At 41.0% G+C, this 137,266-nt stretch overlaps 5 protein-coding genes and 1 long non-coding RNA gene across 8 annotated transcripts; 1 reads left to right on the top strand and 5 right to left on the bottom strand.

The window, feature by feature from the left end:
• Positions 1-31,993: 31,993 nt before the first annotated feature.
• Positions 31,994-65,269, bottom strand: trim71 (tripartite motif containing 71, E3 ubiquitin protein ligase). The gene is made up of 7 exons (XM_020643129.3): positions 63,385-65,269; positions 48,473-48,640; positions 42,976-43,110; positions 39,761-40,003; positions 38,350-38,847; positions 37,958-38,098; positions 31,994-37,705 (listed from the first exon to the last, which is right to left on the bottom strand). The coding sequence occupies exons 1-7, from the start codon at positions 64,117-64,119 to the stop codon at positions 37,133-37,135; spliced, it is 2,493 nt and encodes an 830-aa protein (XP_020498785.1). The 5' UTR covers positions 64,120-65,269; the 3' UTR covers positions 31,994-37,132.
• Positions 65,270-67,726: 2,457 nt separating this feature from the next.
• topaz1 (testis and ovary specific TOPAZ 1) lies at positions 67,727-76,713 on the bottom strand. Its single transcript, XM_065948241.1, has 18 exons — positions 74,760-76,713; positions 74,626-74,675; positions 74,389-74,489; positions 73,759-73,962; positions 73,533-73,591; positions 72,840-72,926; positions 72,532-72,589; positions 72,289-72,440; positions 72,018-72,110; positions 71,615-71,727; positions 71,463-71,526; positions 71,182-71,353; positions 70,977-71,077; positions 70,712-70,877; positions 69,894-70,046; positions 69,058-69,261; positions 68,773-68,959; positions 67,727-68,697 (listed from the first exon to the last, which is right to left on the bottom strand). The coding sequence occupies exons 4-18, from the start codon at positions 73,841-73,843 to the stop codon at positions 68,499-68,501; spliced, it is 1,893 nt and encodes a 630-aa protein (XP_065804313.1). The 5' UTR covers positions 73,844-73,962; positions 74,389-74,489; positions 74,626-74,675; positions 74,760-76,713; the 3' UTR covers positions 67,727-68,498.
• A 2,888-nt stretch (positions 76,714-79,601) lies between these two features.
• LOC136177164 (uncharacterized) lies at positions 79,602-90,128 on the bottom strand. Of its 2 annotated transcripts, none has more exons than XR_010664803.1 (4): positions 89,907-90,128; positions 86,574-86,781; positions 84,075-84,168; positions 79,602-80,229 (listed from the first exon to the last, which is right to left on the bottom strand). It is a non-coding gene; the product is annotated as an uncharacterized lncRNA (long non-coding RNA). The 2 variants fall into 2 exon arrangements; XR_010664802.1 differs by having other exon boundaries at positions 86,614-86,781; positions 89,907-90,113.
• An 8,219-nt stretch (positions 90,129-98,347) lies between these two features.
• On the top strand, positions 98,348-103,621 carry LOC109990913 (1-acylglycerol-3-phosphate O-acyltransferase ABHD5-like). Its single transcript, XM_020643184.3, has 7 exons — positions 98,348-98,457; positions 99,079-99,161; positions 99,446-99,848; positions 100,249-100,400; positions 100,620-100,731; positions 100,825-101,005; positions 101,858-103,621. Exons 1-7 carry the CDS (start codon positions 98,414-98,416, stop codon positions 101,972-101,974), a joined length of 1,092 nt encoding a protein of 363 aa, XP_020498840.2. The 5' UTR covers positions 98,348-98,413; the 3' UTR covers positions 101,975-103,621.
• Positions 103,622-109,695: 6,074 nt separating this feature from the next.
• On the bottom strand, positions 109,696-128,208 carry LOC109990890 (SNF-related serine/threonine-protein kinase). The gene is made up of 8 exons (XM_020643158.3): positions 127,959-128,208; positions 124,489-124,851; positions 123,430-123,648; positions 121,880-122,126; positions 116,615-116,756; positions 114,563-114,775; positions 114,065-114,199; positions 109,696-112,496 (listed from the first exon to the last, which is right to left on the bottom strand). Exons 2-8 carry the CDS (start codon positions 124,609-124,611, stop codon positions 111,185-111,187), a joined length of 2,391 nt encoding a protein of 796 aa, XP_020498814.2. The 5' UTR covers positions 124,612-124,851; positions 127,959-128,208; the 3' UTR covers positions 109,696-111,184.
• On the bottom strand, positions 125,696-134,890 carry rpl14 (ribosomal protein L14). 2 transcript variants are annotated; one of them, XM_065947960.1, is made up of 7 exons: positions 134,835-134,890; positions 134,201-134,302; positions 134,003-134,097; positions 133,362-133,461; positions 132,329-132,382; positions 131,317-131,403; positions 125,696-125,707 (listed from the first exon to the last, which is right to left on the bottom strand). In XM_065947960.1, the coding sequence occupies exons 1-6, from the start codon at positions 134,835-134,837 to the stop codon at positions 131,344-131,346; spliced, it is 414 nt and encodes a 137-aa protein (XP_065804032.1). In that variant the 5' UTR covers positions 134,838-134,890; the 3' UTR covers positions 125,696-125,707; positions 131,317-131,343. The 2 variants fall into 2 exon arrangements, with proteins under 2 accessions (XP_065804032.1, XP_020498828.1); XM_020643172.3 differs by lacking the exon at positions 125,696-125,707 and having other exon boundaries at positions 131,313-131,403.
• Positions 134,891-137,266: the final 2,376 nt, after the last annotated feature.

Below are 137,266 nucleotides of genomic sequence, written 5' to 3'. Positions count from 1 at the left end.
ATTTTCAATTCCTTCTTTCCAGATCGTTTTATTTCTTTTTCCTGACATAAAATATATGTAAAAGTTTATTGAGCAGGGGTTTCTTTCCTTTTTTCATTCGCACTCATGAAGCTTTTCCATTTTCTATGCTGGGCTCAACGGGACTTCTCAGTCTGGTGTGAATAAGTTTCCCAGGAGATCAAGCACCAGTATGGACAGGATGGGAAGACCTATTACCCTGCAAGATTCCTGGGCAATTGTTCTGACACATGGGTTGATGGGGCTGAACTCGCCTCGCTGTAGCAATGGGCCCATTATGATGGAGATAGTCTCACACGTATTAGCATGTGCAAATTGCTCAAGTCTTCTTGTTCTTGAGGTTTTGACTCCTCCCACCTCCAAATGCACAAATATGATAGAATGAGATTTTGAATTTACATTTGATTCTCTCCTTCCCTGAATTTTTCAATTTACTGAAAAGAATTCAATTAACCTTTGAAACATCTTGCAAGTCCTTTTTAATGTTCTGCAAGGATGCTAAATTACGTTGCAAAAAAAGTGAAGCGAAGAAAGGAAAGGTCGCATGAGGGCATAGGTAGAATAGCCATGCGAATGACAGGAGTGAAAGAGAGGAGGAGAGACTGAAAGATGGGGAAAGAACAGACAAGTGGATGACTGGAGGACTCTGGGAGGCATCTCTTTGTAATTAGCAGCAAGCCAGATACTTAAGCTCTATTGGACTCAAAGGACATCCGAAGAGTCGATGGTATTGATTTGCATTAATGAAGACATTGTTTTACCTGCCTGGGATCCAGAGAGCTCATGGTATCCAGAAACTTTTATTTCTTTGCATACACTTTATTCAATTTACTCACTTTTGTCTCCTTTGGTGATTTTTCTTATGCCTTGTAATCAATTACTTTTTGTATTGGTTACAACCAGTGAATTTAGGACCCAGATGCAGGACACATAAACAGAGGGGTTGATCGGTAATGAGGTTTATTGTGGCAAATGGAGATGAAGATGGGTTGAAGATTCTGGAGGTTAGCAGAGTGAAGGGGATAAAGGCTGACCAGACCAGAGTAGGGGTGTGAGTGTGGCTGTGCAGGTTTGAGTCCAGAGAGCAGGTTGAGGCAGATGGCTGAATGGTGATCCTGAAGCAAAGGGAAAAACAGGACGAGACTCAAAAAAATCAAAACAAGTACAAAAGATTAATTCCAAAAATCTTAATTTAGCCTGCGCCGCAGTCTACCACAGTAGTTGATACAACGACCTGGCGATGAGTGGATGGAGAGCTGGTGTGCAGGTGAGAGCAGGTGAAAGGAATGAACCTCAATCAGGAGGGAGCCAGAGTGAGAGAGCCATGACAGTATTAGCAATGAGCAAACAAAGACTTCAGGGTAAATGCATAATTATTACACTTATTATTATTACAGAGACGATCATCTCTTTTAAAAAGCACAGATGAAAACTTCCAGTAGACGGTCTGGAGAAAAATTACTTTAAAGACCGTGTTCAATACATTGTAATGATCTGTAAACCAGACTAATACATCAAGCATCTGCAAAATACATTTTACCAGTGAAAATAGAATACATAGGCCTACAATAATGATATAATGATGGTCGAACTATTGGATTTGTGTTTTTACAACCCTGTAGCTAAAAAGTAAGAAACAGAACTTTTACAACAACGAACCTGCTTCAGCTTTCTGAGCCAAATCAGACAAAAGGTGGATTGCAGAGTAACCTAAATTCTTGGTGGAGGATCATCCTGCTGTGAGGAGCTGTAATTGGAACGCAAACAGCCACATGTTTTGCTCTGACTTCACCCGGAGTTTCTCCTGCCAGACCCCTTGTATTTTTTTCTGTGTCAAGTCCGAGTGGGCTGATGATGAGAACGCTGCAGGACATTCTCCGGAGAGTTCACCTCGAGCCAATAGGAGGGGGAGTGACGTTTATATACTGTTGCTGCTGCACGGTGAATAAAGTGTCTGCACGCGACCACTACGATCTCCGTGCACATAATTAAACGGCTGCATTATAATTTTCTGTTCGCCAGTATGTTGGACTCCACATAGCATTGATATAAAGGCAAACATTGTCATTAGCGTCGTGTAGCAGACTTTGCTTCATCTGCTATTTCCGTGTTGGGTTGTTACGACAAATTGTGAGGAGCATATGTAGGCATACCTGGAGCAGTCCTCCGAAAAGGATCTAGCTATTTTCCAGAGTGCATATGTGAAAACGGCTTAAGACTCCCGTTGTGTTTGATATGTTTGAAGGGCAGGTCTTAACATTTTCAGGACCGTAATGTGTGGAAATGTGTCTGAAATTAACGCGTGTTTGCCACCAAAGCTCCTACCATCTCTGTTCCACTAAAGAAACCCTTCAATCATTTCCTTTAGCCGTTTCAATCCAAACTCAATCATGACTGAGCCTGCAGACATGTCACTAGAGAGCATGCTCATTTATTGCTTGATTGTTTTATTTCTTACAATTATATATTTTTTCCTTTGTATCTTATCACCTGCCTGTTATCAAATGATATTAGCTTAATTTAGCACTTAAACCTAACCTGTTAGCTAAGCTCTTCAGCAGGGTGTCTTTAAATACTCCAGCTTAAAGGTTTCTATCCCGCCAAAGGACAGTGTCGAGGCCAAGGATAAGTGTTCTGTGAGAGGAAATAACAGTCTTAAAACCATTTCTGTAATTTTAATGACATGGAAAATGTGCTACATGATGCTAGAACTGATGTAACTTGTATGTAAACAGCAGGGGATAGCAATTTAAAGGGATGAAAGCTTTGTCAAAAGGTTCTGAGATCACACTTGACATTCTTTAAGTGCTGATGTCAACAGTATACGTATCTGTTAAATGTCATCATGTTAAAGGTTGTTATTTAAAATGACTGATGAATGTGATAAGAAATGAAGATGAGTCCATCTTTATTGTTCCTTGTCGTTGCTGCTCACTCATTTTCAATTTGTGTGTCTTCTATGTGAGTTTTGCAGCTGTCAAATATTTGATGAAACGCATCAAATCGATGAAAAGCATCAAATCGGACCTCAAAATACTTCCCAGTTTATATTTTATGGGTGAAATTTGACACAGGGAACTGTTTCACATTAAAGCTGTATCAACCAAGTCTACAATGTGCAAACTGAGACAAAAAGTTCAGTATAAATATATCTTTTTTTTTGTTGTTCTCAGTGTAATTGGTTCAGGAGAGAATTCAGGTTCAGCAACATGGATTTTGTATTCATATTTACACTGAGCAGCTAGGTGATATTGCCCTGGGCTACTTTCTTACAAACCATTCCTGTAAGTCTTGATCTTCAGCATGTTCTCTTCCTGACTTGTTATATAACAGCAGTACATTTTAGAAAAGACTCTGTCTGGGGACATAACCAAGATAAAGGTTACATTGTTGTATTCCTCGACTGGCCAAAGTAATATGAATTGTAGTGAGTGTCTGTGTGTCTTGAAAATAAGTATTCATCCTTTCGCCTAACACAAAAGTACTTTTTCAGTTTAATAGCTTTAACCAGCATTTTGGATGAAGAATAGCTAGCAATGAAACTGACTGATCAATACCGCATTGACAGGCAGATAGACACGATGTCAAACCAAAGAAAACCAAAAATATGTGTCCCAATTATGGACTCAGAGAGAGAAACACATTTTTGCAGGAAGCTATTCCCTGTGCACTAAGTGTCAGCATAATAGATGTCCTCCTTAGCTGCACTGTTAAACCCTAATAAAGTGTGCAAGTGTTTTGTCTTAATTTGTGTTTTCCTGCTATATATGCTTGTGTTTGTTCATCTGAGTGAGCATGTGTACGGTTAGCAGGCAGGCTACATTTAAACCTGTGAATATTTTGTATCCAATTATTGACGAGGGCTCATTAATCATGCTGCATTTCTACACTGTCCAATTAAAAAGCTTTTGATGGGCTTGGCGTGAGACATGAAGAACAGAAAGACTTGCAAATAGGGGGGAAAAAATCACATTGGAAAAAAAAAAGATTTTTGATCACAAAGTCAGCTTAGACAGAAACCTGATCATAGGATAGATCAGGCCTCCTGCATTCCAAAATGTGAGAAACAGTGTGTTTCTGCAAGATAAAAATTAATTAACTGTGAGATGAAAAAATCAAAAGAAGTAAACCCTCTCCTTTGCAATTATAAATCTGGCAAATATCTTCACACCAATGCGTGCTTGTATGTCTATTCACACACACACACACACACACACACACACAGAAACACGAGAGGCTGGTAATTGCTGCTCCACCTCTATGTAGCCTGTCGGAAAGCTATCTTTGCCCCTCCTCTGGCTCTACTTCGTCTTGGTGCTGAATTATAAATGATTCCGTGGTGTGTCAGTGCTGACAGAGGAGAATGGATATAGGTTACTACCACTGAGCAAACACAGGCGTCACACAGGGAAACTATATTGGTAATCATTGTATTGGTTGTCTTGTTTTAAGAAAGCAGATCCACTGTAATATTGTTGTAAAAATATTTCCTTTCCTTACTTTTTGATCAGGCAGACTGTTTCATCAAATGCTAACCATTTCTGTAAACAGATCACCACACCCGGATGGAACTTGGGCAAAAAAAAAAAAAGAAGAAAATTGGCAACATTTCTAACACAAAGGCATTGGGAATTCAAGCTTGATATATCACCCTCCTCCAGGTCTTCTTAATACCATTGATTAATGACACATAATTAATGATACAGCACAATGCCTTTGTCTAGATTGATCAAGCTGTTCCTCAGAATCATACAGGCCACCAAACCAACTCTTATTTTTCTTGTTTCCAATAAATGAATCACACAGTTTAACGTTCGTGTGTATTTCTTATCCTTTTTTCATAAATATATGTGTGTATATATGTATATATGTCTGTATGTGTAATATAGAAGCAAAAATAACTGTTTAAATTTTTCATTTTTTTTTTTTTTTACTGCATTCAACACACTCATCCTACCACTCCTGGTGGCACACGCTATGGATTTCACCTTTTCATCCTCCGGCATTCCCCTTGGCGAGTTCACCTGGTTTGAGGGCTGCATTCAACTATCCCAGATGACAGATTCTGGAACTTTCTATAACCCTTTTCACACATACAGAAATCTCTTGAAAAGCTCTGGAGATTTGGCTACCCGGAGGTTCTTTAGGCTATATGTGAACGCAAACAGTTTCTCCAGCCAGACCCCTAGTATTTTTTTCCGCAGAAAGTCCGAGTGAGCCGATGTCTGAACACAGCAGCATATACTCCAGAGATTTCAACTAGAGCCAATGGGAAGAGAATGACGTTTATATAGAGTGACTGCATAAAGTGTCTGCACGTGACCACTAAGATCTCTGTGCACTGCATTATGTTTTCTGTTCATCAGTATATTGTTCTCCTCTCTTCTGTGGATGTTGTCATTCCATTGGATTACACACAGCATTGATATAAAGGCAAATATTCTCATTATAATGTTGTGTAGTGGACTCTGTTGCTTCGGCCGCTACTTCCGCGTTGTTTATTTACGTCACGTCTTACCTCAGGAAATCCCCCCCTCCCCTCTGACAGGGAAAGTCCCCCCGCTGTGAGGAGCATATGTGAACGGCTAGTTCGGGAGAATCTCCTGAGCAGTCCTACTGTAAATATCTAGATATTATCCGGAGTGCATATGTGAAAACGGCTTAGGTCTTGCACTAACCCAACTTTAACAGAACTGGATCTGAAGTTGCATCTCTTCATCTAGGGCTTTATCGGGCGAGGTATACCTGGGACTAGACTGCTTTTGAATGGGAGTGTGGTTCTAATCTCCCATAGGTGCTAAACGGTCTTTAGATTGCATGACTATAAGCCCTGGTCCTTCATACACGTACAGTTCTGCTTCTACTTCAGAAAGCAGTGGCAGAAGAAGGACGGAGAAGATTAGTGTACTCTTGTATTTTGTTTTGTTAATCTTATGGTGTTGGTTTATGTGCACATTACAAAAAGAAAAAGATGTGCCAAAAGAAAAAGAAGTGGCAGAGGGACTGTTCTGCTTCACTCTCTAGATACATTAACTCACAGCTCTTGCTAAATGTACTTCTTCTGTTTGAGAAGGGTACTGGCAGTGAACTGTCCCACAATGTTCAATGATCCTCCTGGACTGTCTTGGAGTCCTTTACAACTAGCATTGTTTTGATGCTTTAAATGTCTTTTATTTCTTACCATGATATCAGCTCCTTAATCAATCCATCTGGGGTAGATCATACATATATCAGTTCCGTCTAATGTTGTTTACTGGTGTTATTTACTTTATTTATAACTTCCAAGAAAAAAAAAGGCTGTAAATGACTTTACTGTCTTAGAAAAAAACAAAAGTTTTTTTTAATCAGATTCTAATGCATGTGCATTTGGCTGGACTCTTCACTTTACCGCCTCAGTGGCACCTGGAGTCTCTCACATAGGCTTGCACCCGCTCTGGATTTCTCTCTTTAGTAGGCTGTCTCCCACCTCTCTTCTCTGGTCGCTAATGTGTCACCTCCTGCATGTTTGCATGTTAAGCGCTGTCTCTTTCTCCTACTGACTTTTCTGATGTGCTATATCTTCAGCTTATCTTACCATCTGCACTACAGTTTCGAATAGGTTGTTAAAGAGCTGTGGTGGCCTCAAAAGCTCATTATACAGCTCGTGGATACAGACAACCAGTCTATCTCTTATGTGTTCTCTTTTTTTCCTCCCTGAAGTCACAGTGTTTGCTCATTTCATAGAGTGCTCTAATAGATAATGAAGCTATTTCTCCTGGTTTTCTTTCTCTTTTAGTTTCATAGCAATCCTCTTTCTCCCATTTTCCAAAAGTAAAGAAATTATTCAAAGCCAATGGCGTATGGTAAAAGTGCTAACCTGGACCCGCCTTCTTAGTTACCCAACTGAGCAGCTGACCTGTACAGTATGAACCCTGTGGCCAGGCAGAACACTCTCTGATCCGCTCAAAGTTGGACATTCCTGGTGGGATAAACCCGGACAATGTGTTGGCTCACTTTAATGGACTTATGTAACACCATGTAAATATAAACGACATGCCAGTACAACGTTTTTGTACTCAGAATAAAATGTTTATATGCATAAATACAACATTGTAACATTATTTGGTTGTAGTAACTTTAGTATGATACTTAATTAAAACACTTAATTGGATGTGTCCAAGGACACACACCATGCTATGGTTCAGAAAATTAAATACACAGGTGTGGCTTTTTATGTGAATAATAACAAGAATAAAATGTTATTTTAGGTTGGCAATAGTTTTGACACAACCAGCCTACCGTTACCGTTATAATTATATATAAAGTTTGGTTTGAGACAGAGATAGTAGGGTCTTTTCTGGTTGGAAACTGTGTTGCATACAGAAGTGTCAACCGTTTTTTTGATGTTTTATATCAGATGCGTTACAAAATGTGGACAACTAGTCCATTATAAGTAGGCTTTACCTGCTATTTAATGCATCTGGACATATGAATCATATGAGCTAACCACAGCTAATGTTGGCAAGCTAGCTTTAATCCATATCCATGATCACCTCATATGATAGGGCACTATTTTACGATTCTCACCAAACTAAAACAACACTGACAAAAAGGTGCCTTTCAAAACAAAATGGAGAGAGAGTCAATGTTGAGGATTTCTCGGCCGAGCGAGTTCCAGAGGCGACCGGCAGAGCTGCTGAAAGCTCTGGACCCCGTGATCGACAGGTTGGTGGTGCTATGGGTTGGAAGAAGAAGACCTGAGAGTGTGGGTGTGGTGAATTGCAGGAGTTCAAAGAGGTACATAGGAACAAGATCATGGATGATCTTGAAGGGGAGGAGCAGAATCTTCAAATCAATGTGATATTTAACCGGGAGCCAATGAAACTGCTGAAGGACAGGAGAAAGGTGAGTAAGAGTCAGAATCAGAATCCGCTTTATTGGCCAGGTATGCTTACACACACAAGGAATTTGACTTAAGTGAACTGTGCTCTCTATTTACAAAAAGTATAAGCTTAAATATTAACAATAAACAAAAAATAAGCAAGGAAGTTGCAGGAAGAACCAGGATTTGGTTTCCTTTGGGCAAACAGAGAATAGGCGGATGGGTTTGGTGGAAAGGTAGAGTTGGGTAGCAATGGAACTGGAACAAGTATTTATGGAAGATGTGGCCTTGCCGTTTAACTCGAGCAGGGAAAATTATGTCAGTATTTTAGAGACAGAAAGCTGACTGTGAATGAACCCTCGCCTGTGTTTGTTTTCATTATGTACAACGCTCTTTCTCCCAGGATGCTGCTGTGCTGACGTTAGCCTCACCTTGCCTGCTTGTTGTCGGCTGTTTCACATAAAGTAACGAGTAATGTGTGCTTTTTTATGTCAGTAACTGTAACAGCGTTATTAAAATATGGAAAGCAACTAATGTGTAACTGCGAAGTTAGTGCAGCCAGAGAGATAGGATTTAAACCATTGCAAGGGTGTGTCAGTAAATCCAACAAATGCTTGTCTGTCAAGGTGGATGTTATGAGAGATCGTGTCAAAGGCCGCATCCAGATCAATGAGGGTGAGGATATTTAAAAGTTTGGAGACAGCTACCATGAGAGGGTCATTAATGATTTTTACCAGAGCTGTCTCTGTTCCCTACTGTGGCATTTGGGACAAATTGACATTATTGTTCTATATGCTACATGGGTTGTATCATAGGAATTTTAAATGGTTATTCACTTCTTGATCTCCCTCTGATCCTCTGAGAAGAGATTAGCATGTTAATTTAGCTCCATAAGTCACTTCATGGCAGTTTAGTTTATATCTGTGAGAGAAAACCTTGCATTTAATATTTAACAAGTCATAATCATCAATTTGGTTTATGAGCACATACTGATTAAGTGGATTTATGAGGTGCACACTTATGCACAAAAGAGATTCATGTACTGTATGTATATGTGTAGTCAAGAAGGCCAATAAAAGGAGATGAACAACTATCATTATAGCTCATCAAGGAACACCATTACCCAGATATAAAACTGTCATACAGAAACTTTATTGATTACCTTTAGTAAAATAATTAATTCATTTATTGTACATCACATGGTTTCTTCATTTTTACTCTTTGGTGGTTAGTTATTTTGTGTGTTTTAACTGTTAACCTAAAAGTTAACACACTGTCTACCTTGCAAACTAACATTTACTGGCAACAGCAGAATTTTACTTTAGATAGAGTCAGATTCAATTCACAGCTCTCTAGCCTCGATGACAGTGGAAATAAACAGCGACATATAAAAGACGTTAAGCTTCCAATTTTTACCTCATTTCATTGAGAAAATGTTCTTGAAATTAAAACCTAATTTGCATGTAGTTCCTTAAGAAGGCCACTTAATTGTACAAATTCCTTTGTGACAAGTACACCATTTGTACACAGTGTCACACCAATGCTTTTCCAATATTTTCAAAGAGAAGCAAATGCAATGCACACTGTCTGCTGGACTATCAGCGCTTCTTTACAGCCTCTGATCACAAACATGGGGTTTGGGTGACATACCAGTATCTACAATACAAATATAAATCATAAGTTTTCCCCCTGCTTGCACTTTTTTTACATTTTGAAATTATGAAACCTGGAATTTCTATAGTCATACTTGAGGTTTGAACATTCACTGAGCTTTACTGTAGGTAAGTTTAAAATTGCTTTATGGAACCTAATGTAATGAAATAGAACCAAAATCTGGTTTATTTGATGAACTTGAATCACACCAAAGGTTTGTGGTCTGTACTCTGACCTACCAACAAACTCTCTTCAGACCTTAAACTTTTATTTGAAGGCTGACGAGTACAAATCTAAAAAGGTTTATACACAATTAAACAAATTGGTGTGATTTCTTCCTGTGACTGCTCTGTTATGTCATTAGTGGTCTGTATCAAAGTGTTTTTCTGACAGCTCTGCTGAATTTGAATTAGCGACAGACGGTCAATGGGCAAAGAATCCTTGCTTTTTTTTTTCTTGTCTCACACCCGTATTAACGAGGGCTAGTCAGCCTTTTCTAAGCAGTTGTTAAATGCAGCTCAGTTATAATGATTTTCAAAGACACACACAAACCCACACACACACTTTTATTTCCCCTGTCTCTAAACCCCCCCTTGCTCTCTCCCACAGGCTGTATAATTCATTATGCGTTTTAGTTGGATCTGGCAGTCATTGGCTCTAGGAGAGTTCAGAGTTGTTGCGTGACACGAATTTGGCAGTAACCAGCAGAAACATTTCCAAACAGACTCCATGGGAAGACTTGCAGTATCATGGAGAGAGAGCAGAACAGAAAGAGCTTTGGTGTGTGGTGGTGACGAAGATTACTGGTGTCAGTGATGCCCTAGACATTTGCTGACGTACTCAAATTGATCGGCAGCCATCCATTAGTGTATCAAATAAGCATTAATATAGCCTATCAAATCCTGTCAATTTTTTTGACAGAATAATGTTGTCCAGGCTCTTAAAGTATGCTTGCTTCTGATTATGCTTCTAATTTGTTAGTTTATGATTCCCTCAAGGGAAAGTCCCTGTTTGCTTCAGGGCCAGTTTCACAGCATGACGCTGGTAGATACTGATTACTCAGCTCAGAGATACTTATGCCGGTCTCGCAGTTAGAGAGTGTAATGACTCAGGCGCCATGCTTCTTTTGCATAAAGAAGTTATGAGTGATATCCAGATTTTGTTTGGTTTAGAGATTTGGTCATCATAGATGATGGAGGTGACAATTCAGCAGGAGAGGACCCAAGACTTTAGCTCCATCTTGCTTCTGGTTCATATGTGGTTGTAGATATTTGGATACATATACATAAATGAATCCATGCATAACTACCAGTGCCAAAACAGTCTTTCCCACTGATATCAATGTTAAATCGATTTTAGCTTGTATAGCGATTTTCTAGTTTTCTACTCAAAGCCTCTTTACACGACAGGTAGACTTAGACTTTCTTCATTGTCATTCAAACTTGTACTTTACAGTGCAGATCAGAACGAAATTTCGTTGCATTTGACTCGTTCAATGCAGGATAAAAACAGCAGCAAGTATTTACAGAGAAAAATAAGGTGCAGATATAAATAGATATAAAAAGAAAAGCTATGAGTAAAATTACTATACAGATAAATGTATTGCACGTTTGTGATGTATGTTATATTGTATTTTACAGTCCAGTGAGCAGTAGCGGAGCGAGTGTGGGGGCAGAAGGTGCGGCCGCCCCGGGCCCACTGTTATCTCAAGGGGCCCACTTTGAGCCAAATTTAACATGCATTTTGTTATTTAGTGGAATTTTCGAGTAAAGTTAGTTTGACTAGGTCTGAGTCTCTCTTTTCTTTTGTCGCAATCAAGACACACAATGTATTTTGTAGAGCAGAGAGGGGCCCCCCCTCCACTGCCAAGGGGGTTCTCAACTTCGGCAGCAAACAGCACCAGCGGGGTGCTGTGGCCTGATTGTAATGTCATTGATTCCACCTCTTCGCACCCCCTTTGCTGGGCCCCCGCTGCTGTCTGGAGTTTTAAAAACCTAATCGTCTGTCTGCTTTATTTCTGTTTACCTCGCAGTTTTTTGTAAAAGTGTAAAAAACTAAATAAAAAATATTTTCTCATTGATAACTCAACCTGGCAAGTCTCCTCCCGTTGTTAGCTCCACTAACCTAAACGCTGCTAGCCAAGCAAATAAACATGTTAGAGAGGAACACCCAGCTAGCTCTGTGCAGGAAAGCAACAGTGCTGATGAAAACTTAATTGGTAAGTTGTTTCATCATTATTTGTTATTACGCTTAGATGCTGGTCTTTCGTTTGTGGGTGTGTTGTAGACCGCCGTGTCTGCTTGTATGAACGGCAGGCCATTGCTGTCACACTGTTTACAAAGTTTGTTGTCGTGCGTGGGTTGATAATGTGTGGTTTTATTATATTGTCTGTTTGGCTGGATGAGCGTCCATCTTCACTGAATGTCAAACTGTAGTTGCCTTCTGTCTTTGGTTTCCCGTCCAGCTAATTAAGTCTGCTTTACTTGTTTAATCGGTGGAATATGCGCACAGACATATCAACACTTGTTCTGCTTAAACATCAGCAGGTCACTCACTGATAAGTCCCTGTCACTGTAATAGCACCCTTTGTAATCTGCAGCGGCATTTCTCTTTGTCCCGCCCCGTCTTGTATCTCCATACAGCCGATACAATATTATTATACTATATTACTATATAGGCTACAGCATATGCTATATAGACTATAGACAGTTTAAGGGCCCACTATTGGTCCCTGCCCCCTCTGCAATGAGCCATAGGCTCCGCGCCTGCCAGTGAGGTAGTCCTGTGTGGGGGTTTGAGGGGGAATGGAGGGATTCTTTTTTCGTGTTCAAAAGTCTTATGGCCTGTGGGAAGAAGCTGTTACAGAACCTTGAAGTTCTGCTTCGGAGGCTGCGGAACCTCTTTCCAGAGTCCAGCAGCGAAAACAGTCCTCGGTGTGGGTGGGAGGTGTCTCTGCTGATTTTCTGGGCCCTGGTCAGACAGCGGATCTTTGCGATCTCCTGGATGGGAGGAAGTGGAGTCTTAATGATCTTTTCCGCCGTCCTCACCACTCTCTGCAGGGACTTCCAGTCGGAGGCACTGCAGGCTCCGGACCAGACAGAGATGCAGTTTGTCATGATGCTCTCTATAGTGCCTCTGTAGAAGGTGGTGAGAATAGGAGGGGGGAGATGTGCTCTCTTCATCCGACGCAGATGATCACAAGAGCTCCGGTGTGAAGGGACCAGGTCAGAGTGTCTGTTATCTGCACCCCCAGGAACTTCGTGCTGCTAACTCTCTCCACTGCTGTGCCGTTGATGAGGAGTGGTGTGTGGCTGGGCTGGCGGCTCCTGAAGTCGACGATGATCTCTTTGGTTTTATCAACGTTCAGGGCCAGGTTGTTGGTTCTGCACCAGTCAACCAGGTCACACCCATTCACACGCTGATGGCAGATAATGCTGTGTAAAGTATCAATCAGTATTAATTTATCCATTCATACACTTTCACATGCCGCTGGCAAAGCAGTGAAAGCAAGTTGGGGTTTGGTGTCTTGCCCAAGGACACTAAGGACATGTGGCTGCAAGAACTGGGCATCGAACCCCTGACCTTCAGTTGAGAGATGACGACTCTACCACTGATCCACAGCCGCCTCAATGCAGACTATCCAGTGTCAATTAAGTGTGCAGACAATAATATAACCATGCTTGGGATTATATCCAATTTGACTAAAAATAAGTAGATAATCACAGAGTTAACTGCACACATTTGAAGGCAGACAAAAAGAACATTCATTTAGTAAATCCTGTCCAATCCTGTGGTGTCTACACATGAAAATTGGATATAATATCAATCTGCATTATTTTATACAGTGGCCTGCATGAGTTTTGTGTGCACAAGTGCTCAGTGGAAGGAGAAAAGTGAGTCACTTCCCTGGGCATTTAATCCAGGCCTAACTGGCTTTTAAACTGAACGATTGGTTGATAATCTTATTGGTATGAATTATATTACAGCAAAACAAACCGTTGTAGAGTCATAAAACAACCCTTGAGCACCTTGAGCCTTATGCAGATTTGTGCTGCTTTATGAAATGCAGTCGTACACGCCCTAAATCAGTGGCTCTCAACTGGTGGTCGGGACCCAGAAGTGGGTCACAGAGCTGTTTTTGGTGGGGAAAAAATATTGTTTCAAAAATACTTGAGGTGCTCTCTGTTTTTGTTCTGTTTCTTTATACTGGTGTACGTTTTTTTACTATATGTATATGCACCTTTATCCTTAAATAAATCTTTGTGAAAAAAAAAATCCAAAATTAGATTTCTCTTAGAGGAGTTGGTTCTGGGTCCTGAGGGTAGACCAGTTAAGAAACAATGCTCTGCTGTAAAAGGCCCTACACCAAGCACTCTGCACTTCAGCTAGTTAAAATATGGCCCGGAGTATGTTATCAATATAATATAGAGACATTTGGGACTCTTTTCTTCACATCGGTCCGCCCTAGGAAGGCTCCCAGGTGGGTACACTCCTCTCACACATCCCCATAAGTCACAGACATGTAAATCCTAGCCAGTTATGGCCCAGTCTGGGAGATTCTGAGTTGTTTAAGAGATTTATTGAACAATGATACTGATTTTACAGTTATGACAGATGTAATGAGACACTTCTCCCCCGCTGGAACACTACAATCATTTTGTGGAGATCGTGTCGGTCGGGAAATTAGACGCTAAATGATCATAATCATAGCTGACATGAAGGGATTAGTCACACAGCCACACTGCAATCCAGATACCTCTCTCTCTCTCTCTCTCAAGGTGCACACATACACACACATGCGCATGAGCACAGACACACACACACACACTGAGGGTACATTCAGCTCCCAGCTTATTGCATATGGATGTGCACAGCCTCAGGCCCTATTGAAATACAGTATGCATGGTATGCTCTTGTGCTTCTATGAATCTTAATGAATATTTCATATTTGGCATACCTTGTCTGGATAAGCAGATGGTACCTCTTCTGTCTGTCTCCTGTGCACCTGGACCCTGTTTACATGTTAGCAGTTAAGAAAGTCTGGTTCCCCTCTCACTTGTGTATGTCTCTGTATCTCTCTCCCTCTCTCTATTCATTTTAGTAGCTCGTTTTCCAGGAAGCATCTGAATACTTTGGTTAGACATCATAATAGCTGCTCATTTGCTTCATTATTTCCACCACAACAACATCAGCTCTGTTCTGAAAATGTGAATTTTACCAGACTTTTGTTAAAGGTATAGTAGGATTGTATGACAATGTTTACATTCAAATATCTAATTTAATAAAAAATTGACAGAGCCTATGTTATATGTTTTTTCTTGTTGAGTACATTACCTCAAATATTTCCAACAGTTATCAAAGCCAGAGAAATCTGTCATTTTATAGTTGTTGGGATGTGTTTGTTCGTTTTCCTCCATGATGAGCCGCCATGACAGGCACAAAATGTTTATCGTTGCCAAGGAAACACTGGATGTCACGTAATTGTTTTGATTGAGAGCCCCCTGGCGGCGGATTTTACATACTGTGCGTTTAAGGCATTTGTTTGAGTTGTGTTGAAAACAAAGTATTTGAAGAACTCGCTCAATAAGCTGGGTAGCGGGGCTTTTTTTTTCACCTTAAGATTATATTCATTACTCTATCTAAAAAGCAAAGCTGTCAAAGAAATGTAGTCATATTTACTTGGGAGGCGAAAACTGTAGCTGAGGAAATTTAGGATTTCTTTGTAAGTTTTCTATTGTTAATGGTCTTTTACTCAGGCTTCCAATATGAGAGAGTCATTGTTTATCCTCCATTTCTGCGTCATGCACAGAAAAGATGGTTGTAAATTGATCTAAATTCTTGCGCAGAGTCACTATTATTCAGTTCAAAAGCATCCCAGTCGTCAACCAGGTTGTTAACAGAATGCCAAAACCAAAAAAAAAGAAGAAAAAAGCAACTGAATTTACAGAAAATCCCTAAAACATGTAGCCAACTGCAAGAGGCTGTGCTTAAGCCTGACAGACGATCTCAAGAGAGCCAAGACGCCCATCTCCCAGATGGCTGAAATTTACAACAGACCGCAGAAAGTACAAAAAGATACTCCTTGTAGAACTAATGAAGCGTCTGTCACTGCAAGATATCCACTTTAAAAGAGCTGGTTAAAGTGTGTCATTTGGTTTTTCAGTCTTGAATCCTCTTTTTTTTTGTTTTGTGACTTTTTAAATGATTCCACTTGAAATTGTAAGCAATACTTCGCTTTGACTTGTACCTCTGACTTTCTTAACTCAAGTGTTAAGCTGAAACAATATTTTTTTATCATTATTCAATCAACAGAAGGGTAACGCTGCAGTTTTAGAAGTCAATTCATTACCTTTAGAAACATATCAAGAAAAAACATCATCTTAAACACAACATATTTTTGCCTTTACCTATCTTATATACGCTTACAGTAAGCACCAGTGTCTTTGGCTTGTGTGATAGTTTGATGCTAACTTGTTTCCATATGATAACTAAACATCACGGTTCATCTTTGAGAATTTTTTCCATGGAGAACAAGACCCCCACTGTGACACACCTTCAGAAAGGATTCAATAAGTGTAACTAACTAACTAACGTGTTTAAAAACACAACAAGAGGGGGGGAAAATACTGTAGCCAGCATAAGTGTAATAAGCCATTACACTTTATTTTGTGAAACAGAAAATAATTCAATTCATATGTGGCATTCAGTTTGTTTCACTAACAAGTTCTTTGTTTTTTCTTTTAACTAACACAGCTGGCAGTTGTCAATAAATCAGACATTCTCACAATGTCAATGTTGACATCCTGTTTGTCAAAATTTAGTTTTTTCTTGTGTTTTATGTTCACTTCCTGTTTTATTTTGTCATCTGCTGCTTGGATATGATTTCTAGTCTGACTTCCTGTCGTTGTTCTGTAAATTCTGTGGGATCAGAGGAAAGAACACTCCCTGAGTGAAAAGAAGTGTTTTGATGTGAAGCTCGCACAGGATGGACATCTCTGCCACTGGTGGAGGACAAAGTGGCACATCACTTTCCCCACTGGACTCCCGCATAGCCAGCATCATAACCCTCTGTGGGTTAGCTGTACGTGGAGACAGTAACATTTTACAAATGGCAGATGCTGGGCCATTAAACATCCACGTTGAAGGTCAGAGAAAAAAAAAGGCAGTAGGCCGACTGTGTGTGCAAACTTTTATTGCGATGTAAAAGAAAATATATTTTTAATGACACTCAAGCAATTAAGTGGCGCTTTAACTCAATGTGACATTTGTCTTCAACAACTCAGAAACTGGTCCTGGTCCCTCAGGAGGAGCGGGAGCAGTTGGACGAGTCGATTACCCCCTTCAGTTCGTCAACGTGGGCCCAGAGTTTTGACTGACGCCATGCTACAAAATCCAAAAGAAACAACACGGGCTATAATTGAAATCAAAGATCAGTTGAACAATATATCAAATGTTTTATTGCAAATAAAGGAGTCGCTGAAGCAGATTGCTTCTGCGACAAATAAAATGGTTAATAAACCTTAAAATGACCAATGTAACTTAATTTCCCACCATCCTATAAAAAGTATTCAAAGGAAAATAAAATAACAGTTTATGCTCGCCTTATGGGCAGACATACCCAAAATCTATGAATGATTCTCTGTCTTGTTTGAATGCCAGCAGCACTTGGAAGGTGTGGGCCCGGTTGTAGTTCAGCTCCTGCCGAGTCCTCGGGGTGGCTATGGGAGTCATGAGCCATGGCTTCAGTGGATAACCCTTATCACCTGATGAAATATGGTTTAATACATATTCAGCCCAGCTATAGCATTCTTAAACATGTTTACGTACTCACCAGTAAGCCACCCATCTTCCACAGCTCCTTCTTGAAGACGCACACCCACAGAGCTGTTCTGCTGTTCTGTGGCCAAAAATCCCAGTGTGGACAGGAGTTGGATTTGCACAGGGATGGCTCCTGTGTGTTGTGTTCCTCGCTTCAACAGAGGTCCTAGTTCACAACACAACTCCAATAATATGTGTTATGGAAAGCGGTACCTGCTGAGCAGCCACTCTGTGCTCTTGCCAAACGGATCGGCGTGATTCCTGAAGACGCGCTCCCTGCAGAGTGCACGGTTTGCCAAATCTTCTAATAAACAAAGATGAGCCATGGTACTACATTTCAAAGTCACAGCTGGCTTTTTATAGGTTTCGCCATCAATTACGCAACATGCCTGTATCAAACTAGACAAAATTACTAGTTGATTCATTTTTTTTAATTAAGGTAACACGAGACATGTGGATATTGAGATTACGTCAGCTGTGACACTCGTTATGCTTTGTAGTTTCACTATCCTACCGCTAGCATGGTCAGAGCTGTGCTTATATTTACACACATTTCTAAGTAGAATTTATGCAGCAAGTACATTTGGGAGGCCTCTAAAAAGACTTTAATAATAAATGTCTGAAAACTTGTTGTTTGTACAAAACACACTCTGAACTGAGTCCCTGTCTTTTAAGTGGAAGCCTTTACTGTAACAGTGCTGATTATCAGTCCATGTAGAAGTAGGTGGAGGAAATGTGAAATTGGCACAGACGCAATTAATACTAAACTCAATCTGCAGTCTGTCTGAGTGGCTGTTAATTAAAAAGAAGAGATTATACCATCTCTCTTTCAGGCACAGTATCCGTCTCTCCTTCCTATGCAGTTGCTTTGTTACTTTTTATTCTACACCTTTAGAAGTTGGTGTGACAGAGTGATTCTGCTGACATTGTGCTAGAGATTTCCATCACTACAGCTGTCACATTGGTAGTTTCATCATGTCAAGTTTAGACTACTTTCACGGAGTTACAGTTTCATACTGCTATATTTTAATTTAGCTAACATTAGCTTGCTGGCTAATGCTCTGTAAGCGGTCATTTTGAAAGACTGTATGTCCATGCAGAGGATTTGTATTTCCCTTATGCACAGTTTAGTTGAAAGTATCGTGTTTTTAGTCACATTTTCTATCATTAACTTTAATTAATTCTGTATTGAGATTGATACTCACTTCGGCCTTACTGGCCAAATGTCTTAACCTTTGTTTGTTTGATTCTGCATGAATTTGGAGCTGTTTGTGACCATGAGTTATTTCACTTAAGTACAAACAAAGCCTAATCAATCTTTTCTTTCTATTGATAACAACTTTACTGTAAAAAAAATAAATAAAATGTAATAAATAAGTATTTTCATGCTGGGGATGTCATCACTTGTGGTTAACTCATGAAGCAACTCCCCCTGAGGCAAAGATACAGAGAGACATTTTACTGTCTTCATGTATGGAAAAAACACATCCCTTTTCACGGCAGGATCTTTAAAAATGTACTACAGGCTGCTTCGCATCTCTTGTCCTCATTGCTGACAGCAAGAAAACAAGTAAACTTATTTATCTCTCAATGTCTGCCCTGTTTAGCTTGATGGATGCATCCACCGTCACATGTCAAAATAAAGCAGCTGTAGACAAATCACATCAGGGTGGTGTTTATAATGCTGCAAGATGTTACAGGGTTCCATTTATGGTTGAATGTTATCATTTTACTATTGTTGAAACTAAAGCTGTGATGTGGGGTATTATTTTCACCATCAGAAGTACCTTCCAGCTCTGAAAGAGTCAAATAATCACCATGATAATGAAGTTTTTTTTTTCCTCAGGGTCGAGTCTTTCACTGTCGCTCGGTCTTTAATTATGTATGCCTGTGGACTTTTATGTGTGATTTTAAAGTCTCACTGGTCTTCATTAAAGCTTTTATTCATAACTTTTGTAACGGAGGCAGGAAGAAAGGGAAAACGAGAATAAAGGACGAGGAAGTGGACTCAGGAGTGGAAAAAAGGTGGGGGAAATGCTAAGATGGGCGAGATGAGACAGAAAGAGGAAATCCGTGGAAGTGAGAGGATTTGCACTTCAAACGCAAGTGTGCCATTCTTTTCAATTGTAACATGCAGTGGAAGAGTAACGGTAGAACTAGCAGTGTTTACCTGTGTCAGACTGCGGGCACAGTTTATATAGAAAAACTGGAGCGTACATGTAATGAAGTGTGATGTCTAAATATGCATAACAGCAGTGGTGTATAATCATACCTGCAGCTTGAGCTGATAATCACACAGAGATGGCCACAGTGTCAGCTGACTTAAAGATGTGGAACTAAGAGAATAAAGCGCCAAGGAATAAAAAGCATTCGTGTTGGTCACACAGAGTTTTTTCTGAATATGTGAAAACAATCACAAGATGGCAAACTGTACTGTAAAACATTTGTTTGAAATGGAAGTCTGTCTGTTCTGGGGTTTCCTGTCTTGGTCTTCTAAACATGGTCAGGAGGAGAAGGATCAGAGAAACAACACAGTATTATTAGCCTTGTGCATTTTTAATGCACTACAGGCTTTAATATTTGATAAGCCAAGAGGCTTCACAGAAATTATGGCATCAGCTGACAGATCTTGGCTGTGGTGTGTAAATCTGAGCAAAATCTCACAGCTATAAGGTGAATGTCTTAATCTTGGTATGTGCAGCACCCATGCATCAGGTGTCCTGTGCTTTTTTTCTTTCACTCTTTAACCAGGTTAAGTCTATATTTTCTTGTGACAGATGGAGAAGAGATTGAGCTATAACTATTGACATATTGTCTTTTAAAGTTAAATGGTGCTTGTGTTAGTAAACAGTATCGTATCTACATGTTGAGCAGGCAGGGAACATTAGTAGTCATTCTCTGAATTGTGGCGACATGCTCCATTATTAAACAGCTAGATTGGTCTGCTGTTTCTGCCTTGGCATGTAGCATACAGTGTCATTATTTTAGCTTATCAAAGAAAAGATTGAATGGCTGTAAAACCAAACCAATTGTTTATTAGATGCAGAGGTAGAAACAGCAAAGTTAGGATATTTTTAAAATCTTCAACGATTATATTACATCTATTGAGCAGAAAATGCTAATAGCAGCTATGAATATTTATATTAAAAAAAGTGTAATTTCGTCTTTTATGAAAAGGTGGAGTGTGGTACGTTAACAAAACACATTTTTGTCGTGTTCTGAAAATACCTCCTCAGAGTCAGCTGTTTGGTTTTTTCTGTGAATAATTCTCCAAAGCTTTGGCTCTGCATATTGAGGAAAAACTAAGTGGCTTGTGGTAAAACAAACAACACAATTCTGGATACAAAGTAACAGGTACAGTTTGTGCACCAACTCTGCCCCTGCTGGCTCCACATCCTCGCCCACCAGAGCCCAAACTACACCAATAAATAAAACTCTTCCTGTATGAGGCTAACTTACCTTTGGCAGAATATTCTCTGGATTCTGCCATATTGCTTCTTATAGGTAATTGTAGGAGCCCTCTTCCCGGCGTAGTTGTTCCATGGATTTTGGGGGCGGAGCTTCTTAAAGAGCAGCAGAGGGAGTGGTGTTGAGTTGGATTTTTCACATCTTTAAATGTGCTGTACGTATTTCATTAAAAGGACAAGGACGAGAACATATTCGGCATAATGATCCTAGAGCCATTTGATTTTGAATGAGTAACCAGTGATGTGCCACTTAATCGATCAGAGATTTGTTGTGCCAATAGAACTGTTTGCTGTACTCAATTGATATTGACTTAATCATTAATCCAGCGTAAATAACAAAGCTGTTCAAGCTCCTTATCTCAATATCAGATTACTTTTAAATGTTGTGCACACATCATTCAGCTCAATTTGTCTGCGTCATGAATGAGACTGCAAGCTAACCCACATGTTCCCCGTGGATGACTGAGTCCACTGCTCCATGCCAACTATTCAGGACGAGCTAAGGATCAATTCTCAGTCGCTCAGAGGGAAAAGATAGGAAGAGAACTACTTTCTCATTCTTATAAATCACCGCTTGAAAAGCTGGTTAAATCATTTATTGATTCTTCAGGAGGCTTATTCAGAAAAAAAAATTGGTCATCGTGTTGGGAAAAAATCCAATGTTTCTTGCTAGGTCATAAGATATTTAATTCTATTACCATTCAAAGTTGAATCTCTGAACTTGTGGAAAGCCAAAACATGTTAATTATTAACTTAACATTTTCAACTGTGGTCATTAGTCCTTTATTATTTGTTTGTTTTACTTTCAATCAAATCTTCATTTCTAATTGTGAATGAGAGAATAATGAATAAACAAAGGGTTAATACAAGAATCTATCTTGTCTGTAGTTAAGTGTTATTAAGTTGTTAACAATGGATTCATACACATATACTGTAGCTCTTTTTCTCAAGGTCACATGTCAAGCAATCTTTTCTAAATGGTCAACCGACTGCTCTTCTAATGTATCGGTCAAACACACCCTGATGCCACAGCCTTTGGGAGAAATTTGCAGTTCAGTAAAAGGGGAAACATCCAGTGCGACAGAATGAAGCAAAACGAGTGCTTTTTTATAAAAGCAGCCTGACTTTGGAACTTTTAACTTGTGTTCCTTTTGCTTTGACCGCTTGGTTGAGGACACCCAGAGACCTTTCTTTGGTATATTAAACTGTAAAGCAGATATAAATATGTTTATAATGATAGATAGGATGGAATCTGTGGGAACGGCTCATGCTCTGCTGAGTCCACATAGTCTGTCAGTTGTTGTGTCGCTGTAGAACTTTTCAGGATCTGAATTTGTGAATATGAATATCCCATTTGGGACAATAAAGCCAGCTGTGTGTGTGTGTGTGTGTGTGTGTGTGTGTGTGTGTGTGTGTGTGTGTGTGTGTGTGTGTGTGTGTGTGTGTGTGTGTGTGTGTGTATATATATATATATATATATAAGGAACCATAACTGATTTAATGAGCCATTCGCAGTTTCACTGTACCGGCCGTGTGTACTTAGACTTGCATGGCTTAATCTTTGAGACAAGTATATATATATATATATATATATATATATAAAAAAAAAAAAAAAAAACTGTTTTGCCCAACACATTTCTATGATGTCACAGCCATCTGAAATATTTTAAGTTGTAAATTTGAGCAGTATCATTTAGGTTGTCGTTTTGAGTGACAGGAGGGGCTGCTTGTTGTCAGCCAGACTTCACCTCAGCTCCAAGGCTCTGAACACAACCTCTCAGCTGTGTGTTTGTCGGGGTTGCTCTAGTGGTGGACTGTACAAACAAAGTCTGCAAGAGGGTGATGAGGAAATTCAATTAGTTTCATGTGAAACTAGAAATTATCTCCTGCACGAAAATACAGAATCTGGAGTCAGGAACAATATTGTGCAATATTGAGTGTGGTAAGTTTCTGTTTTACATTTTAGGTCCGAATAGTATCACCAGGGTTTCAGCAGACTTTGACTGTATACATGAACAATGTCCATGTGCAGAGCAAAGCAAGGCAAGTTTATTTATATAGCACATTTCAACAACAAGGCACAAGACATCAAAAGCATAATTACATTTTGTCAAATTTGTACTGAAAAAAATTAAAAATCACTGAAACTATCATCATCTGAAAATATGTTCAAATGAAAATAATTAAAATGAAATGAATTGAAATAAAGAAAGTAAAAATATAAAAAGCAGAGGAGAGGAGATATACCATAATCCGCCGTAAAGTAATCCTGGATCCGATCTGCTATTATCCAACTATTTCGCTTTTAGTTTATTCATCTGTATTAGCAGACATTCCAATGCCAGTGCAGTTTATAATCCGCTCTCAGGAGTTTTATCTTATCTCCAAATCCATTCTCACTTCTCAAGTTGCTGTTCAAGAGTGCGAACAATCGCAACGCTCTGAAGAGAAGGTCCACAATCGATAACCGTTTTTTAAGCCCCACAAATCCTCAGAAGTCCAAAGATTGGCAGTGGCTTCCAGAGGTCATCATGTCACAATGGGTACCAGGGATTGAAAATGGCATAATTTAAGGTTTCAAAATACTAGAACCATTGCATGACATCATTTGCTATGTCCACTTTCATACAGTCATTTTGACATGCAGGCTGGAGGACTGAACTGCCAGTCTACACATTTGTGGACGACCCTCTCTATTCTCTTAATGAAATCTATGCATGAAAAAGCTCAAATAGACAAAACAAGTGTCCGTCTGCAGAAACAAATAAACAAAAAAAAAAGAGACATGTGAGAAATGGTTCATCATAGTCGAGGGGAAGAGTCTGTCAAAAAATAATTATTGATGTCCAATGATGACTCTTGCTAAATTTGGTGATCCCTGAATTTTCTCTTGTGCCCTCAGATGATTATAAAGCCTTTAAACTTCCAAAAAACATTCCATTGCTTGCCTTTAGGTTTTAGAAATTGCCAGCAATCATTAAAATGATGTTTCTAAATTGTTCATTTCGATCCATCACTGATAGGCGATCTTTATGTGCTCATTACTAAGATGCCAACCATTCTCATCTCTAATGTCAATCAGAGCCTCGGGAGAAAAAGGCAGCCTTTGCACTCAAACATGAATCAAACTTTGAAGTTCTTCTACACTGGGTCTTCTGCTATCGTCAGAGAGGAAGAATTCCCTGTGTTCAAACAGAAAACTCTATGAAAGAGTTTCAGATAAAGCCAAAGAAGGAGAAGAACACAAGGACTTAGATGCAGAGAAAATGGGGGTGCTGCTGGATGAGACAATGGTGAGAGATGTACAGTAATAGTAAGGTGTTTAATCTCTGCACATGTAATGAATGTGTGTGCTGACCTTTTCACACTAAGGCAACATGGGAAATCTCCCCCCCCCCCCGGCTGTTTCCATTTGTGACAAGGTTGTGAGAAAGAAGGGGGGAAAAAAGAGATGTTGAATGAATAAATAATTAGATTATGAGATTGACAGCAGCTCACCTATTTACGCATGACTGACTTACAAGGAGCGTTAGGAAACGACAAATTGGCTGGTTTAAACAATACAGAACACAGACAAAGAATGGAATTAAACCACTCGCTTGAGAGACAGAGCTTTTCTTCTTACAGGAAAAATGCAAAAGAAAAATCAATAGGTAAATATTTATGCTTTGAATAAAAGAGCAGGAATTCTCAGAGACAATGGGTTGGAGTGATTTGAGATTGGTTTAAATGTCCAGGTTTATATACTTGTCTTTCTTTTTTTCATTACAGGTAACTCTTGAATTGCCTGTTGAAAACAAGCTGACAACAGTTACTGGACGTGAAGTGTTTTAATTCTCGGTTTGATATGTGATAAGAGACATTTGATTAACATATCTATACAAGTTGATTACGACTGTGGTCTTTGATTAAGACAAGGGAAATTGGTGGCTGTGGCTCAGTTAGTAGAGTCAGTCATCTCTCTACCGGAAGGTTGGGTGTTTGATCCCCAGCTCCTGCAGCCACATGTCCAATGTGTCCTCCTTGGGTAAGACACTTCGTCGTCAGGGTATGAATGTGAATGAATGGGATTAGTTATTTGGTCACTTTACAAAGCAGCCTTTGCCATCAGTGTGTGAATGTGTGGGTGTGACCTGCGATGTAAAAGCACTTTGAGTGGTCAGAAGACTAGAAAAGCACGATACAAGCTCAAGTCCATTTACAATTTACCTTTACATTTTATTGCAGAGAATTGTAAATTGCAGAGATAGATCCCAGTCACTTGAGTTAAATTGCTGGCTGATAGTCCACATTACATTCATATTTAGGGACTTATTTGTTTCTTAAGTTTCACATTTCAATTCAGTTCAAAACTATAACCTGCAACAAAATAAAACATAATAACTTCCTTGTAAAATTCTCTCTTGAACATACTCCCTCTCCTGTGGTTATTTCTTTGTCATAGTGCATTCATGAAAGAACTCAAATTTCTGAGCTCTGTCTATGCAGGAGGTGCAGTGATCCACAGTCGCTTTTATTCTACATGGAGGACGCATGGGATGGATGGACGGGTAATTTGCGACAGCGAACACAGCGCCTGTAACGGAGCAGAGGTCAATGAGCTCTTACATGGCTCCATGTTGCATCTGTCGCTTTGTGTGGTTATCAGTCCACTGGCTGCTGTAATGGATTCGTCGAGTGTGTATGTGCACGCACAAGTGTGTGTTTGCGTGTCTAATAAACCGCTCTGATGCATGATGACTAGAGATTGTAGTGGTCAGCCGAGACAAAACTTGAGGTTACAAGGCCGTGTTCAGGCTATAATCCTATTATTGGTCCATGTTCCCCCCACGTTATTCACGTTGTTCAATCGCATTCTGCCCGGCGACGCTGCTATGGTGGGGTTACAATGACTCACGGACAGGTGAAGAGGAGGATAAAGATGTCATGATCAAAATCATCCGTGGAAATAATTTATCAGAGGAAATCAAGTAATGCAGTAGCTACAAGTAAAGCACATTTCACGCAGCTGCTACGTCATTCAAACTCATCCGTCTCCTGTTCTTTGAAGGAGTTCTTGATGAAGTTATGCCGAACTCCTGTCTCCAATGAGCCAATTTATTTCCCTCGTTTGAGTTTAGTCACTCGCCTTTATTGAACATCATTATGGTTGATGTATAAAATTGCATCAATGCATATGTAGGTGCAACCTGGATGTAAAACCAGGGTGTGACTGTATGCATGTGTCTGTGTGGGTGTGACTGATATTCTTTTTTAATAGGGCACCACTTTAATTGGATATCAAGTAGGAGTTTCCCCCCCCCCCCCAAGTTATGAGTACAACTGCAAACAAACAAATAACAATGGGATGGTTAATGTGCAGTACATGAAGCAATTGCTACGTTTGCAGCAGAGCAACCGAGCAGCTGCTTCAGTGACAAACAACGACATTGCAAGACATAAGGATGATTTTAACACCTTATATTTAGCAATGCCGGAGCTTTAGTGTCTATTCACAGTGCTGATCTTGGTGCGGCAACTGCACAGATAATGGGACATGTCACATACAAAGAAGAAGTGCAGGAAAATGCATTGACAATGTGAGCTACAGATGCAGCATGGAATAAGGTGCTACTGTATGTATTGTGAAATAACAGAAATGTATCTGAAGTATTCTTTTAAATGTCTCCACTTTGTATAGCTCATTATTTTTTGTGTCTAAAGCCTCATTATCTCGTGTGTTTTTGTTGTTTCACCGACGAGGCAGAGCACAAACATCTCTTGGCTGTGAGTTGAAGTCAATATGCTTGAAAAGTCTTTGAAGAGTGTGAAAATCAAGACAAAATCAATGCCTGTTTTTTCTGTTTCCTTCCCTCTGCTGCTGCCAGACATCTGCTTCCTCCTGCTTTTCCCCCTTCTGACACTTCGACTCTGACGGAAGACTCTCCTCAGGACCAGGGTGGAATTGGATATGAAGTCCCCTCAGGGTGGGAGTCACGTTTTGCTTCACTCTCAACTACGCCATGGCCTCCGTCACCTTAACGTCAAGACTATGATCGCTGCTCACCCGGCTCCGTGCGGGTGGGGTCGTCTGGGTCAGTTTACGCCCTCGCCTTGGTATGTCAGCTCTCACAGATAGATAACATCCGCATCAAGAGCCTGGTCACATGTTCTGACCTGCTCAGAAGCAAAATCTTAACCCTGAACAATGGAGCCCCAAGATGTTTAAGATTATATAAAGAGTGAGTCACAGCTCACAGGTGTGGCTGTGATTTAGTAGAAAAGTCGGTCATCTCTCAACCGGAAGGTGCTACTTCTTTGGTTGTGTATAAATGTTTATGAATGGATTAGTTAATACCCCTTTACATAGCAGCGTCTGTCATCAGTGTGTGAATGGGTAGGTGTGACCCGTGGGGTAAAAGTGCCATGAGTAGTCAGAAGAACCGAAAAAGCGCCACACAAGCTTAAGTCCATTAACCACTTACAAGCATTTCTAAATGTATAAATAACCAAATTTTAAAGCAGTAGCAAAAAATAATTTAAAAAATATTTTTTATGGAATATTTTTCTTTCAGTTTCATCCTCGATCATATTCGTTTAATGATACATTTATACATTTAATTCCCTCACTTTTTATGATAGTGGTGCAGCAGTGACCATGTTCCTGAACGTCCCTGACATCTTTCATCTGACATCTGTCATCTTTAGACCAAAATGGAGCATTAAGCTGCAAAAGCGCAAAAAATAAAGCAAGAAGAGTTGAGCACTGAGCTGGGTCTCCATTTAAAGACAGCGTGCTTAATTTAGTACGACCTGTTTGCTAACAAGTTTGCCCTGTGGTCTTTTTAAAGTAAGTCGAGTTGTGTTGATTTTATAACTTGTTGCCACCTCTCCAAAAGAGCCAGGAGGAAAACAACATTAGCTTTTTCAGATTTAACAAGGCTATGTACCTAGCCCACCAACAAGGTAACTTTGTTGTTAAAGGCAGCAGGTAGTCCGCCCCTTCAGCCACTTCATTTTGGGATAAAGTGCACCGGCCCACAGTTAAGCTAGGACTGCTAATTAAGCTATTCACCTATTCACTGGCTTCTCTTGGTGTCCGGAGAAAGCTGAAAACTTTGTGGAATGACCTACCATGTATTTACAGCACAACCAAAGTGTTTCCCTGGGGCGGCTCCGCAAAAAGGAACTAGCCAATTCAAATTGACATTAAAACATTTCAGTGCAATAAGGAGAGAAAAAAAAACAGTGATTAAATAAATTTCATTCTGAAACAGGTTCTAATAATCATTTAATGTAAGCATTTGGTCATTCCAGAATTAAGTAGTTAACTTAGATAGCTCACACTTTCACTTTCATAATGTCTACAATATTTTCATACTGTAAACTTTGATGATTTACAGATCTGTGGCCTGACATAGTTTTGGGGGTGTTTAGGCTTTCCTCGTGCCCCTTGCAAACAAATAATTTAAACTATGAACATGTAATCTAGCTCTGTGGTGACTGATGCATGCTGCTGATTCTGGCAGAGCAGTGGAGTTTGTGCCACCAAAGCGAAAACAATCTGGCTTTCTGTGCTCTGTGGCCCCTTCTCAGTCTGCTACAGCTAATTGGCTCCACTGAGAGCCACGTACAACAACTCACACACACACACACACACACACACACACACACACACAAGATGCAGACATCAATGCAAACACACAACAACCAAGGACCTCCCAGCCATCTGTTAGGGGCCTGTGCGCATACAGGTGCTCCCCCTGCTCGTGCCGTCCCCTCTCAGTGCTCCGGAGATGATTTAGGTGTGGCAGACTGCTGTGTTTGATCAGCGACGCAGTGTCGTGTCTTGTCACTGTCATTTTGCAAAACTGCAATTCATTAATTATTTCTACCAAACTACAATTTCTATCATTATGCCAAACCCAATTACAGCTTCTCCTACCTGCGTCTGTGCATTAAAGATACACTTTCAAGCATATAAATCTCAGCTACACAAATATTCTGCAGTACATTTCACTGTGTTTAAAACCGTATTCAGTCCTCCTGTTGTTCTGATAAAAAGCATTCATTCATTTGCATACTGTAAAACAATATAAACAATACCATAAAACAACATAATGAGCATACGGTCCTTGCTCTAGGGTGAATCTGAATTGTGGCGCTGCTGACATCAAGTTGTGAAGGCAGGGAACTACAACTGCGTGTGTTTCTGCTTTCGCATTATTGTCCCCCTGTGGGTTGAGTTGCTCAGAAAAAGGCAGAAAATTGTTCAAATACTCAGAAGAAATCGGCACAACGTTTTCCAGTGTTAAAACTTCATGTGACTAATTTGTGGATTACTATTTATTTTGTCCTTTTAATATATTTTTTTGTTGACCTTCTCTGCTCTTGTTCAGCCCTATCATTGAATAAAGACTGTCATCCATGTCTTAGTATTTATCCTTGTGTTATCTGTAGAGCATCATGTTTTATCTTTTTCTGTAATACGTATTTAAAACATTCATTGTGCCCATGCAGATGTAGAGCTCCAGTTTGGATTACATCTGGGTTGAATCAGGTGAAGTCTTCATGAACCTTCCATGTTACATGTTGAGTATAGCCTATTGAAGATATTAATACCTCTTGCATCTTCTCAATATGCAGGTCTCTTTCTAAACCTCTTTCTGGAATGGTCATCTTGATACTGCAAGTCCTAATCAGCAGCTAGTCCTCACGTCTATAGTCGTCTTTATGTCTTCAAGTCATTCTCATAAAGTCCTTTTTTTTTTAAATCCCACGAAGCAGCATCCCTCTTAATTGGGAAACGTCGGAAACGTAGGAAATCAGAAACTGGGGTAGCAGACATAGCAGACTCTGCTGTAAAATGTATTCAAATAATAACAATTACTAGACTCACAAGGTTAAAATGCTGATGTAAATGATGGCATCAGGTGGGATCCCACTAAACAACAGATTAAAAATAATTCCAATGAATTCCAGGTCCCTTTAACGAGCCTGGTGTTTCTGCATGTTTGGACAAATAAAGGCAAGGTCGTAATCAGAGGCCTCAATGCATCTGGTGCTGAAGAAGTGTAAAACAAATGAAGAAAGACGGAAGAATGCTAGTGTGAGAGAGAAGGTTAATCATAGGCTGGAGATTCATGTGTGCATGTGCAGCCACAGAATGTGAGCACTGCCTCTCAGAGTCTCCTTCATGATTTCATCTGGAAAAGACTGAATACATTCAAACCTCGGTGAGTGACAGCAGGGACAGGGAGGACTCTGCTGCTTGTGCTGGCTTTAGAGATGGAAATCACCATTTCTTACCATCAGAAATATGACTTTTTAAGGGTTAAACAGCTAAAGACATTCAGATAAGTTTACACTTTCCTAATTTTGTTAAATATTTGTTCTGGTATTTATGTAGTCTTTCCCATCTTCGCTGTGCACATGGTTTGTTTGAAAATATTTTATGGCTAGTCTTGTATTGACGCCTCCCAAATGACGACAGATTTCCTAGAGTGGAGTACAGAAATACTCAGGTTATTATGTTTTACAGTAACTTACAGCAACATGTTAAGGTCTAGCAGCAGATGTGGCATTACTCTATAAAACCCACACTAGTAGTGCTCCCTTACTTCTCCAGTTGAACCTGTTATCAGTCTCGTTAAAAAAAGAGTTATCAGGTGTGTTTTCTTCTTCAGCAGGTTGAACTGTTGTTAAAAACACTGTGCTGAAAAATAAAGTTATCCACCAAGAGAGAGAGACTGATTTATTCTCATGGACTGTAAAGTAGGGCTGGGTATTTCCCACAACCCCACGAGACGATACATATTGTGATATACAATGGTTTTGGATAATGACCACATCTTACACAGAATTCTCCACAACAGCTGTTCTTTATTGTTGAGAATAATGGCAGAGGCATATTAAGGAACCTACAACTTAAAACACTTCAATTCAGGTCATCAGAAATTCTAGAAATACATTCAAATATTTCAATCCCAGAGCTGTGGCTATGGTGTTATTGTGAACTGCACCATAGGTCAATCACAGCTTTGCAGCCATATTGATTCTGTAACATCTGCATCAATACATGTATTGGCAAGAAGCACATTTTTTTTGCATTTGATTTTTTGAGCACAGCCCTACTGTAAAGTAGATGTGGAATTTTTTTTCCTAGGTATAACTGAGTGTCCATGAAGAATGTGTTCACCAAGCATGCAAATTAATCTCTAAGACAACACAATCAAAATATTGGAAAGAGTTTGCCTGGAAAATTAACATGAGGGTTTTCACAACACCAGAAATCACATCAAAATACAATTTATCAGGAAGTACTGAATGCTGGAGGAAGTGTGGGGATCAGGAAGCAAATCATTTACATATCTTTTATTCCTGTCCTGTGTTGGGAAGGTTTTGGGGAATTGATCAGGAGAAAATTACAAATATTTTTAACTTACAGAAACGACTTCACCCAGTTAATTTCATACTTGGTATTACTCCACCAGGAATAGAGAAGGAAGGGGACAAATATTTGTACACAATAATACGCATAGCCGCATTTAAGCAAATTACACGAAGCTGGCTGGATGATAAACCCCCGTCTATTAATGCATGGAAGTTAACAGTGGAAGATATTAAAGAAATGGAAAGAATTACGGATAGGCTAAGAAACAGAGAAGATGAATTCATGTGTTACTGGAGTAAATGGATAAAGGAAACAGATAAAGTGGAATAATAACAGGTATGTAAATTAAATTATATTAAATTAAGAGCGTAGTGAAGGAACAACCCCCCTCCCCCATTCTATTTAGTTTTATTTTAATTTTATTATCATTATTAGTATCATTATTTTTATTTCTAAATCTTATTTTAATTATCTTTTTTCTCTTTGTACATTTTCTTTGGATTTTTATTTTATTTCATGTATGTATTCTTGTATGTTTAAAAATATATAAATAAAAATGTGCCAGGATGAACAAAATTTGTGATGAAATATGACAACTTGTAATGTAGTAAATAAGCACGCAATAAAGTAATAAATAAAAAATAAAATTTGTTCACAGTGGAACACTTTTTGAATCAATACATTTTATAGATTATATGATAATAATTGAAGGACACAAAGACTCCACAGCTTAACCACAGAGAATAAGTCACAACAAGTTGGTTGTTCTAACTCTGTAACTGTAAGCACAAATAAAGAGACATGTTTTGAAGTCAAAGAAATACAACTTTATTTAAGTGTAAACAAAAAAAGCAAACAAAAACTGCATAGGAAATGTTTAAAGTCCACAGAATACAGAGAGAGCAGCAAGTGGCCAATATATTATAGTCTCCTTTGCCTTATTTAGACTGAAGACCTGACATCTGCACTTCACTCAGCCCGATGTGTGCATGTTTTAAGAGGGAGGGAAGGTGTGCTGGCAAACCCACACACATACATACACACACACACACACACACACATACATACACACACACACACACACACACACACACACACCTGGCTGAGGAAGCACCAGCAGCACCCATCTAAACTCAGCTGGCCCCGCTGTCTCTCCCTGCCTCTTGGACTGAGGATACATTCAGTGGATTTCTGCTTAGACAACACATATGCAGCGCACAAACACAGTACACACTCCTCACAGTCAGCTGCTGGGAGAACGAGAAAACAGAAACAAAAGGTTGTCCAAGATGAGCTGTTTTTCCCTTTGGGCCAAACAAACAGCCCCTATCTGGGAGGCTGACATTAAAGCTGGTGGCTAAATGAACGTGTTGCATGTTCCACTTCAACCATATGATCCCACCGTTTACTCCAAGTATTGCTGGTGTCAAACATTTAGCAAAAAGTATTGAGAAAAACACCTTTTATGTGTCTTGTTTTCGTACCAGCGGCTGGCTGTTCAGAGTGAGCATCAGCAAGACCCCATTTGACCCCTTTCTTCATAAAATACATTCTAAAAGGGCCAATGAGCATCAAGTGGCGACACGTATTTGTACTTCTTTGTGAGAGAAAACAAAAATGAGCAAAAAAACAACAGATTAATCAGGGGACACTAGTCAAAGCCTTATTTTTTAGATTGGGTTTAGAAATATATTTTTTTATAATATGGAAATGGACACACAAAAGAATCATACTAGTAATGAGAGCTCATAACAGGGGGAAACTACATCATCACTACGGAACACGTTTCAATGAGACACCTGCAGGGCAGGGCTGCTGAGAACTACCTGAGTTTTTTTTTTTTTTTTCCTTTTCAAATTTTCAATCCTTTTTCTTTTTTTTTTTCCTTTCTTTCGAGTATACAATCATCAAAAGGAGGTCTACGACCTTGCACGTGTCACCTTTGCTTTTTTTTTTCTCTTAAAGCCATGAGAGGCCAGAAATAAAATGGTGGACAAAAACCACAGGGGCCCCTATGAAAATAGAAAAAAAATCCAGCTGAGCAGGTGTACACTCTACCAGTCACATGCTCAGCAGCCATCCCCACCCTTCCTGGATTATTTTAAAGACAAGGAAGAGGGCTGCCTGCTAGTTTGTGCTGGAGAATCCTAGCTGCTTCTCACATTAAAGTGAGTATGTGTTATTACAACTTCAAACAAAAAACTGGCTGTCCTGTTGATTCATTGTCGTTGGTGAGGTCATTCTTCACCTAGCATGACGCTTTTACAGCTTTTAAAAGTTACAGGGCTTTGAGTGTGAGAGGAGTTCGAATATGTGAATATGTCTACACATATTGTGCATAATAGAGGGAGAAAACCAAGCACTAATGGTCCAGGGGCCACACGAGCCTTCTGCATTCATCTGAAAACTCTCAGGAATGGAGGCTTGGCTGACCCAACAGGTTGTACTCTGCAGAGCCTCGAGAACAAGAAATACAATCGCAAAGGTCAAAGGTTAATTCCATCAAACACAATCCTAACACACACATACAAATCTTTGGGTATATATTTTGGTAAAACCATCCCAATAATTAGCTACCCACCCCATCTGAGTTTTTGCAACACCTATCTGAGAGACATCGGTATAATATAAAGACTTTTTAAAGCATGCAACAAAATGAAAAAACAAATGCTTAAAAAACATTTTTCCTCTTTAAGAGTGAAGACCTAAAGATCTTAAAGATAGAATTCTGCAATCTTAATAAAAAAAAAAAAACTGATGCAACATGAATGAACATTTCACAGAGTTAATACTGAAAAACAAAAAAAACAATCTTATGTTGGGTTAAAAGCATCTGTGGAATCAAACTTGCTCGCTGTCAGTGTGCTAATAGCTCCCCTTAAATAAAAACCCAGCCTGTTGTCACCTATTAGGAGGAATCCTCTGATGGGTTTGTTTAAACCACAAAGTGAAAACGGTTGGGTTTACACTGGTCTCACGGTCCTACACAACCAACATCAAGACTCCTAAAAATCCACACTGAGAGGTTGGTAAATTGTGCTGATATCTGAGGTATATCAAAGGCAGATTTGTGAAGTTCTTAACTCTTTAAAAGAGGTCACATCGTCTTGCTGTCAACTGTCCTGCGCACAGTAACAATGTACAAGTGGAATCTGCATGATCATCATCATCATCATTGTTATCATGAGGTAAAGATAAACAGGGCCCAGCCCTCTTAAGTGCATCTAATCAGAGAGCAAGATTTATTCTCAGGTGCTCTGATTTAACATTTGTATCCATGATATAATGGTCCAGTGACATATGCCGTCTACAACATGTCAAAATGCCAACCCTGTTTGGCACAGACCTCTCACAGATCATTTTGGCACAATGCTTTCATCTGACATATTTGGTTTCTTGTTGATAAAAGGCATAGTTTACCAGGCATTACAGTAGAACGAACAACCAGAAGGCTGTTCAGGGTTGGAACATGGAGCGATGACCATAATACAAAATGACTTTTCAACTCAAAACAGTACCATGATCTTTGGTCCAAGAGCTATGGGACATGTACTGTACTGTAACACAAGATGATTCAAAGAATGAGGTATATTCGTTACGCATAAATATAAATGACGAGGTATGTCAAAACACAAGAGTGAAAATGAGGTATATAGAATGGATATGAAGTTGAGGTATTTGAATGTTAAAATGCACAGAAGCCATGAGTGACATATTTGAGGTATTCAGGAGTTACAAGAGGAGGTAAAACAGGATATCGGAGATATGACGATGTAAATCCCGATTATGTGCAGACGGGCCCTCTCCTCAGAGGTGAGAGCCAGTCGGTAAATCTTCTCATAAGTCCCAAGATTCTTTGCCAGGCTAAGATGCAAATAGAACCTTAATTGTCTAGTGCTTCCAGTGGGACACAGATTGAAACAAGGGCAAGGGGATTTAAAACCCCACAATGCTTTCACCACAAAGGGTTACTATCTATTAGTTTCTACGGTGATTATATTGGGATACAAAGGTCAATCGGAGATGCTACTTTGAGCCCTTGGGCAGTCTAATTATGATATAAATTGGGGCATTGCATGATGGTCTGAGGTACTAATTGCAAAGGGGGAAAGGGGTTCTCTTTGGTGCGGGTATCTTCTGTTTCTACAAAAATATCTCAGCTGAGAGACGAAAAGGATCTTTCAAAACCTTCCTAAAAAGGGCCTTAGTCATTGCAGGATGTGAAAGCACAAAAAACTGTGACCTATGCACACTTTATTCTTCTAAGTCTAACATGGACAGCGCTGAAGACTCAACTTCACAAATTAAAATAACTTTTCGGTTACAGTCAACAATGATTATTTAAGATAATGTTTTGTGGGGAATTCATTTTCTTTAATTGCAATATCTACAGTGGGCCATTGTGCTGAAATACTAACTTTGGTTGACTCTAGAAGTCGGTCTTTAGACCTCCAACTTTAGAGGAATCAGTCTACTAGCGCTCAATCTTGGGAGGTCTCCTAATTTCTTAAGATTAATAAATAAGGCCGGGCTTTGTAATCATGCCCTCTAATTGGACTGGACTATAACCTTGGCCCCAGGAGCCAAAGTGAGTGAGTTTCAACCAACAGCTAAATCAAAAGAATGACTATGTTTTGTGTCTTTCATGTCCTCCCGACAGCAAAAATGGTTGTCTACTTGTAAGGCTTTTGTCACACAGCATGCCTCACCTAAAAGGTGTCATTCAATGAAATGATTATATCTCTACATTAAGATCACTAAGAGATCTAGATTTTGGAAAATCCAACTCCAAAATCCTTTGGTAGGTTCTCCCATTTGAAGGAGTTGCTGCTCTCCTTGCATCTTACTTCATCATGCTGACTGGAAAAAAAAACTTAAGTTGAGTTAATCAATAAGAAAAAAATCACTAGTTCATCCAGTCTTATGGGACATTAAGGGGGATGGGGATGTAAGGATAAACATACAATTTGGATAATTCTATGGGAGGGAACATGAGGGGATCATCTCTGGGATCATTTCGTCTTGTCTATAATTTCATCAAATCATCATTAAGCTAGTAAAGCTATAGGGACAGTCTGGAAAGAACAGCTCTTCTGAATAAATCCTACCATGACCTGAGCTCATTTTAATTCTAAGTTTGGCATCGCTTGGGGCACTCTTTTTAGGCTATCATGACACTATGATCTTCACAAAGCCACAAAGGGACAAGGGGCGCTGCACAAGCAAAAAAAACTAAAGCAGCCTAAATAACATGAGAAGGACACTATTGTACCCTTGGTTCCTCTTCGAGCGAAGCCCTCTAATGAGAATGAATCATGCAGCCTCTGCAGCGATCTGAGTATTGTCTCAGCAACAACATTCAGGAGGTTCACTTTAACTCATATTTCAAAATGCACAGCAAGAATTCCATTAATCCTGTGCAAATATCAACTCAAAAGTCCATTCTTTTTTTTGTCTCTCTTAAATAACAAAGTATAGAGGTAGACTTTTCTTCTTTGTAAAACTTCACGGACTAAAACCTCTGCTCAGTGACTATGAGTACATTCATAAAGAGCTAAATGAGGTAGGTTTGGAGCAGAGGGTACAAGATTTCAAGAAAAATGAGAAAATCCCTGAGATGGATACTTAAAGGAGAGCCACAGAGAAAATTCAGAGCAGCGGAGACTGAGGAAGGGAAATATGGCTCCTTTTCTACTGATTATCAATTTGTAGAGGTCCCCATTGTAATACATACCACAGTTATCTGATTGAGAGAACTATTTAAATGCAAAAAAAAAAAAATCTACAGTTTTAATTTCCCTTCACTTCAACATACTCTCAATCCTCTCTGAGTTCTCCTGTTGTGTCTGTTGATTCATTCTCTCTCCTCCATGTCCTTCATCCAAAAAAAACTGCAAAAGGGCCAACGGAGGATGAGAAGAATTCTATTCTTGTTTTTTTTTTTTAGAATTTGAGGATGCGATTATTTCCAAAGTCAACAACCACAATAACTCCGTCAGGCGTCACAGCCACACCGGAGGGACGATCCATCTGTCCAAAACCACTCCCCTGTGTGCCAAATTTGCATAAGAAGTTTCCATTGGGCTCGAACACTTGGACTCGGTGGTTGCGGGAGTCGGCCACGATGATGCGGTTCTCTTGGTCCACAGCGACACCCTGGGGCCGCAGAAACTGCCCGTTTCCGGTGCCCTCGGAGCCCAGGAAACGAGCAGACTGGCAGTCAGGTCGGATGACGAGCAGTCGGTGGTTGTTGAAGTCGGTCACCACCAGGTGGTCTTCATGGTTAAATGCCACTCCTCTGGGAGAGTCAAAGTGTTTCCACAGGGCCCCCTCAAAGCCATACTTGTTGAGGAAGGAGCCGTCAGGGCCAAAGAGCTGCACACGGTGGTTCCTGGTGTCCGAGACCAGGATCTTACCCTCAGAGTTGACAGCCACATCCCAGGGATAGTTGAACTGCCCATTCTTTGTACCCTTTTCCCCAAATTTCACCAGGAACTGGCCCTCAAAAGTAAACACCTGTCCGACAAAACAAATGTGTTAGGGCCCAACATGTTAACATCAGATGTTTAGAACGCATGAGGAGCTGTGTGTTTATGTGTGTATACATGAGTCTACTAGTTAACAAGTTTTCAGAAGCTTACATGCCTTTTTAACATACACAATAAGACACACGTATTTTGTGGCACTTGAATAATTTAATTCACGAACAGTCAAGGAATCATTCAGAACAAGAATAGAATTGTGTTGATATTTCTTGGGTGCTCTTACCTGCACACGGTGATTGTCCTTATCAGCCACAATGATTCGTCTCTGACTGTCACATGCAACCCCTGCTGGACGATCAAACTGTCCCGGCCGAGAACCCAGAGAGCCAAACTTGTGGTGGAAGGCCCCACAAGGCTTAAATATCTAGAGAGAAAGAAGCAACAACAAAAAACTATTTTCACTTCATTGTTTCAACATTACTTATGTTACTTACATCTTTAATGTAAGGTTTGAGCATACTATTCAACCTAATTGCATAAGTCAAACTGTCAGACCTTTCATATCGTAAACATGCACTCTAAAATACACACAAACAAGTCTTCAGCCAGCAAGCAACACAAATATATGAGCACCACTCAAGCACATGAGTGTGTGATATATTTTAGGGGCTCTACCTGTATGCGGTTGTTGCTCCGATCAGCCACCACCACATATCCCTCCTTGTCCACGCTGATGCCCCAGGGACGACACAGTTGACCATCTCCCTCACCCTCAGAACCAAACGATGACACCTGGGAGCCCAGGGAGCCGTAGCTCCGCCCTGACTTGACGATCACCTTGAAGGGGCTGCCCTGGATGTGCTGGTTACACACCAACACAGACACGAGGTGCTCCCCCTCATATTTAGGCAGGTAGCTGACAGTGTAAGAACCATTCTGGTGGTCAGTTACTTCTGCTGCAGACAGGTTTCCATCTGTGACCGACATGACGATTGAAGACACTGTGTCCCCACCGGAAAGGCGTGGCTCACCATCATGGTCGTATCCAATCACAGTGAAGGAGGCAGGCTTGCCACGGAGCGCACTTTTTAGACCCTCACCATGGGCTTTGGTGACCGGGGCAAATGCCCCGCTGCTGATGAGGCCCATGGACTGGACGGCTATGTACAGAGCCTTTGGAGAAGAATGATAAACATTCAATTTAAAGGTCTACTTTGAATTAGAGTAGACACAATTTATCCACATTGCCAACCAGCCATATCACAACTCCAACAAATTCTTATACATCATCTGGCTCAGAACAGCAAAACAAAAATCTAACTGTTCAAATCAATCTGAACTAAAGGTGCACAGATAGATAAACAGATGACCAGAATCGGTAGATTTTCTGCCTGCCTGATCTGCGACCTGCTGGTCCTCACAATTATAGCTGATAATATAAACATGATAAAAACTCTTAGCTAGCTTCATTGTCTGGCTACAAGTGTATCTGATTCTTTTAGGAGGGAGGAAGATGACCAAAGTAAAAAAACTAAAAGTCTGTAAGTGATCATTTCTTCAGGAGTCAGGGAGAATTCAGCGAAAGAAAATGAAGAAGTAAACGTTTCTTGAATTTGATTTACTATAAATTTGCATTAAAGAGTTTAAATTATGACTGTTTTAATCTTTATAGAATGTGAAAATTAAGAATGAAAATCATGTATTATTTGAAAAATGTATTTAATACCGTTTATTTGTGTTACTTGACATACTATATCAAAACACTTTTGAGTTTGAGTTGATTAGTTTGAGTGAGAATGAGAGATGGTCAACCTGGTCCAGTTTTTAAGATGGTTCGTTAAAAAAAGTTACTTAACAGTCATGTTTTATTATGAACATAAAATTGATTTGCTGTCAATAGTGTCGTAATAGTGCTTTAGAGAAAGAAAACCAGCATCAGCCAAAAACGGGCATCAGAAAGTCAGACCAGGACAAATCGGAAATGAAAAAAATCACAATCTATTTAAGATTATTTAATCTGTGAATCTCTGATCTGAACAATCAGGTGTTGTTTATGATCCATGATCTACAGGGTCCAAATGCCTACCTGGTCAGGAGGAGTGAACATGAAGCGGTCGTCTTCTTGTGGCTGCAGCAGACCCCTCAAAGCCTTTAGCTCGTGGATCTGGGTGAGCATTCGCTCCCTGGCCAGCAGCACATCAAGGTGGCGGCCCTCATCCAGCACCTGACTCACGGCAGCGATTGTGCTGTCCAACTTGGTCAGACTCTGGTGCAGTTTCTCAACCTGCAGGTACAGAGACTTGGCCTTCACCTGACGGATCTTTTCCACCTGACAGGAGACAGAACCAGCATACAGAATATTTAACATCACAAGATCAGATTTGACTGTTTAAACAGCATAGAGCACATCACAGAGATGCTATGTTGATCCATAACAAATATTGTGTGTTGTAAAGCATGATGCTTAGTCTCTCATAAGTCGCCCCAAAAAAATCGAATAGAAAAAAAGAAAACCAGCAATAAAAAGAAAGTTTGAAGGTTTGGTTATACCTCAGCTCGGTCGTCCTATTAGTAGAGCACTTTTTATTTGTTTCAACCCTAAAATAAAATAAATTATTCCACATTTCACACGAGTTGAATGTGTGGCATTAAACTTACTTTAAGTGTTTCCATGAGCACACACTGTTTTAAGCATTGTGGCCACATGATGGCAGCAATGTGCTGGCCATACTGAATGTTTTAGTCAAGAACAAGAGGAAAATAAATATGGGTAACATGCAGCTAGTTGCAGCTGTACAACTTTAGCTTGGATTGGTAAATAATTGTAGAGCAGAATGCTGGTTTAATGATAATACATGAGGTAGTATAGATAGTTCCAGTTTGATACAATGACATCATTTTGATTAACAGTGATTCCAGGATATAAATCAAATTGTAGGAGATTGACCAAATGAACATTAACAGTAATTAAATCATAAACTTCAATTAGTCAAAAGACATTTATAGGTTTATTAAGTACACTGAATTTAGATCTTTTCTAAGAGATACAATATCAATGTGCAACATCTAAACAACTGATCTGACAGCTGCATTGCCCTTCTGGGATTAATAAAGTTGAATCTGAATCTGAACATCGACTGAAGTATTTTGCTCTGAGAGGCTGTTTTCAGGAGGAAGGCAAAACCACACAGTACCCAAGTTTCACTTGGGAGTCAAATATTCATGGCATCATAAAACAGAGATTTAGGTCACTCAACTACAACATGTATCTGTTACTTTCATGCTTTCAGAAGACAGATGAAGTTACAGTAAAGGCAGTGAGAAAAAAAAGAATTAAAGAGGGTGACAGAACCTGAGAAGCAGGGATCGGGCTCTCACTTACCGTGACCTAACAATAGGAGTAAAACACAAAAGCCTGACTGCTGTTCTATAGTTAGTGGGACTCTTGATAGCAGGGAGTAGGGTAAAAGAAACAGATTCCAAAGGAAAGGGGTCTTTTGTCTATCCTTGGCATAAATGGAACTACAATTTGCATCTGAGAGACTTGAGTTACACTTTATAGTCACTGAGGACAAAGACTCAAGCTAGGCTCTCTGATGGAAAGATGACTGGTTTAAGTTCCTCAGTTGAAAACACTCAATGGAAGAGGAGGTATAGAGCCTTTCAAGAGAGCACTGAATTTATCCAGACATCACCCTGTGATTAGAGCGAACACCTGTCGACAGAGAGGGGGAGAACGTGTTCTTCTTTGATGTAACCACAACTTGTAAAGTTACAACCTATTTACACAATTCCCTGCTTTCTATTCACGTTCCACCTGTGAGTCCCACTTAGCTTTTCTCAACCATCTAACAGCTATATATATATATATATATATCTTACCTTCAACCTCAGTGTTAGGTCACAGGTGTCAGCAGGGCTTCATTACAGAACAGGAAGTTCAAGCGGATCTCTGCTTTTGTATGACTTGGAAGTTGTTCAATACAAATTGTTAACCACACCTAAGCTAAGGAGAGCAGAGGAGCATGCAAAAGGTGGCAGGTGCTTTTGAGCATCCAATATCCAATAATTTACAATAATATAAGCAGAAAAACACAACTACATTCTGTGCGATGTAACCAGCTAATGTTTGACATCATTGTAAGATAAATAACTTAAACCAACAGTCAGTTTTTGCAACATTAATTTTCTTACCAATAGCTTGAAGTCTATTCGACAGCTATGCACCCCCTTCCACATGTAAAACTAAAACCTTCTGTGATTAATTTTGCCTTTGTGTCAGTTGGGCGCCCCCTGTGGGCAAGGTGGTAAATCTTATCTCCTTCCTGATTTTTACCTGGTCACTGTTATCTTCTTATGCCTGCAATGCTTTTCCTGAAATTTTCTCAATACATACAGAGACAATTAGCATAGTAAGTAGGTCAAGGTCACAACCTCTGACTGAACAAATCATTTATGGTATATTCAGGAAACAATATGTAACACTGAGACAGTGTATGTGGGTGTGCTGTGTTTGCCTGTAATGACTTTATCGGGTCAGGTTTACAGCGCGAGTACTGTAGCAGTGAAAAAAGGAATAAAGGGGGAACGTGAGTAAGTGAAAAACATCTTGTGACACTTTGACCTGTACACACACACACACACGCACACACGAGAGTTTGAAGATCTGAGGCAGCAAGACACAGCTCAGTTTTTACGATGTCACTGAGCCCTCTCTCAGGAAGAAGTGGAGAAATAAGAGTTGAGGTGGACCAGCGGGTGTTTGGCTAAATTATTGTTTTTTTTATGTAATGCCCAAGACACAAATTTACACAACTGCACAAGTACACATTTAAGTATCTGGTTTAGTTGTAATTGATATAATACAGAGTGTGTGTGTGTGTGTTTTTTTAAGAGGCTTGGCTGGTACAATGGCATGTACTGTATGTTGCACAGTCAGTCTCTTTCTTTATGTGTTTTTTTTTTAACCTCCAACCCCACTCATTCTCTGGGTAACCTTAAACCTAGGAGGTCCTTGCATAGAACATCTGAGGTGCAGGTCAAACTGCTAACTTTACAACTGGCGCCTTAGTTTTGTTATTCAGGTTTAATTAACCAATATCTAGCCAAAGAACAGACCGGCATATGTTCTAATAATGTATGTGTATGAGTGTGTGGGTGGGTGGGTGGGTGGGTGTGGGTTTAGATGTGCAGATATTTGAATTGTCCTGATCCCACAAAAACCAATTAGTTTTATGACTAAATTAGTTGAATCTTTTGACTGTGCTCTGGCTCGTAGTTAGCCAAGATGTTGAGGCTCACCTTCCAAAGTAGTTCACACTCCCTCTCCTCCAGAGCTTTCTTGTGTCGGAGGACAAGGGCCTTCACTTCAGTCTGCACCACCTTGGCTTTGATCTCCACCTGCTCTGCCATGGCCTGGACCTTCTCCATGCTTAGCTGGGGAGACAAAACACAAAGATATGATCTTACTAATGAGGCAAAACTATAGTTCCTACAGTAAGCTTACACAGAAATCCTCCTATAATAAAGTGATATATTATAACGGTGATAGAAACAGTGCGACATAAATCATGAAGCGAACCAGATGTGGGGGTCATTAACAATAAATCATTTCCCCCTGTCTGTTTAATAAGTCAACTTGGATATAAATGACCCCCCAGGCACAGGATGAAGAGGTAAGGAAACATTAAAAGAAAGGACACAGTGACATCTTCCTGGCAAGTGACTGAACAACAACTGCTCTGTTACCATGTAGCGGCTTCTTTAGGGAAAGGAAACAGGGGTCAGGAATAGGTATAGGAAGTAACTTTGCATTTAAAACAGTTTCCCCTCAAGGTTATCCAACATTTTAAAAAGTGTCAAAGTATTTTGAGTTTAATGCCTCATTCGATTTTTGTTTTTAGTTACTTATTCTTTGTTCAGATAATTTCTTGTTTCAACCTTTAAACAACTTTCTTGATTTTATCATTTCAAGATCTCATTTAATCTAAAAATGTAACTTTATTAACTAGGGGTGATCCCAAGTTAATAATATAGAAAAAAATGATTGTTATTTGCCCACCATTGTGGCTGTTAAGTTAAGTTAAGCAAATTCAACTGTCACTGCAAAAAAAGAAAACACATATTTGGCAGGTGACGGGTGCTTATCTTCCATCTCTGCCAGATATAGTTACATCAGAACAGGGGCAGACACCTCCCTTCAACTCCGGCTCTCAATGGCTTTAAATGAGGTGTCAATCATAAATAAACTGTTACTGAAAATACAGAGGGAAATCGGGAACAGAACAGTGGTGGCAAATTTGAAGAAATCAACTGATCTTTATGGATGCAACGTGTTGGGATTATATCTCTTACTGGATTTGGATTGTTGGGACCATTGTTGAAACAGCAGGACCATTTTTGTTGGACTATTATGATCTGCCTGCGGCTGGCCGTCAGTGTGTGGGCCTTCTGTATTGTAAATGGGCATATGTAATATCTTTTAAAAGGTCACCATAAAGGAGAAAAAGGATGGATCAAGTCCTATCATAGAAAACAATGTTATTTCAAGTCTACAGGACAAATTGTTAAATGGACATGGATCTATGATACTTCATGTCACACTGATCAGTTGGATGTTATATTGTGTGGAAATCAGGTTAAAATATTTTCATTGCTGAAATTGTAATATTGTAAAATGATTGTTTCAGTCAAACAATACTTTTGAAATGGATCCACACAATAATAACAATGGCTTAGAACAATTATATAAGCAGGGCTTTTGGACAACAAAATGAGAACAGCAATTATTTGTGTGACTCTGATAACTTGATTAACTTAAAAGCAACTGTATAGTAAAAAAAAAAAATTCCTCCCCCTTTTTTTACAACTGTAGGGTTGGGCTAATTGCACTTTTTCCTGTTCCTTTATATGGCTTTCCCTCTGGTGTTTTCTGGGAGGTCACAGGGCGGACTGGACCTCACAGGCATGAAGAGGAGGTGGGATAAGGCTTCCTTTGTGATATTGCCCACAGGGATCAGAGGTCGCTCAAACCTCTACAGGTCATGTGATCTGCAACCCCTGTTTTAAGACACATATCGTCAACCCCCACTGCGCCCCAGCAAGAACAAAGCCTGGCAGCAGGGTCCTTTTCTCTTTTGCCTGGCAATTTGAGATGGGCAGCTAAAGGGTCATCTAAATCATGCCCCCAGAGACAGAACAGCAGGCTGGAAGGAATCAGGAAGGACTGTTATCAATAGTGAGGAAGGAGACAGAGGGATGTAAAAAGGCTCCACCTTCCAATTGTCTCTGTATACTCCTTTCATTAAAATATGCAAATTGTGTCTTCATTTGTCATTCTTCTCTTTGTTATTTTATTGCTTTTGTTCCCATTGCAGATGCACTGTAGTAGTGAGAACATATAAGGTCCCTGTAAAACATAAAGGTAGAATCCTTAGAATTGTTCATTGTAGCTTGTAAACACAACACAACAGGGCCTCTCCTCCTGGGCTTATAGGCCCCAGAAGCACACACTCACTGAAGGACGTAATGTCTATGTTTACTGCTTGTACCTACACTGCAAGCTACCGCACACTAGCACAAGCTAACTGTCAGTGTTTGGAACCTGCCTGTCCAACACAAAGCAGGCCATGTCCTTCATATTCCACAGTTTCAAGTGTATTAACTCCTAAACGTACCTGCGTTCTGTCATTGGCTAGGGGAAACACATCCACTCCCCGAAACGTTCTGCGTCAACCAAAAAACCTAAAACGTCAAAATACAGGCAGAGGACAGGGTCTCTGCAGATACAATCACCACCACACATGTATTGAGGCCCATAAGTGACGACTGAGCTGCATTTCATTTGTATTAGTCCATATTTTATATTTTAGGAGAAGCTACTGATTTCATCTTTAATTTTGTGTCCACTCCAACTGGACTTCATAATCTCCCTCTACATCACTTTGTCTCCATCCTTGCCCTTTCCTTCTTTTCCACAGAATTCCCAGAAGAGTATGACTTGGAACACAAAGAGGGTCAAACTGACCAATCAAAGCACCAGAGCCAAAGAGCTCTGGCCAACCACGAGGTCACAAGTCCAGGGTCAGAGGTCAGGGATCCTAATGGGTGTGGAGTGGGCGGAAATTTCCTACCTCAGGGGACAGGAACGTGTGTGTGTGTGTGTGTGTGTGTGTGTGTGTGTTTACATAATATCTGGCGTCAGCATTTACTGCCATGGTGACCTAGAACCAAATGGACAAATACAACCTAACTAACGTATAGCCAGATGGTAGGTAGTGTTTCTTGTGACCCAGCAGTACAAATCCTGGTGCTTTTCATGTGGCCAAGAACAAGTAAGTGCTGCAGTCCCTGGTTTTAGTTTTAAACACTGAGACATCATTGAGCAAATCGATGTTATTATATCTTGGAATTTGAAGAACAGCCCAGCTGACACAAGTACCCATCCTTCCTAGTACAAAGAGTGGAAGAGCAACACAAAGGTCAAGCTCTGATGTGGAGATAGCACGTGCCAATAACTCACATAACCGTAGTGGAACAGCTAGTGTTTCTCCTACAAGGCCCATTCAAAAACACTTGAATGAGTGGCCTATCCTCTTTTTTTTTTTTTTTTTTACCCTTTTAACAGTTTCTACACACAACCAACAAGCAAGATGACCAATATTTAATAAAACAATTATTATAATTTCGGATGAATATGTCAATCTATTACAAAATAAATGGCTCAGAATTTCTCAAAGCACTAAGGGATATATTCAAATAGCTTGATTTATCCAAGCATTTGGGACAACTAAAAGCTTATGTTTGACTCTACAATGATAAATATGGAGAAGAGCAGCATTTCCAACATTCCAGAGGCAAAAAAAACAGCATAAAAAGGGCATTTGGGCTAAACTAGAGGCATGGCTCTAATGATTGTATTGTTGGGCAGTTGGTTGGTACACCCTGGTTTTTCAAACAGACAAATTTTCTACAATGACGTAGTCGTGAGACAAACCGGGGTTCATGATAATCAACGCTAACAACTTTGGTGATACCCTGATTTTTCTATCACATAAAGGGGTTGACTATTGTGTTTTAATCAAAACATACAGACTATTCAAAAAAGTTTCATTAACTTTGGGTAAATCAATTACGTCTGCCTCAGTTTATATGTTATTACTTTTGTGTCCCCAAATTGTTCATCAAGCCCACTATGAGCTAAAAGTTCTATAAATGCAACACAGCATTAAACTAACACTTTCTCCTATTTTGCTGCATGGCAATATGTTAGCATTATCTAAAACACAAAACTTAGATGGTAGGAATGGTATTCATTTGCGTGGTGTTATTGTCAGTATGTAAAGTTTAAGCTAGATGTTTTTTGAGGGCGTTTTCACATTAGGAACACTTTTTCTTTTTTAAATATACTTTTTTCATCACTGAGGGAAATTCTAGTTTTATACTGTGTTATTGAGAAACATGCTTCTCACACACATCCGCCCAAATCACACTCATGCACAAACAGGACCTGTGGACATGCATTGGTGGAGAGATATCTACACACTTCTACGCAGGGAGCGCACCAGATCGGTTGGGGGGGGGGTCGGTGCCTTGCTCAAGGACACCTCAGCAGTCCTCGGGAAGTGCACTGGCACCTCTCCAGCTACCAGAACAACTTCTAATTGTTTCGTACCATGTCTGAGCACATTTACAAAAAGTCCTCTTCATACTCTTTTAGCATCTCATTGTTGCAAATCAGTTTAATTCAGCTCAGTGCACAGCACCTCAGAAAAAAAAACTCTGCAGCCAGTTAATGCCCACAATAAACACTCTGACATTCTATAATATAATACGAAAGAGTACTATAAAAGAGTATTGCAATATTTTGGTCAAATTGATTTGGAAAGTCGATATTTGTTTTGATTTTCAATTGTATTGTGAGGCATTGTTAAATCCCTACAAAATAGTTTGGGATATTTTTTTGACAAATGACCACTGATCAATTTAATGTTTCAGCACAATTTAAAAGCAATCCTTAAGTGATTGTGCACATGAGTAAAAATGCCTGATTTTCTAAACTGTTCGTGACAACCTCTCATCCCATCTTCTTCTGTTCATGTTATACTGTATGAGCAGGAATCCCAGTGGAAGCCACTAACGGATGATTACGTAAATGAAAAAAGGCAGTGTGTGAGTGTGTGTGTGTTTATTGGAGGGTGAGAGTAAAAGGAGGTGGTGGGGAGAGTGAGGTAATAACTGAACAGGAGAGGGCAAAGTGTTCCTCTTCTTTAACAGAGGAGGGGAGTTTTCCTTTCTCTGAAATCCTTTAAATACCTCATCTCATCTCATCCCCCCCCCCCATGCCCAGCCTCCTCTCCACTCCTCCTCCCCTTTGACCTTCATCCCTGCCCCCACCAGACCTCACCCCATGTGACCCACCCCCTTTAGGTGCCAGCTGGACACCTCTAACCTCAGGCTTCCCAGCAGGCCAGGACTGGTCACTCTCAAATATATTCAAGCTGATCATCTCGAGCAGTCGATTGCTCTGTGCTGAGGGACGATGGAGAGACACAGCTGCTCTCCTCAGCTTTGCCTATGTCTCTCCAGGAGAGGGATGGGTGTGGAGTTGTGTCGTTTGACCTTAAAAAAGGCCTTGAAAAACTGATTACTTTTGGATTTTTCACATTTTCAACACCTAGCATTAAGTCAAAATGGAGGATGTGTTTCCTGTGCTTTCATAGTGTTGCTCTGTTTCCATATTAAACAAGTAAATGACCAATTAGCCAATGAATGTCCAATGTCTGTGTTCCTGTCTCACCTGCACAGCCTGTCGCCCTTGCTGCGCATCTGACAACAGCTGGATGGTGATGGCCCTGGAGTCTTGTACGGCGTCTTGTAGATAAACAAAGGTGTGCCCCATATGACGGCCCACGCTGCACTCTCTGCAGATGGGCACAGAGCAGGTTTCACAGAAGAAGAGAAATACCTGAAAAACAGAGAGATGGGAATTAGCTTTGGGTTCAAAATGATAAAAAGCTAAACATGCTTCCACAGCTGCAATGTGTGACTAAAGTGAATGCAGGCTGCAAATCCAATTGGAATTCATTCATGACTCATTATAGCTACACTCAAATATCGCCGTGTGTTAAACTGACCGAATGCAACCTTTACACTTCCAAAATCCTACCCAACATCTACAAAAGCAAAAGTGAGGACCCAATCATTTTGAATACTCTTAGATCTAGGAATATTGTTTTACTGCTGCTGTGTCACCAAGGGCTGACAAAAAAATGAGATTGGAAGGAGGACACATTGATAACGAAGTTAAATAGCCTTCTCTTTATTCTCTCTCTCTCTCTTATGCACGCACACAAATCTAATTAATGAGAAAAGATCATGAATGACAAACAAGTCATCCATATGCATGTGCTGCCAGGGAGGCTTATATTGGGCTTGACACCCTAGAGAGCTTGTCTCTTCCAAAACAGAGCATGAAGAAGCACTAGAGGACTAAAGGCTACCAAAACTCAATCAATACTCATTCTGGGGACATCTGAGGATTCGGACCATAAAGGGATATACCTCACATTTCACATGTTATCAGTCTTACTACAGTAATAAGGGGTTGGCAAAAGTATTGTGCTTCTCACGTTTCTGCTGGCTTTTAGTTTTACCAGAGACATAAAAAAAAAAAAAAAAAAATGATTTCAAGTTAAAATTAATTTCTTCCATAGAGTTGTACACCTATGTATGCCATATTGTAAGTCCCTTTTTGGGAAAAGCTTGTGACTGATGAAGTAGTAAAAGCAGACTAACATTGGTTGATTAAAAAAGTCCTTCTGTCCCTCAGGACAAGGGGGAGAAATGTAATTTAACCTTTGTTGCTTAAACCTAATCTTTGCTTTAAACCCCATTTCAGAATGCAGATTTTTAGTAATTGATGGCTAATTAAATACACACTAGCCATCATATCCTGAAGAGAAACCAGATCAATGGCCTCCAATAGCAAAGGAGCTGGGTATATTGGGAGGGGACAGCAATCGATCCATCAATAATGACTGTTCCCCTGGGGAGCAGCATAATCTAATGAGACCAACACACACCTCCCCCTGTATCCAACTTCCTCCTCCTTTCTGCCTTGTCATTAAGCTCCTCTTGGATCCTTTTCTCCTGGTCCTATTCTTGCCGTCTCTCTGTTTTACAGAGCACTGTCCTCTACTACACTCTCTGCACTGCTCTGTCACTCATTGACCTCTTCCTCTCCAATCCCACCCCCATCAACATCTGCTAAAATTCCAAGGGGATAGGACACACAAAAGCTAGGAATGCAGCTGGGCTGGAGTGGAGGAGGAAAGTGCAGATAGAGGATGATGGACACAGGACTAAGGCTGTCAAGGGACAGGCAGATTGATGGTGCCATATACTTTGCATTCCGATTGAGCGACTGACCCACTGAATCCACAGGACTGAGATCAGCAGCACTCAGATCATCAAATGAGGCTGTTCTGATATTAACAAAACCTTACAAGTTTGTACTTGAAGTGTAAATATATTTACGTGATGGGAAAGTAGATCCTCACATTAAATTGCTCACTTGCTATTTTGGAGGTTTTTAGGCCTATCACGTATTTTTCTGTACTACCGAGCAAATACCAAAGGAAAGTCACAATTGTATCACCAAACTTGTTTGAGTTGGCCACCAATATCTTCCAATTTTACAAAATCTTACATATTTTAAACAAATCAATTTTGTGATTCGTTATATCAGGATGCATAAATAAAACAGACATGATTTCAGACTGAGCTCTGATTGGAAACGCTAATCATTTTTACACAAGCTGACATTTCATTGTGTCTAATGAAATGTACTAATTACTGCAGCAACAGCTGCCCAGAGCTACCAACGGTATGGATAACAGTAAAAAATTCCAGGCATTTTGAAAAGTTGAAAAACCTCCTACATCACTGTAGGTTGTACATCTGCAAATGAGAATTCTGCTTTGAGAAACAAATTAAAATGAAGATAAATTGAGAATAAAAGAAAAGGGAACCGCATCAAAAAGGGTTTTTTTTAAAGACACCTAAGCCACAAAGAAAGAGACAGAGTTAAGAACATCATCCACAAATGATGAGCAAGCTTGAGCCAATAGTAAGGAGGGCCATCTTTGACATGATGAACATATGAAACGAATCCTTCCTGGAAAGCAAATTTTAATAAGGAAGCACACAAGACAAACTCGTATCTGCAGTTGATTTTTTTCAAAAGATATTTTTAGCTATTTGGAAAGTATTTGCAAATTTACTGTGATATACATACATATACATATGTATATGTATATGTATATATATATATATATATATATATATATATACACACACACACACACACACACACACACATGTCCACTAGTCTTCATGTGCATGTTTTTTTATACTTTTTATTTAAACAGCCCTAATTTGGTTGTTGTTGTTTATGTTATGGCAAAATCAGATATAATAGTGATCTCTGAAATAAACTGAGCGCTGTCATCATTTACTGTTGGTGGACTCCTTCATATCATAAAAGAAAGACTCAATTGCAAAAACATCTACATGCATCAGCTAGAACAACTGACCAGTAAAAGAGAAATCTAAATTAATCTAAAACATCAATATCAACTTGAGATCTCATACAAACCTCCTAGTAATCAATAATATCTAATGACTGTGTTTCCTCACATTTAAAGTCACTAGTTAACCAAGTGGCAAAATGAAGAGCAGTGGAGCAGAAGCCTGTGATTGGAAACACTGGAGTCTTATTTCACAGAACTAGATCCTATAACAAATACCGGCACCAGGCATCAGATATCTTTAATACAATCTGCTGCTGATGTGTCATCAACAGCTCAACAGTCCTCGAGGTGAAACACACTCACTCATACACACATGGTTGTGGATTACATAACACATCAGCCTCTTGGAACTTCAGTCAATATTATTGACTCAAACAGGATACCGGCTCTTCCCGGAGGTCTTCGAGGAAGGGTCCTGTTCCCTCTCTTGTTGCCTCCATCTTTACCTGCTCTCACTGAAACCCGTTATTATCATTCTTAAGACATGTGCCAACTATTTAAATCAATATAAAGTAAGCAAAAGTGCATCACACACCTAACTTGTTTGCCAGCTATAACTCGTATGCTCTGTGAAACATGTGGACCCTGAATTTAACATTCATGCCATGGACAGGACACGCTGAATATCCTCACACATGCAAGGACAAAACAAGAAACTTCCAGTGTGCACGTGACGCAATGTGGGGAAAAACAAGTTAAAAAGGCATGAAAAAGGCGTGGTGTTACACAGAGAACACCCTTGAAGGGGTCCTTCAGGCAGCCCTGACACACCTAGAGTTTAACTTAATACAAATTATCATGGCACATGCTCTAAAAACGTAAGTAGCAGCACATTATAAAACGCAAAGCTGCTGCCTGTTTTTTTACTATTGGAGGGGATTGAACAAAGATGCCATCAGCAGTTAAAAGGCTCTGAGCCAGAGGGCATGGCCACGTTGGGGGAGAAGAGTTATTGTATTTCATTAGTGCACCGGATGTTTCTCGTTCTCCCCTCCCGCCCATTACGTTCCTCCATTAACAATTTACACTAAGACACACCCTCTTACGTTTGGCTATTTGTGTGTTTCAAAATGTCTGGTCATAAATCAAAGAAATAAAAATGAAAGAATTCAAGGACTATTTTTCAATGATATGTTGGATTTTGCTTCCAGAAGGATAACCATTCTAATAAAACGTATTAGTTGATTAATTAGTTAAATTGCTAAGGGAAATCGACAATAACTGTTTGAATTGATTGAATCTATACAGTCCAATATATTTATAAACTGATGAACTGTTGGCTTTTGTATTGATGGTCAAAAGAAATTTGGAGTTGCAACCAATGATCTTGGAAAATCATTGTGGATGTATTATGTTTTATGGCCATGCATATACACGGATAATTCTAAAAAATAATGAACAAATACAGTAAATCATGAAACAATTGGAAATTTAAATAGATGATAGGCTAGCATACTCAAAACCAAGCTCTGCTCAAAACCAAGCCAGTTTAAGACTTCCTATTCCAGTAATTGTAAAGATCTCTGCTTAACAACAAAATAAATCTGTACATACATGATGGGACCGGGCGCTTAAATATAAAAATTCCCTTTAAGCGCAGGAGCACTCTGACATTTTATAACATATTTTCTAACGGTTAATGAGCCAGGCCTTGTGCTCACACATGCAGGACCAGCCCCCTCTCCTCCCTCCTGTCAGAGGTACTGGGAACTGGGGGAGAGGGCACGAGCTCTGCTAGCCAGTAAAATCGCACTCTGCAGCACTCGCTGCCTGCATGCACAGCCGAGTGGGGGGAAGGGATAACGGCTATGTAATGTCACACTGTTGGGCCAGAAAAACTAGGACTGCTCTAGACAGCGAAAGCACGTTCTCTCAAACAACTTTACCACCGACAGTGTGGGATGCTCAGACATCTGCAAGGGTCGTGTGTGTCCAAATGCCATTTCTGGACAGTTTCCATCCTACTCTTCCCTTTCACATGTGTTTCTAATTATGTGTTGAAATGCAACTCAATCATCATCAGCTGTACAACTGCAAATGAACTGGAGTTTCTGTAGGACTTGACATTTAAAATGTTCAAATGTTTTAAAAATCACACACAGCCAGAAGCTAAATTTATATTGAATGTCCTTCAAAAATGTAACTTTAGGGTAAAAACATTATTGTGCTGCTAATAATCAAAACATTTCAGTGGCACACTTAACAATACATTTTAAATTAATCAAAATAGTATTTATAAATAAATGTACTACAACACTTTTAGATAATATTCATTTTGATGACCAAATAGTTTCTTGTGAGATCAAATTCAACTTTTCTGATTTTATTTTGTATTTTCCGTTGATGCTACTCTTCTGGTCAACAGAAATTCTGAAGAAAACTATTTTTTACCAAGAAAAACTGAATACTATTCTGCTATAGGCAGTTTTACACGTAACACTTTTTAACAAGTATGGCTTTCTTACCAAAGGGGATGAACTGTGCAGTCGGTAGCCTGTTTTTTATAAAGTGTGTCACTGCCTCAGGCTTATATGCTCTTTCTTTAACTATGTGTCAATAGACAGAAACAAGAAAGGTCAGAAACGTATCTGGACACAAACAAACACACACTAAAAAAGACATTCCTAGAAGCGTCAGATGTGTTTATTTAGCAACTTGAGCTGAGTCTGTTTAAGGCAGTTCCTTTTAAGAAATGTACAAATTCTTATGAGAATAACCTGAGTTTACAATGATTATTTTCTGTTTATGTCTTTATGGATACCTTTGTTTAAACATGTATCTGTCCAGTGTTGGTCCACTGATTAATTCATTCATTAATGCGCTGTCTTCAATGGCCCGCTTAATTCTCTTCATGATACACATTTTCACCTGGAAGTACTGACTCCAAAAATCACACATTGCCACAGTGTAACCCGCAGTTACCCCTCTGTTACTACATCCAATGGAGGACCCATTACGCCTCTGCCAGTTACACATTGCAGATGAGGTGTATCATGCAAAAGTTTCCCACCTTGAACTAGCAAATGGCTTGACTAAAGAAGCTAGCACAGAGAATAAGGTTAACAGCACCTGTACTTTGTTATTCATGTTGAGTTGTACACACTAGGCATGATAAAGAAAGAAGATATTCAAACAAAAAGTCAGATTTGATTATAATTTAGCCCCCTCTGTGAGATACATTCAAACAGCTGAGTCTCAAAGTATGTTTGAGTCTTCACATAAAGCGTCATGTGAGGTAAGGCTGCCAAATGTTTGAGGACAAAAGGACAAAGATTTCAACAAGCCCCATTCAACACATAACTACCAAGCATGTGTTGGATAGCTTGGCATATACACACAAGCGCAACACAATTTTTATTAAATAAAAATTCGGATTGTTACAGTTATAATTTCGCACAGCAAAAGAAACTGGGCAAATTAATAATTGTTGATAATTGCTCTCTTAAAGAGCCCATATTATGCCCTTTTTTGGGTTCGTATATTTAATCTATGTACCTACTTTTGTACATTCACAATAGCTAAAGTTTGAAAAAAGTGTCTGTTTTCATGTACTGCTCCTCCTAACTCCCTCTACGCTCTGAGTCCATCAGCTACACTCTGTTGAGCCCACACTGTTAGACCCCCACGTGGGCCAAGTCTTTTCTGATTGGTCTGCCGATCCGCTCTGTCGTTATTGGTCAGTTGCTCGGCACGGTTCTCGGAAATGTCCCGCCTCTTTTACCATATTGGGAATGCAGCCACTGGCTCCGTCCGAGGGGAGCGTAAACATTAGCACCTTAGCACTACTGTGCTACCGTAGGCTACGGCATATCGTGGGCGTGCTACAGAAGTTAACAGGCGTGCAACATGAGCTGCTGGGCTTGCCACAATGAGCCAATGGGCTTAGATCAGTGATCTCACACTGACAATGACGTCGGACTGACAAATTTTTATCGAGGGGGGCTAGAACCGAGCGTTACATGCGGCTAATGCTACAGCTAACAGGAGGACGTAGGAGAAGCCGCGTTTCCGCAGACTTTGAATTTTTGCACATAGATGTGCCTAAACATGCACAGGACACATGGCAAACACACTAAAGAGCATATAAAACCAGAAAAAGCAGAATATGGGACCTTTAATAATAATAATTGTTGTTGAAGAAAATTGGTCTCAAAACTTGCCGTCCCTTACAGTGAAGGTTCTAAATAAGGAAACAGGAAATAAATAAGGGGGGTTATTTCACCTGTGAAAAGGGCAGAAAGACAGCACATGCTTTAAGCCAGTCTGGTATGTCCAGGCTGGATAATCTGTGGAAAACCCAATCCCAACATTCCCAACAATCCCAGCAATATCATCTGCCAGACAAAGCTCCTTTTATGGAACTCAGACAACTGCTGTCATATTTTCCAGACAGCCTCCATATACTGTTCACATACATTTTTTTTCCCTTCCACCTCTATTCTCTCCTTTCCTCCACTCACATTACTATTTTCCAGTCTTCCGCTGCTGCCCCGCCCTCTCGTGGCAACCCCTGTTGGCTTGTTGCCACGGACACAACACGCACATGCCTGCCGATGTTTTGAAACCCTGCCAGATACAACAGGGGGGGCGGTGGCTGTAAGCAGACAATCTGATTGGACGAGCCCACAGCGGAGATGGAAAACAAACCACAGTCAGCTGGCCTCCATACCGAGGGAGCATGTGACTGACTGTCCTGTACTTAATACTTGAGCAGGGGGAAAAAAAAAAGGGAGCTGAGAAAGTGAATGGGTTGGAGCGAAAGGGGAAGATACAAAAAAACAACAGTAAAAGAAAGCTGTTCATAAACACTGAGAGGGTGAAGGAGAGGCGTGAAAGGCAGACACATGTTTGAGCACAAATTAAAATCGTGAAGCTGTGTTAATGAAATGTAAACTGCTTAGATGGAACAAAAGTGTGTATCTGTATGTAGAACCAAGCTTTTCTTCCTTACAGAAACATTAGAGTGGGCAATAAACAACCCTATTTCACTGGTGGCCCTTCCTTGTTTTAATGACTGCTCGACTCATTTCTGAACACCATATGTCAGGTTTGTTTCAGAAACATTGAATTAATAGCACCATTTGCAAAACAGATTACAAACATTCATTAGTTTCCTCCATCCCCAAAGCCCACAGTCACTCGCCGTCTGTTTGTCCCACACGTACACACATACACATGGCTTGCATACCAACGTGGCAGCCTAAAGAGCATGGCCTATACAGGAACATGACCTAGTCAAATAGGCGGAAACTTCAACATGCGCATCGCCTTTCACATATAGCGTTACCGGCTATACATGAAAAACTAACAAGACATTTGAGCATAAACAACAAAATATTAACTGAACCCTTTTTAGGGGGTTACATAGTAGAGAGTTTTAGTTGATCTGCTGTTAAAAACATGTATCAAAAACTTAATCTAGAATTGATCTTGGGGGGCTTGTTTGGCCCAGTTGACGGAGCAGACGCCTCATGTGTAGAGGCTATAGTCCTTGTTGCACTGGTCACAGGTTCGACTCTTTGTCCTGACGTCATCCTCCACTCTCTTTCCCACACTTCCTGTCCATCGAATTGCTTCGATACTACAGAACATCAAAAAATGGCTTTTCATTCGATACCAAATTTCGAAACCTATCATACCTCCCATCAGCGTCAGTGAGCCAATAAGCATGCAGCATGCTTGTTGTACCAGGATCTAATAATGCTGGTGATTGGCTGCTTAACCAGAAAGGGCAAACACGTGTATGTTGTTGTGTTTTGAGAGGCTTGACTACAGGTGTGCATCGTGAAGTTTAGAAAAAAAACAAACGAAATCAAAACAGACAGTGTTGAAGCAGACATAAAATGGTTTATATTCTCATGTTATGAAACTGCTTTGAAAATGTTTTAAAATTCCATGGAGCTGAAAAATAAAACTAAAGATTTGTATCATAATGTGTAATGTCATTTTTTTCTTGTTAAAATGTTTTTTTTTATAAAATTGGTATCGAAAAAAAGTATCGTTTAGGAATCGGTATCGAAGTTAAGGTATCGGTTTTGAACATTTCTGAACGATACCCAGCCCCATGATGTTCCAGTTACAAAGTCAACAAACTTGGAATTTTCACTTGTTCTTTCTTGATTGGCTAAATGCAACAGCCTTACCATGAAAATGTAATGCAGCACAGCAAAAACCGTTCATGTACATCCTTATTTGCTGGAATATGCTGCAATTCTATTTTTTTTTTTTCTTTTTATCTTTTGGATTGCCATCTCGCTTTTATCCCCAACAATCTTCCAATGTATCAGTTCCATTCAAGAAGTCAAGGTGTGCTGGAGCACAGCCATACTGCAACGTTTCACACAAATTAAACAAGCCTGTTGAGACTGCTTATTGATCTTCATACCACAGCCAAACAAAAAGGATGCTATAACTTGCAAACACAATGGTTTGATCTTTTAAGGCCTTCATGTTTTAACCTAGCAACCGGTAAGAAGTTTGAGAGTACAACATGATCAAACTACAACAACTTTGCCAACTGCTGACCACAATTGTTTACATCCATGCATAGTCTTAGACAAACAAAAACAACGTGGTAGGACACTTGTGGCTAGAAGCTGTGCAATGTCCCCCAAATAGGGTTGAGAGATTAACGTCAAATGTGTTAACAGAGCAATCCTGTTGAGTGGGGTCAAATAATGGCCAATTAAAACCCCATTTGTGCCCAGTCACTGAGTATGAAGTAGCAGGTTCCAGCTCTTGAATGGGTTTTAAATCCCGCTGTCAAAGAGAATGTGATAAATGCCTTCCTTTCTATCCATTAAATTTATATGACCCAAAATCCTCAAATGGACATCAAAGCAGGGACACACACAGATACACACTTCCCCTTAGCCTACATGAAACACATTCTCAACACACAAGAAACAGGGAATGCTCTCTAATTACTGGGCACATGTTGTGCATTAAAACCATGGAAGTCCAACTTCATATAATCCAACTCTGCTGCCTGTGAGGAAACACACACACTCTAAGCCACTACAATTCTCTTCAGAGGATAACTACCTACAGATGGGAGATGCTCTGAGAAAGGAAACCCCTGCTGCCAGACACTCACATGGACACATCCAGGAGTGATGAAATGAAATCACTTGCCCCTCAACAGCAACAGCTGATAAATCATATTGAAGAGACTTTCTGGATCCATAATGTTCATTGTCTCTGAGAGAGAGAGAGAGCAGGCAGAGAGCGCTGATGAGAAAGGCAGGAGTCAGGGGAGGAAATACCCAGTGGGTGTGTGTGAGACGGAGAGAGCAAAGGGGAAAAGAGAACCCAGGAGGTATAAACTCAAGTTACAGGAATTCCGCTGGCCTTGTATCAGCGTCAGTGTTGGGTTAGGTTTCCTAACAAACATTCTCTTCTAGCGAGCTTCAGAGAGGGGAGCCATACCGTTGATCACAAAGCTGAACCCAGCATGTGTTTTAAGTGCAAGTATGCCTCTGCAAAAACGTCATTACAGAGCAGTAACATTTTACAAAGAAAAATTGAAATGTGGAAATGTGTGGCATACTACAATAAACTTCCCAGACCTCCCACTGCAACTGAACAACACACTGTCTTCCTAGACAAAAATGGCCCCTGAGGAGATACAACAGCATTGGTAGGCCGTCAAACTGATTAGTTCAACTTCACCTCATCCTAACACGATGCATTGTGGGTGTTCATTGCCCAGCAACCCAGCCATTGCCCAGCCTTTCTGTCCTCTCTCAGTTTGCCTTAGTAACACCCCCACCTCTACTTTATAAAGACTATTTGTGTGACTGTGTGTTGCTGGGATGCACAAATTAAGCCTGTTGTCATGGTGACAACATTTTAATCTAACTCAAAGTGTGACACTTTGTAGGATTATCATGTCATTACGTGTCTCTTAGATGGGGCATCTTGTGTATTATATGTCAGAGGGGTGACATCACAGCAAGCAGAGGGCAGTCCTTTGATGTAATCCAATTTTCCATTTCCACTTCACATAGAGCACACACAATGTGACTGCTAGATCTTAAGAAGATTAACAAATATTTCTTCTGTTTAAATAGGCAAACACATTTACTCATGTGTGCCATACCATGTATATTCTTGTGAATATGTGGCTGACTCGCTTTACTACCCAAGGAGCGTACGGTAATCTTTCAACTGAAATCCTGCAGAAATCATTTTTTGTTAGAATCGATGCATTTCTGAATTATTCTTCTTAGATTTTGTTTTAGTAAATGTCTAATTGTGTGTGTGTGGTTAAACTTTGTGGGTGAACAAATGGTCTATGTATCTCAGAGAACTAGGAAAATACTAAGACCAAAGCAAACAAACTTGATATTCACTCCATGACTTATAAAGGGGAAAAACATCTTTTTGTTAGAGTTGATTAAGTTTAAAATTGTGAGATATTTTCACGGTCAATCCTGTCACAATAGCCTTTTTCAAACTGTACGACCTTAACCAATTTCCTGAGATTTTAAAATGATGTCTTGAGTCCACAAACTCAATCAAGCAATACGCATGTAAGGCGCCTTAACACTTGTAGCCAGAATCATCTAATGCTATCAATCTGCTAAATCAAAAGTGTGGTTACACTTTTAAAAATTGGCTGCAGGAAAAAACTCACTGCAATAATGTTATATTTGCAACAGGTAAAGTTTCATTTTTGCACTTAGGGAGGGATCAGTATTGAATGAAAAAACCTTTTGGGTAACAAAAAAACATATTCCAGGGACCGTTACAGGTTTTAATTAGAATGGCAACCAAACCTAGTCAAAGGACAAAATATCCATAATTGAATTGAACTATTTCTATCTCCAGCCATCTTGCATACAAGTTATCTTTTAAATATCTTACTTCCCAGGAAAAATATTCTCTCGTTTGTCCATCTCTCTAAAACAATGTTTTTATACACAAACTGACATCAGCAATCTACAGAAAGGCAGGATACTGGCCTAACCATTAGGAGAAATTTTGAATTCAGTACGTTGCAATTAACATGAGGACAGGATAAGGTAGGGTTCGAACCCACCAACCCTTTAGTCTGTAGGTTACCTACTGTGGTTTGGTTGTTGAAGCAGCAAGCCGTGAGCATTAACTATCATCACCACCAATCTCCTGGGAGAGGAAAAATTCCTCTGCAGGCTTACACAACACTACAGAGGGGACAGACCCCAGCTCCTGGAAAAACTCTCAATAATTCACTCTACATACTAGGAATGAGGGCCCAGCACACCATTCTGAGCTCAATGAAGCAGCCAAGACAAAAGCAGAAATGATGAATTGTGTCTTCTGGAAAAGATTTGCATTGAACACATAGCAAAGGCTAAAGCTGCTGACTTCAAAGATGTATTGTACATGTACAATGTGTTCTGGGTTTGCATGAGAGAAAATAGAATATATACTAAAGACAGAAAACAATACAGAGTAATAATATAAGAGTACTTGAATATACCAGCAAGTTTAGACTGCAAAGCTGATTAAGTAGAATGACAGGATAGCAAATGGGAACAATTTCAGGAGATCCTTTGCTGCATGAAACAAACTACGGTCTCTGTTGTCCTGATGAGACAGCAACCCGCTCAGACAGCCCATAAAACAAGACAACAAAAAGGTCAGAGGTGGCTGTAACCTGGCTGGACAATGTGAGTCAAAATAGTAACACAATATTTTCTTACTGCCATAGAGGAATTATGAACCCTCAAGATAAAACAACCAGTTAAGTAATTCAAAGTTTGTCAAATGAAAAGCTGAGTCTAGATAAACCTTGTCTGACCATTTTTATGTGTTTATAGTTTAGTTATACTGGTTATCCAAGGTGATTGTTTGCTTTTGGAGTAATATAGTAAAATGTTTTAATGCTACTCAAGCACCTGAAAGGCAACTGGTAAACATTATGTTGGTGCCCAGAAGTGAAACAACACAAACTAAGAAATCACAATTTATGTAGTTAATTCATAACGGATAAGCAAACTAAGTGTTATAGAAGAAAGAAAGAAAGAAAAATTGGGAGTTTCCATTTGACATATCCTACTCATTCAACTCCCCAAATGACCAAACTGGTTTTTCAAATTTGGTATATGAGAAACCATTTGAACACATGATGGATGTGGAGTAAGTCGACAGAAAATGACTGCTTGCTCCCTGATCATAGGCAAAGAGGAATAGCCTTCTCTTGTGTCATTCCCTCCCCCCCCCCAGGGCTGAAGCACAGTGAGTAAGTGAGGCATTACTGGGAAATGAAGTCCTTACTGGAAAACTGAACCCACCTATTTACTGGCAATGGAAAGGGGGTGTGTATAGGGGGGCATAGTAAAAAATAATTGGAAATCTAAACTAGCCACTTGCCTTTTGTGACTAGTGACTTAATCAATAGGACAGCAATATTCAGATATTAAGAGAAAAGCCTGTATAAGCCACTGCCATGTAAACACCATTTTGTTGTTACCTTAGCCCGACAAAAGGTCATATGTGGAGTGAGCCATAATCAAATCAAGACAAGTGGAGTATGCTGATCTTAGTTGCCTTATCGTAGAAGAAAATGTACTTTTCAGGGGAAGGGAGAAGTAGTTGTCATGTAAATGGTTTTAAGTTGTTTTGCAACAGAGCAACATTGATCAATGATTCGTTAAGGGCAGCATGTGATCCACAGACCGATGGAAATGTTATCATCATGATGTAAAATAAATGTACTGCCTCTAAAAATCTGTACAAAATCTCAGTGAAAAGAAGGTCATTTTTTTAAGTATACCCCGTAGAGTTCATGCAGATATCAGCTGGTGGTTGTGTGTGACAACAATCAGGAGCTTAAAGGTAAGAGTCAGTATTTTCTTTGTTGCAGCTTGAAGACACAACGTTCAAACTGGGCCCCTCCTCCAGGGTTCATCATCATCACCATCATCATATTCAACCATCTGAATTGCATCCGATCACTGAATTGTATACACCCCTAAACTCACCTGCGCACGGTCATTGGCAGGGGGGAAATACACCGGCCCTAACACAGAAGTTTTTTAGGGTTTGTGTTTATGATTTGACTATTGTCCAAATGCACTAGGAAAGACAGGATAGCTGTCAAGTGGCGGTAACTTGCAAATAAATGTGGCTGCGAGGCCAAGGAAGAAGAAGCTGTAGAGCTAGCAAGTATGGGCATGGACATTGTAAAACAACAAAAGGCTACCTAATTCTATGACTGCACATAAGATTACAGCAATGTTGTCCTTCAACATTTGCTGACTTACCCTGACCACACACAGAAGCCTCAAATGGCCAAAGCGTTTGATAAGAACTTAAATTGTAAATTGTTTTCTCAAATTATGCTCTCCTGGCATTACAGTGTGCTCTCCAACAGCAGGGGAGCCTCTCTCTCCAAGCCCATAACAGAAACCAGAAGTGGTACAAAAAGGACATTCCAAGAACCCTTACAAACGCTATTTGGTATTCTTTCTGACCATATGACTACACCAAGAAAAAGCTGGTTTCCTGTTTAACAGCCCTTTGTAGTTTACTTTCGCCCAGATCACATGATCCTTAAAATAGAAAGAACTTCAGGCCGTGGGTTTTCTGCTTGTCTTTCCCATTATGAGAAAAAGCTAGATATCCACAATATGTCCATGGATAGAACTTCTATCAGTAATAGAAACATGTGTGCAGTTACTCCAGGGGCCTCTCTCTGCCCTGAATGGATGGTGTGGTACAGATTAACCAGACTCTGCATGTGTCTATGCTTATGTGTGTGTGTGCAGCCTCAGTGTGTATGTGTGTGTGCATAAATCCAGCTCAGTACACGTGCCTTTTTGTCTCTAGGGAACTAGGTGAAGAGCCACTTGGCTCCCTTTGAACCTAAGGCCATATGGCCCCCAGTATGGCTATACGCTACACACATAATGCTATTACAGCGTAGGATAGTGTGTGAACACCACCAGGACCAGTAGGGCATGTTTAGATGCCAAGACATCCTGAAATTTGTAAGACATCTCAGTGTGTGTCATGCCTTTCATTCCACATTCCATTCTCCAATGTGGTATTCATATTAGTCAACATGTGCAGCCCAACCTCTGTCTTTTCCATGTTTGAGTGTACATAATGTATTCTCATATGAACTCACCTCATTGTCATGGTGTTGACAGAAGCTCATGTGGTCCTGGAACAGAGACAGCAGGGCAAAGTTGTTTTGCAGGGACTGAGCAAGTGACACCGGCACCCCCGGCTGACCAGTGTTGCTGTTGGCATTGATGCGGCCAAGGTGGAGGTTGTCTCCGAGGCGCTCTATGAAGTGGTCCTTAGTCAGACGCACCCTTTGGTGTGCCCGCACACAGTTATCACACAGATACTCTTGGCAGTCAATACAGTGAGATGAGGCAGGATTCTCCTCATCGCAGGAGCTGCACTGAGGCTCCCCAAGGTTGTGCGAGTGAAGCAGGCCTCCATGGGGGAGATGGAAGCTTGAGGAGCCTCCACCCAAACCTCCCCGATGATGGTGACCGTTTTTGTTCAGAATCTGCTCTTCAGAGCTCACCACCACATCCAGCAGGTTGCTGAACAGAAAGTTGGATGAAGGCAGGGAGTCCACCCCAGACTCAGAGATAGAAACCTTCTGGTCACAGGTGGGGCACCTAAGCTTCAGAGGATCCCCAGGACTCCGCTGGCCCTCCAGGCACTGCCTGCAAAAGGCATGGAGGCAGGGCAGGACGTGGAGCCTCCTGGTGGTCTGGCTGGAGGAGCAAGAGGTATGTGAGGAAGATGAGGAGGTAGAGGAGCTCGAGGAAATAGGAGCAGAGGAGCCACACAGCTCCTTGCAGAGAGGGCACGTCTGCAGGTCCGAGTCTGGAAACGAAGCCATCTGCAGCCTTAGATCACAACTTGTGCAGCAATGAGATTGAGGTATTTATTTGCGGACACATTGGCCCGTTATGTATTGTAGAAAATAAAGTTGTACTGAGGTAGATTCATGAGGTAATAAAGTCAGTTTAACAGTAAAACGGTGCTCATTGACTTACAGATTATTATCTGTATTAAACAGCCTATATCGGACCTAATGGAATACAAGGAGGTAGCCAGGTCTTCAAATTGTAAAAAAAATAATCTGAGGTAACAACAAGAAAAATAGCCCTACTTAAGTCTGTAAAGATCATATCAGTCTAGTTCAATTGGGTAAGGCGTTTTGTGGGGGAAGCTCCCGCGTCATTCTTTCAAATAAGACCAACGAGATAATACAGGACGATGTTGGCGCATCTGTGGAGACAAAAAAAAGGAGTCCAAAGGTGCGATCTGTGGGTTTACAGAATAAACCCCACACTGGAGTGACACAGTGTTGGCGTCGTGATACAGGGGGCTCCGTCTCTCCTCCCCCACCGTTTCGGCAACATGACTACTTTGCTCTGCGCAACAATACTGCAGCCACTCGAGGAGTAATTACACTCACACACAAAAAAAACAAAAAACAAAGTTCTGCTCCTTTCTTTGCGCCTTGTTTTGCCGTTATGAAGTCTTCTTTAGTCCACCATCGGGGTCAGTTCAGACGGCGTCGGGGGACGCCAATGGTCGGTTGTTAGTCGCTGCGCGAGCCTCGGACAGCGAGACCGTAAATTATTCATCAAAGCGAAGATCTCATAGTGAGCCTGGTGTCACCGGGGCATCAGAAACATCCAACCAGAGTCTCTGGAAGGGACAATCTTTCAAACTGTACATTTATTTAAAAAAAAAAAGCCTTAGTCCACCTTCCAGCGCTCCTTCCCCCTGTGAGTCTCTCGGTCGGTCTCCCTCTGTGGATCTCTACGTGGAGGAATGCGCAGGATTTTTTTCCCCCGGCAGCGTGAAATACGATGCTCCTACAACCGCGAAGAACTTGGTCTAACGACCGTAGAGGTCTTTCCTCACTTTCCTCACTTCGTTGTGGTTTTTGTTGTTTACTTTCGGTCGAATTAACATGAACACAAACACAAGGTGAGCGCTCAAGAGGGCGCGTGTTGCACAAGCCTGCAGCTCCTCGAGCCGCTCTTATCCGACTGAGAAAAAATGGACCCACTTCCGCCCCAGTGAGGAGAGAGGGGTGTGCGCCGAACGCTCGCTCCCGTACAGTCTATGCGCGTTCCCGTCTTACAGTCTATGGTTCCCGTACAGTCTATGCGCGTTCCCGATAGAAATGAGTTAGCGCGCTTGTTACAGACAATAATAATAATAATAATAATAATAATAATACATTTAATTTGTAACGCACTTTACATTTTTGAAAAAAAAATCTCAAAGTGCTACAGGAAGAAAAATAAAATAGAAATAAAAACAAATTTAATCAACTAACGAAATTAAAAGCACAAATAGAAGGCTTTGTTAAAAAGGTGGGTTTTTAGGGCTCTTTTAAAAGCGTCAGCAGACTTGATATAGGATGAAACGGTAAAAAGCCAGTGTAATGTAGGCAGGCCTATGTAATACGATTTAGCCTACTTAAACTGAACTAAACTGAACGTCACTCATCAAGTGAGCTGAAGTTAAATGCTAAATGAACTAACTGGACAATGACAACATTCAATATTTCGAAGTTTGTGTCTAAGCGAAAGATGCATAGGCCTGTTTCTCTTACACACCTATCCAGGTGAGGAATGAGATCATTAGACTGACCAATTAGCACTAACAGATAAGACATTTAATTATTTGTATTTTAACTTTTTCAAATGTAGAATAAACTGTGACTGATATGTAAGCTTGCAGGGGCAAACAACCATAATCATATTAATCATTCATATTGTGAGTTTTATTCATGCAAAAAAAAAACTTTCAAAAGCCATGATAAGCCTATTAGCCGACTGACCAAATTAATTCAAATCATAACATGACAAAGAAGGGACATTTCCTCACTTTTGAGAAGCACAAAAAACCAGTGGATGTGGGGATTCTGCTTTTAAAATGACTTTGGTGTGAGTTGTTGGATTCAGAAAGCTGCTTGGTTGGTTACTCAGTAGAAGTGACTGAGACATAAAGGAGACCACAATTTACAGCAATTTATCAATTGCTTCTCAAAGCAACAACGGATAAAAGGCTGAATAGTTTACAAATTTGCCAGAGGATATGTTGATATGTCAAAGCCATAGAGCCTTTTCCTCCAGGGAAATATCCCTGATGAATGAATGAAATGAAATGAATCAGTATGCTTTACTCCAGCCCTCAGCAACTGGCGAGTCCATAAGGCGCTGGCTGCATAATCACTGTGTAAAGTTATTTTCTTTTTTTTGGCATATGAAGAAGAATTAATTCTTTCATGACACAGGCAACATCTACCCTGGAGGGGGTAAGCAAGCAAAAAAAGTTATGTAAAACACAAGCAACTCTGTGTTAGGATGCTCCCTTTAATGACACACACAAAGGTGCCCGTTTCTCAATAATGTTGTTTTCCATCATCCAACTCAACTGCAATAAACTGTAATCCCCTCATTTAGCATTTATAAACGCCTTAGAATTATTTCCCTATTGTTTTGCACCAAATATACTATAGATATGCAAAGAATCATAGTAATATCTCAACTGGCCCTTTACAATTGTCTTTTTGTAACCTAGGTTGATGTTCTCAGAAATATGTATTATTGTATCCACTCCATATAAAGCAAAATCTCAAATATATACCAGTGATTGAAACCACAGACTTCAACAACTGTTGAAACATATTGGAAAGGTACCATCCAGGTAAGCTGCAGTCATCTAAACAGAGGTCTGTTCTACTTCGCTTTCACCACCTTACTTGTTTTAATGTTGTTTATTTTTTTATTTTTTTTACAATTTCTATATATCCTGTTTTTATTGCAATTGCATCACTATTCATCTTACTTGAGTCCATTTGAACTTTTGTGATGATCTGTTGGTTTGGTAACCTCAGCATCATTAACAAAAAAAGGATGGGAAATATAGTTCAACTTTGCCGGCATTGACTTAAATGACCTTAGCTATATTTTTCAAATAAGAGCCACTCAGAAGGCAAAGGCCATCCTGGAAGACCCTCAGCACCGTCTGAATGCAGAGTTTAGTTTAAACTTATGCCGACTAGAGAGGATGTTCACTGATGTTAGGAAGGCCAAATCAAACAGGTTTGTCCCATCAGCAGTTAAATATTGTTGCTGGTACACTTACACTATGGACTGTTGGTCTTTGTGTCCATTATCTCATGATATCCATGGTAGTTCTATTTTATATGTTTGTATTTCTACTGTTTTTTTTTTAATTGTGTATAGCTTGTATGGACCTCTGTTGCAAACCACATCCCCCCTTTGGGACAATTAAGATGTTCCAATCCAATACCTCCCCCTGGTGGATCAATAGCTATTCTACACATCAAAGGTATTTGATGTCTCTCCTCCCCACTGCCCAAAAAAACCTTGGATTGGTAATGAATGTAGGTTTTGTAAAAAAAAAAAATGGTAGAGATGCTCATGATGCGTAATTGAACACCAAACCAATTTTTATTGAAGTACAGCTCTCTACTATTGGGGGGGGGAGACCGTTTTGAAAGGAGACAATTAATCCCAAAATTAGAAATGAACATTAGTTTATGGTAATAGTCTGATGATATTTATAGAAGAAACAATACAGAGTCAAACTTCTTGGAGCAGAACAACTTTTTTGGTTTATGTAAAACTACATACAAATGAAATGTAAATGGCAGCTCTAGAACAAGCAACAATGGAGGTTCTGACAGTCTAGTACAATACAGCAACATAATACTGTCAAAGACTAAACACCATTTTAAATATCACACTCATGTTATTTACATTTATGTTATAAACCAAAAATACTAACCTGATATTAGTTATTATGCTGGGCTCTTTTCCTCAATAGAAGTGTTATTTTTTTTCAAATACTAAATCACAAAAACATTGAGTTACATTAATCAAAGACAAATCACCTTCATGAAGTCCCCAGGAAACAAGGAATAAACAAAAGCAACCCTTCAACATATTATAAAAACAAACAGGAACAAAAATAAGTTATTAGCTTGGTGTAAAGTTCTGGCGTCAGTCACTGGGATTGGTCGGAATGTCTGATTCTTAATCAAATTGAAATATGAGTTTTAGTGTAACAAATATACAGCCAACAGAAATACACATGCATTGGTTTTCCTGATTTCATCCATTTTTTCCCCCCCGAAGAGTCAACGTTGTCTCTGGAAATAGAAGTTTCAATGGAATGGAAGGTGAAGTACTTGAGGGACTAAAGGGGCTTGGTTCAGCGCTTCGTTCAGTGCGTCCACACCTCATGGGCCCACAAATGATTCTGACGGAGCCAAGCTCGAGCAGAGGCAATATCGAGGGTGAAAACTTGCTCCTGTGAAGAGTTCACAGCTGTGTAGAGAACATCGAGTTTGGGATGAGGGATGCAAGCTGCAGAGAGAAGGCGACTGCTAGCGGCGAGGTACTCGCTCTCACAGCTTTGAGTCCTAGAAACGGAAACGGAACCGTCACGTAACAAATTCATCACGTAACACAACCGAAAAGCTCAACCACAAACTCACCTTTTGAGAGTGATGCTGAGACAGGAGGTGGTGTTCTCTGGCAGGTGGAGGAGGTCAGTTGTATTGACAGTGATGAACATCTCAAAGGAGAGAGCCAGCTCCACCTCCCCGAGTCGGCAGGGTACGTTCAGTGACATGAAACCAGGAGGAGCCGACACACCTGGGTAGTACCCCACACTGAGAGAGTCTGATAAAGATGAATCAAATTAGCTCAATTCAAAGTTTCTTAGCCATTCATTTGTTCAATCTCTATTTAATATGGGGGCAATAGAAACTGACACTTACGTCTGAAGACTTCTCGTGCACGCAGCCAGAGGTTCTGCTTGCCTAGTTTGTGTAAAAGTTTCTGTAGCATAGTTTGATCCACTGCCAGGTTTTTAGAGCACATGAAGTCGACCGTATCTGAAGCTACGGGAAGTGTCTGTCTGTCCAAGCACACTTGCAGGTGAGAGTTAAACAGAGGAGCATACATGGAGATATCGACCAAGTCTGAGGAAAACATAACAACCATTACTTCAGTGAGACTGAGATATGAACAGTGACACATGCAGTGAAACATCCTGCCTTGTTGTTTTCTTAAATCAGTTTAACAAAGTCATTCAATAATGATCAAAAGAAAGCTTTAAGGACATATTTCTTCAAAGCGAGTCTATTTGCATGTTGTTGTTTTGAGTGGCATCCAGACGGAAAACATTTCTTATCCTGCATCTTTTTTTTTTTTTTTGCACCAATCTGAGCCGTGTTCTACAACATTTAATAATAATTATCAAGTTTTGTTTCCTCTTTTGTCTCTCCCTCTTAAAAAATGCATTAATTAAAAGTACTTTTACAAACAGTAAAACCTCTTGTTTTTCTGCACTTTTTGTCCAACAGCTGTATACAGGTAACCTATGTAGTCTATAAATAGTGTGGTATGACATTATGATTTTCTCTCTTTTTCTTCTACTTTCGTTTAGTTTGTTTATCCACTTGTTTGAATGGCCGAGGCACGATTGTCCGCTAGTGCATTGATCTTAGATGGCCATCAAACATGGATAAATACATTTAAAAATACTTTACATAAAGTTTGCAAAACAAGAATTTGGAACAACAGAGGAAGGAAAATAATTTCCTGTTCTCACTGTTTGACTCTTTCAGTCCTGGGAGATTACTGAGGACATCCAGCGAGTCTCTGTGAGAAGACTTTTCAGCCAGACGCATCAACACACGAGTCCTGCTCTCCAGATCAGCAGGCTCACACGGCCACGCAGATGAACTCACAAACCATTTGTTTTCTGAATAACAGAAGAAAAAATGTTGTAATTGAAAAGCTAACACAATTTGCAAAAGCACAATTTGTCAAACAGATTTCTGAAGTTTCAGCCACATACTGTACACAAAAAAACTAGAGCCCGACCGATTAATTGGCCAACCAATAATAATTGGCCGATATCGTCATATCACGTCTCTTTCAAAATCGTCTTATTTTATCTCCAATATCAGTACATTTATTCACCAGTCAAATAGCATTTCATTTGAGTAACATTGTATTACACTATCAGTTGTCTTTCTGGCTGTCACCAGCAGAGTGCGCTATATGGATTATCATCACACTAAAGTATCAAGTCGTGATGAACATCCTGTAAAGTGACAATCTTGTCTTCATTTATATATTTATATGTATATTGGTATCTTATTTTTGCCTCCCTAATATTGGTACAGAGCTGTTTACTATTCATCGATTTAATCATCACTTAATTAAGCAAGTTAAAAAGCAACCCCATTTTAAATCTGTTAAGTGGTCATTCAAATCTTTAGCCACATACATTTTATGTAAACATTTACACTTAAAAGCTTGAGATAATGTATTTTTCCATGAGGCATTACAATGAAGTTGTAAGCCTGTGTAGACGATCACTTCTGCTCATCGTGGCTACTTGTATGGGCAGCAGCTGTTTACCTCTCAGTGTGTTTAGAGCTCCCTCCACGCTTCCACTCAGCAGGTAGAGCTCAGTAGCCACAGTGACCAGGAAGCAGCGAGATGTTGCATCTTCATTCCCAAACAATCCCTTCAGGTTGGAGTAGTTTACTTTGCAATTTGACAGCACCTCCACCACCCTGCGACCCTACATGACCACACACACATGCACACTGGCAGGTCATGACAAAGACCAGATGGAAAAAAGCAGACAGGACTGTGACACACACAAAGGTAGTTTCTTCACCTTGGCCCACTGATGTGTTTTGTGGTATCTTAACATGAGAGAGACTCCAATTCTGCCCAAAAAACTCCTGTTCAGGCCTTCCTCCTCTTCATTCTGACAAACTAAAGAAAATGAAATCAGATGTGGTCATTGTGGATTTCTATTAGGGAGATTAGTTGTTCACTTCATCCACGTTTTGGAAACAAATGCAAAAAATAACTTTTACCAGTCTCAGCAAATGCAGCAAAGGGCAGTGACAGCTTGTCTTTGCTCTCAGACAGCAGCGCTATAGTTATGCGCCCACTGATTCGCTCCACTTGGTTGGGGCGCTGGCTGGATTGGCAGATGGACCTGAAAACCTCCCCCATCCGCCTCCAGTCCTCTTGCTTGGCACAAAGCTGACAGACAGAAATCATGGAGAGAGGCCTCAATACAATGCAAGATTCACACAAAATCATGACATCCTTCGATACAGTCGACAAGAGAAATCTACTGAAAAGAAATAACCTCTATTTCCACGATAGAATGGGCCCAATTCAAGTACTCTGGAAAGGGGGCACTGGTGGATAGTCTTGAATCACAAACACAAAGACAGTCAGAAGCTTACGTTTTTTTTAACAAAATCAAAACACACAATCAAGAAAAAAAACTCCACTCACTTGTGGGTGCCACTGCCAGACCCTGAAACATGAGAGTTTGTTTGCTGGAACTCTGGAGTGTGTTTTACACAGTCCAGGCAGTCCAAATTCAGCACCAGGCCTGCACTCGCCAACTATCAACATACAAAAAGGCACAATTAATCAAATACACATACAAAACTAAGATCCCACTAATTTTTCTTTCAACTTTTGACTTTGATGAGAAAAGCATTCTCTTCACATTCACAATTTCACATGATAGCAGAATAATTGCAAGACTCCTCTCTCAAACATTGGAGCATTTTATTAGCAGAAAGAGGTGGGTACGATGCTTGCAGTTTTTATTAACACTCTAGCCCTTCCAAAGATTTTTTCATATTCGTGTAACAAAGATCCCACTTCTTGTAAAGAAAAGTGTGTATACCTTAAGTGTGAGTTGCATGAGTTCAGGCAAAAGACCAATGAGACTCTTTTCTCTCACGTAGTTGAAGAGGGCCAACAGGAACTCATGTCCAGGCTGAAAGAGAGAAACAGCAACCAAATTCGACATGACTTTTGAAGAGCAAAGTGGTTATTGATCATTTGAAAATAACACTGACGTGCTTATCACACCATACTTAATACATCACAACCTGCACTCTACTGGAATGAGTACTGCAGCATGACATTCATAATAAAAAAGATGGCACACTGACCACTATCTTGTGGGCCAAGCTGATGCTGAGGACTGAGAAGATGTCAGACACCATGCCAGCTTTGAGCAGAGCCCAGAGGAGTGATAACAGCACTGGCTTAGAAAAATACACTCCTGGTGGGTTGTTCTGGTAGTAGCCTGTGAACACAGCTCCTGCATACAAAAGATACAGACGATCCCCAATGAACACTACATAAACTGTGTCCATTTGGGTTTATTATGTAGGATAAAATTGAAAATGTACCTGCTCTTTGAAGGCAAATTGGATTTTTGGTGAACCGTATCACAGTTTCAATGCAAAACTGAAAGTGAGAGAAAAATGTGTAGTGACTCCACAATTCTGAAATAGTGTATTTACAACTAAGGCACAGGAGAGGGTGATGTTGCCTCTTGTCTTCAACACCCATCAGAAGCTTAAGACTTTTCCGTCAACTGCTTTCCACATTGGTTCTGTAGTTCAATATCTACTTAGTTTGAATTATAAAGGAAAAGTGTGCATGGCATATCTCTCCATTACTCCAGTATATTTGTGGTTAGGTGTGTTGCTGGTACCTTTTCATCCCCATCCACAGGTACATGCAGGAACCAACACATCTTGAACCTACAGCACAGCGACTCACTGAAGTATTGCCTGCAGTACTGAGGGTGTAGAGGAAATGGAAAACCCAATTAAAAACACATCAGGAGACTTTGTGCCATGTTTTCCTCAATCTGAGTTCTTTCTAACATTTCCCCAGGTTCTTATATTCTGCCTCTCAACAAACATACAAACTGACTAATATATCTCGATGAAAAGACATTGAGCATATAAAGAAGGCTTGTAACAGTTTCAAAACTAATTTCTGGATTTTCAAAGAAATTTAAAAAACACTCCAGATATTAATTCTTCTTCTGAAGTAACTTGTTAATATAGTCACATGAAGAACACAAATACCAACTACCATTTCAAGCACATTATTGCAGAATTATTATTTGATAATTTTCCCATAATAATTTCCATTACCCCCCATTTTCCTTCAGAGCTTTCTTAAAGTTAGAGATATTCCATTCATTTCCTTTTGCACTTGTTGAGCTCACACTTCAAAATAAACACCAATGTAGGAAATACCACACGGAACACAAGTTTGATGAAGCAATGATTGAATTTGAAATAAATAGAAAAATATTTTTAGCGTATGTTAAGGTCAATTGACATGTTGTAGGGAGACAGGTTGTTTTTTTTGTTTTTTTAAAAGGAGTACATACAGAATTAGACTGCTGGCGCCTTAACTCTACCACGTTTGCTGGGTTTGTGTTCCTTGGCCCTGTGTAGAGAGAAGATATAAACAGCCATACACAACAGTTGAAGGTTTTACTCTTAACAGGAGAATCTATGCTGCACATTTACTTTGGCATTGAATTCCCAAAATTTGGAATTGAAACCGCTCAAATTTCAGCCTATTCCTATGCCGTTTTTTTATTTTCTAATCACCATTTTTTATGGTCTTCAGAGTAGGGACTTGATTATGCTGTGAGGTCACAGTCTTGAGGGGGGGTGTGATCCTGCAAAAAGACATAAATACATTGACTATGAAAACATAAACAGACTGACTCAGCTTAAAAAATTTCAAGATGGGACTTAAAGCTACCTTTCCAGGCCTCCGTTTACATGATTGTTGTTGGCATCATACTGATCCTGTCCAACACAAGAAACAGATTTAAGGTTGGAAAGATGAGTTTGACCCAGGTTATGTCCCATCATAATCAGGACCCTTACTTCATTTGTGACATTCAATCTGTATGAGGAAGAGAGATGTTACTATAGTACAGTGTATGTTTTTTTTTTTTTAAATTGGATTTAGCCGAGACTAACTTCCTTGAAACCTTAAAATGTACCCCACAAATCTTGGTTATTTGTTTGGCAGGACTTTTATTTATGCAGTATGCTTCCCCCCTTTTTTCTCCCTGGAGTTTATGAGCAAGTGATGAAACTCAAGAGTGACCCTGACAATGTTGGGTTTATCCTGCATTGCAAGTTGTTATGCGGTTATAATGTCTGATGTCATGCTGCAAACGTGGTCCTGCTCCACTACATGACACCACCTGAAACACACTAAGTTACCCAGGTTTTGGTATGCTTTTCTTGGTCAGTCCATGAGCTGCTTTGCTTTGTGGTGGGGTTGCCGTTACTCTGAGGTCTCCATGACCTGCTGCTGCTCTCATCTTTAAAAGATAGACACAAAACAAAGATTAAAGAAATTACAGGTTTCTGACATTTAGCATCAGCGTGTGTCTGTAACTAGCATGCCACATAGTGTAATACATCGAAAAATAAAAAAAGGATTCTAACAGGCCATACCCATGTTATCAGGACTGTCACAATGAAAATCAATATTAACTGGAGTCAATCTGAAACACAAACATAATTGTATTTGTATTGGACTGCATCATTTTTATGCGACTGTTGATATGCTATAAGATATGATACTTCACCTTTTTCCTGAATTAATTGGCGCGCCGTCTTTCTTAGCGAACAGTGTTTTAACCACTTCAATAGGTCTGCTTTTGGAGGCTTTAATATCCCTGATGGGCCCCAGTTTCAGTATACTTCTCTGGGGCAAGTTTTCAAAGAGCTCTGGGTCGTCCTGGATCACATCAACAAGCAGAATGTCCTGTTCATAAGCTGTGAACTCGGTTAAAATGTCCTCAGAGGACATTTGATCCGTTTCACCACCTGCTGAGTTGCACGGACTTGACGCTTCTTCTCTGAATGAACATGGCCGCTCCTCATCACTGTAGGCTCCACCATCATCCTGATCGCTTGCCAGAGAATCCAGGCAACGCGTTGCCGTTATTTTAGTGTCTGAGTGAACTTTGTTAACCTGCTCGAAATCCTCCTCATAATCAGTTTCATTTTGGCTTTCTTCTTCTTCTTCATCGTCATCATTGTCTGAATCTTCATCGTTGCAGGGCGAAGACTGCAGTTCACTCCTTGCTGTATTCAGAGTTTTGAATACCCTTGAGACACCTTCAATACCTTTACTAACATGTTCAAGACCATCCTCTAAGTTTTCAGTTTTGTCATTGACAATGTGTGGACTGTTAAATTCAATTAACATTTTGTGTTTAATTGGTTCTTTGCTTATTTCCTCCTCCTCCTCCTCCTGGGAAAGTGGCTCTTCATCTGAAGAGTCTGAGCTTAAGCCTGGGAGAATACTTCTTGGCGAATGCCGTTTTGGTGACGTGACAGGAGAGAGCACTGGTGGGAGCATGAACTTTTTTATCGAGTCATTTTCTACACAGTTTTCTGTAGAGACGTTGTGCAAAGACCTCTCTTTCACGGGCGCGAGAGGATTATAGGGGCTTGTGTTATAAAAGGGCTCAAGTTTTGGTGGGAACCTGTCGGTAAGAAGTTCTCCATCACTATCTCGTTCCTCTTGAGGGAGGAGGGTGAGCGATAATTCAGGTGAAGGGAAGGATTCAGAAGTGTGACATGAAATCATTGGGGTGCGTTCACAGGTGGGGAGTGGCTTTGCAACAGATTTGATCGCACATGTGGGTGAAGGTGGCCCTGGTGATGTGCCGGCGGAATGAGCCTCAGCGAACTCAATTCTTGTGACTGTGTTCGGCAAGAACAATGAAGGCGGCAGGTTTGAGAGTCTGCTCAAACCACTAAGCGTGAACGGAGATGACATAGTGGTGGCAGTATCCCAGTTTATCAGGCCAAGTGATGTGGGGGAAGGGGTGGACATGGAGCTGTCAGTTTTAGGTCCACTGACCACTGAAGATGAGGGTGAGACTGCCCCATGCTGACTTGGAATGGATAGTGAAGCTGTATCTGAGGAAAGGCTGGCCTTTGATTCTTCAGCGTCCATTAAATGAGGCGCGAACTCCATGTCTCTTCTTTCTGAGGAGTATGAAGACATATCGCCTTGTGCTACCCCATTTCTCTCTGCTAAAAAGCATTTTCCATCATGCTCTTTCTTATTTTCATTGTGATGAGAAATGAGATGGGTCAGGCCATCAGTAGAAAGGTCTGCGGGCAGATGTGGAATCACATCATTGGTTCTCTTGCTTGATAAATCCGACTGATTTTGATTCACTGAAGAGAAACAGTTATCTTTAGTGAACGGATCGAAATACTCTGCATGGTGGGCTGTGGTCTCAGCGTGGGAAGTCAGAGTCCAGCTGCTCTTGGAGAAGGGCCAGGGCATGTACGTGCGTGTACATGAAGAGTGGATTTTTCTTGAATAGACCCTCACTCTTTGGCAAGTGAATGACTCTGGTTCATCGGTGTCCAACTCGGCGCTCGGAGAGAACGGATCAGTGGGACTCTCGGTTTCAGAGAACTGTTTCTCGTGGATACTGTTTACTGTCACATCTGGGCCAAAGGTGCAGCTGCTCGCAACACCTCTAACACGCTCTGAACCGGACTGGCTGTCATGAGACTCACAGGAGTGTGTTTTCTCTTGGATTTTAGAGTCACTTGTTATTGGGTTTTTGCAAATGATGCTTTCTAAATCTGGAGTGGATGGCAAAATCCCCTCCTCCCCACTGTCCCCGAGCTTTATTCTCTTGTCTCCGCAAAGCTCAGGTCCTCTGTGGGGATATTCTGGCCCAGGAACCCGCTCAATAGGTCTGTCCCTCATGCCGGCATCACATTTTTGGGCAATGTCATAAAGTGCAACCTTTGGATACGGGTCTATCCATATAATAATCTTCTGAGTAGCGTCAGGGTCTGGGTTTTTCGCTCCAAGCTTAAACTCAACTGTTGGCTGCTCTGGCCCTGGGCTACTTTTGTTTTGCTTTGGCTTACCCAGTGTCTTCCGCTGTGAGGAAGTATATTTACAGTCACCACAGAGACCACAACCAGAGGCTCTGACAGATCTTCTCAGAGCACCCTCTGAGTCCGTAGGTCCAGCTGGGCTTAGCTGCGTATTTCTAAAAGGGTCTGCAAATAGAAACAAAAACCTGTTCAATTGCGCACACATTTATGCGCACGGTGTCACCTGAAATGATTAAGTAGTTAAAGAATCTGTGATAGCATCATAGTAAATAGCATGGATTCCCACTCAAGTCGGCCCAAATTTGAAACCGTCTTATCCGATACACGGGGCAGCGACGCAGCGTAGATAAGATATTAAAGTCAGTACTTTCAAAAAAGGAGGAAAACATGTTACCACGACACAAATTTGCTAAATCAACCAGTAAACTCCTCAGCATTTACCTATGCTGGAAAAAAAAAAACACTTCAGGTAATAACCCATTTGCTTGGACTGTAAAAAAAAAAAATAGGTGTGAGTGTCTTCTTAATTCTAGCTTTGCTGAAACAGGTTTGTAAGAGCACATCCCTGAATGAGCCACAAGATAAATGAAGGTGAGGTGTAATCTTTATTGTAAGTGTTTTCATTCATAATAATTTGTAATAAAAAAAGAAAGAAAATGCCTTCATGTCATGCCAACAAATGTGTCTTCTACTATTTTAACTATTTATCCCTTAAAATAGGATTGAAGAAGAACCATATAGAGCTTGAGTACACTACACTCATGGAAATATAGACCCCTCCCCCCCCCCCAGTCAGCACCTTGTTTCATTCAGTGCAACAAAACATTATGGTGTACAAAAGTCCTATCAAAGTGGTTGGTACTAAATAATAATCGTATGACACCCCCAATCCCAAACAAGTTACTGTCAGAAAACATCCCACAGTCTGATGAAGTTAGCAGCAAGCCGCGCTGCTAGCTTAGCCGTGCCACGTTCTGATAAAAGCAGAAGAAAAAAAAAAGTTACAAGTGAAAGTGAAAGATGGATTTCACTTCAGTAACAGACGCACTTTCGATACACGATAACCAACCAAGCTTAGCTGAACAACACTGCGAAAATTGCACCTTACTTGGCAGTTCAGTGGGTCTCCGCAGTGCTCGTGTGTGTCCTGCAGCAGGCTGACGGTCAAACCCGGAAGAAGACCGGGCCTTCACTCCGCTCTGAACCTCTCCATGCGCGTCCTCCTCACCAACATGTGCCACTTGCGCTTTGCGTTTACTCGCCCGCCTTGGTTTACGCCTGCCAGACGGTTTCCCAAAACTTGACCCCGGGTCTGGTGATCGAGGGGTCTCGGGAGCCTTATTTTTGGCGAAGGTGGCGCAATTCAACTCGGTTTCATTTGCCATTTTGGAGATTTTGCTCCTCGGCTTAAGGGCGCAGCGGCGCTCGACCTCTGGGCGTTTCGTCAGCGCATCGTCTGCTGCAGTGCAGAAGCACCAAGTGAACCTCAACCTGAGGTCGCACAGATCCCTGAGGCTGTTCAACTTGCCCTTGCTCCGTGTGTTTGGTCTACTGTGTTGATACTTGCCTCTGGTGCGCCGTCCCTCTTTTGCACACACCATACTATCTGTTCCTGCACCTGGCTTTAAATTGTATCTACTTTTCGCACCTAAGTAATACTCATCCGGCTCTGCCCTGTCTGTTAAAATTGCCGGGAGGGTTTCAATGCTGCTGTGGACTGAGGTGGTGTCTTTCTCTGGCACTGTTTCAGCGTTACCCCGTGACCTTTTGACCCGCCTCCGCCGCGGAAACAGTTTCAGTCCAATAACATCTTTTAAAGCGACCCGGTCGAGTTTGAACCTGCTTGAAGACGGAAACATGCTGCCTCATAAGATAATGACCTTCATGAATGACTGAGTCGACTGACACGAGTAGGCTGTCGTGTTTACGTTATGAATTTGAACCTGTGTGGAGGCCCGAGCGCTCATCTTCAACTGCGTGACAAAATGATCTTCTACAGGTTAACAAGGCGCATGCGCAATACACAATTACTCCCAATATAGGCTAAAGCAAAAAATGTTTCCATCCAGATTGGGATATGAAATCACTATGTCTTTCTGACAGCCACTATCCCAGAAATCCATTTCAATGGTCTTAAATTTGTAATCACAACTATTTTTTTTTTTTTTGTCCAAAATGTTCTTCACACTTCTCATGAAATTGTACTTCATGGAAATAAGGGACTGCCTGTTTAGGGGCAAGTCACAGTCAGCTTCCCTGAATTGAATAATGCAATCACATTTTGTCTCATATTTCGTAAGACAACAGAAGTGCTGTAACTTGAGAGTCCTGACCCCACTCATCATGGCCCAGTTGGACGCATCCCTCCCCTTTCACCTTCAATGCCTGTAAAAAAAAAAAAAAAAAGACCAACAAATGTCCCAACATGACATTTTAGTGTTGTTGTTTTTTAACATTGAACTAAATATAGGCCAATGTGTATTTATTTTTTGAAATGTTAATAGATTACACCAAATTGTTGCCCACTAAGAATATAACCGCAGCCAGAATTGTGTTGTTTCTTCAATTTATTTAATTATTCATGATAAGAAAATCAAGAAATGTTGAATTAAATGCACTCATTTTAAAGAAAATACAATGAAAAACGACATTTTCAGAACAGTCATACTTTAATAAATAACTTTGCACGTGACGTCTTAATATTTCCTGAATCTTTAAACAGATAAACCCATAAACATGTAGGCTATTCTATAATAATAATATTTTTTATTTGATGTACTTCTTTGGGAATATTTTTGTTTGTAGTTAAATATAAAGTCTTTATCTTTGCTGTTTGTCTTAGATGGAGACACAGATTTAGCAAAAGAAAAACGTATGAATAGGCTGTTTTATTTAATCAGCACTGGATCAGACATGACAGCTTCAGGTAAAGCCTGTTTGGATGTGTGGGGTGAGGGTGAGACCCTGGTGTTGGGAAGTAGCCGGTCCCTGGACTGTGGCGGCCTGATTCACAACACCAGCTGTCCCGCCCCACCAGGACAGCAGATGGCGCTCTGATGGTGGAAGTAGTTTCCCCATCTGAAGGCAGATAAGTGGTTCGATCTCATTATATCCTGCAGGCGGTCGGAGTCAGCTCTCCCTGATCCTCTTCCTCAATCTTCACTACATCTGTGACAGCTGGAGAAGAGAAGAGAACAGCTAATTAGATTCAGATGAAACTGTTTGATAGAGGAGAGAACCATGAGGGAACTTTTTTTCTGGGTTTCTCTTGTTGAGCTCTCTTCATAATCCAGATATGAGGGATTCTGGGAATCTCTGCCCCACCTGACAGGCTTTCGACCACCCACTACCCCCCTGCTTCAGCTCTCCACAGCTCCAACAACATCCTCTATGCTAATTTTATAATCACAGCGCAGGATGAGGGATGTGTGTGCGTACGGTGAAGAGGGATATAAGCTTTTACTTAGCATATGAAATGAGTTGGGATTAGAATGAGATAAAGAGCAGAGTGAAGAGCACAGGGAGAGTTACCAGAGAGGTCACTCATAATTTTGCTTCTATGAAGCACTTTAAATCTTCCTGACTGCTCTCACAGGCGATGGAATCGAACACTGACACTCAACTGTGTGATAAAAGAGCACCTGAGGTTCCAACAAAAACTGTGCACTTCGAATTAAAATGTTGTAAGATATCAGCATGATCAAAGGACAGAAAAATCAGCGGCCATTTATATCATACAGTAGGAGATGAACTATCACCTATTAGCTGGTGTAAGCCTGAACCATTGAGTATGATCTGTACGAGTATGTGAATATTAGACTTCTGGCATTTCGCTGATGTCCATTTCTGAAACACATCATTTAAAGGTCTTGTTGTGAGTGGGACCAAAGGGTAGAAATCTTTACATTATTTTTTAATCAATTTATAAAATGTTTAGAGAATAAAATGTCCTGAGACAATGAATAGCTTCTAACTACGAAGTTGTAAAGCACATGTAGAACTCGGTTTTTGCAGATTTTTCCTTTAAAAAAACGATAATTTTCAAAATGGTTGTTGATAAATCTTTAGTGTAGAGACTTAAAGATCTATGTAATAAGAAAAAGCTCTAAATGAAATGTTAATGTTGAGTAATTGCCTCCCTGACTAATGAGCCAGCCTCACGACCATGTTTTATGACTGTCAGATTAACTGCTGAAACTAAAAGCCTCCTTTTCTAATTATACAGCAAACCTAGAAACCATATTCTTTTTCAAACACACCTGGTAAATGTTTGATCTTTAAGTTAATTTGCTGACTGGGAAAAGCCAACCTCTTTAATCTGTACTCTATGCTCGAAACAACTCTTTTTTGGCTATTTAACGAGTAGCAGAGAAATAAGTAAAAAAAAAAAAAAAAAAAGCCTTAGATGTCTCCTAAAGCTGCAGAATAGAAAGGAAGCACTGCCTATTATTAGTTCAGTGTCGACTGAGACACACAGGAGGTTAACTTAAAATACTGTAATACTCTTAGTAGTAGATGGGAAAATAAGTGTCATTTTCTTTCAGGTGTTAATCTTCCTAAACCAACAACTATGACAGACAAATGGGTGTTGAAATGATGCGTAAAGTAAACCATGCTTTCCTTTGTTTGCTCTCCCTCTCTGTGTTTGGCATGCGTGGCACTGTAGGTGAACAGCAGTTGTTGTTCCTCTCACACTTGTCCCCTCTTGTGTAACTGTCCGCTGAGAAATACCTCTTTAAAGAAAACATTCCTACATTTGGACTTTACGTCATATTGGCCCTCTTGGCAAATAATTCAAAGATATGAGCATTATCATGAAAATAAGAAAAAGAATCAACCATTTTGAAAGCAAGCGTTCTTGGGCTCTGTTGAACACCTCCTCCACCGATGTGCATCAATGAAAAGTGATGCTCAGGTCTGTTTTATTTGAATGGATTCAAAATGTGTGCAGCGTGCTCTCACGGAAATGATAAAGCTGTGCATTCACATGTTTAGCTGTTTTGTTAAGTGGAAAGGCTGCAATTAAAAGTGATTTATTTAATTGGTGCTACCGGGAGGGACAGCTGCTTAAAAAAACACCAAGCAGTGGTGGAAAAAAAAAAGAGGATGAACTCATGGGGAGCAAATTTAAAATAAGGCTTCAAGGAGAATGAAACAAATGCTCAGACTCCTAACAGAGCATAAAGGGGTGAATGTATGTAATGAACATCATTTTTATTGTCCAGTGTAAACCCTTATTTAAACAGTTTAAAAGGGATTTAGTACATGTTACTTTTTCCCCCTAATCCTTCTGTAATACCAGACATTAAATAGTCCGTGTGTAAATAAAGGACGTATATTTTCAAGCATCCATCTTTTTCTTTGTCTCTCACTGGACCGGTGAGAAACTGACGGGAACGCGAGCAGCAGCTGAATTCCTTTAAATAGCCCTGCCTGCCTCATCATATGGTTGCTATGGCAGCCAGCCCCTCGTTTCAAGATACCATCCACATGCTTGGAGAGACCTCCTCCACCTGAATGCTATAGATCCACACCGCTGCTCGGCACAAAGGAGATTTTGCCGGAGCGATTCAGCCTCTTAACAGCACATATGAATAATGTTTTGTGTGTCTCCCCGTCCACGCTGGGAGGAATATTCACTATTTGAGCCATGCATTTTGTAGGAGAGATCAATTTGCTGTCATTACAGCTTCTCTTAGACGGTGATTTAAAAAAAAAAAAAAAAAAAAAACGACAAATGTTTGAAGGATTTGAGGGAGGGAAGAAGCAAAAAAAAAAGTGAAACATGTAGCGAAGGAATACAATTGAAAAATCCGATGTTGGAGGAAAATGAGAGATCAAAAGTGAAACAGATGAGTGAACAGCTGGTACAAGAAATGAGGTGATACAGAGAGAAATGAGGGGTGAAAAAGACGATGAATGATCGGCGGTATTTTTAAGACACTGGAGGAATTGAAAGATGGGACTGTAAAATAGAAGATGCCATCTCTGCCTTTTTTTTTTTTTATAACTCCTTCTGCCTGTCTCCCCAGTCCTTCCCCCATCTCTCCCTTTCATTTCTGCCATTTTTCAGCCCCTGATCCTTTGTCTCCCATCCTGCTTCTCCCATCTTCAGTTTTACATAAGCTCACAATAAGTCAGATGTTTAGCTGAGGGTCAACCAGGACAAAAGCAGCGCAGGACTGTAGGCAGCGAGCGTGTGCAAGATGAGATCTACATGCATGTACCTCTCAAGCTGACTTTGTCCTGAATCTCTCCCCTAAGTGCACTCAGAAAACTATTGTGATGCTCAAAGGTTTAAAATCAATTACACAGAGAGAGAGAGAGGTGGACTTTCAGGGTGTCAGCAGCTTTCACAAAGCCAATTTTAAAGAGCTTTTAAATGCTACAGTGGAGTCCATTGAAGATCAATTTAAGAAGTGAAATACTGAACAGAACCCTTGCAAAACTGGGTAATTTCTGAGGGCAAAAAGACGAATCAAATGTCATTAATGCAGAGAGGAATTACAGCATCAATTGTGTAGCCATGCATAAAGACTGAAGACACATTTGATCAAGAAAATATACCAGACACGACCGTCATCTCTGTGTGTCACATTTCTGTGTGTCACATTTCTGTGTGTCACATTTCTGTGTAAAAATGTACACAAAGTGGTATTCATTCAAATGATTTCAATTTATGTCAAATTATACCGTTCATTCTTTTTAAATCCTGAAATGAAGAACATTCTGTACATTTCGGTGCATCAAAAAAACTCAAATTGTAATAGCAGGACTAAGGACAATAGGTAACACACCCTTATTTATAAGATATGAAGCTTTAAATATCAGTAAATTAAATCATTCTTAAAACTGAGAACACACTGATTTGAAGAGTATACATATTAAACCTCATTTTTATCCCACTTTTTGTTTTCTTTCATAAAAATGTTTCAATTAAAAAAGAGAACAAAGCACCAGGTGGACAAAGAGGGAAATTAATCTGTCAGGTTTAAGGTCAACAAGTTATATTTTCCACTTACCTGAGGACATCTGAATCTATCTAAATCTTTATGAGACGAGTACAAACAGTCGCCTCAAACATCCTCTTTTCCTTTTTTTCTTCTTTCTTGCAGCCTAAAAGGGAGACAGATCAGTAAAGGACGGTCATGAACACGATCCAAATGCAGGTGTTTTATGATTTGGTATGATCTTAGTGGGGAGATGAGTCTACAAAAGAGGAGAAGTCAAAAAGAAGTCGATAAAGATTGCACCCTCAATTTCCTCTTAAAACACACAGGCAGGCTGATTGCATTTGAGAGAGTTGGGCGCGCCTCAGCATCTCCTAATGCGTCTGTAAATTGAGTTGGAAAATGACGACGTCTGTTGTCTGCACTTGGGATGAAAGCCAGGGAGGCAGAAAGCATTTGCTGTGGAGAACATCCTCCCCACCCCTGCCTTTTAGACCCACACTATTAAACAGCAGACTTCCACTTGTGTCGAACACAATTTCCCCTTCATTCCATATGAGCTCACTCAAGAAAGAAAGAAACTTAAAATCCAAATGTCGGTCCTTTTCGTTACATCTCTGTCTTTAAATCGGATGATGCTTGATGGAGAATAAACACGAGCAGTCTTCAGGATAATGAAACATCTTTTTCTTCATTATTAATGTTGCCTGTAGCTACACAAAGACAGAGTCTAGTGAGAACCTAAATAGAAATGAGTGTGTTCTGTGTGTCCATTATTAAGAAGCTGTGGTGGTCAGCTCTGAGAGCAGCAGCGATAAGGATGCTGGCTGAGCATTTGCCAAGCATCCATTTCCTTCTTACTTCGCTCTAAAAGGCCTTTCACCAAACACACACACACACACACACACACATACACACACACACTGCTGTCCTCATGTTCCCTTCCCTCAAAGGTGAACATCAATATCTTTCCAATTAAATAGGTTAACTAAACAAGATTATGTCTCCAACCTGGCCTTTCTAACTTCATCTCTTCTATGCTTGTATTTTAAATTGTTGCTGGCATTAGAAGTGAATACTAGACGGTCTTTTTAAATGGAGTTGCAATAATCTTAAATGGGCCTCTGGTCACTCACTTTAATAGTTATTAATATAATGATCAGGTGAAAAAAGTAATATCATTTTCTTAAATTTGCAAATCTCTCTCACATAGAAACAGAATATTTGCCAGAATAGAAATTACAATAGAGCAGAATACTATTTGACATGATCATTTTTGCACTTTTCCTACATTCTTCAATTCATTTTGCGAGTTGGTTAGTTTTTTTTTTTTTACTGTGATTGCATTTATTTAGGAAAAATAGCTGCCTTTATGTGTCCTTTTAGACCACAGACATGAAATATGTTATTTCAAAAAAGGACTTATTGACAGAGAGTGTCAGTAAGAGAGACGCTCTATTCACTCTTATAAGTCTCCTACAGTAGAGCCGTACTGTATCTCAGGTTCACACACCTCCATGCACACACCCGCAGTCACACAGTATTAAGGTGTGTCGCGTTTTCAACTTACAGCTGTGCGTTCCCTCACCGTCGTCTTTCCGCTCTGCAGTATCTCTACCGTGTGACTGAACGGTGTGACCACATTTCTGCTCCACAAAATGCATTAAAAAGCTGCGGCAGAGATTTAAATGTGTAAGCCCGACCCTCGGCTGTCACATTCAAGTCTCGGTGAAAAGCACACTCACGTACACTTCCATCTCTCTCTTACATGAGCACACGAGCCGCACACCCACACAGTTGAGATAAGGCCTCGGCGCTGGTAGTCATTTAGTTCAGCTTTGTCTTTTACAGCGTCTCCCTGATGAACTGCAGAAAATGCTAGCATTTGCAGTATTTGAATTATTAGCAAAACGGCACAGCTTTAACTTAATCCAGTATTGCTTATAATCTGTGAGCTGTGCGTGCGTGCGTGCGTGCGTGCGTGCGTGCGTGCGTGCGTGTGTGTGTGTGTGCGTGTGTGTGTGTGTGTGTGTGTGTGTGTGTGTGTGTGTGTGTGTGTGTAGCCTAATATGAAAGGAAGAAAAAGTGGGTATGTAAATGAGAGAATCCTGCTTATCTCTGAACCTGAGTGTGTGTGTGTGTGTGTGTGTGTGTGTGTGTGTGTGTGTGTGTGTATTTAAGGAGGTACCCACCTCTATAGCTGCTCTTTCTTAAAGACATTGTTATAGATTAGTGTGGTAAGAGAAGTTATACCGATGAGGATTCATTGCTCGCCACACAAAGAGAGATAGTTGTAAAAATTAAAATCATACAATCAAAAATGTCACCACCTGAAATCATCTTCAAGATAAAAATGGAACATTTATTTTTTTCTTCATTGAACAACAAAATGCATTTCTGTTGACTTATCCCGTTGACTGTTATAAACCATGAACCATTTCAGTGTTTTATGGATGGCTTGAGATCGGCCCATTTTCTCTCTTTCTGAAAGTAAGTATATTTTCTGATTGTCTGGCCTTTTCGGGTTTAAGTGCAGATCTATAAATTAACTGCTTTGTGCCTGATGCTTACAGATGGTTCTGGCACAGAAGCCTGCCAAAGGACCACTAACCCTGATGACTCCTGCAGGTTGCCAGTTCTGGGTAGGGCAGGGCCGGCCTGGCTGGTGAGCGGGCGGGCGGGCGGGCGGGCGGGCGGGCGGGCGGGTTGGTTGGTTGGTTGGATGGATGAGATGAACGCTGGATAGCCGACCTGGTGCTGGTGCTTGCAGGGCAGAGAGCTGTAAAGAAAAAAAAAAAAAAACAAGGTCAGCTATTTAGCAGAACACATTCAGCACCTTAATGCCGGTCTGCAAAAAAAATGCAGACGCTCTTAAGATGGTGGACAAGAAGCTGAAGGAAGTCTTCGACTCACATCACCGTTACCTTTCTAATTCAGAGAGCCTTACTTTAACCGTTAATCTAAATGTAGCGCCTTTTTACATGTGCCGAGAAACACAAGCATCAGCATAAACAGGAGGCGGCTTGCCATAATTGCTCTTACAGTTAAAGTACATTGACTTTAGTAGTTATGGATTAGCAGAGATCTCCAGTGAGCGAAGACTTCCCTCGACACAAAGCCGTCAGTAAAAAGCAAAAGTAGGATTACTCTCATGTAATGTGAACACAAACGCACAGAAAGCACACATCTATACTGAGAGGTGTACATTAACACTTGCATGGAAATACACACAGCTCTATATACACACACACACACACACACACACACACACCCTCAGACCTACTCATTCTTGTCGGCCATCACAGACAGCGATGCCGATGCTCGGCAGCCATTTTGCTGCTCTGGAATGTTCAATTAGTATAATTGTTGCTTAAGCAATCAGCTCTCAGGCATCATATATGAAACAAAGCAGCACTTCAATCAATGGCCACTACACCTTACAGAAACCAAAGTTATAGAAAATGAATCTGTATTCCAAGTCTGTCATGTCCTTTGTCGGCGCCAAGGCCCCACTGTGCAATCCAGGACATATATGACGGCCAGCGTGTCAGTGATTGTGCAGCCATGTGTGAAACTCCACTTGGTGTATACATGTATGTATGCTGCACGGCTTGTTGTAACGTATGTGCTGATTGGGTGGGGGGGGGGGGGGGGGCACGCCCTACCGAATGTCAGGGCTCACATATGGAGGAGGGGATGAGTGTGTGCTCAGAGAAAAGAGAGAGGAAATGGTAAGGGTGAGAGATGGAATAAAATGGAAGAAGAGGGATACAGAGAGGAAGAAGAAAAAAGAGAGAGAGAGAGAGAGAGAGAGAGAGAGAGAAGGGCACTGAACGAGAAATGTACAGCTTGTTCTCGTCGCCACCATTTTTACACGCACACTATGCAGTTTAGTTTTGGTATATTTCGTTTTTTTTTTTTTGGGAAGACATTTTTCTTGACATGTAGATTACTTCGCGCCCCTTGATTTTGTACGACGAGCCAGAGAATAGAGGAGGACGACGGCCCACACTTGTCACGCGTCATACTATTTCACAATGTAAAATATATCTGTGAAAGAACAAGGGCCACCCTCTTCATGAATCATTGTGCCCGTCCAGTTTTAAAGCACACAGAATGCGCCTGTGTCACTGTAGGTGAAGGCATGACCTACACAATTGCATGTCCAGAGTCGGATCTCAGCCCGACCCCCCCCCCCCGCCCCCCCCCCCCCCACCCCCATGTAGACCCTCTCTAACCTAATTTGTCTCGCCTACACAGCAAAAATTAATCTGCAAAAGATGGAATTGTCATTTCTTACATAAGAGATATTTTCAACCGAAAAAAGAAAAAAAAGGGTCTGTCTGGATGCCAAAAAACGGTCTTCTATGAAAGGAGTATACTGCAGCCTGAAGAGTTGTCCTACCTGATTCAGAATTTGTTAATCAAAACACTTCGACTAGTCCCGAAACACTAACCTGCAGATTTATAAAGTACACAATACTGCTCCCTTCCTACAAAGATCTGCAATCACATGGGCAGGATTAAACAAAGGCCACGTAAGGATAAGAGCACATCGGTGGTAGTTGTAGAGAGGGGATTTTACAACCCAGCCTCATATTGAGTGGGTTGTAACAGTCTACATCTTTGAGAGACGGGGCTGAACACGGCTCTGCTGCTACTGCATGATGGTGGATAGTCTGTGTGGGATGATGACCGGCTGTCAAATGGGACAGTTTGAATCAGGGTGCCCCTGCACTCAGCGCGAGAGAGAGAACTGAGAGAACACGGCAGCGCAATGCGCACATGTGATCTTCTGGAGACGAACGCCGCCACCTTACAGGACGAGTTCAGACATGATGATCAGACATACTGTATGAACACGCTGACGGAGACGGAGGTGCCCTGCACTCACATGACCGTTCAACATACGAGCTCCCCGCCCACACACACACGGCAAGAGTACGACACGAGACTGCACATATGATCGCCGCCCTTTGTCTGAGTTTATCGGCCGGTAATGGCCGGCAGTTCGACACAGCGTGCTCCTGCGCCCTTTCTTTGCTTTTCATATGCCCACACACACTCTTTTTCTCTTACACACACACACTCACTCACTCACTCACAGGCAGTCATGTGCATGTCAGATGACCCCCCCCCCCCCTCCTCTAACACATGTGTATTAACCTTATTCTCTAGTATGTCTATCAAACATTACAGTAGTGTCATGACCGCCACCCCCTCCCCTTTCCTCTCTGCCGTGTCCTCAGAACACACCACCACCCGCACCACAACCCCAACCCCCACCCACTGGGTGATCATCTGCTGTGACCGTGTCCTCCTATCACCGTGAGTCAGGAGTGTTCGACAGTGATGGGTGGGGTGGGGGGTGGGGGGGGGGGGTGGGGGGGGGATGTTGGTGCACCCTATTTGACTTCTTTCCTTTTTTCCGATCAGACGTGATTGCTGACAAGATAGAACTTTCCCACCCATCAGCGTCGGTGTGAGCGGTGCTACGGCGCCAGACAGAGGGGACCCTTTGTCTCCCACCACCACTGGGGGGAAGTATGGCGTATGTACTCACACACACATATACTGTACACTCTTGGCATTGCTACAAACATGCAAACACACACTTGACAGCAACTACACACACACACACACACACACTCACGCAAGACGCCGCTACACTTTCAGGACAGAGTTGAAACAGGGGACTGCAAAAGTGACAATATGCAAATCCTGGAGCTCTACAGCTGCTGCACACCTGTGTCTGTAAATCTGTTCAATTCAACACATCCCCATGTAAAGACGATGTGGAAGCACTTCATTGTGCAGATGTGCAGCATGTGAGTCAATGTGCATGTGTGTGTGTGTGTGTGTGTGTGTGTGTGAGTGTGAGAGTATGCATGTCCTCAGACTCACCTGGCAGCACCCCTGGAGCTGGTTGTCGTGGTAATGCAGCCTCAACTGGGGTTGCAGAGCTGTGACACCTGATGTCCCTCCTCCCTCTCACTCTCACTCGTTCTGCTGTAGTATAGGATCAGTAGCTACACCCTAGCACTGACAGAAGAGGGGGAGATAGGGAGGAGGGGTTCTTATCCAGCCTGGCGGATTGTACTACCCGCCGCCCGCAGACGAGGGGACGCCAGGATGAAGAGCTGGTAGGGTCGACCCTGATAAGGCTCTGTCTCTCTGCCACCGAACATCCCTGCTGTCTGCGCTGACATGGTCTCTCCCTGCTCCCTCTGCTCTCATTGGACGTCGTGCTTCCTCCTTCATCAAAATGTAAAATTCCAAGACAGAGAGAGTAGTGCAGGGTTTGTGTGTGTGTGTGTGTGTGTGTGTGTGTGTGTGTGTGTGTGTGTGTGGGAAAAAAGAGAGAGTGTGTGTCTGAGAGAAAGACAGACAATGCGAAAGAAAAAATATGTGTGTGTGTGTGTGTGTGTGTATTTGAGACACATTTTTGGGGCTGGTATGACTATATGTATGAATATAAGAGCGTGTGTGCGAGCCTGTGTGTGTGTGTGTGTGTGTGTGTGTGTGTGTTTAGCAGAATGTTCATGTAAATGTGTGTGTTTGCGCCTTTGTGTCAGGCAGACGATATACAGGATGCCATTGTCTGTGTGGGCGTGTGATAGAGGAAGAGGTAGTCGAGGGAGAGACACAAGACAAAGAGAGCAAGAGATAGGAAGACATGGTGAGAGTGTGTATGTGCATGTATGTGTGAGAGATGGAGAAAAAAGAGAGCAGTGTGTACGGCCTGAGAGCTGTCATCATCAGTCTCTCTGCAGTGGCTGGTGTTGGGCGGCAAAGGGGCTTGTCAGTCAGTTTCTGTCACAACATGTCACAGTGAACGCGGACACACACACACACACACACACATAAACACACATGCCTCTAAACACACTTTCCCAGAGGATATCATGTCAAGATGTGGGCCAGTTTGCTCTGACAAGCTGATCCAACACACCACAACCTTTCACCCCACTCCTCTGGGTCCTCTGCAACGGTGTCACACGCAGAATCAATCTGTGATTCGCTGTTTTTTTGTTTTTTTTTACTATGAACTAGAAAGATTTGATGAAAGGTCAAATAAGGCGAGATGGTAAACGAGCACGGCGCAAAGAAAGGTGGCAAAAAGGGCGAGAGGAGAGAGAGCTAAAAGGCAGATGGCAGCAGGCACACACACACACACACACACACACAGCCGAGTCTCCTGAGATCGGACCGGTGAAATACTGCTGACTCACTGTACTCCGGCAGGCCCTAAAACACACACAGATTAACCCCTACATTCAGTGAATCTAACAAAGGCTATTCAATGATCAAAAGACATCGATGCTGAATATACCGATGCACGGGTGAGTAAAAAAAAAGATCACAAAACAAAACTGCTTTTTTTTTGTTCCCGTCCAATCGATCCCCTGAAGGTTGCTGCAGAGGGAGTTTTATCCTCACATATAAAACAGAACCATCCCTTTTTCTTTCCCTGGCTTTTCTCTGTCTCTCTCCTGCTGCCGATTTAATTACCTTCTATATTTATCGGAGCTCAAGATGCTATTTTGGTTTCGAGACTCTTGTCACTGATATCGGGAGGCTACATTACTCAGAGCGAGAGCACCGGGGGCCGTCACACACAGAACAAGAGCCCTGTTGTTAACCCTATGGAGAAGAACAGAGGACATGTCACACTTACTGTGCAACTGGCCATTATGTGCGTATCGTCAAGCATCCTTATTTCACACAGAGTGAATCGCTAAGGTGTGGTCGGCCTCCCTTGTGTCTCGATTTTTTTCCCGAATGATTCGTCTCCAAATTTCAGCTCAGGAGACAGAAAATGGTTTTTCACATAGACACACACGAATATACTCATCTGCACATAACAGCAAGTCGCCACAAATACACATAAGTGTAGGGCTGCATGCATGCCCGTGCTCAAACACACACACACACACACACACACACTAACACTAAAGGACAAACACAGCTGCTATGGATCCATGTCCTCCATATTTGGTTATGATTTATGATTGCTCTTCAGTAGAGGCCACAGTCATCTAAGAGATGATGGCCATATTGATCTGATAAACAGTTTCATTTACTGCCAAAGCCCACCATTCATACTCACACTCACACACTTTGGCATGGGCACATTGACACACAAACACACACACACACACAAACACACACACACAAACACACACACACAAACACAAACACACACACACACACACACACACACACAAACACACAAACACAAACACACAAACACACACACACAAACAAAGGAAAGACACATAGATTCACAGCAGGAATAACCCAGCTTTCTGCTTCATCAATTCCCCACCTCCTCCACGTCTGCTTCTCTGTTCTTTCTCTCCCCCCCCCCCCCCCCAGGCCACCTCACCCTCTCCTCTGCTCTCAACGCGCTTTAACCCGTTCCCCTTCTGCCCTCCTTTTTCGCTCTTCTTTTTTTCCCAGCATCCTCTGCCAGTCACCTGGTTCTCTACCAGTATTCTCCCCCACGCACCATGGCCTCTTTGTCTCTCCGTTTAGCTCTACATGCCTTCATGATATGGTTTGCCAACATTTGCCCTGCGAGCATTTGACAGAGAGAGGGAATCATGTGCATAAAAAAGTGATAGAAAAAAACACTAGATTTACTAAAGCAGCCTCCTGAAGCATAATTTTAGAGTCGGCTAAACTTCCATTTCTACACAGATGAGGTCTTATCACAAGGCGTATGTTCAAACCAAAAGGATTTTCAGATGGTTGAACAGCATCTGAAAAGACGCATGACGTACGAATTGAGTTGGCAGTGCTACAGTTTCTGTAGCTTTCTGAGTCAGACATTTAGAGTCACTTCAGCAACTATTGTTCGAGTGTACAGAGATTTGAAAAAAAAAGAGGAAGGAGTTTAAATTCTGTCTCGCGCACTCGTGTGTCATTAATTCTTCAAAATAAAGGCATAGACCAGCGGTCATCAACTACATACAATGTATCTTTTTTCTTGACAGATGCTGTGGAGTGTGAATCAATTAATATAAAAATGTTGTTAACATTTCATTGTTTTAATATTTAATAGCTAACAGGTAGCTTTTTGCTTTAATAGCTTCATGTATTTAAAATAGATACCCTAAATACTGTAACAAATCTTTTCCTCCTTACATGTTCTGAATTTAATTAAATTCTTGGGGCCAGATGGGAAGCTGTGGGGGGGTTGGATGTTGCCCGCAGGCCACCAGTTGATGATCAGTGGTATAGACTATAACTGTCTTCCACAAAAAGAATGTATAAAGGGCTGTGGCTCAGTTGGTAGAGTCATTGTCTCTCAACTGGAAGGTCGAGGGTTCAACCCACAGCTGAGCAACATGACCAATGTGGCAAGACACTTGCTCCCACTGCTTCAGTGGCGGTGTATGAATGGATTAGTGTTGTACTTTCTCTGATGTACATTGCTTTGGATAAAAGTGTCTGCTAAGTGAATTGTAGAATAAAACAGTTTTTACAAACGCACCCCTGAACATTTCTTGAAAATGTTCAGCCAGCCTGCATCCTGAAATCTTCCTGAGGTGCTTGCTCAAACATGTCCTTCAATTTTTGATGTTTTAGTCTTGAGTTCCATTTCTAATTTTGTTATCTATATCATTTTGAAGGTCTATAATCACCCAAGTTTAATAGGTGTGATGGATCGAGATGTGTTGAATAGCATTATTGCTAACTCTAAAGTTACTAAGCGAGTTTATTGTCTGGTGTCTTTTTTTTTAAATGAAATGCTTTTCTAATGGATATACGTTTTCACATTTTGCAAGAAAAATGCCCGAAATCATAAGTTAGATCAAATTTCAAACTTGTACGTCTTTTATCATTTGTGAGTAAACAGATAATGTCAGACGAGTGGACTAGGGAAAAACACACACATGAGGACACATCATATTCACACACACACACACACACACACACACACACACACACACACACACACACACACACACACACACACACACACACACACACAAACACAAACACACACTAGAAGGCTTTCAGTTTCTAAATCAATCCCACATCCGTAGCTAATGCAGTGCTGGGCCCTCTTCAGGAAGCATTAGGCCTATTAGTCAAAGTGTGTATGCATTCCTGTATGTGTGTGTGTGTGTGTGTGTGTGTGTGTGTGTGTGTGTGTGTGTGTGTGTGTGTGTGTGTGTGTGTGTGTATGTGTGTGTGTGTGTGTGTCTTTGTAGAAGCCGCACACTCAGCAGTAGCCGATCTCAGTGGATCCTGTGGGGTCAGCAGGTGCAACAGGGAATGAGGGACCATCTTATTATGTGTGTGTGTGTGTGTGTGTGTGTGTGTGTGTGTGTGTGTGTGTGTGTGTGTGTGTGTGTGTGTGTGTGTGTGTGTGTGTGTTCCCCTCCCTTGATATCCTCTGGGCTCTTTATCACTCTAAAATTATCCTCCATTTACTGGAAGACACTGGACAGACTAAAGGGAAAGAGAAATATGGACACTCTAGTTTGAATGTTTTCCTGGATCACTTATGGATGCAGAACTCTGAGACAAACAGACATCGCACGTCCTCAAACAAATGAATATAATAAGTTAAAATTCTGATAGACAGAACGGCTGATGACGCCAAAGCTAACCCAAAGAGATATTTCAGCTTGGCAGAACTACACAAAACAAACTGCTTTTACTGTACTTCAGGCATGGAAAACTGTTCTGCCCTCAGCAAAGAATCTTTCTCTAACATTACAATGTTCATCACTAAATTACTACTATGTGATATTCCTCCATCTTTCATATGGTGCTCCATTTTCCCTTCTGTCTCTTCCCTCACATGGCCTCGTTCCCCCATCTCTTCACTCTGAATTTGTCCCTGAGGATCTTCACATAGCGAGGTGGATCGAGTCTCTGCAAATCAATATCATCCATTCATGTGGATGCTGCTCTTGCATGATCATGTGAAATGCATGCTCTTAGAAAACACAAACTGGAAATTGCTGCACCAACATTAATATACTCTGTATGGATGACCCCGGGGGAACCAAAAAAAGAGATGGACTCGAAATGAGTGTTGTTGTTATTGCCAAATAAACTGACAGTGCCTGGAACCTTTCTCAGCGTGCACATGATGGACATAGGAAGGAACACTAGGAACACCCATAAAGATAATAGTGTTAAAAGAGGTAAGCACTCGGATCAGTCGGACAGGGCAGGTCAACAGATCCATAGAGATGCTGAGGACAGAATTGAGAGGATGGAGAGAGTTGGTGGAAAAGAGGAAGGAGGAAACGAACGGAGAAAGCGAGACATTGAGACTGGCTATTATAAATCATATCCGCTGTTGGCGCCGGCAATGTATCCTAGCAACCAGACAGACCCTCCGCCTCTCCTCCATCCCCACTCCATCTTCAGTTAACAGCTTAGTCGCTCTTAATACCCATACTGCACTGGGCCTTGCCCCAAATAAAATAAAATAAAAACTAATGGCAGAGTGCAGTTTGTGCTTACAGGCAACTAACTGATCTACAGTAAGTTTTATAATATGATAATCAGACTCAGCAGCTGACCCCAGAACACTGTGAATGGTTTACAGACAAATTGTTTCTACACACACATGCACATGGCAAAGACAGACACACAGAACACAAACACAGATAACAGTGAGATGGTCTGTCTCCATCTCTCTTCCTCTTTCAAACCTGTTTTTTTGTTAAAATGGTTTTTGAAGACAAATTCAAAACTACATTTCTACGTTGTACCTTACAGTGTTGCCCACATGACAGAGGAGGCCGTCCATGTTGACCTCCAGCTGCCTTCTTTCATCACCAATCATCAGGGCCTTGCTCACTCTCACAGTTGTTATCAATTTCATCTGGTAAATTGGGACTCCAAGTTTCATGTCTGAATAAGAGTGATGAGGGTCTTACTTTCCCAAACTTTAAAAATGCAGCAATAAAAAAAAACAAAGAAAACAGTGGTGTGAGTCAGTAAAGGCAAAAACAGCCCTGAGTAGAAGCGACCAAGCAGCATCTGGTCTTGAAAAATGAATGCAATGCGGAAGTGCAAAACTCCTGCAGTTCTTTGAGGGTCCGCTTGAGGCTGACTCCAGGAACCCTAGAAGTCACATACACACCACAGCCTAAAAAGCCTGTTTTCACAGCAGAAATTAACATGCTTACAGCCTGGTACAAAAATCCAAACAGGTCTGATTAGTTAGTGTCACCATGGGCACACACTGTACACAGGGTAATTTTTTTGGCTCTGTTTTGAATTTAATGAACGATACCTGGTATCTGTAGTTAGGCGCGTAGCTGACCTGATTGAGTGTAACAGTTTGTCATAAGGCTTAAGCCCCCTCAGCTCCAGCTCTCTGCCTGTCTTTAGTTTGAGAAAAGTTAGGCTGAGACAGTGACGTCACACAGGATTCGTCCAATAATATTTACAGTAAATCTGTGTATCTGATAAAAAAAAAAAAACAATTATGCTGAAGATTTGCTACAGAAGATACAGTTTAACTTCCAACAAGGAGCTAGCATTCAGTTGTAAAACTCCCACGGCGGGCTGATTCTGCAGCTTCACGCGGCCTCCTTACCAAAAGCCTCACCCAGTTACTCGTCTTCAGACAGCCACAGGGTTACACCACTGCGGCTCATCGACGGGGTTCGACTTCAGCCACATTGTCTACCGGTTTATGAGATTTCAAGAGCACAGCAGAGTGAACGGGAAGTAACCCACAAAGCGAGAGAGTGTTTGCATCTATGAGAGCAAAGGAAATAAACCACTCAGGCACCACTCAGTCAGCATATAGAGCCAAGAGCCACCAGGAGTGGATGTTAAGAGGTGAAAATTGTGATTGGATAATGAAGGACAAAGCAGCCAGACAGTATTCTACGAGTGGGTTTGTGTATACTTACAGAAAACAAGTACGCCACCTTGTGGACCAGGACTCCCAAATCTCTCCTCGAATTGTCCTTGACCTCATGAGAAATAGCGGCTGTTCTGCAACTCATCAGCCTCTAAAAAGTGAGAATATAAAAGGACTTATTATCATGTCGGAGCATGAATACCAAAGTGAGGCTAAGTGAGAGAAGGGTCAAATGTCACCTTTCTTTCTCGTACAGTGAACATGATGTATGTCATGTATGTTGTTTGTAGACTTTTAAATCCTATTATGCTGAGTTTGTAGGAGAGCATGCCTATTGGAATAAAGTCACTCCTAAAAGTCAAGCCAGCCAAAAACTGACTGTAGAATTACTTCCTGAAGGATGCTACTGACCTCTTTAAGGATAATTCCTGTGTTAATCTATACTATGAACCCCTTTCAAGATTTAATGAGATTCACAGTCACTTTAAAGTAAAAAGAAAAGGGGATGAAAGAGTGGATTGTACTGTGCATTCAAATCCTTCAGGATGATGAATTAAATTAACTTTCCATTTAATCTCTGCCCTTATCTTAATTTATTGTAAGAAATGTATTCTGATAAGCTACGGTTTCATCTTTATGAAACTGACAGAAATTTGTATTTTTCTGTCAGTGCCTGTTCTTAGGAGGCCAAGGTCATTTCTATTGGACTGGCATCGTTTAAGATTCACAAGACACAAATAGATTTACCTGTCACAAGAACAGCCCACTACAGTGTTTTACACATGTTTCAGTTTTAACCAGCTGGATACTGCACCCCCCCCCCCTCCGCCCCCCTCCACAAAAAAAAAAATCATGTTTAAAAGAAATGGCATCTCTAAAAACATTCTCTTATTAACCTACCATAAACAGTTTACCTTCACTGTTTTTAGAAACTGAATGTTTATCTAAGACTCTGATTGGCTGAGAGAGGTTGTAACTGAAAGTTGGCTTTGTTGGTTTATTGCCATGTAAATGAATACAAAGCCTTGCAAATATCCCACATGTTTTTCACAAAGTTGGTGAAAGTTATGTTACCTTAAAATAAGCTACCTGTGTATGAAGAGCCATGAAATTTGACATTGACTTCAGCGCCGCGCAGATACATATTTCAGTGCACGAAAAGACAACTTCCAGATGTTAGTACGAACTGGAACAAATGGGGATTAAAAACAAGACCATCCAACGAATTATTTGACGGACCCACCTGAGCCAGGTGCAGATTAGTTTAACAGAGGTTTACATCACGCCGCTGACTTTGGATGCAGTTGGACATTTAAAGATTTAGCCCTCTGACAGCTTAGCCTTAACAAGTAATTATTTCGCTTTACCACGTTGATTCTTTTGTTTATCATATGCTTACCAGACAAATACTAAGTTTTGGTAAAGGATGATTTGTAATTGATTGGTATCGCCTACTTTAAAACGACTCAGTTCCTTACGGGATGCAAGTGAACGCATCACATACATTCTGACCACCTTGTCCGATGGTCGCGAAAGCGTCACAACCAGACCACAACACATCATGCGGAGGATGGCGGAGGGGATACAGCCTGCCAAGGAACAGAGGTTCGTTTTTCCTTTAAAAACCTTTTTTTTGAAATGGTTAAAATAGATTTTTAACCATGAATGGTGACGTAAGAGGAATGCTGCTAAAAGTTAGTGATGACATTACCGAAACAAAAATGTGTTCTTGAACTAGCGTTGGCTTCTTCAAGGGTGACATTTCCACACATCCAAAAATTCCTTAAAAAAAAAAAAACGTTTTTATTTTAATGTTTAATTGCAATTGTATCCAGATGTTTTTGAAAATCTGTATTTTCTGGTTCAGTCAGAGAACATAGTGTCCCAATGCAGATCGTTGTTCTGATTTAGAAAGTATACTCATTTCACTCAGTCAAAGAATATTAGTGTGCATTTCTGTTACAAATATTGTATTTATCAAGGTCTGCCAATATACAAAGTATTTGTCCAGTTCGTCTGGGCTTCACCATATTTATTTCTTTGCTATTGTTAAGTTTTCCGAGTAGGAAGATTCAGGGCAGTACCCTCTATAGATTGCATACCAGTAACACTGATTGCACAAATGTTATGGTCAAAGTTCTTTTTTTTTTTTGTTTGGTCTGTGTTGCATGTACTTTATGTTTTCTGTCTGCCTGCTTGGATGCATGTTTGCTGCCTGAAACTCAGCTCCTGGATATTAAGCTGGCTTCCCTCTTGGTGCCCCACATCTCCCTCTCAGCTGAAACATGCAGAAGAACAAATGCTCAAAAGTAAGTGTATCTTAAAAAGAGAGCTGTTATCTGAATAAAAAGAAGTTGAAGTGTTTTCAGCCAAGAGTGTCAGTTGTTGTGATGTCACAAGGCGTAGAGGGTTTGGTGTTTGCAATATCAAAATATTTTTTCTCATTAAAGAGAATCAAAAACACCACAACTGGATACCGATCAAACACAAATGTGTTCAAGGAATCTGAATGGTGAGGACGGGTCCCATTTCCCTTATGCTTCTTCCCCACTCCCTCTATACTAAAGTCCTGTTTTTCTCTCCTCTACTACAGGTGTGAGGCAGCCTTTCTCCAGGCAGCATGTCCAGGTATCCAATAGCAACTACCTGTGGACTTTAGCTTTTTCCACTCAGCCACCACCGTGCTCTCCCCCTCGTCTCTCTGCCCCAACCAGACCTCCTCTGGTTCTGCTGCATGGCTTCGGAGGAGGAGTTGCCCTTTGGGCCCAAAACTTGGACTCTCTGTCCAGCAGTGGACCGGTCTACGCTCTAGACTTGTTGGGTTTCGGCAGAAGCAGCCGCCCCCAGTTCAGCACTGACCCGGAGGGGGCTGAGGAGCAGTTCCTGACAGCCATGGAGGAGTGGAGAGAGAAGGTGGGACTGGAGGAAATGGTGCTGCTGGGACACAACCTCGGAGGATACCTCTCTGCTGCATACACACTCAAATACCCACACAGGTGCTGACATAAGTGTGTGTCACAAGCTTGGTCATGCAAGTTGTTTTGAAATGCATATAAAGTCCTTTCACCTAATATTGTATAAAAGAATGATCAAAAAACATTCTGCTTCAGTAAATTACAGAAATATATTTTTTTAGAAGCTAGCCATGCTGTTTCTACAGAACTACTTTACCTAATGTTCAAACCCTTGAGCTGTATTAAACATACATGGCATGGCAAACTTAGGCCTTTCCGTTTAAATTCTTGAAATATATATGTATGAAGTTGTTTTGCAGTCTATCAATGACTTTAACATCTGCCTCATTAGCTGCAGCCCCGTTCACATAGATGAGGGGATTTGTGATTGGAATCCGACGTTAGTATGTTACACTTATCCAGTAACTGTGTGTGTTTTCAGGATAAAACATCTGCTGCTGGTGGAGCCGTGGGGCTTCCCAGCTCGCCCGGAGAACCCCAACCACAACTCCATCCCGGTGTGGATCAGAGCTATGGGGGCCGTCATGAGCCCCTTCAACCCTCTGGCTGGACTCAGACTGGCTGGGCCTCTAGGTCAGCAGATTTTTACACATACCCTGCACATTACCAAACTCAGATGCATTTGATCTTCTGTAAAAGTTTAGTATAAAAATGACTTATTTGTGAGTTGAAGTCTATTTTGTCGTATTTCCTTCATTAAAGTGAATTATAGATCGCAATTATAGATCGCAAAAAGATCTTCCCTAGATAGGCTTCTCTCCTTTTTGATTTTTGATTTTTAATTTTGTTCAGGTCCAATGCTACTTCAGACAATCAGGTCGGACTTTAAGCAGAAATACTCTTCTGTGTTTGACGACAGCACAGTGCCTGACTACATATACCATCTCAATGCCCAGACTCCAAGGTGACCATCAGTTTGAGTGAAAATATCCTGACATTGTACTGATACTCTTGCAGCATATCAATCAATCTACAGCATGATTTCTTTGTGTTTCAGTGGAGAAACAGCCTTTAAAAACATGACCATCCCCTACGGCTGGGCTAAGAGGCCCATGCTCCAGAGGATTGGTCAGATCCAGGCTGATATCCCCATTTCCTTCATCTACGGATCACGCTCCAGCATTGACAGTGACTCTGGCTATGCGTTCAAGATGACGAGACCAGAGGTGGAAATCACAGTAGGTTCCTTAAAACATCTCTTCATTATGTGTTTCACTAAATAGTCATGGCAGGAAACAATCCCAGAATGCTTTGTTTCAGTAGATCCAACATTTGAAGAATGTGTACATGATTTAATTTTGAAATGTGCTAAAACTGTTATTCAATCAATCTTTGTTTGTAGAGAGCCAATTAATAACACTTTATCTCAAGACATTAACACATATAGCAGGTCTAGACTGTACCCTTTGGTATATTATTTATAGAGACCCAGCATAAATCCACCATGAAAAAAAAGGATTTGGCAATTTACGCACATTATTTGCAAGGCAAAGCTTCTTTTGAACAGTCTATGAACATTGAGCAGATCCAGGCTCCAGCCACTGCGACTCTGTTGAGCAAAGAAGATAGAGACAGAAGCGGAAACAGAACAGAAGAGATGGACAGCAACAAACAAACAAAGCAACAACAATAACAGCTGATACATGCGTATGACAACATGCCATTGATATTGGTGGAAGTAGATTTAGTATCAGTAGGAAAAGCAAAGTAAGTCAGATGGTCTGATAATAATAATAATAATTATAACAGTTTAAGTCAACAGTTCCAATATAAGCAGAAAACTGTAATGATGAGAATAGGGGAGGACTGGTGGTATGGCAGTAGAACACCTAAGTAATGATAACAAAAGTAAGACTGATAATAATGGTTGTAGCAGGGGTTTGAGTCAGACCGGTCCCCAGTAGCAGACCGACTGCATCAATGATCAACAGTGGCCAACGAGATAAGAGAGCTGGAAAACTTCTGTGACGATGTATTGAGCTGTGTAAACTGAGTCTCCTTGTTATCGTCTGCGCCTCTGTGTTTGTCAGGTGATCAGAGGAGCAGGCCATTATGTCTTTGCTGACCAACCTGAGGACTTCAACCAAACAGTCCTTCAGATCCTCGCCAGAACGGAGAAGAAAACAGAAGACGAGGGGACGATTTAACAAGCGCCCCCTTTAGGAGAGAAAAGTATTTTACCAACCCAAACTACAGCCACAACAATTTAACTGTAAGCCTTTGACATGCACTTTACTCTAAAAGAAACATATCACTGACCACCGAGGAAATGTTACTTATTCCTAAGTCTAACAATCTAGGGTAAGATAAGCTTTTATAAGATTTCTTTATCCAGCCTCTTGTAATGAAAAGTTGTAAATACATTTTAAATGCTTCTGTCTTACTTCATAGTTATTTTTGTCATTATGTTGCTTGAGTTATAAGAAAAAGATGGCATCCAACTGGAATTATACATTCTTAGTAACTATTGGGAAAAGCTTGTCTGTGAAAACAGAGTTCATCTTTCAAGGGAATACCATGTTTTTGGGTGGAGGTCTATGAAAATTGCACAGAATGTTCTTTTTCTGACCCCTCGCCCACTCTGTGAGAGATATGAGACAGAAATTAGTAGGGCAAAGGGCTGTTGTGTTTTTTTTTTTCTTCTGGTGACTTCCTTACTTTGCCCGAGAAGTGTGACTGAGCGCGTCCAGCAGATGGCAGCACAGTAACAGAATGTGTATATAATCTCTCCTCTCCTTCGCAGAGTGGTAACAGTGAGTCCCATACAAAACGGCCTCACATGCATATTGAGTTGGGTGACCTACTCAGGAGACCTGGACAGTGATGCTTTAAGAGCAGTACGACTCTTCTGCTCACTGCTATGTCCCAACTGCAGTGACAGAATAGGGTCAGAGATGTGTGTGTGGGACTAAAAATAGGCCTTCTGTTCCAAGGGGCTACGTGAGATGAAACAAAATGGTCCTTTACTATGAGGTGTTAATTTGTGTATCGGTGAGCGTTTAAAAATAACTTTTCCATAGAAAGCATCATTTAACTGGATGATTGTCTTTGCACTGTATGGTTGTTAGTTGCATCTACAAGCTTCATGGACCAAATTCAGGTTCACGTTAGAATAATTCTCCATTCGTATTTCTCATATTTAATCCTTTTTGAAATGAAAGGTCACCTATTACATAAAAAAAACAGTTAACCACGGGTTTCAAACACTAATATGTGTCCCTAGTCTGTTTACAAACCCCCCAATTATGAGAAAAGTCCATCTTCTCTTTCGCATACTCCACTTTTAAGAAAATGTGTTCTTAAACAGTCCTTTTTGGAGATTTTCCCCTTTGTGACATCACAAAGGGCAGTAACCCCTCCCCCAGATGGGTGAAAGTCCCACAGTTAGGTGTTTGTTCTGCCCTCTGAGTCTGCCTTCTCACCGTAAACAATAGGGCATGGTGCAAGAAAGCCCAATCCACCCAAACACTTCCAGAGAGTCGTGGACGAACACAGTTCACTTGCATTTAAAGCTACAGACAATGAAACCGCCTATTATAGCAGGGCTAAAATAGAGGGGTTATATGAATGATGAAACTTCACAGACATGTTTTGGGGACCTCTGAGACGTATTTAAACTGGTTGAAAAGGAGTTTAATATGTGACCTTGCTTCCAAAACAATGAACAGATGTCACCATGTAGCTTTATCAAAATACAAGGTTTGTCAAGGGCCCTTGTTGAAGTGGACAACGTAGTTCCCCAGTCTGTCAGTTTTTTTTCCTCAACTGTAAAATAAAATGCTCACTTTTTTCCATCCCGCATGATTTTCTCAGTTTTTAAAACCAATAAAACCCTGCACTGCATCAATGGGGGGAAAAAACACAACTGCTAGCTAGCGAGCATAAATGTAAACATTAAAACATACAAATGTCTGCTTTTGGTTAGATAACAAAAATGCACACTTTACCTTTTTTTGGTGAGAAACACTTTAAAGGAAGTTTCAAAGAAAGAAGGAAGGCTGAAGGTTTGTAAAATAATTGAGGGGACAGTAAAACAATATCATGCTGAAATATTCTGTTGAAGCATTTAGCACCCTGGCCTTTTCCAGTGCAACCCCTCCACTACCCCTGCCCGGATCTGTCATTCCTTAGGCATCATCCCAGCCCACCCAAACTGTCTCCCAGCAACAGAGTAGCCACGGATACCGAGTCTTTTGGATTGCTTGAACTGTAGGAAGTGATGCTGCGGCTGAGCGGGGTAATTATGGGTTGTTTGTTTTCTTAAGACGCTGGCTGGCTACTTGTCAAGTAGCAGCGATGAACATTCAGCGAGAGCTCCATGTGCAGAGCCTCCTGGGGTTGGAAACGTGCACAAACAACGTGCCAGGTCCTCAGTCTGTAATATTCACTTAATAAGCTCATAGGCCTATTCACTATGTCTCTGTCTCTCTGTCACCCACTCCGTCAAATAGGCACAATATCGTTTCATTAGGAGAAGTGACAGGAGCTTTTGTACTGGATATGGATATAATTGAAGCTGGAAGGCCTCGAATAACAGCACATAAAATATTAGTGCTACACAGAAACACACACTGTTTCACTGCTGCTGGTAGCTCATCAGCTCTCATATTATCTTTCATCAGGACCATAACATTCAGGTTTGTGCAGCCAAAGCATGAGGAGCACCGTTTGTTAGATATTTTAATGTATTCCGATGTTTTTCAGGTGTGATGGTAGAAGTGTAACTTAAATGCAACCATGACATTAGTGCACATAGAGTGAAATCCCCAAGAGCAGAAGTCCCTTACATTCTTGTTCATTTTTCTCGTTTCAGTCCTGTTGTGGAATGAGATTCGTGCATGACGCACACAGGCAGCTCTGCTCGCGTCTCGTGTGAACCAAACAACAAAAGGATGTTTATGACTGACTGATAATATTTGCGGTCCAGTGATTTTGAGTTTTTTTTAAACCAGATTTGGCAGCACAGAAAGTGATTTTAGAATTTAACAAAAACAACATCGAACAAGAAAGTATATTTTCTATCATACAAGTGATCTAAAATGTACAATTACTTTTAAAGAAATCCAAAACAACCTCTGCCTTTATAGTGAGAGCACTTGACAGCACCTCACAGCTCCCACATTAAACTAAGGCATCAGAGTCTAATGAAGACGGCATTTAAAGTGGGTGCACCAGTGAAGACTGACAGAACCAGAGGCGGAGTTTGCCAGCTGGTTTATTATTCTCTTCAAACACAGCACAGGAAAAGCTGTTGGTGTGATGACTTCTCTTCACACTGTAGGAGGGATGAAATGGATCCAAAGAGGCATTGAGACTTCTACATTGAGGCACATCTCATCAGTGACATCATTGGGGCTCATACTGAAGTGTGGCTCATTCAGAAAATTCTTTGAACGCTTTCAATTGATCTCCTGTCACTGAAGATATTTATTCTGGGGTAAAAAAGCTCTCAAGCAACAGTGTGTCATGTCCTATAAGTACAACAGAGCCCCTATCTAACTAAATGTATTATTCCATCAAGGTTTTTCCATAGACCTATCTACATCCATGATTCTGGATTCCGCCACAATATTATTTCTGTATTTCTGCCCTTTAGCGACACCATATTGCCAGCCACCAGCTTTATGTAATATGTTGAGAGTGTAATTGGACATATAATAAAATATTGCAGTAACACAAAGTTGGGGAGCTCACCGGACTCAGATAAAAAATGGTCAAAAAATTGAGCAAGAATTGAAACATTTGTATAACTCATTTGGAAAATGGCTGATGTGAGCATGTGTTAATAGTGATACAACCACTGAGAATAATCATCTAACTTTGAAGAAGCATTTGAGCATCTTTAAGCTATTTTTTTTTATGCCAATTTCACTTTTCTGGTTCACCTTTCCCACTGTTAACAGCAGCTATCTTGGCAGGAGGCTAAGAGGAAAGCTATTGCACACCACATGCCAACAACCAAGCCATTTTGCAATTAGCTTAACTAGAAAAAGGCCAGATAGTTTCATCAGGAGTGGGTAGAGAACAAATACAGACTTAAAATAAAGTACATATAGGATTAGATTGACCAGGTGGTTATAAACATGACTACCAACGAATAAAAATGTTGCTGGCTGCTAGCAAGATGTAAGCAACCAAAGCTAATTTGGCAGCAACTTTTTACACTCGTATTGTTTGAAGAGTTACTGTCTTTTAAGTCATAGCATGTTTTGTTTTCTTATAGCATCTTCTCTGAAGACAGTCATGTCCATGTATGGAGGTTTTCTGTTAAGACTGAGTATTCTCTCAGCCTAAATTAAGATATTAGTAATGTTTGAGAACATTTCTCACACTTCACACAGCTCCACCCACAACAACACAAAACCTTTTCCCAGGCACATTTTCAATATGACTAATTGAATGATTCAAGCAGGTAAAATCAATAAAATGAACATTTAAAACCCAATAATGAATGTTTCTGGGATTCCTCAATTCGTTTACACTTTATTTTGGAAAAAGATTACAGACTCCAATTTTAAATATACTCCAGAAACAAACGGCTTTCCTGCCAGAATTATTGCCTCAAGGTTGATGGGCCTCTGTGGGTTTTCATCAAAACAAGTCTGGGTAACATCCAAAAGGGCCTTTCTTTTATTAAAGATCATAAAAAAAAACACAGGTGTCCTTTAGAACCAACAGGGAAACAGGATTGTCTTTGGAAGGTAGACTCTCCATTGTACTTGCAGACAGTAATACAGCTGTATTGTCAACCCACTTTATTTATGTTGCATTTCATTTCACCATCTAACCCGTACAATCTGATTTGTCGCTTATCTCTACTTTCATTACCTGAAGTTTTGCCATGTTCTTAAAGCTGAAACATTGAAGCTATCCAGCTGTCACCTGTGCCAGTGTGCTTCTTTATGATGTCCTGTTTAGCAGCATTGCCGTGGCTGGCTGGCTGGCTGGCTGGCTGGCTGGCTGGCTGCCTGTTCAAGCTTTGATGCCCAATGTTCTCCAGCTGTGTCCTGCCTTCTTCACTGTACAAAGGTTTTGTTGCTTTTGTCCTGCTGTTGTTCACTCCTTCTATTCCTCTTTATATAATTTGAGTTCCACATGGTTATTTGTTGTCAAAATCACATGGCTTCTTTTCCACATTATGCAATACTTTATTAACTGTACTCTTTTTTTTGATGCCCCCTCCACTTTTTGTTTTTCCCAGGCAATCAAGGCTCGTGAAATTTTGCCTTTAATTGACTTTCTGTCCTACCTTCTCTGCCAGTCCTTGCTTTCACATTGTGCTGCCCGGGTAAACACACTTTAGTTACACTTTGAACAAGCTTTCAGTGTAATCAAATGTAAACACACAGTGAACGAGCGTCACCACACGCGCACTTTCTCAATGTCAGTCAAAAAAAGCTCCATCAGATGTCCAAACAGTGTCTGTGTACTCAGCAGTGACCAACTGCACGTGTTCATGTGTTTGTGTAAGAGCGGTCTTTAACATTTGCTTTTCTCTCACGACTTTGGCTGCTTGTGTGTGTGTTTGTGTGTGTGTGTGTGTGTGTGTGTGTGTGTGTGTGTGTGTGTGTGTGTGTGTGTGTGTGTGTGTGTCAGGGGCTTTGTTCCTTAAAGCAGTTTTATCAGCAGATCCACTGACAGCCTAATGGCAAGAGTTCAGCTTCAACCTTCAGCTCCATTGACAGATCAGATGCTCTGCTGACAGAAATGATCTGAATTCACAGAGTCAAAAAAAGTGAAAACTGTGACATATATGCAATGGTTTTTATGGAGCTATTATTTTTCCAAAACAATTTTCAAATGGCAACATACATCCAAAAATCCATACAAGACCTTTATGTCAGACAGTTAGGAAGGGATTAAAAACTGTCAAAGATTATTTTTGCTGCCTTCAACTTTAAAACAGAAGACAATTCTATCATTATATGACAGGGGACAGTTTAACAGCAGGACTACAACCAAATCTGCTCTTAGTTTTGTGTAAAGGCCCACTCACTGACTGAGTCAAAGCCACACTCATCATCAAAACAGGCAAATGTTTGCAGCACAAAAAGGTTAGCCAGAAAATTAAAATATCTAACTGTACTTTAGTTTTGTAACAGCAGAATTGCTGTTTTAAAACAAATATAAGGTTTGCTATATAGGCATTTTCAGCAGGTGGTGGCAGCGTTCCCATCTTATTCTGGGCTCCCCCCCTCCCCCCCAACACACACTCACACACAAAGCAGAGATGACAAAGCTTCTTAATACTGCTCTGCTACAACTACATTTTTTTTGATTTTTTTATACTGTTTTTCATCAGTACAAATTTCAGTGAAAGCCTGACGTTGACAGGCTGCTGTTAATACACAGTGACTTGCCAGAAGCAGATAATCTGTGTGCAGCTGTGAGCCTCGTGTCTGTTCATGGTGTTTCCTTGCCAGCCTGTCAGATTGTTTTCACCCTGCAAACCAAACAGCATCAACTGTAAACACCACAGAAACGTTTACAATTCACAGAGTAGCCTGCACCTAGTTTTATTAATTTTGTTCATGTTGAGTTTCTTATTGTGGAATAAATGAACATCGAACTAGTTTATACAGAAGGATGAAGAGAGAGATGATGGGGCAGTGATGTCTCACAGGATTATGGGATAGATCTGAATGAAGTGACCTGTCAGACACATGACAGCCTCATCACTGGTCCATTCACTCTTTGAAACCCACATGACCACCATCTTATTTGTGTGTTATCCTTTATGGATTATGTGCCACAGCTTGTTTTTTTGTAAGCGCACTTTCATGGTTTGTCTGTGTGTGTACTTGTGTGGATCTAAGCCTGTGGGTCACAAGGGTTTATGTGTCAACCCTAGAGCTCATCTAGCCTGATCTGATTTCCTCCTGTACCGGACTGATTTGGAACAGTAGCCCAGATGTTGGAGAGATAACAACTCCTTGCGGTGTATTGGGAGAAGCTTCTGGACTATTAAGGAAAATAAAAACAATGTTAAAACGTTGTACTGCAACTAGGAAAATTCTGCTGCCAAAAGTGAGGCGACACCTGCAAGCTAGTTCAGGCAGTCAACCCGAGGTGCACTGACTTCACAGTTGACATGCGTCACTGTCCACAATCACATGACAAGAGCGACCTTACAATTAGCGGTCTATTTAAGCTGTAAGATTTGCAGCCTCCCCCTCTGCTCTTTCATCGCCAGCTCTGGCCTGCACCAGTCCTGCACTCTCAGCCCCACCACCACCCCAGCATCCACCTGTAGGCTCTGCCTTAGGGGGTTAGAGATATCATCCCATCACTCCTCAGATTTCTGCATGTACAATAAAACTGCAAGGATTAATTAGGTCGGAGCCTAGACGCCAAACACAAAACTATGTTCTGCTGCGATAAATATTTTACACAAATACAAACGTCAGTTGTCTGACTGAATTACAAAAAAAAAAAAGCATTTATATTTGGCACTTCACGCTACTCTAGCCTCTTTGTTATCCAGCGATAATGCTTGAAGCTGTATATTAAAAAGGTAAAGTTTTTTTTATTTATGAGTTGAGCAATTTTCTGGGTTAGTAGTACATAAAACAAACAAAAATAATTATCATGATAAAACAAAAGAAAACAGCTTTCCCTGTGTGCTATCAAACGAAAGACTCGAGACCGCAAACAAAACATGCTCAGGAGATGAAACAGCAGTGTGCAGAATATAGGTTTTGAAGGTTACTGTACTCATTTTGTGTTGCTTTAGCTTTCAAAACAGACAAAAATACGAAGTCTATAAACATCTGGGTCAACCTTAAAAAGACAAAATGTGTGCTCAAATCAAATGAAAGCAGCCGAGTAAAAGAAACAAAAAGGTCAAGAAACAGACTCCCCGACATCATTCACATCGTTTCATTTTAATAGATCTCTATCATATACATACGGTACAATATGCTCAAGACAGATTTTTATGGCACATCCATTTTTGTTGTACATTTTGCAGTCGCTGGTATTGCTGTGAGGCTACAGTAAAGTGACCAATAGAATCTGTTCCTTAGGTAGATACAGTAGGTGTATTGACCTCAGTGGGTAGGAATAAGGTTGCTACAGCAAAACACATGCACTGTCAGGTTATATATTCCACTAGGGGTGGGTCACACATCCAGTTACACAGACCGATACTTAAAGGGGCGATGTTATTATGTTCTACTGAAGCCCCTTTGTTGTTGTTTCTGTTTTGGGAAAAACGCTACAACAGTGGCTACTGTGATCCTGGAAGACTACTGGATCTACATGGTTTAGGTTCCACCCAGGAAGCATTCATTTTGAATTTATAAAGAACTGCCTTTATGCACAATTATAACGGCCTTAAAGTCTGTTTCCTGGGATGACTTTAAATGTTTGTTTGTTTTTCAGCAACCAAAACACAACTCAAGCTCTTGGGTTCAACCAAAACCTTGGATATCCAGTAGGAGTGAAGGACAATGGTGAAGAAGGATCTAGTATTCAGGTTTCTACTGCAATACAACTTTACTGCCAATACTACAGGTACAGAGTACTGCTAAGAGGTTATTCACATATGTACAGACTCTGCCGTGTAACAGCGCAGAGAGTTGACAAGTGAGTGTGCGTTTTTTTTTCTTTCTGAGTCTGCAGAGCATGTTAAGAGATAGAAAAATAAAACAGTGATAGACTACAATATATTTGTGCCACCATAACACATAAGTGCTGCTGTCCATGGTCACCCTGTTGTTAGTCCTCATTTGAATGAAAACAGTCACGTCACTCTCTCAGTCAGTATAAAAAAACAGATAAAAGGATTGTCTCAAAAAATAATTTAAAAAAATAATGATATTAAAAAAAAACAAAAAAAAAACAGCATAAAGTACAACAAAAGACAACATGTAACATGACACTTGAACTAACCCGCTCATCAAGTTTCCCTTTTATCAGCTTATCAGACAGTGATAAAGGTGGGTGTGTGAATGTGCACAAAGTCTGTAAATACAATAAATAGAAGTGTTAAGAGCAGGGATGTGAGCACCTCCTTTACATGTTTCCATACTTAATGTCTCTTATTTAAAAACACACCAGAAGGTTAAAACGTCCCCGTAGTGTCCCGTTTAATCTGCTGAAAGTGCTTCACATATTTGGCATGGCACCCAGTCTCCTCCTTGGAGACTTGTTTGCGTTTCTAAAAGTGCAAGGGTGGCTTTTGGAATTTCTCTTGGTTATTCACCGTAAGTGTTAAACAATAGGAAACAGCACAAAAGGCAATAACAACGTGAACTCATGAGTCAAAGGCTAAAGCAAAGATGAAAGGAATAAATGTGTAGATGAGGATGGAGGAGTGTGGAGGTGCAGCGGCCGATGGAGCAGCTGTCTGCGCACTAGATGACCTGGCAGCAGCTGTGTGGGGTCGGAGTACAGAGAAGACCCTCCTTGGGGCTTCTGTGGATGTTGACGGACAGAGTTTTGTCGCTCAGAGGCATCTGTAGTACCCGGTTCTTTATGTTCCTGTGGTTCTCCCTGGCCAGGTCCAGTTCTCCCAGCCTCAGGGTGCCCGTGCAGGGGCCCTCCAGCAGTGGGTCTGCCAGCGCGTCTCCCAGCGGGGGCTGAGGGTGGTACAGGTTCCCTCTGGGTGAAGGGCCACCCAGTAGTGAGACCTTATCCAGGCTACCGGTTGAGCCGCCCATGCACATCCTCCACATTGGGCGGTCTTGGGTGTCACCGCCAACAACATTAGTGCTGCCCACACTCCCTCCCCCTCCCCCCCCTGTCAGGTTGTGGAACTGAGAGCTCAGGCACAGGCTCATCAGCTTTAAGCTTTCCACCAGGCCGCTAGCAGCTTTGGCTGTGCCCTTGCCTTGGCCTGAACCTGATCCAGGACTAGCACAGTTGGTAGGGCTGCCCTGCCCTGACCCCCTTGTCTCTCCATCCATTTGCCCTCTTTCACTCTCATTGTCCTGTCCACTTACAATAGCAGAGTCTGGTTTATGGCTTTCAGTGTCATCATCACTCGTCTCTGGACTTGGAGTGAAAGCAGCAACCGGTGCTTTGATACCAACAAGTTTAGGTGAGGACACAAGCGTTAATGGTGACGGTATTCTAGAGTTCAAATTGAGACTGAGGCTGGGTTTGGGTGGGCCAAGTCCAAGCACTTCGCTCTGCTCCTCCTCTTCCACTTCCTCTTTATCCTCCTCATGGATCTGGTTAAGAACAGGCGCACTCATACGGGATGTCAGCCGGTTACCAGAAGCCGATAAGGGTGATGAGGAAGAGGAAGATGAGGCTTTGCAACGAAGCACCACCTGAGCAGGTAGTGTAGAGGGGGATAATTGGTCTTCACAACCTTCTTCCTCCTCATCTTCCTCCACGCTGAAGAGACTGGGACTGCGAGGTTTGCAGGGGCCTACTGAGGTCAGAGAGCCCAGCCTGAGGGGGTTTAAGTGAGGCTTCGCCAGAGGCCGGAGCCCCCTCTCCTGGTTTTGTCGAGCAGGCTGCTGCTGCTGGCTGAGTGTCAGGCTGTTGTTCTCCTGACGCTGGCTGATGTCTAGCAGAGCCGTTTTAGGCCTGGGGCCTTTGTGGAGGCTCTCAGCACTGCGGGCTGGGGACTGTGGCCCTCCAGGGTGGGAGATACCTGGACCTCCCAAGCCATCGCTGACATCCTGATGAACATCAACTCTGGTGGGCCAGGATTGCCTGTGAAGGGTTAAACACAACAACACCAGCTGAAGTGAGCCAAAGACAGAGAAAAGTGCTATGACTGTTAATTCTCACTCCCAGAAGGTTTGTACGATCATAAAATATGTGCTGTCACATAAAAGGTGTGGTTTGCATTATGCAAAAAGTTTGTTAATATTTGAACTTTACAGCCGAAGAATTGCACCCTCAGAAGCTCCGCCCTGCGAATGCTTTGACGAGCATTGCCAGGAAAATTATTGAACGCTACCCCTAATAACAAGCTATGTGGCAGAATCTCGAGCGTGTGGTTAAGGTAGCCTTAATAAGGGAGGTAGCTTTAAATCGCTTACATGCTTCTGATGCCATTCGTTGTAAGCCTGGAGGGAGAGATGCCTGCAGATATCTTTGCAATGCTCAAACACTACCTACAGAATGCTAATTGCCTGGAAATGTGTTGTGTGGAATGCTGAAGCATAGAGATGGCTGAGTCAAGCGTGGCTGAGCATGCAGTCATCAAGCTGTTAAACCTGGTCCTTAACAATGATAAAAGAAAACCGATGCATCATGTTGGCATGTATTGTGAAGAAATATTTTAAGCATGTAGTATACTGTTATGCAACCGAACCAAATTTTTTGTTTAAGCTAAGCTAATATGCCTTCTGAATTCTTCTCTGTATGCACCCCTGTTGAATCCATACAAAAGCCATACTTAAAACACTGTTGAATTTCATCGACGAGTAAACCTTCGGCGTGTTGGTGGGCAGATAATCTAAGTTGTTTTAAGCCAGTTAGCTCACTAGTTTCCCCCTGTTTAAGGTTTTTATGCTAGGCTACCCTCCAGGTGGCTGTAAACTCTTATTTACTTTACACAAAGAGAAAATTGAAATAATATTTTAATCCAACTCTCCAAGAAAAAAATAGTTTTTCCAAGAAAATTGGGGCACTCAAGGTTTATTCTCTGTTAAAACTTTCTAAATTGAAGACCGGAAAATGAAGTCCCTGCATCAGTTGTCTAAAAGCTGGAAATCTGACCGACGGATGAATTTGCATGGTAAGCAAACTTAATCAGTTTAAATAGGCAACATGATAGCTACATGTTGTGTGGTGTCGCAGCACACACCAGGTAGTAAACATGTGTGATTATATTTTTCACATGTTCTGTTTTAGAATCATTTCGTTTAATAGTCAGCTACCGAAAAAGCTTTAAGTGTTGTAATGAATTTCTACAAAGAGTCCTTTTTTGGTCAAATGAGTAAGGCCTGTGTATAGGTAGAATTTGTAGACGTTCTTTTCAATCTCCTCCACATTTTTTGCTTTTAAATCTCTCAATTAGAAGCATATAAACTGTTCAATCTACTTTGTTTCCAGAGACATTTGGTGGTATGTTGCTGACCTGCATCCTCTTATCTATTCTCAGTCCGTCTTCTCGGTCTCTGCTGAAAAAGGCTCCGACTGACCATCTGCTGTCAAGCTTGTCTGCTGTAAGCTGGCAGTATGCAGCGCTGCAGTGCAGATGCAGCATTCTGTCTATCTCGAGTCATGTTTGTGAATGTGTATTTGTTTTTTGTGTGTATGCGCGTGTGTACCTGAACTGGGCCTTGCTGGGGCTGGGCGATCGTGTCTGGCTGTACTGCTCCTTCTCTTGCCTGTCCCTCAGCATCCTCTCAGCCAGCAGGAAGTATGTAGCTGTGATGTGGTTGTACTGATTTGACTCCAGAGCTCTAGGATGACACAAGGTGAAGCAATATAAATTCCAAATCACACAGGTAAACACAGACGCACACACACACACACACACACACACACACACACACACACACACTGAGACAGATGCACACATGTACACACAGATCAGGACAAACCCTGCCGAGAGTCAAAAGGAAGTGACGGGGATGGAGATTTAATTTGACATGGCAACAGCTCAGGATTTACTGCCAGCTGGCTGTTAATGGCAATTAAACTGCTGAGGACACTCAATTACTCTGAAGTTGGACTAGCGGACCGTGGCAAATTTTTCTGAGATTACAAAGGAAAGAATAGCTGCGTGTTCATTTTTTGTGTGTGACTCATGGAAGGACACATACTCGGTGATGGTGTCTCGATCTGCGATGGCCCCAAGCACCATGCGCTGGATGATGGAGCCGTGCTCTTCCTCCGACAGGCTGCGATGCGACACCAATGGGGTGGACAGCTTGGTGGCAGGTGAGGGGTCGACACCTTGAAGCCATTCGTGACCCCCGATTTCATCCAGGGTTGCTCGGTTCTTAGGGTCCCTCTGCAGCATGTGAGCTATAAGACTGGAGGGAGCCAGAGGGGAAATTAGGGTAATGGGAACTACAGAACATCAGGAAAATTATCTTCTTTTATTAAGATACACATCAATATTCCTGCAATATTTGGATAATTAGATCATATTCAGGAGCATGTTTAGAAACATCACATGGCTTTTTTTGTTTTGGCTGTTCATGGTAGCAGCAATAATAACAAGATTCAGGTTGTACACCCTGAAATTTATCCTGAAACTTTAAAAGACTTTATCACTACAATTAGGCAAACGTTGCAGAAACAAGAGCAGTCGCACGTGTAGAAAGGTTAACAAAACTTTTCTGGAAGGGAAAATGAAGGCAAATGGTAATGATTACCCAAACCGTCTGCTGAGTTTCATCACAGTTTACTCACTGACTTCACTTGAACTTTGGCCCACTGTCCCTTTCAGTTTTACCTCCAAATAAAGAGGGTCAAATAAACTGTCTAACTTTTTTGTCATTTGATTTTTTTTTTCCCCATTCATCAGCCCTTTGAGATGTACAATGCTAGTGTTATAGAAACAGAAGCCACAACATTTCCACATAATGGAATTACCATTTTAAAAACCAACATTTTAATGAATGTTTTTAGAAAGCTAAGGTATTCACAGTCACACATCTGATATCAGAGCCAGTGGTTGTGAAGCTTGTATGGAGAAATCCAGCTGAACCAAAGTCATGCTTTTTAAATATATGCAAAGATCAAATCAACACAAAAAAATGACCTGTCAGCAGCTGAAACCAAAGAGCAGGGTTTTCTCAGTTTGCCTTAAATACTTAAAGGGGACATATTGTGAAAACTTCACTTTTACAGTGTTTTTGAACATATATTTGGGTAACCTGAGTGTCTACCAACCCACAGAATATCAAATAAACCCATCCAGTCCTTTGTTTGTGGTCTGCATAAGTCATACAACACATAGAAAAGTGCTCAGTTCCAAATGTGTTCTCCTTGTGATGTCACAGTGGGATTCTGATATCTCCACTCATGGACTCCACCTCCAGCCTAGAGCAAAACTTTTGCGAAGGTCCGCCATTTTTATTCTCGCTAGTGAAGGATTGATGTCTACCGGGAAAACTCAGGGGGGGGCTCATTGCATTTAAAGAGACACACACACCAAAACGGAGCGTTCTGAGAGAGCTGGTTTATACAGGGTCACAAACCTCCTCTGCTGCTTGATTCATGTTATATTTTGAACAAAGCACAGCACAGATGTTTCATTTAGACCACAGGGGACTGTTTGAAAAGGTAGAAAAGGGGTATAATATGTCCTCTTTAAAAACAGTCGAATCCTATATAATTCTGCAAGCGAACTATGCAGCTTTACTATTTGTTTATCAGTCCAGCTACGTTAGGTGTAGCCTGCCTAACTTCACTGGCTAAATAGCTAAATATACGTTGTTTTACTCAAGGCCACAGGGGTGAGTCAACTAGGACCAGTGCCAGAATTTAAAGTTCTCTGTTCAAATGTGCATCAAATACTGAAGTCATGTCCAGAAACAATGCGTTTTTAAGGCCAGAGCCATCCAAAGTGTTCTCAGCACCTATTTGGCCCTGCTCTGCTTTGACGCATCGTTAAACCCTCACAATGTTAAAAATAGAGGGCTGATTTTAAAGGGTGCATTAGATACACTTAACGCTGCACTGCATCTCTGGTGAAGCAGCTGACTGCAGCAGCGAGTGAAAGCAGGACAACGAGGAGGAGCAGAAGAGAGGCCGCTCCTCTCTCTTCTGTCTCTTGTCTTCACACATCTATAAACATGAAATATGCAGTATCTGCAGAGTACTCCGTCCATCCATGTGGTTTTGTGCTTGTGTGTGTTACTCACTCTCGGCATGCATGGGAGATGTGTGGAGGCACTGTGTATTTGCAGTCCATGATCATGGTCAGCGTCTCGCTGTCGTTAGCCTCCTGGAAGGGGGGCTGACCGCACACCAGCATGTAGAGGATAACCCCCAGACTCCAGATATCTGCAGCAATAAATCAAGAATGCAGTCAGTTCATATTTAAAAAATCACTATGAGCTCATAAGAAAAAGTTTAATGTTTTAAGTTTCTAGGCCACAGCAATGTAAAATAACCATGACAGACCAGACGAGTGAAATGCATATGTTGTTTCTGCTTAGTGACCTAGATTACATTAAATAGAAAACAAGAGCTGTCTTCCCCCCCTGTTCAAATGAGGCATAAATAACACTCGATCAAAGCCACTTCTGTAAATATGAACTAGCGTAGGACACATCTGTCAAGCCAAAGACGACACTTTGCACTGCAGCCTGCCGACGGCGTCATGCTCACACACACGCATGCATGCACTCCCACATAAACACTCAGTCCTCGTAAAGTGGGTTAACGTGTTCATCCCCCAAAGCTTCATACAAAGGCTAATTTTATGGAACAGTTCTCTTGTTCCAATCAGAGCCTTTTTAAAAGAGCAACATTTTGCTCTTGGCATTGTATTGCGCTCTGGTCAGCAGGATGGTCCACTGACACACATTCAGCTGTCTGGCTATGAGCAGAGAGACAGTGACATTACAGCTTACAGTTCCTTAGTCAGTCTGTTGACCCCTTTTTTACAACTAGAGCCCGAACTGATTAATCCGCCAGCCGATAACATCGGCGGATATCAGCATATCCAGTCACTATCAGTATCAACTAATTTTATTGCTGACATACGCTGCTATAGACTTACTCACAAGTAAAAAAGCATTTAATTTGAGTTTCATTGTATTTCACTAGCAGTTCTCTGTCACCAGCAGAGTGTGCTATATGGATAACAACAAGCGTTATCACTCTCCAGAGTGTCAAGCAGAGATGCCATACATGCGCAGTTACTTTCCAGTAGAGTGACCATCTTGTCTTCATTATTTATTTAAGTGTTTGATTATTGCATTTGAGGGAGAACACAATAAATGTGAATATCTACTGTATATCTATCTCTACAGATCAAACAAAGATATCAGATATATTTTTTATCTCCCTAATATCGACATCGGTATCAGACCTAAAACTTCCATATCGGCCGTTTTGTGAGAGTGAACCAAAACCCTCAATTTGCTGGTTGTTAATCAAAAACAATGTGCTTAATGACATTAAAAAGCTCATAAAAAATCACAAGTCGTAGTAATAGCTTCTTTCTCTGTTGGTCTGTCACCATGAGCAACAGCTTCAACATTACAGATACTCCTTAGACTAATATTTCATTAAAAAATACTGACAATTGCAGCTTTACATTTCTGATATTTGAGTATTAAAGCTCCAGTGTGGAACTTCCATTGTATGTACATTTGGGAACTCCTGTTGTCAAAGCAGGTCACCTCTCAATCTGTTTTTGTGCAATAAAAAGTATCTCTCACATTCAATCTTTACTGCAGAAAATGTTAGGTGCTGTTTTATATATGTCTGACACCCAGTGGCAGTGATAACAGGCTTTAAAGGGGACATATTATGAAAAAATCCACTTTTACAGTGTTTTTGAACACATATTTGGGTAACCTGAGTGTCTACTGACCCACAAAATGTGAAATAAACCCATCCAGTCCTTTGTTTGTGGTCTGCATGAGTCATACAACACATAGACAAAATGCTCTGTTTCAAATTTGCTCAACTTGTGACATCACAGTGGGATTCTAGTCAAAAATATCCCCTCCCTTCCCCTGATATCTCCACCCATGGACTCCACCTCCAGCCTAGAGCGAAACTTTTGCACAGGTCCGCCATTTTTATTCTCGCTACCGGGAAAACTCAGGGGGGGGGCTCACTGCATTTAAAAAGACACACACACCAAAACAGAGCGTTCTGAGAGAGCTGGTTTATACAGGGTCACAAACCTCCTCTGGTGCCTGATTCATGTTATATTTTTACCAAAGCTCAGCACAGATGTTTCATTTAGACCAAAGGAGACCTTTTCGAAAAGCGGAAAAGGGGTATAATATGTCCTCTTTAAAAGTATCTTTACTGTGGGTGGTGACATTAATAATGTCAATGAAAGTCACGTTTGCTATTGTAGGTCATATAAGGGAATCAGCAGTAATTTAAGTCTGATACTTGACCAGATAAAAACTCCTCATAGGGTCTTTAATATTGAAGTTGAAGTACTATGTGCCTACTGCTGCAGCCGGCATTGAACAAAATAACTGTTAATACGCCACTTATAGATAAAACTTCTCAGGAGGCCAATACAAGTTCTTCTTTTTAAATATAAAACTAACCAGAAATGTAATATACCATGAAGCAGATGACTCCTCTCCTGGGACTGAGCAGCAGACGTAATACAACCACAACATCCCCCTATGATTGTGTAACATGCAGTTGTTTGTTCCACAAAAAAAATGAAGAGCCAAAATAGGTTAATCCCCACCAAACCCTGAGGATATGCCTTCGCATTTCTTCATGTGATTGCATGTTGCCTGGATACACTGGAGATTTCAATCTGGTAAAGTAAATGTGCCAGTTTACTGTGGGTGGTGAGTATTTATTGCTCTGAGGCTGTGAAGGAGCGTATCATGCTGCTGATGGAGGGATCAAACTCTGCTGCAGTCCCCACCACCATCTTACCCCCTAGCCAACGTATCCTAGCAACCATGACCCTGCTCCCTCATTGCTTGCGTCAGCCGTCCCCCGAACTTCCTTCCTCAATAACTTTATTTATAAACCAGATGGTTGGCACATCTCTTGATTGCAGAGTTCACGTCACCGAAACAGAAGCGTCCCTCGAGCTAACCATGCAGGCTACTTATTGATGACAGCTAGCAGTGTAAACATCCCTTTCCTCCATCCTGAACTGCATTTTAACAACCTTTGTTTCCCCAAGATAACCAACAACCACTCCCTTTATGTTTCCACACTGTTAACCCCAAGCTGGTCCGCCAAGTTCACCATCCTGGCCTGCTGATCATTATGTAACATGTTTTTCAAAAAAGATCCTCCACTTGTGCAGGTTCATTATGCACTGATACACTTTAAATTATGCATGTGTCCAGGATATGTTCTTTGTAATTGCTATTAAGTAAGTCTTTTTTTTTTAAGTGCAGCTTGTGCTCCTTGAAGAGGGAGCAGAGATCTATATTTAACTTTCCATTTACTGGAGACAAAAAAAAAAAAAGGAGCGAGCCCACACACTGCACAACATCAGAAAGCAAAAAGAGGCAGGCGTCTTTTCATGGAACTTATTAAGCAATCATCTGCTCCCGACAGAGCACAGAAATGCTTATACCATGTCACAAGTTGTGTATTTGATCCCCAAGATGACTTATGTTTACTCTCTGTTAGCGTTTAGCATGTACTTTCTCCGACAAAGCTTGTCACAATGGGAACTGGGTATATACAATCAGTATTCTTCACAGTTCTTGTACACAATTGACAACTTATTGACAAAATAAACAATAGATTAACCATTGATGAAATTCTTCTTAATTTGGAGGAAATAGCCCTGATAGCCAAGCAAAGGAGAATGATGAGACTTTGGATTCATAATAAAACTGAACTCATATTTTCATTTTTGCAGTTTCGTTTCTTTAACTCTGCTAATCCACTGCTTCTATCAGCTGTAGGACTGAGTTCCGGTGCAACATTTCCCTCTCTTTTTCCGATCATTTTTCATCTAAAAGTATTTGCAGCACTTCCTAAAACAGAGCAAAGAACTCTAAACAGGCCCGACTTGAGACAGCCTATAGTGCGGACAGTCTCTTTATCTCTGCTACAAACTGGGCTGGCTGCCACCTGGCACGTCACCAGCAAACCTCAGCACCTTCAGACTGTCAGCAAGTGCCTTGGCAGCAATGAGATCCCAGGCCATGTTACCTCAAAGCTCCACACGTCAGGCCTGCTGGCCTCCGTTCATCCTGTTCCACATCAAACTGCAATGCTGATAGAATCACACAACATTACCCCGACTGGGCGGATAATCCTCGCAATCAAAACATCATCATCACAGCTGAATGAACAATGGCAGACAGGCAGTACCAACACTCCGCAGGACAGAACACACACACACACACACACACACACACACACACACACACACACACACACACACACACATGTACTGAAAATGCCCACAAATGTCTGGTTTGTCATCTGGGTCAGGCGCTCAGACAAGCTTTACAGGACAGCTGACCTCACTTGTGCATCTACTCACACAGTCACTCAATACAACACATGCAGTACAATTACAGCCACTATTATTACTCCTTTTCAGGACTTGGGAGCAGCTCATATGCCTGGCACAAAAGAGACATAGATAGAGAGTGAAGGCAAACAGGAGAAAATAGCCACTGCAAATCCACTCAGTCAGAAAAATAGAAAATGTTTCTCCCCTGCTCTGACGCAGTGGCCTCTGGGTGAACACATGGGACTACTGATGCTTTTTTTTTCTTCTTCCTGCTATTCTTTTTTTCTTTTGTCCTCTTTTAACGCTTCTTTACCTTTTTCACCCTAAAATCTACACGCCTCTTTTCATTTCCCCCCCCCCCCAGCAGCATTTTAATTTTAAATTTAAGCTGTGGCTCAGGCAGAACTATTCCACTCTCAAAAGAAGGGACAGAGGCACAAATGGGATGCAGCTTGAAGGAAGGATGCGGTGATTCAGCTGAGGAAACACATTTTTGCCTGACTTGATGTCAGATTTTATTGAACACTGAAAGGCTGTAATTTTCAATGAACTTAGCAGGGGACAACAGTCAAATGCAGGTAAAAGACTGCAATTCTTTATATGAAGTTTCACATTACTTTCCTTTTTACAGACAGCCAGGATGGCGTCCACATTCTGAACTTTGAGCATTTCCTCTCCTCTTATCAGCAGGCTAATAAAGCTACATGGGTCCGTCCAAAGTACTGTAGGTCATATTGTGTAGTCGAAGTGCAAGCGGCGCTATCAGTAGGTCTGCAGATAGAGAACCTGTGAACGTAATAGCGTAGCTTAACCTGGCTAATATATGGTGGAGGACAGACTGAGCCTGCTGGACTTCGGACTTGGAAATTGTCCCATCTCAATAAAGATAAATGCTTCAAGAACTACCCAACAAATTATCAGCAAAGATATCTTCCCCGCAACTTAACCCAGAACTCACTCTTGTGCATTTCTGTCAACTTACCCACAGCAGGAGCGTCATACTCGTCCCCCAGCAGTATTTCAGGAGCCGAGTAGGCCAGTGAGCCACAGGAGGTGTTGAGAGTTTTCCCAGGCTGAAAGCGGTTACTGAAGCCAAAGTCAGTTAGCTTGACGACACCTTGCTTCTCAAAAAACACCACATTCTCTGGCTTCAGGTCTCTGTGCACCACGTGCAGCCGGTGGCAGTATGAGATGGCGTGGACAATTTGGGCAAAGAAACATTTGGCCACCTTGAGCAGGAAAGACAATAAAAGTAATCAATGGAAATGGAAATGAGTTAGAGTCTTATTTGAGAGTTTGGAAGAAAGCTAACACAAGATGGACAACTATACAGACATCCTTTAAACCCTCTGGCCAATTTGAACTGCCTCTGTTTGGCTTGTGAAATGAACACCAACGAAACATGCTTACTGCATACTTGCTTGTCAATAAGCTTTCCTAGGTTATTTAAGACACACTAAAGCATTACTTAGACCGGTGGTTCTCAACTCGTGTAGCCTCAGGAACCACCACTGACTCCTCCATGAGAAATCATGACCCAAATTTCTGATATTTTACAACTAATCAGATTTATTTAATGAAAAATTGTTCAGTAGATGTTATAAAATGTGATGGAGGCAAGAAACTGAACACATCAAACAAGTTTAAAAAGTGCTCTGTAGACTTTTTTTGACACCATTTTTATCCCAGGTACAGAAAACAGCTTTGCGACCCAATTTTTTGGTCCCAACCCACCAGTTGAGAACCAGTGACTTGAGACAATTCAGGGAATACGCGTCTTAAAGTTTCATTTATTTCCATTCTATATGAAGCCGCGGCTTGCAGCCAGTTAGCTTGACATAGAAATGGGAGAAGAAGCAGGAGGAAGCAGCTGGCTTGCCTTTCTCTTGAGAAAAACAAGGTCAACTTTGAAACAAGATTTTTTTAATATAAATCTACTCTGCACATGAGTGCTGATTGGCAGGTTTCTGTCATCTTTGGAAATAGCGAAGCTAAAAGTTTCCCCATTTTTTGCAGCTTCTCTTCAGAGCGATGCTAAGTTGCTAACTGTCTCTGGTGTAAGCACATACTTAGTGGGCAGAAATGATGGTATCGATTTTCTCTTCCACTTTTCAAAAAGAACCTGAGTCATCGTGATCATTGTGAAATAAACATCAGAGAGGCTATGATAAAAGCATCTTCTGCTAAAGAATTGTGGATTTCTCATCTTTTTCTGTTCTGTTCAACATACTTTTTTTGCTTATTGCTCTTTTGAACAGTTAGTTTTCCTTCTACAAATGCCTTGTTACAAGTTTCACTGTCTCACAGAGTTTACCTCCGAGTGTCTGCGGTATGTTAACTTCAGAACCAGCATCTGATACTTTTACTAATTTTGGTTACACCAGTCTAGTGGTGCACGATTTAACAATAATATGACCCTTCAAGAATCTATTTTTATTTCTTATCTCCTATGTAGGATGAACCCTCACCTAACAGCTGAAGGCTTGAATCCACGCTACTGAATTCCACTCCCCTTCCCGCAATCCCCCTCACCTCTTCAGTGAGTCCTCCGTCATGCTTCATGATGCAGTCGTACATGTCTCCTCCGTCTCCCAGCTCCAGGATGAGGTAGAGCTTTGTGGCCGTGTCGATGACTTCGTACAGGCGCACCACGTTGGGGTGCTGCACCATCTTCATGCACCGCACCTCCTGGAAAAGGTGTCCCCGTGCCACCGGGTCCAGCTTAGTCTTGTCTATCACCTTCACGGCAACCTAGAAGAGCAGCATGATGAGGACGAGTGATAGGTGGTAAATGGACTTGAGCTTGTATAGCGCTTTTCTGGTCTTCTGACTACTCAAAAAGCGCTTTTACACTCAAGGGGCTAGGGGGCGCTCTAGCTCCATTACAAATCTGTCTAGCCCCAGCTAAGCCTCCTCACGTATGTTTGATTTTATTTGAAAAAAAATAAATGAGACAACTTAAAAAGTAGCTATGAATTGATGAAAATCGACTATTCATAGCATCCCAATACATTAGTAAAGCTCCCCCTCAGTACCAGTCCCTGTTTACACAACATGTCACACCAACACATTCACGCCCATTCACAAACCGATGGCAGTGGATGCTATGTAGTAAGATTCAGGGTTAAGTGTCTTGCCCAAGGACGCATCGGAAATGTTCCTGCAGGAGATGGGGATCGAACCCTCGACCTTCCGGTTGAGAAACGACAACTCTGCTAACTAAGCCACAGCTGATTGTAAGATGAAAGACAACTATCAGCAACAACCTTTCCAAACGGCAGAGGTTGTTTCCACTTGGAATTAAAACCCATAATTACTGATTGCAGATTCTTCAGATAATTTCATTACAAATATTCACTGTTTAGCCTTGTCAAGTTGCCGTTTCAACACCGAGCCCATCATGTTATACATCGTACTAAAACAATCACAAAGTTTACGCAATATGTGGTCAAGTGTTACTAGTCACCCTTCTTTGGAATGTATGTCTGTGGGGGAGAGGCTGTCGTCTATAAAAAGGCAACTAAAGTATGAGGAAGCCCAGTCATTGGCATCAGAACATTCCACTGCAAGTACAGACATGAACAAGCGTACCTTTTCCCCCGTGAAAACATGTCGCGCCAGTTTGACCACAGCAAAGTGTCCACGGCCCAGCGTCTTGTCCAGATCATACAGCCCGGCGATTTTCCCGTCATGATGACGTTTGAGCCCCGCCATTGTTGTCAGTGGACAGGGAGGGAGGAGCTTCCTTTTTTGTGCGCCTGCTGACCTCTGATCAGTTCTCCATGTTCTTGTAAGAAGGTAAAACGTTTAGTTGTTCTGTTGCCAAAAGTCCAGCTTTGTATGTCGACGAGTCCCAACTTGATGGTTACTGAAAATATCCACAGAGCTTTTTCTTTTTTGTTTTTCTTCTGCAATGCCGCTGCTTCTTCTCAATTCAGTCCCATCCTCTGTGATCTGAGAATGACAAGGGTACAACACATTAAAGGGAACTCTTCGCATACTCATCTTCACGATGCATCACGTCAGTAAACAGATTCAGTGCGTCGGAGGAAATCCTGCTAAACCTTCAGTCATGAACCTGTCTGATAAACTGTTATTACATAAACTGCCTTATCTGCATGTGAGTGCATCATTAAACAATCGAATTATATAAGCAGGTGTAGTATGCACATGTAAGCACATTAACATTTGGAATGACAACTAAATAAGAGGTCGAGTCTGATGGATATTGATTGGCATTTGCTTATGAACTAAATTACTGGATACATTTTTTTTAAATGTGACCAGTTTTGGATGTTCGATGAAAATTCAGAGATGGCAAAAATGCCTCAAGGGTGATCATGAATGATTGAACAAATGTTTTGAGACTTCAGCAAATAGTTAAGATCTTTCAATTTGTAAAGAATCAGTGGATTAATTAACTGACTGACATTGTCACGCCATAGAATCACGGAGCCATGGACAGACATCTCTACTGTGTTTTAAGTATTTTATTTAACTCCAATGATCTGTTGTAATTGAAATAAAGAAAGTTTCCAATTTTTTTTTTTTTTTTTTTTTTGGAGAATCTGGTATAAAGCAGCTTTGGGAAAGGGAAGATACAAAATGGTAGTGTTAAGATTTGGGGCGTATTGTTAATTTATCTGTTGTTCTTTTATTCACTTACAGATTGTTTTTTTTGTTTTTTTTGGTCTATACATTTTCAAACAAAGTGACACTGCATTTGCTTTGTCTGTTTTGTGAGACACAGTCAAAAAGCAACAAAAAAAACACCTCACAATTGTATCATATAGCCTTGTTTTTTTTAACATTTAACATTTTTTGGGGGCATTTTTCATGATTAAATATGTCATCAAAATGATTACTGATTCACTGTATATTCATTTAGCTATCAATACATCTGACTTCACTTTTTTCTTAACTTCTTGGTAAGTGATTTTTCCCCTGTTTCAATCCTCTTTTAAAGCTGTTTGGATTTTCTTTCATTATCAATGTTCTTCCCTTCAGGGCTGAAAAAAGATACTTCACTAGTTTATCCTGGATGCCACTGTGCTCACATGGCTGACCCTCTGCTGTGTTCACCAGACGTTACTGTCGTCACTGCACGTGGCTTCATAGCCCTGATTACGAAACAACGCCTCCAGGGGAGGCATGGCATTCCTCTCCCAGGAATCTACCTGCTTGCCAACAGCACAGACAAACGACAAACAAAACAAAAAAACCACACAATCCACAGGCACAGAACATTCCAGCGAGGTGATATTTGCCTAGGTGTGCCCCACTTACCTGCCACACTTAGACAACAGGAAACCAAATAACTGTTGCCAGGGGAACACACCTAGATGCAGTTCGATAAAGAGATTAAAAGCCCACCATTTTGCTGTCCATACTTAAACGACACTTTGAAAGCCTAAAAAGCTCTTATTTTTTTTAATTTATTTTTTTTATGTGATCTTCAGTTAGAGACGATTGTACCTGTGAGAAAAGAGTGAGTCATTTTTCTTATAATAGGAGGCTGACATCTCAATCTGTCTCTGCTCTGTCTCGCTCTCTTGCGCACAAACAGAGACACGAAAGTCATCTGAATTACACTGAAGTCTTCGCCTCACACTCACAACATCGAAGTGTTGATATAAAAAAAAAATAAAAGCCATAAATTAAGACACACGGAAACAAACACACACAGTGCAAACTTGCAGACAGCTCTACTCGCTACTTAGACTGACAGGGCAGGTTCGATGAGACCAAAGTCTAGTCTAGTCATGAAGCGTGGTCAAACAGGGGTTTGCTTGCTTAAATCTAAACCTCCTTTTTTACCTTACGCGAGTGTTTGTGTGATCACTTGATTGGTGTAAAGGGATGTGCAAAATTACAAGGTTCCAAATTGCATTTGCTGTGAAAAACTGTTCGGTATGTTGATGGCCAAGGAGTCCTCAGACCTGTCACACTGCAGTCATGAACACTTCAAGGTTGTGTAACTGTTCAAGGTGCTGGGGTGTATTGATTTACTAGGCAGTAGTGCTTGTGTACACAGAAACACATATATGAGGTCAAGGACCTGTTACGATAACCGCTCCACTCTAAAAGCCCGGAATGTAAGAGATATGAACGGGCGTTATCAAGGCTCTGTTAAACTGGAAAATCACTGACCAAATTCTCCTGATTAAGATGACACTGTGTTTCAAAGATACCAAAGTTAGTATTATAGCAAACATTCATTTTGTCTGCAATTAAAATTCTCCCTTCATGTAGAAGTGTTTGGTAGCCTTCGATAAGACAAGGGTTTCTAACAGTTGAGGATATGTGACCACTTAAACCAGTTCTTATCAATTCAGCCTAATAAGCCGCCTTAAAGATTATCTTAAACACGCCTTCCAATTACCCCAAATAAAAAAATAAAAAAAAAGCAAAGGTTGGAGGAAAGCCTGCAACATATTAGCATCATTGTGGTCCTGCTGACCTGTGTTTATAATCTCAAGTGCACTTTCAATCCCTTCAAGGGGTCCCAAGACATGATGAAAACCAGTCCACTGTAAAGGAATATTTCTGGGATTGAATGGAAATATTTCTGGAATTGAATGTACATCACTTCAGGATATTATAGTGAGACCACTAGATGTTTACTTTGTACGCAGTTATTGTTGGACTAGCCTATAATAAGGATGGGACACCATTAGGAAGTCACTGTAATCTCGCTTGTGTAGTGCCACATGGACACTTTAAGAAGCCTATATCAATCATATTAAAGGATTGTTGTGTTCATGCAGTGCTGACCAGTCTACACCAATTGCATTTCTCTGCATAAGCGCTGCTGCACACCCCCCTCCACTGTCAACATGCCTGCTGGCCGCATCCACAATAACATGACAGTGCAGAGCAGCCTGCGCCAACAGCACACAAGGTCCGGACAGCACCATAACATGCACCTCGAAGGATGCGCATTAGAGTAAAAGTCCCCCCCTGCTGAAATCTGACGGAGCCCGGCTGATAAGTTGACACACATTAGGCTACTACGCGGGCCCACACCATCAGCCTGCAAGCACTACATCAGTCCTACTTACCAGAGAGGAATCTGAAGCAGCGCCACTCGTCCTATTTGTTCCCTTTTAAAGCTGCTGGGAGGGTGCAGGGCTCTGGGCGGTGAGCGGCGGGTCTCTCAACGAGGCTGAAATCCTCCGGAGTCTCGTTAAACACGCAGCTGGCACCTTGTGACAGCGACCCGGCCGAAGGTATTTCCAATGAGTGCCCGAGAAAGTCTGTCACACTGTCAACTCTCAGCCTCCCTCTTTCTCTCTCTTGCGCTTTCAAATGCGTCAAACATGCAGCTGTAGCAGGAAATAACAGGATGTTTGCCTTTCAACATAAAAGCATAGACTTAGCTTTTAGTGACTAAAATGTAGGCCTACCTATTAGCTGTAAGGTGATGTGATGCTTTTGTTTGTTATTTAAACAGTTTTAAAAATGAGTAAGTTGTTGACTTTGGTACTTTAACACCGAGTAAGTTAAAGAGGAAGTCATTTGTGGTGAGTTAAAAGTAAGTAAGTTAAAATGTTATTATAATACATCTTGTTTCTTGTTTTACGTGTTTTAACCTTCATGTTTTTTGTAAATTAAACACATTTACAGATAGGCCTTTTTATCCACTCAGTGTGCGAACATTTTACTCGTTTTCTAAATATTTTGGTCCTTTATTTTAAAGGCTGGGGGGGAAATTGACATTTCTTTGAGGATAAAATAAGAGTATTTTTTAACAATGTTTAAAAATGTCTTTAAAAATTTCATCAATGTCTAACAATTACAAGGATTTAGCTATGAAAAAGCGTTTGAATTCTCGAACTTGAACTTTTTGACAAATTTTCAATTCCACTTCCACAAGTTACATGTATTTGTTCAGGCAATGAACAATGGCCACAATGTTAAGTCATTATTTCTTCAAGATCATTGAAAATGTCCGGATCAGATTCACTGTAGCACTATAATGCCATAAGGGATATAAAATTGATTTGCTTTATGTGACATGCTTTTATTTTGAAGGAAAATGTAACTGTTTCCGGTTTGGTTCCTAGTTGTTGACAGCTCTATTATCACTGCGCATCGGTGCCATTCATCTCTGACGTCAGAACTACGCTAATAGAGAAGCGTGTTTATCAGGCCCCATGACAATAACACACAATGTTCCTTGTATTACACATATTTGCCCGACATGTGTTCGTCTTTGGACCTTACTTTAAGGCCTTTCATACAAAAAAAATACAAAAAAACAGTTGTTGGGGATGAAAGATAAATTGGTTTGTGTGCACAGCTCAGGCTAGAAAAGAACAATGGGCCATTATCAGCTTCTACAGCTTAGGCCTAAATCTACAGACAATCAAGCAAGCTCACAGACTGCTTAGTACACCCCCACCCATCCACCACCTCATTTCTGGAGCTACCAGGGAGGAATGGTGAAGTGGTCTGTCCGGAGGTGTGATGGCATGGACTGTATTCCTGCTCTCTCTCTCTCCACACAACCAGCTGGGCAACGTTCAAGTGTCTTGTTATGTAATATTTACAAGCTTCTCTCTGATATGAGAGGCACAGCCTGTTTGGCGCTCTGCTGGTTCTGAGCTGCAAGCTGCGTGTGCTCTATTTGAAATATGTTTTAATCATTTGTTTCAAGTGAAGATAGAGGTACCCCTACTGTTTGGTTGTAAATCTTAAGATAGCCTACATCAGTGGTTGCTTTTTTTTTTCTTCTTTTTTTTTTTTAACTGTTTAAAACTGTTTTATGTAGTTCACACTCTATGGAGGATTTATGACTGCGTTCAAAAGACTCCCATCAACCGTGAACCCTGAAAATGGACCTATTCGTGCAAAAATAAAAAGGGCAAGGGTCCATTAGTATGTCACACTGCCATCTGGTGGATGTGTCAATGAAATGTCCATGCACAAGAAACTACTACTTGTTTTTTTTTTTAAATGCTCTCTATAAAATAATTCCCCTCCTTGTTCAAATAAAAAAAAAAAACACACACTCCGTTGAAATGGTGCCAGATATGTGGTTACAGTCAATTAAGTGGATTCTAAATAAATCCGAAATTCTGATCAATATACTTTAAGTCACAGGCCAAAGACGGACCTGGTAGAGCAAAGTTGTTAAATATAATTATCACATTTAGTAAAATTCAAGAGCAAAAGTCTACTGGATATTCTGGGAGCTGCACAGGGTTACAGAAACCATTAAAGTGATTTGTATTCTAAAACCTGTATATGAAATTATATCATGTTAAAATTTCAAAGGGCATTAGGTGGGGCAACAGTAAGTGTATTTACATTTCTGTTTCTTCTTTTAAACTTGCTGTGAGCACAAACTATTAGGCTTCCTGCTTGTTGAACAGAAATCCCTCACATCTGTAAGTGGAGAGGTCTACTTCCACTACACCAGCAGAGAAGCACCTGGGCCTGTATTCACAAACATTCTGAGAATCCTCTCAGAGCTCCTAACTTAGCTTTACAAAAAATCCTAGCAAGGATATGTTAGCCTAGGAGTGATTTAGGAACATTCTTAGAGCAACTCTAAGGAAAGGAAGAGACAACTTGTATTTTATTGAGGTGTGGTTGACCCCGTTGCTAGGTTTGACCATTTTTTTTCCAGCTGTGATTGTTCTTTTAGAAGAAAGTCAAACAGAATCTAGTCAGAAATGGTGTAATTATAAACACTATGAAATAGTATGTGTAATAATTTGTAACTCATACTGCAAACATATATAGCCTACAAGATGTTTAAAATCACATGCCCACGTGTTTAGCAGCTTCTTCTCAAGTTATTTCAGCATGTGAAGAGGTGTTATTAGGAATGCACCTGTAGAGGAAACCACATGTAGAGAAACCCCAAATGCAGGACTCCCTTTGTACTGAAATAAGTCATCGACGGATTGAACTGTCAGCTCAAATCCTTTGTGTCTGTTTGGCCCAGCTATGATTCAATATTCTTCATGCAGTGGTTGCAGAACATTTCATTTCTCTCCTCAGCTTGAGAAACTTTTAATCCTGTTAGAAGTCCTCCTCACTACTCCTAACAGAGTTATACCTTAGGAGCTCTCATTAGTGCCAAGATGCTATATGAATAACTTTCATCTTTACCAGGATCTAGTCTGAACTTTTAGGAGAAACTCTTAGAAAATGTCCTGACTCAGAATTTGGTGAGTACTTTGTGAGTAACTTGCATGCTCCTGGGCCCTGAATGAAACAACCAACTTCAGACTACATGCAGCACGGTGAACACAACTGCAGACATTATGAAACATGCGTTACATAAAATTTGTATTTCCATTCATTACGTGTGTTCATGATGATACATTACACCATAAGTGAAATTTTTTTCTACATAAGCCTCGATATGTTGCCGAGTGGACAAAGAAGAGAAGACACTGATGAACAGTAAACAGATTTATTTAGTAAAACTGTTCACTTCTTTGCTGCCTCCTTCTGCAGCTTCTTCACCTCGTGCTTGATGATCTTGTTCCTCTGTGGATTAAAAGAATAAATGTATTAATTAAGAAACTGTATATAGACTAATAAACCATTTAAAATTAAGCATCATTAAAAGCAGGTTATGCTGCAGCTTGAATGTTTTTTTAAATCACTTTATATTTGCAGCCCACAAGTAATAATTGGACAACCACATTATCTTTTGTCAATGCGTACCCACTGGCACAATTAAATCCTACTGACCCCTCATTAATTTCTATTTGCTGTATCTGTCTAGTCAACCATTTGTGAAAAGGCTCCAATGCTATTCAACACAGCAGTCTATAACCAGATTAAAAAAAAGTCTGCCTCAGCAAGCAAGACAGGAAGTATTTTTGCATCCATATATTTCAGAAATGGCCTCAAGAGGCAATCAACAATATTTATGTAAGAAATCCACCCCTATCAATCTAAGCGTCTTTTACAGCGCCTGAGCTAAAAACTATACAGAGAGCAGGGTCCTAAGTGACACCTGCCAAGCGCCAAATGTGGGTAGATTTCCCATCTGGCAAGTGCTTTCCTTGCAGAGGGGCTATCTGCCACATGGCAGTTACATGTCTGAACAATACTAGTACGTATAAAATGTCTTTTTGTAAAGCTGCTGCTTCTCTCTCCTGCGTTTGACAGACTGTTGTGGGGGCGCTCTGATGTGACACATTGGCCGGTACAAATGCATCTGCAGCAGTGGGACGCTAGTTTGTTTAGAAATGTGTGGCTGAATCAGCTAATTCACTGGAAAAATGATTAATGGCAGCGTCCATTTCTGGTGAAGTTTTTTTTTAACTGAAAAATACAGAACCTTGGGAAAAAAAAAAATCAGTAGTCTTAGAAGTATTTTCCTACTAAAGAGTTATGGTTATGTAGTGTTATTGGCCTACTGCTCTAGCATTTAAGAACCTGCTAAATTATGTGATTTACTTACCATCCTCTTGGCCTTCATCACCTTGAAGCGGTCAAAGTCCGACATTTTGGCTCTCTGCAAGAAAACCACAAGAATACAATGAGGGAAACAACCAGAGCACACTTTTCCTGACAGTTAAATTCTAAATACAGTTAAATTTAATGACATAAATTGGTAGTACTTTGAACTATATCAGTTCTATTTTGTCTATACCTAACTGCAGTACAGATACACGTGTTCAGAGGTGAGAAAACTGTTTTGAGGAAGTGCAGTAAGCGTCTCAGACTTTCTCCACTTTGAAGTCACCAGGAAAGGAAAATGTAGACTGCATCCAATAGTTAACATTTTTCTCAAATTACCTGCATCATGTATTTAGTGTGGTTTCCCCAATTTACTTAATATATCACACAAAACATGTCATGTGCTGTCAGTATGAGCTAAATAATCATCAGTATAGAGCCAAACACACTTTGTGCAGTGTCTCCCCTCCCACTCCCGGACCTCCCAGAGCAAACAACCAAAAAAATGTTTGATGAAATGCCATCATTGTGGGATTCTTGAGACGCTTCGACAATTGACTTTTCTGAACCTTTCCGCCCCATTGACAGGGTAGTCAGCTTTTTATGAAAGCTACAACACAGGGAAACCCTCTGCCAAATCTTATGAAGAATTGTAATTCTACCTACAGTTTTGTTACTACTGATCCTATATTCAGGGGTGCAAACTCTTGGATCCAAACCTCCTAGGGGGGGTCCGGCCAACATTCATTTCTACAACATTTACATCAACAGCGAGGCGCAACAGACCCATCTGCAACAGGCAAGTATCTTCATCTTCACACAATTAACTACATCACCACCTTCAGCTACTTTGACAACAACCAAAGTCATTGAAGGTTTGTAAATATTTCCTGTGTAATTAGCCATGCATGTAATATCTGTCTGCCTGTTTCACCCATATTGAAAACACCAGGTGTACTATTGTCAGTAAACACATTGACAATGATGACCTGCTGTTTCATTAATATTTTTATATTGACAAACTTTGCTTTTACCTTCTGTTTTGCCTCGATCTTCTTGGCCCAGCTGCTTTGAGCCCACTTCTCATTGACTCCGGCCTTCTCCCAGGCTCTCCTCACAAACTTCTGGCGAGCACTGTGAACAATTACATGCAGTAAGTAGGAATGATAGAAGAATCTCCATCATTTAATGAAACTACACCAATCTTTCATAGAAGAAGTTGACACCATATTCCTCCCTGCACTTTAAGGTCCATTATTTGGGGATATGATCACAGTCATAGGTTTCATTTCTTAACACAAGATCTCCGTCATTCACGGTGGCATGAACATGCACTTACATTTCTTAAGCCCAAACACTAACCAGTCTAAGCTTACAATGAAAGACAACTCTAAACATTTTCTGCAGTTCATTGTCATTTAAGGATGAGTTGCTTTTAATGACAAAACAGAACAGTTTGTATACATGAACATCTTTTAACTGCTTTAGACTAATACAGTACACATGGTGTTTCCAGTAATACACAAGTTGTTTTCAGCATCAGTCAGATCTTGTGAGGGGCTAAATGTAAGGGAAACCCCTTACTTATCTACTCAATTAAGCCATGAAAATGCATCCCATGTGTGGAATCTTTCATAAGATAATTGAGATTTGATCCCTGCAAGCAAACACCCACCTGTGGGGTACTTTGATGACGTAGTCTGTGAGCTGCATGCACTTGAAGGGCATCGATTGCCTCTTCACGCCGGTGCATGGGCCATCAACAAGAGCCTGAAAAGACCAGGACACATCATCACATTGTTACCGAAAAGTCAAAAAAAAAAAAAAAAAAGTTGAAAACTGATTATCCGACAACACATGGAAGGCAACTGACCCTGTTTTGGTCAATAACATCTACGATGGCCACCAGCTTGCCAGCATGGGGTCCGAAAGAGATGTAGGCAACACGGCCGATCTCAACGAAGCGCTTGAACACCTGAAGAAAAACAACAATAGACAGTTATAAAAAGACACTTACCTACCGTGAATACACACAGCAACTCAAAAAAGGCTTAACAGTTTTGAATACAGCCGGCTATAAAACACCGTAGCGTGAGCGCTGAAAAGCCACAGCTAACACGCAAGCTTCGACTAGCTAGCATTAACTAGCATACTGTTTATGATATCTCCCGGCCAAAGGGATTAAAACGGAACGAATTGAAATTAATTTAAGACAAAATCTATTAAAATTAAGCAACTTCTTGAAAGCATTGTCGAGTATGTTCCGCAGGGGCCTTGCTCCCCTAACCGAGCAGTCATCGGCCCCAAGCCTCATGGACCACGTTGTTGTACGGGGGACAGCCGACACACCGTAAAACTCAAAATATATTAACATTCACTTATTCAACACGTCGTATATACGCTTGTTAATGTGTTAACTACACTAACGACACCGTTTGACCCAGAATGATAACATATATTCAGAGGAATTCGACTTAGAAATTCTAAAACTCTCATGGCGAACTAACCATGATGGAAGTCGCGGAGCAGAAAGGACTTCAGAGCTTCCGTTTACCGACATACTACTTCCGTTTATTTACGCAGGCGCATTGGGCGAATAAATCTTACACCTTTCTTAATCGCTTTTAAAATCTTAATCCTGCTGCAATTCTTAATAAAACTTTGGCTGTTTACAAGAGTAATCAAAATGAGTGACGCGGAAATTAACGCACCTGTCAATCAAAGTGAAACGGAGAAAAGACCGGTTAAACTTACCGTAGAAGCATTGGAGACAAAAATAATGTCAAATCAAAAGGAAAGAAATTACAAGGTAAAGAAACTTCACAAATTAATAAAGGAAGTGGAACAACTGGTGCTTTCAAACAAAACTGTTTCTGAAGTGGAGGCAAAGTATGAAATGATTTTAAAACTGAGTGTTGAAGCAACAGAGCTGCAGAAATCACTAAAATCATTAATACCCGAGGATGAAAGGTCAAAACAAAATGCCTGGTTTGAAACTCAAATGCACAATAATAAAGAAATACAGCAAAAAATACAAAAGTGGTTGCTTGATAAAAAGGAACGGTGCAAACGTGCTGGGGATCGTGACGATTATGAATCGAATAACAATGCTTTGAAAACTATACCTGTGGTTAATGATTATGCTGCTACAAACACTGTGGTCACTGATGATATTGATCCAGGTGACAGCATCTCAAATGTTGGTGATAAAACATACTTATCAGCTGGCCGCTCCAGCCACAGGTCTGCAAGGTCATCAGCCACCTCTGCATGTCTCCAAGCAGAGGCTGAAAGAGCTGCTCTTCTTGCTAAAGCAGCTACCCTCAAGGAAAAACATGAGCTGGAGGCTCAGGAGAAGCAACAGTTAATGCTATAGTCATTAATGATGCAACAAATACAATCACTGAGGAGGCACAGAACTCAACAGAGCAGCTTATAACCTATTTCTCCTCATGGAAAAGGTTAAAGAACTGTACTTGATCAGACTCAACAGAAGAGCAAAGTGGAAAAGGAGATGCAGCGATTCAAAGCCACACTGGGTGGTCAAACCCTGGCTCTTGAAGACATTGAATCTGCTGAAAGTGCCATCATTCAGTGCTGTCAAATGAAAAGGTTCAGTGATGAAATGACTGCTTTGAAAGGTGGAATATCTGGTGTGAAGAAAAGCAGTCACATTTACAAACTTGATCCAGTGCTGGAAAAGGGGCTCTTGAGAGTGGGAGGACGGCTTAGCAAAGCAGCAGTGCCTGTTGACATGAACCATCCAGTAATTCTGGCTAAAGATCAGCACATTTCTACTCTCATTTTACGTCACATTCATGAGCAATTAGGGCACTGTGGAAGAAATCACCTGCTTTCCAAACTCCGTCAGCGATATTGGATCACCAGTGCAAATGCAGCTGCCAGAAAGATCCTTTCTTTCTGTGTTGTTTGCAGACGTTATAGGGGAAAGATGGGTGAACAAAAGATGGCTGACTTGCCAAAAGAAAGACTTCAACCTGACATTCCACCATTTACAAATGTTGGTGTTGATTATTTTGGCCCTTTTGAAGTAAAACGTGGCCGCAGCTTCATCAAACGTTATGGAGTCATATTCACCTGCATGTCAAGTAGGGCAGTACATTTGGAAATGGCATATTCATTAGACACCAGTTCTTGCATTCATGCACTACGCAGGTTCATTTCAAGAAGAGGACAAGTATCACACATCAGGTCAGATAACGGAACTAACTTTGTGGGAGCAGAACGGGAGCTGAGAGAGGCTCTATCTGCCCTGAATCAAAAGAAAATTCAAGACTCTTTGCTTTCTGATGGAGTGAAGTGGAGCTTCAACACCCCTGCAGCATCACATCATGGTGGATCATGGGAAAGAATCATTCGCATGGTCAGAAAGGTGCTGAATTCAGTACTTCATCAGCAAAATGTGGACAATGAGTGATTGCAGACTCGAAGCTATTTTAAATGATCGGCCCATTACCAAGATCTCTGAGGATCCAAATGATCTTGAACCTTTGACTCCAAATCACATTCTCTTGTTGAAAGGCAAACCTGCTCTACCGCCAGGGGTTTTTGAAAAAGGTGACTTGTACACCAAACGACGATGGAGGCAAGTTCAATTTCTGGCAGACCTCTTTTGGCGGAGATGGCTTCAGGAATACTTGCCATTGTTACAGGAACGGCAACGATGGTCAAAGGACAGGAGAAGCTTTGTCACAGGAGACATCATCATTGTGGCGGACTCTACTGCCCCTCGTGGATCCTGGTTGTTGGGGAAGGTGCTGCAGACCTTTCCTGATGGACAAGGACTGGTGCGATCTGTTAAAGTCCAGACCAAATGCAACATACTGGAGAGGCCAATCACCAAGATCTGTCTTCTGCAGGAGGCTGAATAAAGACTGTAATTCTCTTAAAGGACAAATACATCAAAGTGACTGACTGA

This window comes from Labrus bergylta, chromosome 19, assembly GCF_963930695.1.
Source record: "Labrus bergylta chromosome 19, fLabBer1.1, whole genome shotgun sequence".
Classification (NCBI taxonomy): Eukaryota; Metazoa; Chordata; class Actinopteri; order Labriformes; family Labridae; genus Labrus; species Labrus bergylta.
The sequence above is the reverse complement of the archived record's forward strand: the minus strand, read 5'-3'. Positions and strand labels throughout refer to the sequence as shown.

Excerpts from the sequence above, each read along its gene's own strand:
- trim71 (XM_020643129.3), bottom strand. The coding sequence starts at position 64,119 with ATGGCTTCGTTTCCAGACTCGGACCTGCAGACGTGCCCTCTCTGCAAG. Across the intron at positions 48,641-63,384 it reads GTCAACACCATGACAATGAG|GTATTTCTCTTCTTCTGTGA; the intron begins GTGAGTTCATAT and ends TCTGTTTTTCAG. Across the intron at positions 43,111-48,472 it reads AAGGGCGACAGGCTGTGCAG|CTAAGCATGGAGAAGGTCCA; the intron begins GTGAGACAGGAA and ends TTGTCTCCCCAG.
- topaz1 (XM_065948241.1), bottom strand. The coding sequence starts at position 73,843 with ATGTCTTTTTGCAGGATCACACCCCCCCTCAAGACTGTGACCTCACAG. Across the intron at positions 71,527-71,614 it reads TCTGGCAGTGGCACCCACAA|ACTATCCACCAGTGCCCCCT; the intron begins GTGAGTGGAGTT and ends TTGTGATTCAAG. Across the intron at positions 69,262-69,893 it reads AGGACTGAAAGAGTCAAACA|ACTTGGTCGATATCTCCATG; the intron begins GTGAGAACAGGA and ends TGTTTTCCTCAG.
- LOC109990913 (XM_020643184.3), top strand. The coding sequence starts at position 98,414 with ATGCGGAGGATGGCGGAGGGGATACAGCCTGCCAAGGAACAGAG. Across the intron at positions 100,732-100,824 it reads CTCAATGCCCAGACTCCAAG|TGGAGAAACAGCCTTTAAAA; the intron begins GTGACCATCAGT and ends TTTGTGTTTCAG. Across the intron at positions 101,006-101,857 it reads GACCAGAGGTGGAAATCACA|GTGATCAGAGGAGCAGGCCA; the intron begins GTAGGTTCCTTA and ends TGTGTTTGTCAG.
- LOC109990890 (XM_020643158.3), bottom strand. The coding sequence starts at position 124,611 with ATGGCGGGGCTCAAACGTCATCATGACGGGAAAATCGCCGGGCTGTAT. Across the intron at positions 122,127-123,429 it reads ACGGAGGACTCACTGAAGAG|GTGGCCAAATGTTTCTTTGC; the intron begins GTGAGGGGGATT and ends TTCCTGCTCAAG. Across the intron at positions 114,200-114,562 it reads GATCGAGACACCATCACCGA|AGCTCTGGAGTCAAATCAGT; the intron begins GTATGTGTCCTT and ends GTGTCATCCTAG.
- rpl14 (XM_065947960.1), bottom strand. Across the intron at positions 133,462-134,002 it reads GTCATCAAAGTACCCCACAG|TGCTCGCCAGAAGTTTGTGA; the intron begins GTGGGTGTTTGC and ends AATTGTTCACAG. Across the intron at positions 131,404-132,328 it reads TGATGAAGGCCAAGAGGATG|AGGAACAAGATCATCAAGCA; the intron begins GTAAGTAAATCA and ends TTTAATCCACAG.